The following is a 144179-nucleotide window of genomic DNA, read 5'->3' on the forward strand; positions in this document are numbered from 1 at the left end:
ATCTAAGAGTGTTTCCAAGTGCTGAGCGCTGCTCGTAACGTATTTTATGCATGCTACGCTTGAACTCACTCACCTGTTTTTCATCTCTCTCTTGAATCTCAGCCGTGGTCGCTGACGAAGTCTCCATGTTATTCTACAATGAGTGAGTAGTGGCATTCAGAAATATGAGTTCCATTTTTTAATACTAATTTAATACTATTTCGATAACACGACCTTATATTACACCAATACTCAGAATGCGTGCAAAATTTTTATATTTTTATAAAATGCTTTCCATGTAATTGTTGCCATATTTTTACGTATCATGGGATTCGCACTAACGCTACGATAATTTAACACTAGAACCGCGGACGGGACTTTTTTTCCCATCGCCCTTTGCAAATGTTTGCCATTCATGCACTAGTGGTTTGATCCCTTTGAAATTTCCTGAATTTTACTCAGTTTTTATGCTCTTGAAAATGGTTATGTCGAAAACATTGTACGATGTTTGGTTCGCGAGAAAAAACGACGATTTGCCTAGATCCACGGGATGGGACTTTTTTTGTCCCATATGGGGAAAACATACAATTTCAGTTTTATTTTGTACAATTATTTTGTATTTAGCATAATAAAAGTTTCTTACGAAGGGGAACGATGCAAATATACCGTTATTCTGCCAGTTAGAAGCGCAGAAGGGAATAATCTGTGCATTGCGCCGGCCGCCTACTCACGCAGCGCCGGCCGCGTCACCTCTGCCCGGCGCTGCCGCCCCTCTTGACAATCAACACTTTTGCTGTCAAAAGAGGTTTACTGTATTCCTAGTTATATTTGATAAAACATTTTAAACATTACCTAAACACATGTTTTGTTCACACAAACCACAAAAAACCGCCAATTATACTTAAAAGTGACAGGATCAACGTATTTTGTCAATGGGACAAAAAATTCCCATGCCGCGGTTTTGCTGGGGTTGGAAAGTTCAGCGGTTCTAGTGTTAAAAAAATATTTATCGCTTCTATTTCTGTAGAAATAAGAGAAAAAGCAAATTTCATGCGGAAAATAAACATTCAGGTCATATTGCAGAGGTTATGTTATCATCTGTGTTCTTTTCTCCCTTTCAGATCAAAGTAGTGATCCCAGGCTGCGACATAGGCAGCCACTTCTCCCGTGTCAAATTACTTCTGGGACACAACCCTTTCGTTTGCGACTGCGAGGTCTTCAAGCTCCTGCGGTACGCCTCCAAGGAAATACGGCCAACATCTGCGTTGGAGAGGCTCAATGGACACAGGCTTGTAGTGCCAGCGGTTATCGATATACAGGACCTCCACTGCTCGTAAGAATCTACATTGTAACTTGTTTGAAGCGTCACTAAAGGGAGAACACAATCATTGACGCTATATAATAATAAAAATAGTAATAATAATGATAATAATAATAATAATAAATAATAATAAGTTATTTTACTTATTTTATAGGAAGTTTTTACAAAGTAATGATAACTGTGATCAAAGAATCAAACGTCTTCTCACGCAAACAAAACAAAGTGAAGAAAAGTATAAAACATATTATGAGTTTTAAAATATCAAGATATTATTAAATTCCAGGTCCTACTAAACTTATCAATGCTTGTGAACAGGTGCCAATTTGTACTTTATTTGCGGACGTACATAGTTTTTCAAATTTTATCCCACAAATTTGTTTACAATATTTTCAAAAATTATAATTACTATAGTACTCAACCAATTGAGGTATGTTTCTATGTGGTACTAAAGAAGTGATCTGGGAGCCCCCCTTTCCTTCCAGCACTGCCTTCATCAATTCACTGTAAGGCCTACTCCCTTTCAATCTATCTAAAAATTCCTATTCTTTTCCTTCCCCTTCCTCGTTTCCCTAACATTCTATCCTCTAACACCTTTTTCAACATCCCCTCCCCGCTGAGTACTCCCTCCATCCATAACTTCTGTCTCCTCCGTATCTCATCTAAAAGCTGCCTCATCTTCCCAACCATATCCTGCACTTCGTCGTTCCTTTTCCTCAATGTCCATTTAACCTTCTCCATACCCACATCTCGAATGCCTCCAATCATCTCTCGTCCCTTTTCCTCTACCTGCTCTCCTTTTCTTCCTCTCCTACTCTTGAGTCTCACATTCCTCGCTTGCGATGCTTAAAAAATCGCATTACCTTAATCTTCTTGTGATTAAGCCTCATCCCTTGCTCTTCGCACCGCTTGTTTAACGCATCCACTAGAGCCTGCATTCCCCACGCTGACTGGCTAATCAGCGTCTGATTATCTGCGAACCATACCGCTTTAAACATAATTCCTCCCTCTTTCACTCCAACTTCCAACTCGTCCCACACTTTTCTCACCATCTCCTCAGAGTATACGTTAAAAAGCAGCGGCGATAGAGGACAGCCTTGCCTAACACCTTGGCCAATGCGTATCCACCCAGATTTTCCGTCCTCCACCTTCACTTGCGCAGACTGGACAATATACATATTACGAATTAGTCGTCTATCCCTCCAATCTACCCATATTCTCTTGAGGATATCCATTAAATTTACCCTGTTCACCCTATCAAACGCCTTTTCAAATCCACGAAACAAGCATATACGTCCTGGTCATATTCTAGGTTCCCCTCCACGAGGGACCTCATTATTGCAATTGCATCACGAGTTGACTTCCCTTTTCTAAAACCAAACTGATCCTCACCCAATTATTCGTTTGCCCTCGCCTCCATGCTTCTGTTCAATATCCTCAATGCCACTTTCACCGCATGTGGTATAAGGCTGAAGTTCCTATAATCTCCGCATTCCACCACTTTCTTCCTTTTCGGTAGCGGAATCAGAACCGTCTTCACGAAATCGTCCGGCCAACATCCCTCCTCATAAATTCTGCGTACTAGTTCGAAAAACCTTTTCTTACTATCCTTCCCTGCATTCTTCAGAAGCTCACACGTGATATTGTCCATGGCTACTGCTTTCCTAGCCTTCGTATCACGAAGTGCTTTCTCTATCGCCGAATTTAACATTCTCCGCTCAAGATTATACTCCTCCACTGATATCCATGCGACATGGATTGGATTGACATGGATATTGCACGGATGTCAATTGTTAACCCTGGCAATGTTGTCTGGATGTTCTAGAGATGTTGAGTTTTGTTAGGGAAATAAGCAGTGGAAACAACGTGATTTTAATTGCTTATAGCTTCTTCAAGCCAATGAGATTCTGAGCTGTTTTATTATGTTTCAGGCTCCTTAGATAATCAGGGTGGATGGGAAAAATATCATGAATGTGAAATTTGAAATAAATATTTATAAGGTAACAAAAAGTTTACAGTTGTGTACACGACCATGCACCTTGGGATTTTTGAACATAATTTTTATGCACGGCGATTATACGAAGAAATTATTATCGTCAAGAATTTTCATCATCGTTCATTATTTTCAATCGATATATTCTTTCTAAACATTATTTATAAGTTTTAAACAACTGAATACATGGCTTAGTGAAAATATTGGACGACACTCGTTCATCTTGCCTGCCGTTGTGTCATCCATCTTGTTTTACGAATGCAAAACAAAACACATGTGTCGTGCGGTGGCAGAATCATGTAGTAAAAGGTACCAAGAAAAGCAGCGATAGGTTTAAACGACATTAAATGATACTTAAAGGATAAAAATGAAATAAACGAGGGTCTTAGTAGGATATAGATCCCTTCCATCACGTACAATCTTGAAGGTTCAATTTGGATTATAATTTTCCGGTTGAATTTCTAATTAATGTTTTCGTGTTTACAGGAAGCCAGACTCGGTCAACGGGAAGGCCGTTGCGGAAGTGGACACTTGGGCTTATCATTGGTTGCCAATGATTGGTCTTTGTGGATATGACACTGGAGTTGAGCCACTGTCCGGACACACGGCAGCCAACACCACCGAAATAAAAGCAGCGGTTGATCCACCGACATAGAACTCGTGGTATCTGGCGATACTATGCGGATTCTGCCGAACATTCTTGCTCAATAAGATTTTGACAATGTTTTTCCACCTAATTTCTTTGTAACTTGCAAAACTTTTTCCTCAACCAGCAATTATATTTTTAAGTTTTTTTTTAAGCTAGGCTTAACCGGCGCAAAAGAGGCATTACACTGAACTTTGATTGAGAGATTTGTATGAAATTATTTCGAGCTGGGTCGTGAAATATAAATAGTTATATTCCTTGTTTATTACAAAATTGAATTATCTTACTTTGTTTAAGTTTGTTGTTGTTGTTTGTTGTGTGCCTCTGAACGCGAACAAAACTAATGTTAACTAATCAAGTTTAATTTAAACAATTTATATTATAAAAAATACATTTCACAAAAACTCTTAACGGCTTTTTCCTCCAGTATTATTGATCAATTGGTTACATAAATAGCCCTTTTTTGTGAAACTTTGATGTAGTGTCAATTGTTTCGTGGCCTTTTACACGATGTTGTAACCAAGTTGTTGTGTATAATTGTTAGATATGCGTGAAAGTCGCAAATGCGATATAGATGCTCTGTGCGCAAATAAATGCGACATAGATGCGATGACTGGACTTTTATGATATTTTTACGCAAATTTGCCTTTTCGATGGCGAAATTCGTACATTTTGTGCCGAGCGCAGTTTAAATGCTCCACCGACACTCACCGCTTAAAGCATGTGAGCTACTGGTCGGCTGCTAGTTGGCTGGGACTCCACGTGTCCGCGAACTACAAGTGAGCGCGGGCAAGCTATACCTCCGCCACCATATTTCTTATTCCTTAATTTATCATTTATGTTAAAATAATACCTAAATTAAGGAATACATAAACGAGGTCAAGGAGAGTAGGAAAAAATAATAATTTATTGTTGCTCTACAACATAATTATTTGAAATATTCTGTATTTTGCCATATAACTGTGTTTCACTAATTTTATCGTAATGTGCTTTATTATGAAAATAAAAAAAACAGACGCTACAAAATGCGATAAACTGTTCTTGAAAGTGCGATTTTCACGTATCTCTAATAATTATTTTTGCCTCAAAACATTATTGCCACTCAAATTTTGGAGCTAAAATTAAAAAGCCTTGACGAAATATACAAAAAATATTGTAATTTCACACAAATCTGTAGTGTAGGACCTAAGTTTAGACGTGAAAAAATAAAATCTCTGGTAGAGATCCACAGAAAACAGAGAATGAACTGTCACGCACAAAGTTGTTTACCCCTTTCCTCTCCCAGAGGCGTCGTCGGGCTCCTATCGCGGCGGCGCCTCTTTCCTTTTTCCTTCCTCTCCAGCACCTCCCCGGGTGATCGGGCGTATAATCCACTGGCTTGGTTCCCGGCCCCGGTGCGTTGTTTCCCTCGAAGGGTTCACCTAAAACCCTGAAACTCTTTTGTCAACGATGCTATCTAACGATTTGATCGTTGGATCATTCTTCCTCATAGAATGGTCCTCCAAGATCGTTAGAATATTAATGGCTTCGCCTGGTTTCGCTGTAAGTAGGACCCACCCGCCTTACTGACGGTGCGGGATTCCTCGTCCCTTCCCTTCCTTCCCTATCCACTCCCAGGAGGTGTCGTCGGGCTCCAATCGCGGCGGCGCCTCCTTCCTTTTACCTTCCCGTCCTCCCCCTTCTGTGGTGCAGAGGAGAAAAGCTCGCGCTTGCAGTCCCTGCCCCAGGAGTCTAACCTTACGAGCCCACCAAGGAGTCTCGTTTCCACTGTCAATGATGCTTTGTGTACGTGAATCAGCTATACGGATAATTGTTGCTTGAACGTATTTTACAAACTTTGAATTGAATTCCTCGTTTTATTCTGAGAAATTCCAAATTTTGGACAAGGTTTACCTTAAATATTGACGCATTTAAATCAACCATAATTCAAATGTTTATTTTAAATTGAAATAGATACATGAATTAACATTCATCGTGAAATTTCGTTTAAAATTGTAAAAGCCGCTCATAAAGAAAATAATTCAATTCTTTGGTCATCTTTTTTAAGGGAGGAATAAATATATATTTCGCAAAATAACTGGACAAAAAAATTGTACGACCGCGGTCCCTCACCGCTAATTGTAAGAGGGGTAATATAAGACGAGGTCCGGTTACCCGCTCCCTGATATCGAGAGTTAAGCCCAAGCCCCGCTGTGTTGGGTCCCAAAACAAAGAAACATCACACCCGCGAAGGTCGTAAAAGGGGGAGAGATAGGAAATATATACATGGTGTTTCAAAAAGGACTTTACAACTTTGAAAATTCATATTCACGTTTTCTTAACACACGCCAAGCCGTCGTATGTGGTACTTGCAGCTCACGAGATGCACGGCGAGTCGATTTCTTAGGGCTATTAACAAAACTTTGTCCCAATTGCTCAACGACTTCTTCAGATGTGCTTGGACGACCTGAGGATTTTTTATGTTTCACTGAGCACCCTGTTTCTACAAAACACCTATGCCACTCATAAATTGTAGGCCTACTAGGAGGATCTTTAGCGTACTTGGTACGAAATTTTCGCTGAACTGTTGTCGCAGACTTCGATTCATCAAACCGAAACTCACAACTAGCACGCTCCGGTCCAGTGAAGGCAGCCATCTTTAACGTAACTGTCACTAGCGCTTGTGCGGCGCGATTAGGCTCTAGCGGACTACGCGAGTCAAAACTTGAACTGTTTTCCTTTAAAAAAACACCACAACCAACCCTGCACCTTGTTAATAAAAATTTATATAAATTTTCAAATTGTAAAGTCCTTTTAGAAACACCCTGTATGTATTCGGTATTAGGTTTCTTGGGTAGGAAAATCTCCGACGACGCATTATCTTGGACTCCGAGGGTAGTTGTGCTCCCTCTCTTTTCGGAATTATAACCCTACCAGCGGCATCGATACGCGGTAAATCATGCTTTGTTTCTATAAATTAGCGTTATGGACAATTGTTGCATTCGAATAAAATTGTAGACTTTGAATTGATTTCCTGTAAATAAGCAGTCAAAAACAAATTTATTTAAACCTTTGAAGACGGCGAAGTTATCTTCATAGCATGACTGCTGTACTGAGCCCCAGGAGACTCTTCTGTCCACCCCGTAAGGAGCAATGTTGCAGGACATTTGTAAAGAAGGGTCTCAAACCTATTACTGTTGATTTCAGTGGTACTAATACCGGTCATCTTATAAAAAAATTATTTCGTCAAAAATCCTAACTATTTACCATTCGAATGTTATTGATCAATTAGTTAAGGACTTAAATAACCATTTAAACCCTTAACCTAATCCCATCTTCTATTGACGATTTGAACTATTCCTCTAATCTTCCAGTCCATGTGTGCTTCGAAGTTCGTCCTTTGATAGTAGATTACACGGTGTAATTCCATCCAGAATAGTGTCTGTAGTCTAAGGAAAAAGAGTAATTTTTGAGTAAAGAGGAAGTTCAATTCTTATGTCAAGGAAAAAAAGTGGAGTGATGGTGGGCAGTTCGTGGTTTCGAATGACTTCAAATCTGCGAAAACAAGAGATTGCGGTTATAATTGCCTGAAAAAATAATACGTTAAGCTTACATTTGCCCTCTCATCGAAACAGCAAAAGGAGTGAAACATTATGGAATAACATGCTAGATTATCATTTGTAATTCGATAAGAACTTTGCTGATATAGTTTCTGTCTAAAACATTATGTCTTATTGTATTTCATCCGTAATAAATGTTCTTTTTCTGTCCGATAAATGATTTACCATGCTTCGTTGTACTCCAAATTGGATTACGAGCTTACATATTGGGGCGAAGCTTAACACATAATCACCCAGCAAATGTTTTTTATTTTTCTTTCAAATATGATAGGAAAAGTTTATAAATGATCCCTTATGATAAGTGAATCATGCTTAAGGGAATTGTCAAGCCACATTACCTCGTGTGAGACCAATGGAGCGGTTCCGCGGGAAATGATTTTCAAATTATAAACATTATTTCAAATGGGTATTGATATCTTTATCAAATAGTTTAAATACAAATCATTATATAATAACTGAATTTCAGCCTAAGTCTGATATAATATATGATTTTAGTTGAAATAAAAACATTACTTGAAGATTACTTCGTAATCAAATGATGTACTTCCCTTTTTAATTAGTTCCAACAGTAAATATAGTAAAAAGTTCAAGGAATAATTTACTGGGAACTAATTTTCATCCGAAATATATTGAAGTTAGAGCACATATTAAAATATTAGTAATAATATCTCCTTATTTACCCTTTAATATGCAAGGGAAATATATGTTCAAAATTATAGAAATTATCTCAAAATAAAATGAGTATGCATGTGATTATACGAATTTGTTCCGTAGAATAATAGGCTTTTGCCTTATCGTTTTAAATTATTTATGTGATATCCTTTACACATTGCTAAGTGTCACACTTTCACTGTAAATGCTGTTTATAAAGTTGAAATTTAGCATTTTAAAACAAATCTATGAGAAGGTCAAGTATAACAGCCTCGCCCTAAGGTCACCTCACTTGCGGCAGCGGGAACCAGAACGACGTCACACGGAGTTTTTCAGCATTCATACTTAGCCGTCGCGTTTTTGCGCGAATTTTCACTTTTCATTTAATCGCGAAAAAAAATATATCGACATTTAAAAATAAAAAAGCGTGAAATACGTACTACAGGAGCAATAATCTTTCGATTTAGGCAATAAAAAAATAATAGGAAACCACCCTATCATACATCAAATTAACACGGGCGGAACGTAGTCCAGGATAGGAAGCATTTTTTCTTGCAATTTTTTCAAACTGAATTGATTTTCTTGAAATGGTCACAATAAGTAGGAAATATACCAAGAATCAAAATCTATATCATGCTGAGGGGCGCTTTTACCCTGGGGGTGGTTTCCACCCCATCTCGGGAGTGAAAATTTTTAATTATATATTGACCATAGGAAGCGATAGAGAAATAAATTCTAAGAATAAAATGTTCTTTCCATTTTTTGCATCAAATTAATATTTTTCGAGCTATTCGCGATTGAAAGTAACAGTTTTTTGACGAAAAAAATCAACGATTTTAATCGGTTATAGGCAAATAACTTGAAAAGTATTAATTTTATTAGGAAACTTTCAATTACAAAACTGTACCTTGTAAAAAATTAAATAAAAATCTGATTTTAAATTTCCTTTACAACCAATTCGGACCGAGCTACAACTTGTTGATGGTTATATTTTGTTTGTCATACGCTAAATTTGAAAGATTCAATACCAAATAGCGGGAAAAATGCATTTTTGAGGAAAAATTATGCAATCTGATTAAAAGCATTTAAAAACAACTTTCTGAAAATGAGAAAAAAAATTTTTATCATGAAATTTGAGTGAGTTATGGTTAAAAATAGGATCAGTCCGTACTTATTTCTACGAAAAAATCAGTGAAAACAACTCCTTATTACCACACTAGTCGAAATTGATCAATGCCCTTCAGAATTTATCTTTATTAAAGTATTATTAATTGATCCTAGAAGTTTCTTTAATTTACAATTCTAAATGTGGAAAAAATTGGAGGTAAAAGCTGAAAGCAATTATCTACCATTTCGTTAAAGTGCTCTTTTTTCAAAATAACTCCAAAAACACTGGAGCTATGAAAAAAATGCAAGAGTAATAAATTGTAGCTTCTTTATTTTAAAATATTTAAATGTGTTTAAATTTTCTGTACACTAATATTTGGTGAGATATTGATAATTAAACCTCCATTTACAAGGGAGCTCCACCTTATTTAAACTCTTAAATCCCTCCCCTTTCAAAATTAAGGACTCGAAAAAAATTTAATTCACATGACCTCGAACGAGTAAAAACCCTACAAAATACTATTAAAATGAACTTTCAATCATCAAAAGTAAAGGAGCTATGTTTGAAATACCAATTAAATTTATTTTCGAAAAATTCGAAATTCACAATTCAGAGCATTACATTCCTCATAATCAGCATATACTTTGTGTACTTTACGTTAGAAGCTAACGATACACTCAAATTTGCTACAAAATAAACACACATACCCATAAGATGTATTTATACATACACATACGTGAGTATGTGTAGTCTCGCTCACAGTGACCTGTATGCATGCATGTGGGGGGAAGACTGGAAGCCATTCAGTCTCCGTTTGATAGTTTTTCATGTACATTTATTTGTTTATGTTACCATGACAAAGTTTGTTCTGTTTATCCTATTGTTATATCTTTTCTGTGCTGTGATTAAAATTATCAGAGAAAAGAGTGAATATATATAATTAAAAGAATAAGAAATTGAATGAGAAGATACAATGTGATAAATAATTTATAATTTTAGGGTAAATAATGTTTTTTACATTAACCCCCAATAAGGGCTGAAATATTCTAAAATTATTTACAAAACATAAAAAAATAACTACACAAATAATTTAAACTAAATTTTACCCGTATTTAGCTTTAAAATATAATTTTATAAGTTTAAGTTTTTAGGGGTAGTTTTCACCCCTAGTATGAGATTGATGTAGGGGTAACAACAAATATTTTTTTCGGAGTGTCTATTGATCCCTAAAATGTTTAATTTAATTTTGAAATTTTCAAATTTATGAAGAAGTTTAGTTATCGGTCAAAACATTTTGAAAAAAATCAGTATGGTAAAATGTATTTACTTTCTAAAAACAAGGAGAAAATTTTACAAAAATAAACACTGGAGATATGGTTTGAAAAAACTAAAAATCGTGTTTCAATTTTTTGGGGGGTTAATTTGCATTGTAAAGGCCTGAAACTTAATTTTTAATTTACTTATAATGTGTTCTTTTTATTTTCCAAAATATCTTGGGGCCCTTTTCACCAACTTAACCAGTTATACCCTTTATAGGTGATACAGATATAAAGGTACACAAGTGTTACACTGCCAGTCACGCTGCGTTATTTATGCGCCATGGGTGTCGGGTTCCTCTTGCCGATCTGAAAACAAATTTGCCTCAACACTTTTTGCTTCAAAAACTCACGTTATAGAAAGTGAAAATGGCATTTTTATGGAATGGCTTGTTTGGAAATTATTTAAATGATGTTTTCGCTGGGAATACAGCAGCAATTAATGATGTAGTCAGTTTCTAAATACACCATTGCCGCTGATAATGCTTATAAAATAAGGTTACTTTTCCGGTCTTCCATTTCATTATAATTTATCTCATTGAATTTTCTTTCAGCTCGCGATAGCTTTATCATGTTATTATGCCTAGATAAATATTTTCTAGAATATCAAATGACCTTCTTTGGTTCGCCAAAATTAAGAAATTAAATTCCAAACATGTTATCAACCTAGTCACTAATATTTTGTGTATTTTTTCTTGTCGTAAAACTGATTCATAACGAGAAAATTAGTAGTGGTAGGAGTTATCTATAGCGTCTGTAAGACAATAGGGTGTAAGGAGCTTGAGCGTCTACGGAAAGCGTTCAATTTAGATGCAACAAAAAGTTTATGTTATGTTATTAGTGGGTAGGTATCTATGGGTGAACCGGAGCTAAGGCCCCTTATTTTCAAATTGGCGGATTGGCGGCGGTTTCTAGAACTATTTTCCCCGTTATGGTTATGGTTACGGCGTTATGGTTACAAAATTTTTATCGACAAATCGGATTTACTTTCGAAGTTACCATTTCAAAAAACGTTCAAACATGACTTTGATGGAAGTGGATTACAGAAAGAATTTGGATGAATATTTTTCAAGTGAGGTTAAATATTCTAGTGGATATTTAGCTTTATTGTCTGTTTACGGACAAAAGTGTGTGTTAAATTGGTGTATGAATGAAGGTTTGCTTGCGGGAAATTATGAATGTCCTAAGTGCGAAAGGAAAATGAAATTAACGAAGAGACCAAAGAAGACTGATGGTATGAATGGGTACGTAAAAATCAAACTCAAAATAATCCGCATGAATGCTCACGATGTGTAAGAAAGGGTTCTTGGTTTTTCAATAGTCATCTAAGTGTATGCCATATTTTAAAATTGACTAGTCAATGGTTAGGGCAGTGTATGCAAAAGTACAATATGGCAGTTTTGAAAGTGACGGATAAAACAGTGACTAATTGGTATAGTTTTTGTAGAGAAAAGTGTGAGACTGTATTGACTGAAGAAAGTACTCAAATTGGAGGTGTGGGAATGACTGCCGAAATTGATGAAAGTAGATTTGGGAAAATGAAGTATGGAAGAGGAGGGTGAATGTGAAGAGTGAATGGATGTTTGTTGGAATTGAAAGGCGGACGAAAAAATGTTTTTTCCAAGTGGTTCCTAATAGGTCAGCTGAGGAATTACTTGGTGTTATCAAGAAATGGGTATTGCACGGAAATGAAATAATTTCCGATTGCTGGAAGGCCCATCATTGTTTGGAAAAAGAAGGCTTTAAACATTTAAAGGTCCAACACAATGTGAATTTCAAGGATGCGGATACAGGTGCCCACATAAACGCAATTGAAGCTACATGGTCTTTTGGCTACATGGCTCGACATGGGACTTTTTTGTCCCATCGCTCTTTGCAAATATTTACCATTCATGTACTAGTAGTTTGATCCCTTTGAAATTTGATGACTTTTACTCATTTTTATGCTCTTTTGAATGGTTATATCGAAAGTATTTTACGATATTTAGTTCGTGAGAAAATCGACGCTTTACCTAGAACCGCGGGATGGGACTTTTTTGTCCCATATGGGGAAAACATACAATTTCGGTTTTTCTGTACACTTATTTTGTATTTAGCATAATAACAGTTTATTGCGAATAGGATCGATGCACAGATACCGTTATTCTGCCAGTTAGAAGCGCAGACGGGAATAATCTGTGCACTGCGCCGGCCACCTACTCACGCAGCGCCGGCCGCGTCACCTCTGCCCGGCGCGTCTGCAGGTCTGAGCTTGCAATCAACACGCTTCGCCTTGCAGCACATTTAAACATTTAACATTACCTAAACACGTGTTTTGTACACACAAACCACAAAAAACCATCAATTATACTTATTCACGACAGGATCAACGTATTTTGTCAATGGGATAAAAAAGTCCCATGCCGCGGTTTTGGTGGAGTTTGAAAGTTCAGTGGTTGTAGTGTTAAATGAAGTTTTCGCTGGGAACACAAAGGCAATGAATGATGTTGTCAGTTCCTAAATACACCACTCTCGCTGATAATACTTAGAAAATAAGGTTACTTTTCCGGCCTTTCCGGCATTAAAATTTGTGTCATTCAATTTTCTCACTTCTCGCGATAGCTTTATCATGTTATTATTCCTAGATAAATATTTCTAGAACATTTAATGGCCTTCTTTGGCTCAGAAATATTAAGAAAGTAAAGTCCAATCATTTTATCAACCTAGTCACTAGTATTTTGTGGATTTTTCCTGTCGTAAAACAGATTAATAACGAGGAGTAATCTCTAACACTTTGCATGCCATGGACGTAATATTACGTCTTTCCATTTAATTGGCTTTGTGCGCGTGAAGCCGTAATATTTCGCCCGTGGTACTTTTCCAGTTTTTTTCTCAGAGGTTCTGTTTTTTTTTCAAAAATGAATTGCTCGTTGAAAAAAGAGTTCTCTTTATACCTTGAGGACAAAAAGTAGTCTGTATCTACGGGTATCCTCATCTCCAGCCACTTTGTGTGAAAATTCTTTGGGCCAATTGGACCGTTCGTTGAGGGTGCATTGACCCATTTTGTCATCCAGGATTTATAATGCTTTGCTTGTAACGATGCTTTTTTATGATTAACATGCTTTAAATAGTCCAAACTGAGCATATTAAAATTATTAAGTATGTTATGGCAGTATATCCTATGTTGCAACTTTTTCATTTTTCAAAAACAGTAGGTTTTCATTGTTAAATTATATATTTAAAAATTAGCAAAAACTGTTATTCAACTCATTCATAAGGAAGAGCGAGGTCCATTTTTATTGAAATACACATCGATATAAATATATATTTGATGCTAATGTTTAAAAAAATGTACGAATACAGTAAAAAGAGCTGGATTTTTCAGTAAGACTTTAAAATTTGCAGCCGACAGTGAAAGTGCTAACATCTGCAAGAGAATAGAGTTTAGTAGAGCTTTATCGTCTACGGAAAGCAATCAATTTATATGCAACAAAAAGCTTATGTTATGTTATTAGTAGGTAAGCATCTGTTATACTCTGAAACTGTTCCCTTTTCCTAAAATTAACCATGAAATACGAATAACTCCATGCTGGCAATATGCCTTGCTTCGCGGCGACGTTTAAACAATGTGAAATGATTCATTGTATAGTCGGATGAACAATACACGATAGTTTTTCACGAACCTATCGTGAGTCGGCATAATTTCATATCTATGACTAAATCTCAGCATTCTACCATGTCTGCGTCCATAAAAACAAGCTTAAAAAACTTTTAATATTATTAGCGATTGAGGAAAAACTTCGGAAAGTTACGAAGAAATTTTGTGGAAATGCAGTCAAACTTTTATTGATGAAAAATGTTAAGAGGATTGCACATTTTGTCGTCGGAAAACCATCGGTGGTTCAACTGTTCCGGTGGTACAACTATGCCGGTGGTTTAACTATACCAGTGGTTCAACCATAGCTTCTACTTCAGTGGATCTGGTTGCCTTGTGTCCCGACACTGAATTAACTCCAGTCTCATTCTAACAAAATCCAATCATTGGCAGCCAATGATAAGCCCATGACTCCACATCCGCAATTTCTTTCCCGTTGACCGAGTCTGGCTTCCTGTAAACACAAAAACATTCATTAGAAATTCATTCGGGTAATGAGAATCCTAAGTACCGTTCAAAAGTTTTCGATCACCAACGCACAAAACTAGATATTTATTTCAATGGACAAACACGTCATAAAAACTAACCAGCTAAATGACCAACGAAATATATATCTCCTCTCTTCATAATTTACCCATAATTCCCCAGACTGTATTCAGGGCTTTTAACGTCGATTGTTTCGCATTTTCCAATTCATTTTGGCCTAATTAAGATAAGTTTCCGGAAAAAAAATATTTCAATCATATAATATGATTTTCAAAATGCTGCGAATAAGAAACGCTGGGAAAACTCCGGAAAATAAATACAAAAATGTAATTTTTAAAACTTGAGTTACATCTTTCATTTTTTATCTTGATTTTCACACTCGACATCTTCGCCGGGAGTTATCATCCTACTTTCATGCCTCCACTGTGACCTGAAGCTCTATCCATACAAGTGACCAAGTTCAACTCTTTTCCCTGCAGTGAGTAAAAAAGAGCTGTTCTCCTATAATGTAGGGGCATGGATGCCCAGTGGTATTATTTTGAAATAACAGTGACCCTTCTTCAGGATTCCTGTTCTCAAAGCTAGGCTGATGCAAAGGTATTTAAGGCAATGTAACCCAATCGATTCAAAGTTACTGATCATTGCAGCAGGTATTCTTATCTCAAAATAAGCCGTTTTTTTCCTTTTCATGATTTACGTGATTGTAGTAGCTTACTTACCTTATATATCACCAGATCATATCGTAGTACTTATAAATGGGGACATGCAAAAGTTGCAAATACGATTACGCGAATTTTACCGTGAATTCCGGGGTTTACCCGCGAATACGCGAATTCCGTGTTAATAGCGATTTTCTCCAATTCATGGGCGATTTTCACCAACTCATACAAGAATAGGGTTGTTTCATTCATCAAAGAAAACGATAGGCATTGATTGCCATACGTTACACACCATTAGTGCATTCATAATATACAAATTATTTCGTTTTAGAAATACCGGTTTAGACGAGTGGCAATGGTCAATTTTGTTCCTCATTTGAAAAAGGCCAGATTGACGTCCATGCGATGCCACTCCGCGTGACGTCATAGGGGCCTAGTTTCAATACGAGTAGATAGGAGTTATACATCGTCTGAGATCAACAATGCATGCATGAGGCACAGAGCTCAGTAAAACATTTCTTAAAAATCACTTATTAAAACTGGCTAAGGTCGGAAAGTTTTCTTCGTTTGATAAGGTATTAATAATCTTTATTTAAGCCAAGCGCTACCAGCTAGAAGGGTAACCTGCTCCCTGCTAGCATCCTGCGTCGTATCAGCGTTCAAAGCCCCACCCCAATGTTACCTCACTTGCGGCAGCGGGAACCAGAACGACGTCACACGGAGTTTTCCGGCATTTATATTTAGCCGTCGCGTTTTCGCGCACTTGAAAATTTTCAATTTTCATTTAATCGCAAAAAATAGATAACGTCCTTTAAAAATCCAAATGCGTGAAATACGTACTCCGGGAGTAATAATCTTTCGATTGAAGCAATTAAAATAATAGGAAACCACCCTATACGCGAATTTCGTGTTAATAGCGATTTTATCCAATTTATGGGCGATTTTCACAAACTCAGATGCAATTTTCATAATTTATTCTTCTTCCCTTGCTTCTATATAAATTTAGTTATACTGTATATGCTTACGAGCAGTGAAGGTCCTGAATATCGATTACCGCTGGCACTACAAGCATGTGTCCAGTGAGCCTCTCCAACGCCGACGTTGGCCTCATTTCCTTGGAGGCGTACCGCAGGAGCTTGAAGACCTCGCAGTCGCAAACGAAAGGGTTGTGTCCCAGAAGTAATTTGACGCGGGAGAACTTGCTGTCTATGTCGCAGCCGGGGATCACTACTTTGATCTGAAAGGGAGAAAATGACACACTTTTTAATATAACCTCTTCAATTCAGAAAGTCTATTTTCTATATAAAAATTTGTGTGCATCATTCTGATTAGTAAATAGAACAAAAAAATTAATCCACTTGTAGTATTGTAATCGTAGTGATAGTAAACCCAGTAATCACCAGTGATACGTAAAAAGTAAAGCAACAATTACAAGAAAAGGATTATATGATAAAATATTAAAAGGAGAGACAGCTTTTAGATCAGATACGGAGGTGACAGACGGTAAGAATGGAGCGAGTACTGAACGGAGAGGGGATGTTAAAAATTGTGTTGTAGAGGGTAAAATGTTGGAAGGAGCGACGAAGTGTTGGATATGGTGGGTGAGGAGAAGCAGCTCGTAGATGAGATACGGAGGAGACAGAAGGTATAGATGGAGCGAGTACTGAACGGAGAGGGGATGTTAAAAATTGTGTTGTAGAGGGTAAAATGTTGGAAGGAGCGACGAAGTGCTGGATATGGTGAGTGAGGAGAAGCAGCTCGTAGATTAGATACGGAGGAGACAGAAGGTATAGATGGAGCAAGTACTGGGCTAGGAGGGGATGTTGATAACTGTGATATGGACACTATAACGTAACGAAGAAGTACGAAGTACTGCGCATGGTAGTTTAGGAGAGGCAGCTTTTAGACGAGATACGGGGAGACAGAAGGTATGTAAGGAGTGAGTACTTAGCAGGGAAGGGATGTTGAAAACAGTCTTTTAGTGAGTAGAATTTTTGGGTAAACGAGGGAGAGAATGGACAACAATAGGATATTTAGATAAAATAAAACTGTATATACTGAAGGGAATTAAGAAGTGATAAAATGAAAGGGAGGCTCTAACAATGATTTTTAAGTACTCCATGCAAAACTTACTTAAATGGCAGAATGCAATTATAAAATTAATGCAACATGCTACATTACTTTATCGTCTGGGAGTTGCAGGGAAGCAATTGAGTTGTGTCTGAGGTCGATGGTCAGATTCCTCGAACCTGGGAAATTATCGAAGAAGGCCATCCAGTAATATTTTTCAATGTATTTCATCCGGAACGGTTCGAGGTCCATGCCATCCCGGGCCCTGGTGAAAAGGAGGTCTCCGTACCACAGTCGTTTGATTTTGTTGTGGCTCAGATCGACGTAACGCAGGTTTGGCAGGAAGTGCTGGAATTCCATGGGTATGTAATCAATTTGATTGTGGGATAGTATGATGACCTGAAATTAAATTTAAAATATATCATCAGGAATATTAGAAATGAGTTTCTTGAAGCCGGCCTCTAAATGTACTGTCACCCACTGCCCATTAAAATCGTGTTTACAAAAGTCTCCACTCTCGTCGCTGACGTACAATTTGATAGGAGTTTCACTGGGAAATAAGATATGATTAGGGGTACCGACACTTGATAACCCAATGCTGCTTCCAAGCAACATCAAAAATGTTTAAACTTTAAGCTCTATTTAGGAGTTATATAAACTAAATATTATTATAGAGTGTATATTTTAATGACGAAATATATAGCTGCAAGGTAATTATAATTGTGTATAAAATTTTCAAGTTTTCTGATATGAGTTTCACTGGGAAATAAGATATGATTAGGGGTACCGACACTTGATAACCCAATGCTGCTTCCAAGCAACATCAAAAATGTTTAAACTTTAAGCTCTATTTAGGAGTTATATAAACTAAATATTATTATAGAGTGTATATTTTAATGACGAAATATATAGCTGCAAGGTAATTATAATTGTGTATAAAATTTTCAAGTTTTCTGATATGAGTTTCACGGGGAAATAAGATATGATTAGGGGTATGAAACGTATTTTATTAACCCATTATTCCCCAGCGTTGCGATAACGCAACATTATTGAATTCTAATTATCAGAAAAAGTGTCTACTTCAGAATAATTTTTTCTTCGATTTACTGACTTTTTTAAGCATCTCTAGCTCTGATTTTGTCATTTTCACCAACATTTTCATTCACGTAATTTTTTTTATGACTGATGGCATTTGGCATAAAAATCGTTGAGCACACACAAGACACCCTATGAAAAATCACGTACCCCCAGCATGTCCGTTTAAAGGCAGAATGGGGCAATTCCTCCAAAGAAATACTGATAACTCCCGGCGAAGATGTCGAGTGTACAAATCAAGATAAATAATAAAAGATGTAAGCCTATGTTTAAAAATTACTTTTTTTTGTATTTATTTACCGGAGTTTTCACAGCGTTGCTTATACGCAGCATTTTGAAAATCATATAATATGATGAGGACATTTGGGCAATTCCATTTGTGACGGAATTACCATCAGAGAAAATTATGCAATAGGATATTTCGATTGATTTGTAAAATACAAAAAAAATGTAAAACTTTTGAATGTGCATGATCAAAAAACATTTATGAAGGTGATTTTCATGTACATAAACAAAATTAATTATCGAAATACCTTCTAAACAAGCCCATAATTAACATGTGACGGAAGTACTGCGAGGTCAACCTCCTAAGTGTAATGATTTTAAACGTCTTCAAAGCTCTGTGAATCGAAGTATAGTTTGAAAACTTTTAGCAAGGCTGTGAATAATATTTCAAGCATTGATTTCTTGAAATTCAATCGATTAGTTGATGATTTATAAAGATAAAATATTTCCAGCCTAAATTTTAGTTTGTGAGAAAAAGTTGACATTTTCATGGAAATGCCCTTATCCAGTCATTATGCGAAATAAACATTTGTTCCTTTCTCAAAAAATATAAACTAAGAATTGAATTATTTGTCTTTTGAGCAGCGTTTACAACTTTTAAACGAAATACTATGATAAATATTATCTTACATCTTGATTTCAATATAAACACTAACATGGAAATTGTTGCTGAAATAAATGCGTTAATATTGACGGTAGAGCTTCGTTGAAAATTTGACAATTCTCGGAAGGAAACGAGGAGTACAATTCCAAGTCTGCAATTTACGTGCAAGCAACAATTATCCATGGAGCTAATTCATGTAAACAAAGCATTTGTTGACCGCAAACCTATGCCGCTGGTAGGGTTATAAACCCCGATAGGAGGGAGCACAACTACCCTCGGAGACTGAGATAATGCATAGTTCCCTGCTGGCTTAGGCGGATATAGGGGGGCACGCGGGCATGCGCCCCCTCCCAGACCCCCCAGCTCCAGGAGCATCAAAATATTTCTGCCACTGTGTGCAGGACACGAGCGAGGAAGATATTTTTCCGTTCACTTCAGACGTGTGTCTAGCAGGTAGTGGACGTTCATAATCCGGGACTGCCTACCCCACCCCCTGAAGACAGACCATGAATACAATTGAGCCCTTTCTAAGAATCTAAGAATGAAATTTATGAATCTAAGAATGAAATTTATGAATCTAAGAATGAAATTTAAAATCTAAGAATGAAATCTATGAATGACACTTATCTGAGTTAGGTCAAATTAAATTGGAAAATTCGAAACAACCGATGTAAAAAGCTCATTATACTGTCTGGGGAATAATGAGTTAACATGATGATGTGATCTATATATATTATTAAGTTAAATTAAGCTTAACAGTCAGTGGATGCAGTGGTGGAGTGGCGTATGAATAGTTAAATTTGGGAGGCAAGATCACTAGCGACTGGAGAAGTAAGAAAGAAATTATTAGCAGAAAAGCCAAAACAAAGATAGTGGTACACCAAAATAGAGACCTGCTTACAGCGGGAAACTAAAATCTGAAAGAAAAGAAACAATTAATAAAAACCAACATTTGGAGTACGGTATTGTACCAGAGTGATGCATAGGCAGTGACAGCAGTGAAGAAAGCAAGGATAGAGGTCTACAAATGCAGTGCCACGGAAGAATGATGAGAAACAAATGGATCGACCGAGTTGGAGATGTGGAAGTCCTAAGATGAGATGGAGAGAGGGGTAGGCACACGAAAACCTTAAAAAGAAGACAGAAAAACCTTATTGGCCACATCTTGAGTTATGTTTGTCTGATGAAGACGTTTGGAAAAGTGGATGGCAACAATGGAAAAGGAAGACTTCCAATTAAATGCATGGAACAAGTGAAAAAGCATGTAAAAGAGAAGAAATGCGTTGGTTGGGATATTTTTGCTGATATTAGAATGAAGTGGAGAATTGCGTCAAACCAATGCTTGGATTATTGACGAGTGATGATGATGATGACCGGATGGTGATGACGGAAGACATGTTAAGTACACGCAACGGCTAAGTATGAACGCTGGGAGAAGCCCGTGTGACGTCTGACAGCTACTGTGTGAGGCCACCTGGGTGCGAGGCTATGAACTCCGCTACGATGCAGGCTGCTTGCTGGCCGAGCATGGCGGTAGCGTGGAGTACCCTACTAGAGGGTAGCGCTTGGCTTAAATGAAGATTTTTAATACCCTATCAAACGAAGGAAACTTTCCGACCATAGGCAGTTTTATTACATGATTATTAATAGGTATTTCCCTGAGCTCTGCGCCTCATGCATGCATTGCTAATCTCAGACGATATAAAACTCCTTTCTACTCGTATAGATACTAGGTCCCTGTGACGTCACGTGGAGTGGCATCGCATGGGCGCCTATCTGGCCTTTTTCAAATGAGGTTAAAATAGACCATTGATATTTGTCTAAACCAGGATTTATTAACCTATTTATGCCTAGTGTTCCATTTTTGGAACACCTGACGCGACTTTCTAATTTAATGAATACGACTTGTTATACACCAATATGCCGCGGATTTTCTTTCTGTACCTCTTATTAAGGATATATTGTATTATGGGGCGCAAAGATTGCCAGTTCAGTCAGCCAAGTCAGTTTTGCCCATCCATCGCGGCCAGAGTGTTGAAAAATATCGATCTTTTTTTCAAGGCAGTTTTTCTGATACCATCTCTAATGTTATATTAGTAACTATTTACCATTACGCCCAAGTGTTGTAAATTTTTTCCTGCATGTTCAATAATAGTTAACCTATAGTGCTTAATGAAGAAAAATTTGAAATGACGTATTTTTCTGTTATTTATTTATTTATTTATTTATTATGTTTAATGTTCGCCCAACATGTACATAATTCTAGGGCAAACAATACATGATTATAACTACAAAAAATAGAAAATAAAAAAATAAAAAATAAATTGGTCACAGCCACAAAAAAGTAACAATCATGATAACAAATGGTAAAAATATTAACTAAATACTATCACAGTCGCGAAACATATTCTTAACATCTTTTAAAAAGCAGTTTTTCTTTTGATACAGGTCTAAATCATTGAAGTTTTTGTTATATAGTACACAGATCCTTCGTATTGGCGTATTGGAACAATAATTTGTTTTAACCTTAGATATGTAAAATGTTCTTTTGAACCGGCTATTAACATTTGGTACTATTATTTTTATTTCCTTAAGCAATTATAGCAAGCAAGCAAGCAGTTACAATATTTTATTTAGCATTGCTCCGTTATTGGAGCACTAGGCAAATCCACTACTGCTATGCGTGCATTCGTTCATTTTATTCATGTACAATATGTAAAAATCAGGGTGAAATTCTCATTTTCAAACCTTCGGCATAAATGGGTTAACCCAAATAAATTTACGTTGTGAATAACATGTCGTCCTATCTTATATCAATATATGAAACCTACACCACCTGACACCTACTCCAAGTTATCAACCAAGAAGTAATGGACACTATTTGCTTAACACGTAACCAGTGACGTGCTATTCTTTTTCCAGCCTTTATATCAACTCACCAACCTGTCTGTTTGTTTGTCTGTTTGTCTGGTACAAATCTTGTAACTCAAATTTGACTCACTTCCTGTGAAGCAAAAACGCTGAAATTTTGCACACTTCTTCATTTCCGATGACAATACATGAAAATATAACTTTTTCTCTCCAACCCCCCTTTAACCACCCCCCAGTCAACCTATAGCCCCCCAAAACATGTTTTTGATCTAAGAAGTTCCAAATGGTCGATTTTCGTGTTTTGCGACCACAGTAAAAGTTATCCACTTTAGGCATATCCACATAGTAGGCATTTAAAAGCATAGGGGTGGCATTTTGAAACATAGGGGGCTTACTATTCACTGAAAATTTAATAAATATAGTGACTTTTTTAATACGTCACTTTTGGTTTTTCGGGGTCACTGAGTTTTTTTGCCTTGTGTCATATATAAACGTTGCTCATCCCCTGTAATCTAAATATAAAGGCTGGTTTTAAAAAAAAAATTTTTATAAGAGCTTATTACTCTATCAGTGACGTGGGTCGGAGCATGCAGTCGGTGGGGTCCGAGAGACCGCAATAAAACCAAAATGCATAAAACGTAGCAAAGTCATTTTCGTTGCTTAGTTTGATGTTTCTTTGACTTCTCAACTATTATGAAACTTATATTTACTTTTATGCATTCCCAATGCGAACCAAAATTTTCAGTGAAAATTTATTATAAATTTTTTTCTAAAAAGTTATCAAAAAACTGATATGAAAAACACTTGATTTCTTATTATTATCGCATTTTTTTAATTGAGTACTTAATTACCTCTTTATGATACTGAAAAAGCTTCCTTAAAAATTATTAATTAGTATTATTATTATTATTATTATTATTATTAAATCATTAGAAATATTTTTAACTTATTTTGAATCATTTCCACTGTTATTACGTTTATTGGTTTTTCCAATTTAGTGACGTGAGGTCTCACAGACCGCTACTCAAATTCAGTTGCAAATTATCGGAAGTAAATAATAAGAACGTTAAATTTCAAAAGTGCTCTATGTACTTATTGTACAAAATTAAGACGCTCACGAGGGTTAAATATATTTTGTATTAACAATTTTGAAAATATGCAGAATTTTAGAAAGGCAGCGGTCTGTCAGATAACGTATCAAAGCTATTTAACACAAGGAAAATAACACTTGACACACTGTATTTTAATCTTTTCTCAATATACATTCACTTCAAGATGGCTTTCTAACTAGCAATCTCTTGTTTATCTCCCATCACCATAGCGTCCAATCAGCAAACAGAAACCAAAATGAAAACAAACATGCTTACAGACAAATAAAACACAACAAATTAACTCAAAAACAGAAAACAAACCAAGCACATACAAAAGTGATTTCAGTCATAAATACACATGCATCACAGACCACACGTCACCGGTTAAGGTTTAATGTTTTGGCGTATGCAAGTAATATGATAAAAATATGTTCATGTAGCCCATTCCACCCCTTTATTCCTCTACGTAGGAAGATTTTTTCAAAATGTCTGTTTCCTTTTTTTGAACAGAATTTCGAATTAATGATCGTTCTTTCCTATCTAGCAAGGTGAGCACTGATTTAAACCTATTTCTTACCTACTTTTGCAAAGATTTTTCAAACCCCATCTAACCTACTCACGGTCCTTCTCACTTTAAGACTTTTAAGACCAAAGTATACTACCCATAGATTTTTAATTTTTTTGCATGTATATTTATTCTTCAGTTTATTGAAAGATATTATGAAAGCAAAGAAGAACAGAAATTTTCGAATACGTTTTCCAGCATATTTCGAAATGGGCACACGGCACAAAATTTCGTTATATCATGAAAAATAAATGCACACTCGACAAAGAAACTGAGATTTACGCAAGGCAAACATTAGAACGCCATCAAAACAAAGCCCTTAAGCTTCTCCTCAACCTCCCTCGGCTGACACGCATGAAGGACGTTCGCTGCGCACACAACATTCCGTCGATCAACGATTTTATTAACAAAATTGTAAAAAATTTTAAGTCCAGGCTCAAGGGAACAAAAAATACACTCCTTACAGACATCGAACTACGATCGAACTGTTCCAACAACATATATACTGCCTCAACAAGCAACTCTTCTATGAGTCTATCCTATGTCTTTCCATCTTCTCTAGGATTAGCGATTACGTGAAGGTCTTTTAATTGTTGTTTCAATGCTGTATAATGTGAAAAAAAATCTATTTAATGCACACCTATACTAGCAAAAATGTATAGGCGAAAAAAATGCATTTAAACACATAAAAAAACAATTAAAAAAGAATTTAAAAAAATTATTATGAAAATAATAAAATAATAATAATAATAATAACAAATAATTAAAAAAAATGAATGAAAAAAAAATCCATCTACTGCTACCTCTCTCAATTGTGTGTAATATGATCTATGCTTTGATAAGTCAATTTATGTATGTTAAGTATTTAAGTTGCTGCTAACACAAACCCACACTACACCGACAACATAAACACCTGCGCATTAATATTGTGATGTCCTCTGGCTGGTTAGGATAATTGAATTTACCGGAACAGCTGATGACGCGCCTTCGGCGCCCCAATAATGAATAACAGAAACTAAGATTTACGATGTGTTATTAATACGAGGGCTATCCAGAAAGTAGATTACGTTTTCGTCTGTGTCGGCTAGGGGCGGGGCTAGCGCGGCCATCTTGGGGTCAGAGCGTTGCGCAGCTCAGTCGGCATCTAGTCGTGCTAGTGAGAAGTTCGTGCTGTGCTCCGTTAAGATACTGTGACGGTTTGAAATGTCTGCGTTAATTGAAAATCCCGCGAGCTGCGAGGTGCGTGCAGTAATAAGGTTTCTGACTGCAAAAAACTGTAAACCGACAGAAATCTATCGGCAGCTTTGTGAAGTGTATGGGGACAACATATCACTGAAGGTGGAGTGCGTCAGTGGGTCATAAGATTTAAAAATGGCCGAACCAATCTTCACGACGAAGATCGAAGTGGGAGACCCAGCATAGTGACTGCCGAACTTGTCGAAAGAGTCGATGCTAAAGTCCGTGAAAATCGAAAGTTCACAATAACGGAACTTTCTTTGAGTTTTCCACAAATTTCGCGAAGTTTGTTGCACGAAATCATCAGCGAAAAGCTTGGTTACCACAAGTTTTGTGCAAGATGGATTCCAAAAATCTTGACAGAGGACCACAAAAAGCAGCGAATGGCTGCAGCGTTGAACTTTTTGGACGCTTACGATAAGGATGGTGACTCTTTACCCGATCGTTACTGGTGACGAAACATGGGTGAAACACGTGAATTGTGAAACGAGATTGCAATCAATGCAGTGGGGGCACACAAGTTCTCCCCGAAAACCCAAGAAATGCATGCAAACAATTTCGGCAAGGAAGATGATGGCGACTGTTTTTTGGGACAGAAAAGGTGTGATTTTGGTGGACTAACTGGAAAGAGGCACTACAATAAACTCTCAAAGGTATTGCCAAACTCTTCAAAACCTCAGAAGAGCAATTCAAAACAAGCGCAGAGGAATGTTGAGCTCTAAGATCTTGTTGATTCACGACAACGCCCGCCCCCACACGGCAAATGTCACTCGTGAAGTTCTTGAATCTTTTAAGTGGGAGTTGTTTCCTCATCCGCCGTACAGTCCCGACCTGGCACCGAGCGACTTCCACCTATTCCCAGCAATGAAGAAGTGGCTGGCTATGCAGCGTTTTGATGACGACGCACAGCTGCAAGAAGAGGTAACGAAGTGGTTGAAGGCGCAGACGGCCGAATTTTTCGATGAAGGAATTTCCAAGCTCGTACATCGCTACGATAAATGCCTTAATTTGAATGGTGACTATGTAGAAAAGTAGTATTTGAGTGTGGCTTTCATCTGTATATAATAAAATTTGTTTCCTATACTTTGTTTATTTTTTATTCCAAAGCGTAATCTACTTTCTGGATAGCCCTCGTATTATTACTTTCTTTTTCCTCTTATCTTGTCCTCACATGACTAATGATGAAATAATTCTGGGAGAATAGTTTACGTACAATACAAAAATGTTTTAAGCCAACGTTTCTGTTTATTTGAAACCTTCATCTTGACATAGTTTTGCGCAAATTCGTTGATAAATAAATAAATATGTCCAATCATAAGCCCTGATAAAGGTTTTACATAAACTGAAAGGTTGGCTAACAACTTTATTGCAATGAAATATAACCTTTACTCCAAAAATAGTTTATTATCATATTATTATTTTTAATAAATGAGCATTTTTGCGGGAGAGCGAGAGTGGGGGAAGAATATGGAATTAACCACACATTCACTATAGAGCTGATGAAAACTGCCAATTTTGAAAATTTATATTTAACAATCAATGCTTGCATGAGTCAAGCATTTCAATAGGGTAGTTTCCTTCATCAAAGAAAACGAAAGGCATTGATTGCGATTCGTTACCCACCATTAGTGTATTCATAATACACAAATTATCTGGTTTTTGAAATACCGGTTTAGACGAATGGCAAGGGGCAAATTTTATCCTCATTTGAAAAAGGCAAGATTGGCGCCCATGCAATTCCACTCCTCGTGACGTCACAGGGACCTAGTTTCTACACGAGAGGATAGGAGTTATGCATCGTCTGAGATTACCAATGCATGCATGAGGCACAGAGCTCAGGGAAACATGTCTTAATAATCACCTATTAAAACTGGCTAAGGTCGGAAGGTTTTCTTCGTTTGATAAGGTATTAATAAACCTCTTTTAAGCCAAGCGCTACCAGCTAGCAGAGTACTCGGCTACCCGCTAGCATCCTGCGTCCTATCAGCGCTCAGAGCCTTGATCAAGGTCACCTCACAAGGCGGGAGGGGGAACCAGAAATGCGTCGCACGGACTTTTTCCCATCATTCCTACTTACGCGTCGCGTTTTCGCGCGTTTGAAAATTTTCACTTTTCATTTAATTGTGAAAAATAGATATCGTCATTTAAAAATCTAAAAGCGTGAAATACTTACTCCAGGAATAATAATCTTTCGATTTAGGCAATATAAAAATAATAGGAAACCACCCTATTTAGAGCTAAACTCATACTCGATTACATAATGAAGCTACAGAAATGATCACAGATGTAAAAAAATAATTTTCATGAATGTTTTAATCATTCTATTCGCAAATGGGAACATTTGGCTGCAAACATTTTTAGAGGTTTCCAACCAAATCACCCAAACAAAGCCGTTACCCTCTGTCCCTTTCTATCCCTCGAGTGCACTTTTTTGCCTTTCGTTCAGCCCTTTTAACCGTTTACAGTCCTATGTTCCCATTTGGGGACAGATTTATAAAAATTCATGAAAATTATGTTCCGTACCTGTGATCACTTTTATGTGAATACAGTATGGAAGTATTTTTTAGATTGTTAAACTTAGTTTATTGGTCAAATGAACATTTATTTGTCAAGAAATAACAAATTTTGTGGTGTGTTCCCATGGTACGTGGCACTTAAAAATTTTGTTCGGTTTTTTTTTTCAAAATATTAGCAGCAAAATGCCCGTTATTTATGTTATTAGATCATGTTTCTCTCACCGGCGGATACGTATGGGGGTCGCAGGAGGCGCCCCCCCCTTGCGTGTCGCCTTCATTGCCGAAAATTGCTGAACCACAATTGTTACATTTTTATATCATAAAGATGGCATTGTCTTGTCAATGTGCATAATCAGTGTGAATAAAAATTTCTGAGACTTTGCATATAACTTTATTATTTCTCTTAAAATGTTGGTAAACTTTTTTAAAACCAACTTTTGGTAAACTTTTTTAAAAACCAACTTTTTCGCACATTATTTTTCTTTACGATAAAAATATAGGTAGCTCTAAATATTTTTTGCGCCCCCCCCTTGAGTGTTCTCTGTATCCGCTACTGGTTTCTCTATAAATTACTTTATCCGAATTTAACGGGCATTTATTTTTTTGCCTTCTTTTTTTTCCTTCTTCTTAATTGGTTGTAAAATAATAAGGATATGGAGAAAAAATTATAAATATCAGTTGGTAAATTAGTTTGGTCTTCAATGGGTTAAGGTTAAAAGATTTATCTATATATATAATGGGGAATACTTAAGTAAGTTTCCCGAAAAAGGGACCAAAGTGGCCTCGGAAATAAGCTATCTGTGGGATGGAATTGGGTCTTCTCTATGCAGACCCCTTGGATATTATTTTTCCGCAAACCCACTATCGTTGGTTGCGTTCATGGAATTAGAGAAGACATTTGGCAACGTGGATCGGAACAAAATGATGGGAATCCTGATATAAATTGAAAATTTTACAACGACAGGAGAATAATCCAGAGTTCGTACGAAAACCAAGTAGCGGTGCTAACACAGGGCCCCACTGTGAGAAAGCAAATATAAGAAAAGGGATGAGACATGGTTTGGCTTCGTCACCAGTAATATTCAACGTTTACATCGAGAAAGCTATTGATGAAATCAACGGAAAGAACTGGGGAGTGGATATACCGGGGGAAAAATGAACATGCTTAAATTTTACGATGACATAATCGTCATAGCGGAGACAGAGAAGGATTTTAAAAATATTCTGGTAAAGACATGTAGGGTAATGGGTGAATAACAGCTGAAAATAGGCAAGCAGAAGGAATTGGGATTACTCCAAAGTTTCTCACCTCCAATGCTGTCAGTTTATGTAGGGGAGACAAGCAGCCCCACACAAACCTTTCTTTATGCGTTTGCGCGATGCATTCTCGCAGGTCAATGAGGTTGTGGGAGAGGTCCACGTGTTTCGTCTTCGCTGAGTCCCAGATCCAATGTTTGAAGAATTCAACCGACTTTAAACGGTTTCGTGACACGTCGAATGTCTCCAATGAGAGATCAGGTGAAAGTGTCCTTCGTATTTCAGGTTCAAACGCAAACTCTGTGATATAGTTACCGCTGAGGTTGAGGTGTTTTAAGGTTGTCAGGATGGGACTTATGCTTGGATAAACCGTTAGTCGGTTTGATGATAGGTCGATAATTGTCAAATTGATCAAATGCTTGCTAAAGAGAACTTTATATTCGTCAAGCTCTAATGGATTTTCTATGGTATGAATAAGGTTGTGGGACAGATTGACCTCCAACAGACGTGGTGCTTGCGTAAACATATCCGGTTTAATCAAAGTCAGACGATTTTTGGATAGGTTTAGGTGTGTTAACCCCGGAATCGACAATTCTGGTACATCCTCCAGGCGATTTCCGCTCATGTCGAGAAAAAACTCTTCACATGACTGGTTCTGTGTTTTGAATTGTTGAAATATCTTGTCTGGCAAATGGCGGAACCTGCAAATAAATGTTTAAATTATTTATTTTTATGTATTTTCACTTATAGTGAAATGTCTTTGTAACGAAATCCTACGGACCACCGAAATGCTTTCGTTTTACTGAAATTCCGTTAAACGGGAAGTTTCGTTATACGGGACGGAAAATAACTATGTTATACTGCATATTTCGTTACAATGGCGTTCGTTATAAAAACATTTCACTGTAATAGGTTATTCTAAAATCTCGGGACGTGTGAGTAACACATTTTGATCTAGGGTTGAGTATAGAGTCGAGTTCATATCTACTCGCGAGTGTCGAGTATCGAGTATGCTAATTTCTACAATTTACTATACTACAATGTATTCTCAAAATACTCGATGCATTCACGAATCCCTTGGTTAATTCTCTTCTCTGAATCCTTAGCCTGCTTTGTAAAATAGTAATAAGGAACGAGGTTGTGGTTATTATGTAAAAATTGGGAAAAATCGGCATTGTCCCTGAAAACCGTAAAATAAGATTTAATTCTTTCTGTAAGAAATCCTTAACATTTTACCCATTCACTCGGGGATTGGATATAGAAAGTAGAGTGGGGTACAATAGTATCGCATAAAAAGTGTGAGAGATGTAATGGTCCTCTAGGATTACTCCGAATATGCCGCCGGGCCTGAAGACGGCAGACCACCGCGGATGACGAAAAGGTAATTGGCAATCACGTAGCCACGCAACTCTTGTTGCTGACTGCTGCATAGAAAGCGAGATGTAAGCCGCTGAACAAGACATTAATATTACCCTTCGACTTTAAAAGCTAAATTTTTACCTGAATTCATGATTTTTTTCTTTTTTGATAACTTTTTTAACACACTAACCTCGACAGCTCCTAGTAATCGATATCACTCGACTCGACTCAACCCGGGAAACTACGGGAATTACGAGATTACTAACCTGTTGTTGTTGATATGCACGTAGCATAATGAAGATGTATCACTGAAGAAATCCAGGTCTAGAGTCTCAATGAGGTTGTAGGAAAGGTCCAGTTTGAATAACCTGCTTTTGTTTCTCAACAGTGCCGCCGGAATATTGGTGAAGAGATTATTCGAAGCCAGGAGTACGGTTAGGTTTTTGTTCCGGGAAAATATGTTTACAGGTAAATACGCAATATTGTTGCTGGATATATTCAAGTGTTCTAGGTTGACCATCCCGTGGAAGGCTTCATCCGGCAGGGACGATAAGGAGTTATTCTCCAGATAAAGGTGCCGAATCGAAGACCAGCGGATCCATGCCTTATTGAATTTTCCGGAGTGCTCATGAATTAAAGATGAGTTGGGAAAATTTGTATCAGAACTCATTCGTTTGTAGTTTGTAACTGTTCTGCCAACCGATGTTAGTCCCAATGTTACAAGTTCGTTACCTGGAATGGTAAAACTATGCAGGGATTGGAGACTGTATAAACATTCTTCAGGAATGAATCTGATCCTATTATACTCTGCATGCAGAACTTCAAGTTTCTTCAGCCTGCATATGCTCGTCGGTAATGTTTTGAGTGAGTTCTTTTCTAAATCGAGACGTGTCAAATTCTCCGTTTCGAGAAAAAAATCATCGTCAATACTTTCAATCCCGTTTTCGCAGAGATAGAGTTCTTCTAAATTCCTCATGCTGCTCAGAAAATTACGTTTAAGTGATCTCAGCTTATTTTGGCGGAGATCCAACGTCTTTAAGCTTTCAATTTCCGAGAAAAAGCTTTCTGGTAAATGTCGTATTCCCGTGTCTGTGATTGTAAGGCGTTCGAGCCGCTTTGGTATCCTTGATAAAAGATCTTCGTCAAGCATCGGCAATTTTGGACAGTTTATGGTGAGTTCCTTCAGCTTTTCCAAGGCACTCCAGTGACGCATGGAAAAGTGGAGAGTTTTTGAATCCTCGCAGTATATTGTTAACTTTTCCAGTGGAAGATCCCTCCAGCCACCGATGGAACCAGAACTCCAATCTCCGAGTAGGACTGTTTGGTTACTAGACGGTGGTGTGCATCCAAAAACCATCAAGTGGGCGTTATTTGCGACGGTATAGTTATACGATGAGAAGTTGGAGAATATGATCATGGAGAGGTAATGATAAGGATCCACCTCTGATTGTGCATTGCACATCATAACATAGCGTAGCGTTGTATCCATGAGTATCCATCGGCTTACTAAAACCTTGTCTTCGCAGAAAATTTCATAAAATCCCATATCCCTCACTTCGAAACAGAGACATCTGGGATCTTCTTTACAATGGAAGCCGTTCATTCCTCCATCTTCGCTATCAGGCGATGATTTTTCGGAAGGGCAACCAGTGATGGATATCACGATTATAACGAAGCAAAAGTATCTCTGTCCCATGCTTACATTGAAGCCACTGCGCTTTGGATCTCCAGGCATTCTTTGAACCTGAAATATAATGAATACTGATATAAATTAAATAATAATGACAATAAATACACGAGAAATGCAATGAAAGATGTTACATAGCTAATATTTCTGTACCGCTTTCGTATAATATCGGAAAGACAACATTTGGAAGTAGAAATAAGATCCAAGAATTGCAATTTTAAAAAAATATGGTATATGGAACGAGTTTATGTTCCTCCAAAACCATCTTTGCCACCGGTGTCATTACGAAATATATGCAAAATAGTTTCAAAATAATGAAAATTTATCCAAATATCCATTCATCAAAATGCAGAAGGTTGTGATAATTTCAACCTCCCATATTACGAGAAAAATTCTCAACGAAGAAGGACAGTAAAGTGTTACATTGGTGACTCTTTACAATAAAGCAACTCAGTTAAAACTGACGAAAAAAATAGGAAAAAATAGTAATAGCAACAATTATTATTATTATCATCATCATTATTTTTATTATTAAAAATACCACATGGGGAGATACAGAAATCAGCAAAGCGATTCACCGGCAGCGGCCTTCATCTTATCAGTTCATCGGCAATTACTCTACTACTAGATCAGTTACTCTACTACTAGAATATACTTACTCTATGCCTTTACTTATCTGTATAAAAACAAAAGTGAAGAACATGATGAATTTAAAAAGATACATAGCCTATCGGACGGATACATTGATACGGACATCTGATCCGTATTGTTGTCTTCGCCAAAAGGTTGCATCCGTTCAGTGTGAAATTTGATTTTCACCGAGTAACAGAGCCTTGAAGTTGTGAGACAAGTCGTCTTCCAAAACGTCGGTCTATTCGACGGAGTCAACCTAGTTCAGAACCCTTGAAGAATTCGTCAATATAATTCACCAGGAAAAATTAAAATTCTTCATTGGATGCAAATAACTTCAACAAAATGTGGCTCCAAGCAACAAGGTACTCTTGCTCTCAAACAAAACTATTACTCTTGAATGCAGTTGCATTTATGCAAATGATCTTTTAAAAAATGATTTAACGAAACAACTTAACTCCTCATTTGTAACTTAATAAATATATATAACTTAATAATATTTTTTCCACGATCAATGAGAGATTATAACGGCAGCAATAGAACTCGTAAATAGATTGCATGACTTGTAGTGTAGCCTATCAACCTATGTAAAACTTAATGCATGTTTCTCAATTCAATTATTATTTATAACAGCATATGGTAGTATAATTTCTTATTTTGCGGGACATTTTTTGGACGGTGTGGTGTGCATGTGGGAGTCCAATTGCATGCTCCATGCTGGTGATTGATCACCCCCTGCCAAACACCATAGAGGTGGCTCGCAGGGTATTATGTAGATGTAGAACTCTTTACTACTCGAGTGTCATGATTAGACAAATAAGTAAATAACACTTTTAACGTGTGATTCTGATATAGCTTCATTACTTTATACGTCCTTTAAACGACGTCATAACCATGTTATATGGCATAATTATTTTTCACTCGAAAAATTACGAAGCTCTCAAAATTATGGAGGTACAATAAAATCTGTAAAAAAATGTAATTTCACATAAATCCTTAAAGTTTGAACTAGGTTTAGACGTGGTACTATATCGTCTTGTACGGGTACACAGAAGGCAGAGAATAAACAGCCACTTACAAAGTTTCTCCCGGAATGTTTGTCCTTCTGTTTGTGTGAGCGAATGATTTAAGGGATTGTGAGTGCAATTGTGTGAATACTAGACATCTTTAGCTAGGGTCTCATTAGCTCAGATAAGGATCAGGATATTCCAAGAAAACATACCTGTATTAGGTTATTCATAAAAAAAACTAAATATATAAATATCGGTGTTGCGCTTTAAAAAAATACTATTTAAAATAGTCAACAAAATGAAATTTTCACGCATCGCATGTTGTATTATGCTTACGTAAAGGCAAAATGTAGCATATTAATAAAAGTTCATTCTTTACAAGCACATTAGGACATGTAGAATTTCCAAGTAGGCTTCCTTGGAGATTATGATGATATCTGGTGATTTTTCCGGGTATTCTTCCGCGTTTATCCATTTTGTAGGACAATATTTCGCCAACGTTCCAGTTGGCATCCTCAGGTCACTTCAGTGGTCACTTCAAGTGGTCACTTCAGTGGTCACTTCAAGTGGTCACTTCAAGTGGTCACTTCAGTGGACCTGAGGAAGCCAACTGGAACGTTGGCGAAATATTGTCCTACAAAATGGATAAACGCGGAAGAATACCCGGAAAAATCACCAGATATCAACATGCAGAGTTGATCAAAAGGGATGAGATTTTTTTTATGAAAGGTGATATTATATTCTTATCAAAAGGAAGCAAGGAGACTGATAGTGGACGGAGAATCAGGTTCCAAGGGGGGACCTGAGTAAGCACTGGAGTCGGGACACAGTAATTCAACTGAAACGCCCGCGCAGCTGAGTAAATGAGTGGAATGGGAAGGAAAAAGGATGGAGGCGCCGCCACGATAGAGGACCGACGACGCCGACGGGGTAGGGATAGGGTTTGAAGGGTGGGTGGGATTGGGCAGTGCCCTCGCCGCTACGAAAGCTATCAGGGCAAATCACCGGACAAACTACAATTTTTTATGGCAACGATTTAAGAAAGATTTTTCTATAAAAGAGAATAATGCAAATATGAAATTGTTTGATACTGATAGTGAATTGTTTGCGGTTTAGAGCGACTCACAATCTAATATTATTCCGACCCTACCGGACGCAATTCGCTGTTCAGAATACTGAATTGCACCGGTCCTACAGAAAGGGCATAGCCGGATAAGAAGGTGAAAAGTCCCCCCTCCCGGATTTTTCCCGTACTTGGGATTAAATGGGACAAACATCCCAATATTTCCAGCCCGCTAGATGCCCACCAGGGCCGGCTAGATCGAAAAAACGATTTTCACTCTTTTTTAAATATCTCGGTCAATAATGCATATTTTTTAATGCTGTTTGCGGCATTTGAAACCTTATTTAATGTCACATATTTCCAATTGTTTTCAAAAACTTCAGGCGGGGCAAGAAGATATGGCGTCGATTTGAAAATTTCTAATGCATGTTTTCATAAAACTTTCTTGAGAGGGCCAAAAAGAAAAAAACGTTTTCTGGAGGTGTTTTTTAATACCTTTCGGCTGGCGTATTGGAAATATAACTTTTAAGTGGTGGAACATCGCGAAAAATGCGATTGAAAATATGCGATTTTGGCCATTTGGCTCTATGCTCTGGCCCTCCATAACACCCATTTTTAGTTATTATAGTATTTTACCGATTAAAGTGCTCACCACAGGGACAGAATTGTATGGATACTGGTGCCGAAAATGGCTTCAGGGCCTCCAAAAACTGCCGGAATATAAGAATATCGATTAAGAAAATGAGCTCGATTTGAGTTTTCCCCGCGTTGTATCTACGCGCAAGTGTTGTTTCATTTGTGGATATACCGCTACAAATTATCTCCATCCTGTTCCCGTAGAAGCTAGATTTCAGGTGAGAGGAGGTTGATCATTTCTTTCAAAAATGTGGCCTGTAAAGGTTGTCTACATGATAAGCGGTGTTTACCTATGAAATTCCCACTTTCCGTATCTACTGCATAAGTTTTTTCTTGCATGTTTCTAAAATTCGTCTATTTGTGGACAAAGTCGCATATTTATCTAACCGCAGTTTGACGGCGAAACTTAGTGACTTCCATTTTCTAGAGAAATGATTGCCCGCGAATTTTTACTGGTTTGTCATGCGACCAAGTAACAGAGTTACTTAGTGTGTTAACGTCGACGAGAAATTCGGATATTAGGTCAGTCACTCAAGGGCTGATAGTTTTTCTTTTCAAGCTCCAAACCGGAAACATGAACAGTACTAGTTCCTCTTTGTAAACCATTCCCTATTTTTACCCTTGATGGGTTGTGATTGTTATGCCCGGACTCTTTTTGGCCAATCAAAATGATGCCGATTCTCTAAAATCAATCTTGCAATCGGCATATCCAGTAAAAATTTCATGAAATAGGGTAACATTTTGGTTCTGGATAGAGGATTTCGGGATGTTGTGTCATATTTAGAAGATGATTTAGAGTTCAGCGTGCTGATGCCGACGCTGAAAGGCATGCGAGCTCAATTGACGACTAAAGAATTGAACAAATTGTGATTCGTGGCTAAATTAAGACGGATAGGTTATGGTAATGTTAAGGAAAAATATCATTAAAATATAACGAACAATAATTTTTATTTAGAATATGCTTACAGCGAATGGCAGCGTATGGGGCAGCATATTGAGATATTGCTGTGACTGTGGTAATGGAAGTAGAAGAATAGGGTGTTGCGCTCATATAGCAGCAACAATTTATTATTTATCCTATGGGCAGTACCAAGATAAAATCGCAAGACCTTGATTTTATTAAGTAATATTAAATAAGATTTCAACTAGCATTTGTTTTGACGGACAACGTAGTAACTTGCATCAATGAATATTCAGAGGATGACGAATAACCTTTCAAGAGCGATTTTCATTGACATCCTGGAGTCAATATAAAATTGTATGGCGAAAATTCATCTGTTCGGCTTGTTACTGTCCACCAGATTTTTTTATTTGTATGCCAACTGGGCCATTTTTTTCATTTCAAAAGTTAAACCCATAATTTTTTTCATTTCAGCAAACAGCTATCATAAACGTATCATGATATCCACATAGTTTAGCATTGGTGAGATAATTTCAATGAATTTATATCTGATTAGGACATTGAGGAAGTTCAATAAATTCTCATGGTGCGTTTATTACGGTAAAATCAAACCTATTTCAGCGTTTGAAAGGAATGACGGAGGGGGTTTGGAAGCGGGGAAATTCCTTTTAGCTTACTCGGGCGTTTTCAAGGGCCCTGAAGGCATTTTCGGAACCAGTATCCATACAATTCTGTCCCTGTGGTGAGCACTTTAATCGGTAGAATACTATAATAACTAAAAATGGGTGTTATGGAGGGCCAGAGCATAGAGCCAAATGGCCAAAATCGCATATTTTCAATCGCATTTTTCGCGATGTTCCACCACTTAAAAGTTATAATTCCAATACGCCAGCCGAAAGGTATTAAAAAACACCTCCAGAAATCGACGCCATATCTTCTTGCCCCACCTGAAGTTTTTGAAAACAATGGGAAATATGTGACATTAAATAAGGTTTCAAATGCCGCAAACCGCATTAAAAATATGCATTATTGACCGAGATATTTAAAAAAGAGTGAAAATCGTTTTTTCGATCTAGCCGGCCCTGGTGGGCATCTAGCGGGCTGGAAATATTGGGATGTTTGTCCCATTTGATCCCAAATCGCACATCCCAAGTACGGGAAAAATCCGGGAGGGGGGACTTTTCACCTTCTTATCCGGCTATGCCCTTTGAGTATTACGTCTGCTGGTGGAGTTTAACCCACTATTCCACAGACGGTATGTGGGGCTTTTAACTCAGGTTTGTTTCGCAGTTTCCGATTCATTTTGGACTAATTAAGATGAATTTTTGGAAAAAAAAATTTCATCACATAATATGATTTTTTAAATGCTGCGTATGCGCAACGCTGGGAAAACTCCGGTAAATAAACACAAAACAATAATTAAAAAAATAAGGTTATATCTTTTATTTTTTATCTTGATTTGCGTACACCCGACATCTTCGCCGGGAGTTAATCAGTATTCCTTTGGAGGAAATGCCCCATTCTGCCTTTTAACGGACATGCTGGGGTATGTCATTTTTCATAGACTGTCTCGTGTGTGCGCATAAATTATTTTTTGCCAAGCGCTGTCAGTGATAAGAATAAAATTTTATGAATGAAAATATTGATTGAGATGACCAAATTAGAACTAGAGATACTTAAAAAAAAGTCAGTCAATCGAAGAAAAAATTATCCTTAGGTAGGGACTTGTTCTAAGAATTAAAATGTAATAATGTTGCGTTAGCGAAACGCTGGGAATAATGGGTTAGGCATGGATTACTCCCGTTCAGAATAACGGTTTGCAAAAGGGTCGGAATACGCAATATTATTACGCCTTCTCCTATTATAAATACGAATAGCACGTTGTAATTCCATCCAGAATAGCGACCGTCATGGGGCTCATGGGGAAAAAGCGAGTTTTGAGGAAAGAGGAAGTGCAATACTTATCAAAAGGAAGAGAGGGGGGATGATAGCGGGAAGTTTGGAGTTTCAAACGACGTAAAAACTGCGAAAACAAGAGATTGCGATAATAACTGCCTGAAACAATTATGCGTTGAATATAAATTGGCCCTCTCATATAAAAAAACGGGAGAAGTGAAATATTTCGGAGAAACATAGTAGGTTATCATCTGTAACTTAAGAAGCACTTTGCAAGCTTTTGAAGAAGATCTGTTTTAAAAAAGTAAATTGTGACTAAATTTTATTCAATCCGTAATAAATGTCCTTTTTGTGTACGAAAAATAATTGACCATGCTTTGGTGAAATCTAAATTGGACTTACATGCTGGGGATAAGCTTAACTTTCTTTCAAGCATGATGGTAAAAACATTTATATATAACCCCTTGTGACGGGTAAATCAAGTTTTAGCGAAGTGTGTTACGTACAAACTAACATGCTCGCAAATACGTATCGTTATTTTTGCATTTTCTTTTTGTTTTCCACGTGGTTTACGTTGAATTTGAAATCCTTCTAAAACATGCTCGCATTTTTGCTTATTCAGGTAACTATTGATATTCGGCTTGCTATTAACCTTGACAACCTTCAGGATTGCGTATGCAGCTTGACATGTCTTTCTAAGTTAACACTAGAATGCCGGGAAATGGGCATACCTCTAGAATGCCGGTAGGGTGTCTAGTCTGACACCCATGTTCTGTGATATGTTGAGGATTATTTTTTTCTAGGTCGCCAGTCTTTTTACGCTTATATTTTTTGTACGCCGTGGTGTGTAGTGTATAAAAAAATAAGCGTCGTCGCGGTAAAATTTGGCTGGTTTCAAAGAAAATCATTCGCAAATAGAGCGGAATATACTTATCTCATGAGCTAATGAATTTTTGAAAAAAATGATGAACAGCTGATGCCAATTTATTGAAATTATGTAAAACATAAAACAATCACGAGGGTGTACTATGCTAAAATACTAATTCGGCTAGTAACAATCAAACTGCATCCCGCGAAGCACCTAAAACCGAACGAAGAAATGATAAAATATACTAGGTGTCAAAATGACACCGTCCGGCATCCAAGGTAAATTTGATTTTTTTAGGCCGGAAAAAAGAGGGGTGTCACGCACACTGTCGTCTTATTGAGCCTTAAGAGTCATTAAAAGTCACGAGTTATTTCCTTCTACAACAATCTTTAAAGGCAAGCTATGAAAAAAATGTTCATGCAAGGTGTCAAAATGACCCTTCGGCATTCTAGTGTTAATTCACACAATAAATCCTTTGAAATTGTCATTAACCGGGTAACGCCTAAATTAAAAAGTTTCTGCTATTTTTGTGGCAGTCATTAATCGGAATGTCAGCGAAACTGAGTCATTAGGTGCAAAATTTGTTCTTTTACCAAACATATGGGCTTAAAAAACGGTGGTAGTCTTTTGGGGCTAAAACGTTTTCGCTTTCAACAGGTGTTTAAAAATATTTTAGTTTGTTATTTTAACAAGTTAGAAATGATTTTTCAAAAATATTTGGTGTAGTGATTTATAAGGTTTACGATTATTTTACAAAAAAATATAAAATTTTTGAAAGTTGCCCATGCCTTCTTTATGTTTCGTAGATTTTTAACCGAAATGTGTTATGCGACTGAAAATTAATTGCCGCCATTTTTTTTGGAGCATGCGATCTTAGTTCTTAGCACTTTGAGTAACGGCTGCTAAATTTAACTGCCTGCTGAAAAATCCAGCCATTTTTACCATATTCGTACATTTTTATAAAAATTAGCATCAAAAATATATATTAATATCGATGTGCATTTCTGTAGAAATGGACTTTGCTCTTCTTTATGAATGAGTTGAATAACATTTTTTGCTAATTTTTACATATAGGTATAATTCAATGATGAAAACCTACTGTTTTTTTTAATAAAAAAGTTGCAACTAATGACGTATCGCCATAACATGCAAAACAATTTTGTAATACGCTCAATTTTAACTATTTAAAGCATGGGAATCATAAAAAAGCATTGTTCCAAGCAAAGCATTATAAATCCTGGATGACAAAAAGCGTCAATGCACCCTCAACGAACGGTCCAATTGGCCCAAAGAATTTTCACACTAAGTGGCCTAAGATGAGGATGCTGGTAGCTACAGAGGACTATTCATCCTCAAGACATAAATTGAACACTTTTCCCAACGAGCAGTTAATGTTTGAAAAAGCAGAACCCCTAAGCAGTAAACTGGAAATGCACCACGGGCGAAATATTACGGCTTCACGCATACAAAGTCAATTAAATGGAAAAAACATAATTTTACCTCCAAGGCACGCAAAGTGTTTGTAACCGTTCGAGCCATTGAACTGATATCTTTTGCAATGAGGGCCACTCCTCTCTATCAATTCATGAGCAAGATATATCGATACATACATCGTTGGATAAGCCACATTCGAGAGTAAATATTTTTTTGAACAAAGTGTGATAATGAAATAAGAGAAAATAACACTAATTGTTTGAAATATGATAAAAGTTTGATCCAACGATTAGAACCAAAGTTATAATTGATATACGAGTTTTTGCAGACTTATTATTTTAGGTACTATGATACACGTTATGATTGTGTGCTAAGACATCAATGAACTCTACATGCATAAAAATTATTTTGATGAGCAACATTTCCTTAAGAGTACATATCGATTAATCGATAAGTATCCTTTTCTGCCATAATATTACCCGTAGGTACGTATCTGAAACTTAAAGCGTAGTACCGAATTGGTAATATAAAATTTTATTTATCTTTCAGTCTCCATGCGAACCATTGTTTCTATTTTCTATCCTCTATGTTGTTTCTACTGTATAGATTCCTTTTTCTCAACTTATACGCATCCAAACTCTTCAAATGAGGTACCAAAATGCACAGAATTTATTAGAGAACATGCAACGGCATATCTTACTTCCTAAATATTGCTTTTGTATCCTAAAATTTGTTTTTAAATAATTAAAAAAAAACAAAAAATAATCATAAACCGGGAAATATCCCTGAAGTTTACGGCGCTCAGACGGATACATTAATTCATTAGCAACAATTCTCATTCTTTTAAGAACTTTTATCAAAATCCGGCTGATTCCACATTCAAGCCTCCTGTTTATACGTATGTACGAGTAATCATGTGCGTTTAACAGAGGATAGCGTAATTACTTTCAATGTTGTGTTAAAAGATGTCCTCTGACCTTAATTTTTACATGAACATTCCAATTAAATTTGTACATAAGACCCTGCCTTTTTTTTCTACATTTTAAAATTAGAAACGCGCCTATCCCTCTGTGGACCTGTATTGAAAAGAGCGAGGGAAGCCCGCTGGGAGCGGGCGCATCACGCACGTCGTTATCTAATCAATGCATAGTCAAGGGAAAAAACTCAAGTGCTTCTAAATACCCTCTTTTTGAGGCAAAAAAACGTGTATTTGAGAATATAATCCATGCTTAGCTGATATTTATATTTTTTGATCGATATCAAAATATCAATGTAAAATAAAGGCGAATAGCCCCAAAAACTTCAAAATACGACTCTTTTTGCGCCAAATAAACGAACGATTTAGGATATACAGTGAAACTTGGTTATAACGGAATCGGTTGTAATGTCTACTCGGGTTTTACGTCACATTTTATACATACCAGCCAAAATTGAACATTTTATGTTGTACGAAAACCCGTTCATATCGTCGACAAATATTGCGACCGTCGGGTGTGGCGTCAAAAATTTTGCGATTCTTGGGTAGCAAAAGTGGAAGTGTGATTTTAATATGTCTCAAATCTATACCCATGTGTAGAACTATCGAAAGCAAGAACAGGTTACGAGCAGGACGTTGAGCTGGTGACGGGATGACTCTCATTACTTTAATCGGTACCTGGACATATTCCAATTGTAACATAACAGAAACAAGCCACCACATTGTTTTTATATAATTTAAAACTGACAATGGTAGTGAGGGACTGTTGTAACATAAAATAAACAAGCCACCATATTGTTTTTATATAATTTAAAACTGACAATGGTAGTGAGGGATGGTTGTGAAGGAAAAGGGAGTTGTGTATAGAGAGTTGAAGGAGGCAGACGTGTTTAAAGGAAGGATCGGGATAAGGACTAAGAAAGGTGGCGGTGTAGCAGAGAAAGGAAGAGAAAGCAGAGAAGGGGAGGCGCCTACGAGAGGAGAAGAGAGCGGGAGGAGAGGACTATAGCGGAACTCAGGATCCACGCTGATGCAGTTCATGGCGGTGGTTCGGAAGAGTGGTGGTGGTAGATATAAATGGAATTGTGATATCATGGTGGCTTTTGATGTTGGTTTTATGCTCTAAGTTTCAAAATATAGAGTTTGTTTCGAATTGTATTGGAATTATTTGTTTATAAAGCAGCGAAGATTTTAAAAAGATACACAATGTACGAGTAGATTTCAATAAACAGTGTTGTAAATAGGAGAACATTTGCATTTTTACTTTGCCCTTCGCACTCAGATTTAAGGCAGCTTTTTTATACCGTCACTCGGATATAACGTTAAAAATCTACTGGCCCCCTTGATGACGTTATAACCAAGTTCAACTGTAGTCCTTATTACAAAGGTCACATTGGGAAACGGGAAGAATCATACTTGATCTATTTTCTTACAAGCAGTATCAAATTGACTTTCATTGAATTCGATTATTCAATATCTTTTTTCTTTGATAAGCCGTTACATTGCACATATTACTCCGTTAAAATTTGGGTATTTAGTGTGGTAAAAGTAAAAAAAAACGAATTCCTTTGTTTTAAGTGAAACAAAACGTATTTTAGCTTTTTTACTGGGTGTTGTGATCGATACCACTATGAAATCGTTGTACGCATTTTGAATCGAATGTTTTACGTAAGGAGTAACCTTTTATGACAGCAATATATCTAATGGAAGTATGCTGAATGTTTACTTGCAATGCTTACTAATAACGGCATGAAGTTAAGTCGATATGAGTGATTTTATCCTATGCTTTTGAACGTAGCAGACCAATATTTACAGAATATATCTTCTCTGATAACATAAGAAACACGTTACCTTAAAAGTACCCATGCCTAATTTTCTTTTTATCGTTTATCAGTGTCTATTTTCACTGTAAATCAATGGGAAACATGAATATATTTCCCTTTAACTCCATTTCCTTTGAAGGAAATGAAAGAAATTACCAGGCAATGATCCCAACTAAGGTCACATTGGAAAAATACCGATTGATTGATACATTGATTTTTCAAAATCAATTCGCCTCTCCTTGGATTTCACTTTTCTCTTTTGATCGTTTCATCTAGATGAAATGAGGTTCTTAACCTCTTATTAATAATCAATAATAAGCTTCCAATCATATAAATTCTAGAGATATCAAATTCAGTTGAAATGATTGAAGTTATAATCGATACAACAATCAATTCGATAGAAGCCTACGGCTGAGTTTTCATTGTTTATGCGTGTATCTAACTTAACACAAGAACCGCGGTCGGGATTTTTTTGTCCCGTCCGCGGGAAATGTTTGCCATTCCTGTACTAGTAGTTTGATCCCTATGAAATTTACTTTTACACATTCTTTATGTTCTTCGAATAATCATATTGAAAATAGTGTACAATGTTTGCTTCGCAAGAAAACGACGATTTACCTTGAACCACGGGATGGGACTATATTGTCCCATTTGGGGAAAACATACAATTTCAGTTTTTTTTGTACACTTATTTTGTATTCAGCATAATAACAGTTTATTACGAAGGGGATCGATGCACAGATACCGTTATTCTGCCAGTTAAAAGCGCATAAGGGAATAATCTGCGCACTGCGCCGGCCGCCTACTCACGTAGCGCCGGCCGCTTCACCTCTGCCCGGCGCGTCTGCAGGTCAGAGCTTGCAAATAATACGTCAAAAAAGTTTACTGTATTCCAAGTTATCCTTAAAAAAAACAACGTTGCAAACATTACATAAACACATGTTTTGTTCCCTTATATCACAAAAAAGGTAATTCCACTTAAGCATGACAGGATCAACGTATTTTGTCAATGGGACAAAACATTCCATGCCGTGGTATTGGTGGGGTTGGAAAGTTCATCGGTTCTAGTGTTTATGCTATGCACTTTGACAATAATGGATTCATGCTACATATCATTTACCCTTATCCATATTGCTTCAATACGATGATATATCGATGAAAGATTATTTAGCCACCAAAATATCTTGCGTATGGAATTAACCCCTAAGTCCACAGAGTTGCGTTAACGCAACATTATTAAATTTTAATTCTCAGAACAAGTTTATCCCTCAGAGTAATTTTTTTTCGATCAACTGACTAATTTTGTAATTTTCACCAACACTTTCATTCATAAAATTGTGTTCTTATGACTGATGGCGTTCGGCATAAAAATCGGTGCGCACATACGAGACATCCTTAGGAAAAATGACACACCCCTTAGCATGTTATCGTAGATATAACTTTATTTTTAAAACTTACTTTTTTATATTTATTTTCCGGAGTTTTCCCAGCGTTGCGTATACTCAGCATTTAAAAAATCATATAATACGTTGAAAATATTTTTTTCCAAAAATTCATCTTCAGTAGGCCAAAATAAATTGGAAAATGCTAAAAAAAAACGGAGTAAAAACCTTTACGTACAGTCTGGGGAATAGTGGGTTAAAGGCAAGTATCCAAAATTGTACGGTCACAGGAACTACATAACTAATTGCCATGGTATTTACATTTATTATAGCCAGTGGAAATGAACTTTTCCAACTCAAAAAACGCACAAATTCAGAGACCGGACGGTATACCATATTAACGGTAACAACTGAATAAAAAGGTTTCTGCGATTTTTTGTGGCTATCATTTATCTAAATGTCAACGAGACTCTGAGTCATAAGGTGAAAAATTTATCTTTTATCACTAAGAGTTACGCCTAGCGGTACCATATGGTACCACCAACATATTTTGCACCATAACATCGCAAATATTAGGCTCACATCAAATAATATTAATCATACTTTATGCGAGATAAACAGGCTACAAAAATCATGATTACTTAATAAAACCTTTGCATGAGCAATCCACAGGGCGTAAGTAAAGAAAATGAAATGAAATGCTTGCTCTGAAAAATTCCGTTTTTTTGGGCTAGTTGATAATCCTCAAATTTCAAACAGCTCTAAATGCGTGAAATACAGCTTTTAAGAATACAAAACTTTCGGAAAATATCATTTAAAATGTTCACAGCAATATAAAACTCTCAAAAACCCTAATAAATTACAATAAATAATAAAAAACTTACGTTTGACACTGCACTACCAACTAGTATCATTTGGTATCGCTGGGCGTTAAGTGATTAATAGGGAAAAACTACTGGTCGGACTTGCCTTCAAAACAGCAAATTTGGAAGCAATTCTTTCTCCAAGTCGCTAGGGCGACTTCACCGTCGTCGCTAGCAAAAATTTGCTCTTGGCGAATGCTAACAATCGTTAAAATCTCGCCAGAAAGAACGAGAATAACTTTTTCATCGCCAGAGGAAGGGAAGCTTTTCTGGCGAAATAGCTGGCGAATGAAAACGAGAATACGAATTCAGTCATCGTTCGCCAATTATTTCGACAAATCGCGGTGGCTATAGCCAGAAAGAACCAGAATAGACCTCCGGCATACAGCCCGGGAAATATTGGGTTAGGGGAAATGAAATAAATTGCAAGGAAGCAATCCCTATTAAGGCCACAATTGAAGTATGCCGACAGTCCACTTGACTTGAAAGTTGAAATGATTTTTCTAAGAGCAAAATCGATTCAACTTTCCTTGGATTTGACTTTTCGTTATTGAGTGTTTCATTTAAAGAAGATACGATTTCAACCTCTTATTAAAAATTAATCATAAACAACCCAATGATATAAATGTTAAAGCTAACAAATTCAGTCAAAAGGATTAACGTTATAATCGATGCAATAATGCATTCGATAGAAGACAACAGCACCGTTTTTATTGTTACTGCGTAAATTAAATTAATGTCATGTAGTTTGACAACAATGCATTCACGCTACATATCATTGACACTTATCCGTATTGCTTCAATACGACGATATATCGATGGAATAATATATAGATACCATAAAATTTCTGTTATCGCTTTTAAGGCACGCATTAAAAATTGTTTGGCCAGAGAAACTACTAAACTAATTTATATGGCATTTACTTTTGGTGTTATCAAGGGAAATGAACTGTGCCAGCTCATAAAATGCACAGAATAAGAGACCGGACCGTATAAAGTATTAATAGAGAAAGCTTCGGGTAGGACTTACCTTCATAACAGCAAATTTGGTGTGATAAATCTGACTCCCCAGTGGCTTCTGTCGATGGTTGAACTCTCGCGTCTATGTCCCTTCCCGGAAATACCGTCCTATTTGAAGACTGCTCAGCGCAATCCTCGCGTTCGCGACAGATGCGAACTTCCTGTCGTCGCGGTTAGGTGCAAACGTGACTCTCGACTGACGAGTCACGTAACCCCAAGGAGGTTTGCAATATCAAGAGGCGCCAATTCAGAGCTTTTAGCGAGATCAGAGCGGCGCCATTATATGTTGACAACTCTTTTGACTTATTCCCCTGAATGATATATGCAGGTGGCTATTTTTTGCTCCACATATACGCTAAGTTTAGAGAAAAATATTACCACAACGACTAGCATACATCTGGTGATTATCGTCGGAGTTTACCCATCCTTCGCGAGAATACTTTAAACCAACAAACCTTATTTCCTGAAAGTGACTTTGCTCTTGGGAAAACCTTGAAGATATACTTTTGTACTTTATTTTTTTAGATTTCCATTGGCTATATTAAATAGCGACATATTCAGTATAGCGAAATAATTTTTCGTTCCGTATATCGAAATGTTCCATAAAACGAAATTTCCCGTATAGCGAAATATTAGAAAAATGATCATACTTCGTTGGTCCGTGGGATTTCGCTACAAAGACATTTCACTGTAGTCACTTTGCTGATTGGGATATCCATGTTCATTCCCTCAAGACGACGTTTAAATAATTTTTAATGATTCATTGTTATAGTCGAGTTAAGAATGTGTGAAACTATATGTATATTTTGGCAGAATTTCATACATCTCCTTTAATTTCAGCTTTGTAGCAACATTGCGACTATAAAGTCTAGGTTAAAACAACCTTCCTATACAATCGATGACAGAAGCAATATTTCTGAAGTTAACGAAGAAATTCTATGGAAAACATAGTCAAAATTTTATTAGTGAAAAGTATCAAAGAACTTTCACCACATAACTGCCGAAATTGTTATACTAATTAAATCTATTCCTCTTACTTAATATAAACCAATAACACGATTATTTCCATGTTTGAAGCATGTATTGTGGTGGGGCGACGTTTAAACAATGTGAAATGATTCATTGTTGTAGTCAAATACACAATGAGTAAAAGTATATGTATTACGCGAACCTATGGAGCTTCGGAAGAGATTCTTACAAGTGTCACCTTAACCCGGTAACACCTGAATAAAAAAGTTCCTGCGATTTTTGTGGTAATCATATGTTTTAATACGAATTAAATTCTAAGTCATTCAGCGCAAATTTTATTCTTTTATCTCTAATAGTTACCTAGATACAGCCTGGTACCATATGGTACCGCTAGGCGCTTAAGGGGTCAAAAAATCGAAATTTGAAAAACTTTTCGGAAATCACATTTTTAAGCCAAAACCGTTAAATATTTATTATTTTCCGGAAAATACATTCATTTTCATACAAAATTACACTCAAATATCAATAATATTCAATTGATTATTAAATATTATTGTATATAAAATAGAAGTTATGTATAATTGACGTAGAAATCAAGAATAACATGATTTTAGTGTTTCACTCAGTCGTTGCCGCACATGGAAATGAACAAAGCAGTCACTGCGTTGCATTTCATGCATTCTGTTCTTATTCTACTGGTTCAGTTTTCAGTTTTTCAGTTCCTGTTAGACCCTTTAAGGTTTTTAACATTGTTGCGCGGAATAAACCTAAATATTAAAAAAGTAAAAATGTAATTCCTGGTCGAGCAAAGACTTTGGAAAGTTACGAAGAAATTCTCTGCAAAAATGTAGTAAAAAATTTATTCATCGAAAATGTTCAGCAAATTACACAATGTATCGCCGGAAAACCAGCAGTGCTACGCCGGTGGTTCAACCATTGCTTCTGCTTCGGTTGAGCTTGTGGCCTTGTGTCCGGACGCTGAATTAACTCCATTGTCGTTCCAACAGAATCCAATCGTGGGCAGCCAATGGTAAGCCCATGACTCCACATCCGCGACCGCTCTCCCGTTGACCGAATCTGGCTTCCTGTAAACACGAAAACATTCATTTGTAACCCATTCGGAAAATTAAATAACTCACTACCGCTCAAAACTTTTCGATCACCTTCGCACGAAACTTGATCTTTATTTCAATGTGCAAACGCACTGTAAAAACTAAATGGACCAACAGAATAAATATTTCCTCTTTCAATCATTAATCAACATAGAATATGATTTGTGTTTGAGCTTGTTTTTTGGATATAGTATATTTTATTGTTCTTAACGTGATTTTAATCATATGTTAAATTATAACTTTTTATATTGATCTCTAGGATGGGCCGTAAAATGGTTTTATTCCTGATCCAATTTGGACTGTGCGGGAAAGTTGCGAAATGATATAAGGATCTCGCACACAGATTTTTTTTTCAAATCGGATGATATTAACCACAGCCGCCCGAGCTCTAAAGTTTAAAATTTCGCGAAAAATCAGGCTGATTTATGAATCAAATGGTTATGAAGACGAATTTTATGAAAATATGGGATAATGGGTAATATTAAAGAGTGGAAACATGTTTATAATTTATAAAAATGAAATTTGAAGTTTATTTGACAAAATCTTTTGCTCAAACAATGTCTAGGAATCAGCAACAAAATTAGTGTATAGACCATCCGCACAACACATTTTATTTTTGCCCACGTTTCTAAAATTCCTTTTTTCGGGCTAAATCGCAGGTAAGTAATATTTATTTCGATCGAATTTAATTTTTTTAGCAAATAAGTCATCATATGGTACTAAATAGTCCCACAAAAAGTAATAATAAGTTAAATTATTTTAAATTAACATCAATCGTAAAGACGAATAACGTATCTGTGTAGCTATTTTCCACAAGAAATTCAGCCAAGGCTGAGAAAAAACATAATACGAACGCCACGTATTTCACTAATGAGCTCTCTGCCAATTTCGTGAGAAAACTACCCAGAACTCACCACGAGGATTACGGGGGGGATTGACGCAATGGTGAAAATAGAGATAAAGCTACCAGGTGTGGAGTGGAGTGCGTGATATTTGTTGCACCCGAAAATTTCAGGGGTAATGATCTCAATAAACATGCTAAATGCAATGTTTTACGTACTTAAAGGAGACAAAAGAGCTCTCACGAAAGGAAAAAGCACAATGGAAGTCCTTCGGAAGGGTAACGCGGAATGGCCCGTGGGTTGTAGGTGACACCTGATACTTTAACGTGATACTTTACCTCGTTCGGAATTATAAAGTTTATGAGATCATCGCAGCGTTTAGGCAAAATGCGAGTTGAGGGCATAAAAGCTAATAATGCTACAAGTGCGACGATAGGGTAGTGAGAGGAAAGATATTGCATGGGGCAAGATACCTTTTACGAAACATTCTCTTTTTTTTCGTGAAGATGCCACATGTATTATCAATCAGTTACATTTAATGGACCGAATTGAGCAGGAGGGTGCTCTCAGTGAAAGGTATCGAACGTCAGAACGCCTTATTTTTCCTTTTTTTTTCATTTTTGCGCGACTTTTGCCTAAATTGTAGGACCGGGTAATTCTTATCTTTGCTTTTGGCGTTCATTTATCTACTGTTTTCGTCTAGCGATACTTTAAAACAATCTTTAAAACGCCTTTTTTGCCTCGACAATACACGCTATTATCATGTTTGCAGCTCAACATGTGGTTGTGGTATGGCGTAATAGGTGCAGCAAATGCAGTTGGACCACGAGTCCTGCGGCAAGTGTCCGCATGAGGACTCTTGCCCCACGGGCGCTGACTCCAGCCCCAATATATCACGTAGCTTAAATTACACTTAACGTGCTAGTTTCTGTAATAAATATCACATGATCTTTGTTGATAAATGCATTCTTGATAAAATTCGGAAATCAAGACGAAAAAATCGATCGGAAAGAATTTGGAGTACAAATTTCGGAGATAACTATACTGAGGAGGAAAAATGGGGAATCCGTGAGTTCTATTACAGCTAATGTAGAAATTTATGAATTTTCCTTGCTTAAATTTTGCTCAATTTCAGACTTAAAGATGCGTTTCTTTCGTAGATATTCATAAAAGAGCCGCTTGTCTCATCTGAGAGCAGTAAACCGCATCAATAAGCATTGAAAGCGCATACGCGTTGCATTAACTTATTAATCCCAAGCGTTGCGTTAAGGCTCCATTATTGAATTCTAATTATCAGAAAAAGTGTCTACCTCAGAATAATTTTTTCTTCGTTTGACTGACTTTTTTAAGTATCTCTGGCTCTGATTTGGTCATTTCCATCATCATTTTTATTCAGATAATTGTATTTTTTTGACTGATGGCGTTTGGCACAAAAAGGAATCGATGCGCACATACGAGACACCCTTTGAAAAATGACATACCCCATCAGGTCCGTTAAGGCGGAATGGGGCATTTCCTCCTAAGGAATACTGATAACTCCTGGCGAAGATGTCGAGTGTACAAATCAAGATAAAAAATAAAAGATGTAGGATTATTTTTAAAAATTACTTTTTTTGTATAAATTTACCGGAGTTTTCCCAGCGTTGCGTGTGCACAGCATTTTGAAAATTATATAATATGATGAAAATATTTTTTTTCTATAAACTTTATTTAATTAGGTCAAAATAAACCGGAATATTCGAAACAAACCGCTGTAAAAAGCACTTCATACAGTCTGGGGAATAAGGGATTAAATCAAACGCAATTGTCCACTTAACACTTTGTGTGCCGGCCACTAATTTCAAAGCCCTACCGATAAATCCAGCCATTTTTACTAAATTCGCAATTTTTTAAAAACATTCGCATCAAAAATATTTTTATATCGATGTGTATTTCAATAAAAATGGACCTTATTCTTCTCAATGAACGAGTTGAATAACATTTACTGCTAAATTTAAAATATATATTTTAATAATGAAAACCTACTAATTTTGAAAAATAAAAACGCTGCAACAAATGATGCACCGCCATAAAATGCATAATATTTTATAATGCTCAATTTCAACTATTTAAACCATGGAAAATAATACAAAAGCATTGTTTCAAGCGAATCATTCAAAATCCCGGATGAAGAAAAGGGTTAATGCACCCTCAACAAACGTTTCTTTTCGCCAAAGAATTTTCACACAAAGTAGGCTGAGAAAAGGGTGCTGGCAGCTACAGGGGACTTTTCGTCCTCAACACAATAACAGAACTCTTTTTTCATCGAGTAGTTTCTTTTGCAGCAGCATTTTTAAAATATCAGAACCTGTACGCGAGGGGTACAAAGATAAATGATTAATAAATAAACGAAGGACCAGGCGGTTTATGATGATTGAAATTGCTATATATTACAAAAAAGGAGAACTCTCCCGTTCGACCGTTCTACCTGGCGACCAAAGGCTGACTGCCTACCCTCGTGCCGGAACACGTGGGGGCAGTTACAAAATTTGACTTAACACAAATTTGACTTACTCTGTAAACAATGGAAAAACGAATTGAACTGGCGGGAACTCAAACTAGATTACACAGACTTCAAACATTCCGCCCACCTTCTCTTCGCAGAAGAGAACCATTACATAACAACAACAAAAATATTTAAATGAACATAGATTTTAAACTCAGATTACAATATTCATTTTAAAATTACTAGATCATTCACTGGTCTTTTAAGCACTGAATTTGCAGTTTGAATTGTCACCACTCGGACATATCCATCATCACCCGGGTGAACTTTTATTACTCTGGCTAGTTGCCAACGCGCTGGTGGAGTGTTGTCATTGCAGGCAATCACGAGATCCCCAGCCTTGATGTTTGGGGTTGATGTTGCCCATTTCTGTCGTTGCTGTAGAGATTGCAAGTACTCCCTCGACCAGCGTCGCCAATAATGCTGAAGCATTTGCTGTACCATTTGCCATCTCTTTAAAGTCGGAATACTTTCCTCAATTAATGCTGGCTCTGGAATTAGATAAGATGAAGATTGAATTAAAAAATGAGCAGGAGTCAACGCTTGGATATCATTAGGATCATTTGATAAGGGAACAAGCGGGCGGGAATTCAAACATGCTTCCACTTGACATAATAGAGTTGACAGTTCCTCGAAAGTCAACTTTGTTTCCCCGATAACCCGTCTTAGATGATGCTTTGTTGACTTGACTGCCGCTTCCCAGATCCCACCAAAATGTGGGGCTGTGGGGGGATTGAAACGCCACTCCGTTCCATTAGATGCTAAGGCCTCAGCGAAGGTGCGGGTGAAGTTGGAAGATCTCTGGAACAGTTCTTTTAATTGTCTGTCAGCACCCACAAAATTAGTTCCCTTGTCACTTAATAACAAGGAGCAATGACCTCGTCTCCCAACAAATCGTCGGAAAGCTGCAATAAATGCTTCAGAAGTGTAATTAGAAACTGCTTCCAAATGCACAGCACGAGTGCTCAGACATACAAAAACACATATGAAACCTTTGTATGAACTTCTACACTTTCCTGGTGAGGTCTTAATGCTCACAGGTCCAGCATAATCAACACCAGATTTTGAGAAAGGTCTGTTAGGCATTGTTCTGTATTGTGGCAAATTACCCATGATTTGATATGAAGTACTTTTTCTGTAACGTTGGCACACAACACATTTATGGATTATCTCTTTGATTTTCTGCCGTCCTTTCAATACCCAGTACTGTGTGCGTAGTGTTGTAAGAGTTAGCTGTACCCCACCATGCAGTGTACGTTTATGGCAGTCTTCGATGATTAAGCGTGTGAGTGGATGATCACTGGGTATGATCAACGGATGTTTCTCATCCTCAGAAAGTAATGAATGCTTTAATCTTCCTCCCACTTTTAATAACTTTTGATCAATAAATGGCGTTAACCTGATAAGCACACTGTTCTTAGGAATAATTTCATTTTTCTCCAAGATCGAAATTTCTTTAGAAAATGATTGCCGTTGTGCTATGTACACTAACAATAAACGAGCTCTGATAACTTCACTTGGATTCAAAATTACATCAGCATTCATTAATTCAACATTAAACCATGATGCACTGAAAATTGGATGCACTAGTTTTTTTGCTTGTAGAAAACGTATCACATAAGCCATGACATGCACTGTAGTTTTTAGATTAGAGTACTTTTGAAAGATATTAAAGCCACTAGCTTTAATTGTTGCAGTATTTGTTGATAAAACAATAGGAATTTTAGATTCTTCATTAGTGCTTCTATTAAAAACTGTTTTTGGCCATAGTTGGTCACACTTAGAGAGCCAGTCCGGTCCTGACCACCATAAGTTCTGATTTTTCAGTGCAGATGCTAAGCAACCACGAGATGCTAAATCAGCTGGATTATTCTTAGTCCCAATATGACGCCAGTTGGCAGTTGGCACCAGGGTATGAATATCAGAACACCTATTAGCTATAAAGGTAGGCCATCTTGAAGGATGTTCTTTTAACCAACATGAAACATCTTGAGAGTCAGTCCACAGATGAATTTTTAATAATTCAGATTCAAATCTTTTTGTGTGGTGATTAGTTAACTTAGCAAGTAAATGAGCAGCTGATAACTCCAAACGAGGAATGCTAATAGTTTTCAAGGGAGCTACTCTTGTTTTAGCTTGAATCATTCTCACTCTAAATGATTTTTCTGAAGATTTATCACTTGTACGCAGATACAAGACCGCACCATACGCTGATTTAGAGGCATCAGCAAATCCATGTAATTCAATAACATTCATTTTTGCACTATAACCCAACCATCTAGGCACTTTGATATTTGTGATTTGAGGTAAATCGCTGTAGAAAGTTTCCCATTGCTCAGCCTCCGTTCGAGGCAAAGGTTCATCCCAATCTATCTTAAGGAGCCAAAGTTTTTGAAGAAAGATTTTGGCCGTAATTATCACTGGCGCAATCCAGCCTAATGGATCAAATAGTTTAGCTACCTTGGATAACACTAATCGTTTAGTCCATTGCTCTACCTTTTGATCAATTTTAACATTGAAGTTAAAACAGTCTTCACTGGGTTGCCAATTAAGTCCCAAAACTGCAAAAATGGAATCATTCGCAAAAAGTGATTCCGGTTCACTGACTAATAACTCTTGTGGCAACCACTGAAGTAGAGTAGAACTATTTGAATGCCATTTGCGAAGGGAAAAACCGCCCACCATGCACAAATTAATGACATCTTTTTGCTTAGCCAATGCGGTGTGAATCTCATGATCATCTTGTTGCATCGTAAATACAGCTGAAGTCTGCGGTAGGACCGCATTTGTCTCACCAGATAAGATCCACCCTAGGGCTGTGGCCATAGCAATCGGATGGTTAGCTTCCCCTTTGTCGACTCTACCTTCCACGACTCGGGCGTGCACCGCGTCTCCAAGGAGTAGATCGATTTGTCCAGCCTGGAAGTATTTGGGATCAGCAAGCTCCAACTCCTTCAGATGAGGCCAGTTATCCCTGGTTAGAAGACTCGGTTTGTACAACGTTACCTTGGGTACCACCAGAGCTTCAGTGTGACAGCTAAAAGTAGACATGAATCTTGGCTTAATTATAACACTAACAGAGCCTTTGCATTTCATATGAAGACTGTTACCAAGTCCACTGACAACCACCGACGCTGATTTTTTATCAAGTCTATGTCTTTGACAAAGTGATTCCGTGATGAAACTAGACTGAGCGCATTGATCAAGTAATGCTCTAGCTAACACAACATTTCCATGAGGTCCTTGCACTTTTACCCACGCAGTGGAAAGAAGTACTGTCTCAGGCTTGCTATCGATCACATTAGTTAGTTTACGTTCGATAGATTCTTCAGTAAAAACAGGAAAATAGCTTGTTGATTGGTTCTTCACACAGTTTTTCGAAGATTCAGAATTAGTTGAAGGCTCATGTAAAAATGTATGATGCTTTTTATGGCAAACCTGACATCTCTTTTTTGATATGCAATTTCTGAAAACATGTTGTCCAAAACAATTGAAACAAAGATTCTTAGAAAGGACAAATTCCTTCCGTTGCTCTACTGATTTATCACGAAAAGTTTCACAATACGCCAACCAATGGCTGCGGCCACACAAAGCACACAAGGGATTTTTCATTACGGTTGATCCGCCCATATGAAAACTCTTTGATTTGTATGATCCACTCTTTTCATGAAATTGACGTCGCTGTTGCATGCCCTTGGGAGATCCCGAAGATTGTTTATTACCACAACTTTCCAGACTGTCCAAACTCATTATTTTTGTTTTTAAGAAAATTTTAAGCATCTCATAAGTAGGAGGTGCAGTTGAATTCTCTAATTTAATTTCCCAATCACGTCGCGTTTGTGGGTCTAATCTCCTTTCAGTTATGAATACAATTAAATCATCCCAATGACATACTGGACGTCGCAACGCTTCAAGTGAGAGCAAGGGGTTCACTGTGCCGGCATAAATGCGGCGTAATTCAGATGCTGACTCGTTTTGCATCGATTTAAGATCAAACAACGCAGCAAGGTGAGCACTAGTTATGCGTCTATTATTCTCGTAATAATTTTGCAAAGATTGCCATGCAAGAGTGAAATTTTCTTCTGTGATAGGAATAGTTCGTACCAGGTCAGCAGCTTCACCAGAAAGACAGCTTAACAGATATTGCAATTTTGCAACCTGCGAAATATCTTTGCGATCTATTATCATAGACTTCAGGAGATCTCGAAAAGTTTCCCAATTTCGGAAATCACCTGAGAATTTAGGTAACTCCGGGACAGGTAATCTAACAAGGTGATCACTCTCACTATGGGAAGTTTTATTCTCACCATTCCGTTCACTTTTACTTGATGCTGATACAAGGTTTATCAGAAATTCTTCAAACTCGCCCTTTCGTTGTAAGTACACTTCCTCAGCATTATTGATTTTCTGATGACTGCTAGCCCCAAAGACGCCCTCTGTTGTCGATGTACGATGCCTTCGTAGACGTCCGATGATAGCACGAGCGGGGATGAATCAGCCGTTGCAAGGACGACGGCACGATGCACTCCTTCCCCCTCCGATTTCCTCTTCTCCGAGCTGCTTTGAAGAGCTGTCCCTCGTGCCTCCGTCATGAGCCTCACGGTAGATAGAGATGACCAGCGGGACTTCTTTTTCGTCGATGAGTTCCATTAGTCCGCCGATACGATTTTTCTCCGATAAACGATAAATATATGAAACATTGACCGCCAAGATTCGCTAACAACTCCGTTAACGAGTAAACGGGACCGATAATCTGGTAAAAATTAATCCGGCAGCGATATAACCGGAAAGATATGTCCCGAGAAGATAAAACCGGTGATGATACGTACGACCTCTGCAATGCGACGATTTTTAATTTGGCGATGCTGAGATCAACGATACTGAGTCCGGAAAGATAGGTCCCGAAAACATGAGATCCTATGTAATTCAGCACTATCCGTCGAGATCCGATGAGTTCCGATATGATCCGACGCATCCGATGAAATCCGTTGACATCCGTTGACATCCGGCCCGAAGGACCAAAAAATATGTACGCGATGGGTACAAAGACAAATGATTAATAAATAAACGAAGGACCAGGCGGTTTATGATGATTGAAATTGCTATATATTACAAAAAAGGAGAACTCTCCCGTTCGACCGTTCTGACTGGCGACCAAAGGCTGACTGCCTACCCTCGTGCCGGAACACGTGGGGGCAGTTACAAAATTTGACTTAACACAAATTTGACTTACTCTGTAAACAAAGGAAAAACGAATTGAACTGACGGGAACCCAAACTAGATTACAAAGACTTCAAACAGAACCACTAAATAGTAAACTGGAAAAGTAGTATGGGCCAAATATTACAGCTTCACTTAAACAAAGTCAATAAAATAGAAAGACGTATTTTTACGTCAATGGCAATCTTCAGGTAGATTTACAAGACGAAATATTATGCCCTTGGCAGCCAAAGTGCTAAATATGTCGTGTACATGAGTGAAGGTACCCAGACAGCACAGAATGCTCCGTATCTAATTCGTATGCATATAGTATCCATTGACGAAAAGCGACGGAGCGGTAGTCAATGGATACTATCTGCATACGAATTGGATATGGAGGATTCTGTGCCGTCTGGGTAGTTATACTATTCCAGAATCCAGACAAGCAATACGCCAACTATCGGCCGAATTGGGAAGTAAAGATCAGATGGTACGAAGCATTTCCTATGGGAACCACGTTAACAAATCATTGGTATCTCTGGGAATTTATTGATTTTTCTAATTATATTTTTCGTATTATGCAATCATAACTTCGTAAGTAATATATTTAATGCATTCAGATTCATTAAAGTGACTTTTTGTTGCCATTCATTGCTACAATTCACCATTTACTGGGACGGTGGTTTGTTTGTTTAATGCACTTGCGGTAACCGACGAATTGCACTTTTTTTTTCTAGCCTGCTATGAATGAAGTTTATTTATCTGAATCACGCATTTATTGTCATTAGGAACCCTTTGTCAATCGTCGTGTATTAGTAGAGGATATTTTAGCTGTACTGCATGAATTCCTAAATATTAACTGCTATATGTCGCAGTCCCTAGGAATCGAAGTACCACCTCAAAGGCAATAAAAATCTTCTTTGATATATTCTTAAATACATTAATTTAGGCAATGGCTCAACGATTCAACCTGTTACACCTATGTAATCATCACAAAAATATCCTCGGCCATGTTGGCAAATCACGTCACTGCCTTCAGCGCAGCCATCGGTGATTTGAGTCTCGAATAGATGCTTACGAGCAGCGGAGGTCCTGAATATCGATGACCGCCGGCACTACCAGCATGTGTCCAGTGAGCCTCTCCAACATAGACGTTGGCCTCATTTCTTTGGAGGCGTACCGCAGGAGCTTGAAGACCTCGCAGTCGCAAACGAAAGGGTTGTGTCCCAGAAGTAATTTGACACGGGAAAACTTGCTGTCAATGTCGCAGCCGGGGAGAACAACTTCAATCTGAGAGGGAGAAAAGAACACGGATGAAAACATAACCTCTTTAGACCTGAAAGATTATTTTCTACATAAAAAATGCGTATGCATCATTTTACTAAGGAAATGGAACTGAAATAAAATTAACCTGCTTATAATATTGTTATCCTAGTGATGGTAACTCCTTGCAACAACCGTGATACGCAAAAAAAGGCAGCAATTACAAGAGAAAGATTTTATGGAAATATATTATGCATGCAGATTATTGATGTTATATCAGGACGTGTCATAGAAATAATACCAATAATACCTTAAATGGCTGAACAAAATTAAACAGTGTGTCCCAAAAAGAATGATCCGATTTTAACTTGTAATAATATTGAAACAAATGTCACTAGGCAAGCGAATCAGCGCCAGATGTGGTCGGCATTGTTTGGAGTTTTAGAAATATTCGCTGAATTTCACTACAAGCGCTGATGTTTAGCGTGCAACCCTTAGACCATCGGTCTAGCAATTTGGTCTAACAAAAGGTGCAGCCAGTTTGGGGTGAATTCAGCTATCGGCTAGATGTCGTACGCCTAGCCAATGGAGGACATATTGAGACAATGATACAATGATAAATGAAGAGCAAACTTAGTGCACGTCCACAGTAATTTTATTAATATTATTAATATTATATAAAAAAATTTGTACCTGATGATAGCGAAGTAAGGTCGCTGAATAGCGTCGTACCAAATAAAATTATTGTGGACATGCACTAAGTTTGCTCTTCATTTATCATTGTATCATAATGTTCCACAACATCTCGCCGAACACCGTTGAAGACGTATTGAGAATTTATGATGGGTTTACGTACACTTTTCTCATTTGTGAGCAATTAATATACAATAAGTTGATATTAAACCCTTTTTCCTAATCAATAATCTTATTTAAAATCGGGTCATTTTTAGAACACACTGTAATATAAATATAACATGTTACGTTACCTTATTGTCTTGGAGTTGCAGGGAGGAGATGGAGTTGTGGCTGAGGTCGATGGTCAAATTCTTCGAACCTGGAAAATGATTGAGGTACAAACGATGATAGTGTTCATTGTATTTAAACATGAACGATTCTAGGTCCATGGTGTCTTGGGCCCTGGTGAAAAGGAGGTCTCCGTGCCACAGTCGTTCGATTTTGTTGTGGCTCAGATCGACGAAAGTCAGGTTTGGCAGATAGTGCTGAAACTCCATGGGTATGAAGGCAATTTGATTGTGGGATAGTATGATGACCTGCAATTAAATAATACAGATATTATCGTTAATATTACAAATATGGTTGCTAAAGTCGGCCTCTAAATGTGTTGTCACACACTTCCCATTAACCCGGTAACGCCTGAATTAAAAACTTTCTGCAATTTTTATGGCTATAATTTATCTAAATTTCATTGAAACTCTTAGTCATAAAGTGCAAAATTTATCCTTGTACCACTAAGATTTACGCCTAGCGGTACCATATGGTACCACCAACATATTTTAAAACAAGTTATTCATCACAATCACTTGGTTTAATCATCACAAAGAGCAAAGGTACACATGGAAAAGTCCTGGGGACATTGGGAGATATTAGATAGACTACATCATGGTAAAGGAAGAGGTTTAGAAATAGTGTGAAAAACTCGCGCAGCGGATGCGGATTCGGACCACAATCTAGTGCTCATGGAATGCAACGTAAGATTCAAAAGACTTATGAAAGTTAGGAAGGCGAAGAAATGGAATTAAGAAGCCCTGAAGGGGAGTATGAGGAGAGAATATCAGGAACTAGTGGACATTAGTCTACGGGAGATTGAAAGTACCAAGGCGGTAGAGGAAAGATGGGATAATATAAAAACGGGAATAGTCAAAGCGGCGGAGAAGTCAATTGGTTACGTTGACAGTAGTAGGATAAAGAAGCCGTGAATAACGGAGGCAATAGTAAATGAAATGGAGGAGAGGAGGAAGTGGAAGAACGTGGACACAGAACAGGGCAAAAGAATGTATAGAGAATGGAATAATCGATTGCGACGTGAAACTAAGAGGGCAAGGGAGGCTTGGTGGAAAAGACAGTGTGAGGAAATGGAAAAAATCCAGAAGGATGGAGAAGTAGGCGCGTTGTACGCCAAAGTCAAGTCGCTATCGGGCGGCAAAAGAGGACAAGCCATGTTTAAAATTAAGGCTTAAGATGGGAGAGTGCAAATGAGCGAGAAGAGGTACAGAGTAGATGGAAGGAATACTTGGAGGACCTGTATGACGGAATGAACAGACCAGAGAGATTGACTCTAGAGGAGGAAAGTGCAGTGCAGGAGGAAATCTTGGGCCGGAGATATTAGATTCAGAAATATAGAGAGCACTTCGTAATATAGGAAAGCAGTAGGCGAGGACAATATCCCGTGTGAGCTTCTGAAGAATCTAGGGAGGGAAGGTAAGAAAAGGTTTTTTGAACTAGTGCGGAGATCTACGAGGAGGGATGTTGGCCGGAAGATTTCGTGAAGACGGTTTTAATTCCGCTTCCGAAAAAGAAGAAAGCTGTGAAATGCGGAGATCATAACACTACCAGCTTAATATCGCATGCGGCGAAAGTGGTGCTGAGGATATTGAACAGACGAATGGAGGCGAGGGCAAACGGGTATTGGGGCGAAGATCAATTTGGTTTCAGAAAAGGGAAGTCAACTCGTAATGCAATATCAATAATGAGGTCCCTCGTCGAGCGGAACCTAGAATATGACCAGGACGTATATGCGTGTTTCGTGGATTTTGAGAAGGCGTTTGATAGGGTGAACTGGGTAAAGTTAATGGATATTCTGAAGAGAATAGGTGTAGATTGGAGGAATAGACGACTGATGCGTAATCTGTATATGGCCCAGACTGGGCAAGTGAGGATAGCGGACGGAGAATCTGGGTGGGCAAGCATTGGCCGAGGTGTGAGGCAAGGCTGTCCTCTATCGCCGCTGCTCTTTAACGTGTACGCTGAAGAGATGGTAACGGAAGTGTGGGATGAGTTAGAAGCTGGAATAAAAGTGGGAGGAATGATGTTAAAATCAGTGAGATTAGCGGATGATCAGGCGCTGATTAGCCAGTCAGCGAGGGGGCTTCAGGCTCGAGTGGATGCGTTATACGAGCGTTGCGAGGAGTATGGGATGAGGATTAATCACAAGAAAACTAAGGTTATGCGGTTTTGTAAAGCATCACGAGCGAGGAATGTGAGACTCAAGATAAAGGTGGGTGGTGAAAAAATTGAGCAAGTTGAGCAATTCAACTATTTAGGCAGTACGTTAGAGGAAAACGGATACAGTAGTAAGGACATCAGGAAGAGAATAGCATTAGCAAAAGAGGCGTTCATGAACAGGAAGGAGCTTCTGAGAGGATCGTTGTGTAAGAGTTTAAAGAAAAGGTTAGTGAAGAGTTTGATTTGGAGCGTAGCTCTCTACGGTGCGGAAACTTGGACACTGAGGAAAGGAGACGAGAGAAGATTGGAGGCATTCGAGATGTGGGTATGGAGAAGAATGGAGAGGGTGAAATGGACGGAGAGGAAAAGGAATGACGAAGTGCTGGATATGGTTGGCGAGGAGAGACAGCTTTTCGATGAGATACGGAGGAGACAGAAAGTATGGATGGAGTTAGTGCTTAGCGGTGAGGGGATGTTGAAAATGGTGTTGGAGGGTAGAATGTTTGGGAAACGAGGAGGGGAAGGAAAATAATAGGATTTTTAGATAGATTGAAAGAGAGTAGGCCTTACTGTGAGTTAAAGAAGGCAGTGCTGGAAGGAAAGGGAGGCTCCCAGATCACTTTTTGCGTACTCCGTGGAAACCTACCTTAATCGGTAGAATACTATAATGATAATATTTAACGATCAATGATAGCATAAGTCATGCATATCAAAATTTAAAACCTCCATACTCAATTACATATTACATCTACAGAAGTGGTCACAGATATTAAAAATAAAATTTTCATGAATAAAAAAAAATCTTTTCCCAAATGGGAAACATTTGGCTGCAAACATTTGTAGAGGTTTCCAAAAAAAACACTCTAACAATGCCGTTACACTCTGTCCCCTTCTATGTTTTCCTCGAGTATAATTGTTTGTCTTTTTTTAGCTCTATTTAGGTTAAAAGATTCATATTTATAATAAGGAATACTCTGGTAAATTTCTCGAAATAGTGACATATGTGGCCGCTATAATCAGCTATCTGTGGGATGGAATGGGGTCTTCTCTATGCAGACCCCTTGGATATTATTTTTCCACTATCCATCTGTCGGTGGTTGCGTTCGAGGAATTAGAGAAGACATTTGGAAACGTGGATTGGATTAAAATGATAGGAATCCTGAAATAAATTAAAAATCTTTACAATGACAGGATAATATACCAGAGTTTATGCGAAAACCAGGTAGCGGTGATAAAACAGGGTCTAGCTGTGAACAAACAAGAATCAGTAAAGAGATGAGACAAGGCTTTGCTTCGTCACAAGTAATTTTCCACTTTTACGTCAAGAAAACCATTAATGAACTCATAGAAAAGGCCTCGGGAGTGGACAACCAGGGAGAAAAAATGAACAAGATTACATTTTCCGATGACATAGTCGTCATAGCAGAGACGAAGATAGGCTTTAGAAATATTTTGAATAAGACACGCAGGGTAATGTTAGGTTAATGTAATGTCAGGGTCATGGGTGAATAACAGCTGAAAATAAGCATGGAGAAGGAATTGGGATTACTCCAAAGTTTCTCACCTCCAATGCTGTCAGCTTATGTAGGGGCGACAAGCAGCCCCACACAAACCTTACTCCCAGCATATACCCGCTGCATTCCCCCAGGTCAATAAGGTTATGGGAGAGGTCCACGTATTTCGTATTCTCAAAGTCCCAGAGCCAATGTTCGAAGAATTCAACCGACTTTAAACGGTTTCGTGACACGTCGAATGTCTCCAATGCGAGATCAGTTGAAAGTGTCCTTCGTATCTCAGGTTTAAACGCAAACTCTGTGATATAGTTTCCGCTTAAGTTGAGGACTTTTAAGGTTTTTAGGACGGGCGATACTCTTGGATAAACCGTTAATTGGTTTGAAGATAGGTCGATAATTTGCAAATTGATCAAATACTTGCTAAAGAGAACTTTATATTCGTCAAGCTCCAATGGATTTTCTATGGTATGAATAAGGTTGTGCGACAGATTGACCTCCAGCAGACAAGGTGCTTGCGATAACATGTCTGGTTTGATCGAAGTCAGATGATTTCCCGATAGGATTAGGTGTGTCAACAACGGAATCGACAATTCCGGCACATACTCCAGCCGATTTCCGCTTATATCGAGAAGAAACATGTGACATGTCCCGTTCTGTGTTTTGAATGGTTGAAATATATTGTTTGGCAAATGGCGGAACCTGTAAATAAATGATAAAATTGTTTATTTATATATATTTTCACTTATAGTGAAATGTCTTTGTAACGAAATCCTGCGGACCGACGAAATGCGTTCGTAAAACTGGAGTTTCGTTAGACGGGAAGTTTCGTTATGCGGGCGGAAAACACTTTCGTTATACTGAATATATCGATACACTGGCGTCCGTTATGAAGACATTTCACCGTATTAGGTTATTCCTAAAAGTTAGGAATGTGCGAGTAGCCCATTTTGATGTCGAGTCGAGTATCGAGTCGAGTCCATATCTACTCGCGAGTATCGAGTCGAGCATGATAATTTCTAAACCTGAAAATACTACAATGCATGCTCCTAATTACTTTCTACCTTGGTCAATCCCCTGGTTAATTGTCTATTCAGAATTCTAGGATAAATTTAAAAAATGATAGTGTGGAACGTATATGGTAATTTTGTCAATATCGGGAATAACCAGCATTGTTCCTGAAAACTTAAGAGTTACTCTCATTTTTTCTTCGAGAAATCATAATTTTTTTAAATTATTCACTCGGATTTTGATTATAGAAAGTAATTAAGGCTACAAGTTTATCTCATGCGAAAGTATGAGAGATATAATGGTCCACTCAGACTACTCCGAATACGTCCCCGGGTGGGAGGACCAACGCGTCTAAAGAAAAAGTACTCGGCACCAACGTTGATATATATTGTGGCTGACTGCTGCCTAGAGATGTAAACCCCAGAACAATACATGAGTATGACGATTTGACTTTAGCCCATTAATCCCCAGCGTTGCGTTAACGCAACTTTATTGAATCCTAATTCTCAGATAAAGTTTCTACTTCAGAATAATTTTTTATTCGATTAACTGACTGTTTTAAGTATATCTAGTTCTTATTTTGTCCCTTCCACCAACATTTTCATTCATAAAATTGTATTTCTATGACTGATGGCGTTTGGCACAAAATAATCGATGCGCACACACGATACACCCTAGGAAAAATGACACACCCCAGCATGTCCGTTGAAAGGCAGAATGGGGCATTTCCTCCAAAGGAATACTGATAACTCCCGGCGAAGATGTCGAGTGTGCAAATCAAGATAAAAAATAAAATATGCAACCTAATTTTTAAAAATACTTTTTTTTTGTGTTTATTTTCCCGAGTTTTCCCAGCGTTGCGCATACGCAGTATTTTGAAAATCATTTAATGTGATGAAAATATTTTTTTTTCCTGAAATTTATCTTAATTAGGTCAAAATAAATCGGGATATGCGAAACAATCGCAGTTAAAAGCCCTGAATACAGTCTAGGGAATAATGGACTAGAAACTATATTTTTACCATTATTCATGATTTTGTTTCCTTTTGGCAATCTTTTTAATACACTGGCCTCGACTGATTCGTAACCGATATAACTCGACTCGACTCAACCTGGGAAACTACGGGCACTTCGGGATTACTAACCTGTTGTTGTTGATGCGTAGGTAGCATAATGAAGATGAATCACTGAAGAAATCCGAGTCTAGAGTCTCAACGAGGTTGTAGGAGAGGTCCAGTATGATTAGTCTGGTTTTGTTTTTCAACAGTGTTGCCGAAATGTTTGTGAAGAGATTGTTCGATGCCAGGAGCACGGTTAAATTGTTGTTCCGGGAAAATATGTTATCAGGCAAGTGCGCAATATTGTTGCTGGAAATACTTAAGTGTTCGAGGTTGATCATCCTGTAGAGGGCTTCATCCGGTAGGGCCGATATGGAGTTATTGCCCAGATGAAGGTGCCGAATCAAAGACCAGCGAATCCATGCCTTATTTAAGTTTTCAGACTGCTCAAGAATTGAAGATGAGTTTGGAAACTTTATATCAGAGCTCAATACTTTGTAGTGGGTGGGTGTTATGCTAACCGATGGAAGTCCCAATGTAACAAGTTTGTTACCTAGAAGGGTAAAAGTAATCAGGGATGGGAGACTATATAAACATTCTTCAGGAATGACACTGATCCTATTATACCCTGCATGCAGAACTTCAAGTTTCTTCAGCCTGCACAAACTAGTTGGTAATGTTGTAAGTGAGTTAAGTTGTAAAACAATATGAATCAAATTTTCCGTTTTGAGAAAAAAATCATCGTCTATGCTTTCTATCTCGTTTTCACCGAGATAGAGGTTTTTTAAATTCCCCATGCTGCTCAGAAAATTACGACTTAATGTTCTGAGCTTATTTCGGCTAAGATCTAAAATCTTTATCGTTTTTACGTCCGTGAAAAATCTTTCTTCTAAATATTGTATTTCCGTGTCCTCGATTTGAAGAATTTCTAGCCGTTCTGATATCCTTGAAAAAAGGTTCTCGTCAAGCATCGACAAATTTGGACATTTGATATTGAGTTCCTTCAGTTTTTCCAAGCCACTCGAATGATGCATGGAAAAATGGCGAGTTTTTGAATCCTCGCAGTGTATTGTTAATTTTTCCAGTGGAAGATCCCTCCAGCCACCGATGGAACCAGTACTCCAATCACCAAATAGGACTAATTGATTTCTAGACGGAGCTGAGCAATTATACACCCTCAAGTGGGTGTGATTTGCGACCGTATAATCATATGATGAGAAGTTTGCAAACATGATCATGGAGAGGTAATGAAAAGGGTTCACCTCTGTTTCTGCATGGCATTTCATTGTATAGTGCACAGACATATCATTGAATATCTCTCGGCTTAATACAACCTTGTCTTCGCAGAGCATTTCATAAAGTTCCCCATTCATTTTGATACAGAGGCATCTGGGATCTCCTTTACAATGGAAGCCGTTCATTTCTCCATCTTTGCTATCGGGCGATAATTTTTTGGAAGAGCAATCAGTGATGGATATCACGATTATAACGATGCAAAAGTATCTTTGTCCCATGCTTACATTATAGCCACTGCGCTTTGGAGCTCCAGGCATTATTTGAACCTGAAATATAATTAATACTGATAAAAAATTAAATACAAAGTGTTTTAATTATACGAGAAACACAATGAAACATGTAACATAGCTGATATTGCTGTACCGCTTTCGTATAATATCGGAAAGACAATATTTGGAAGAAGAAATAAGTACCAAGAATTGCAGTAAAAATATAAAGAGTATGGAATATGGAACAGGTTTATGTTGCTCCAAAACCATCTTTGCCACCGGTATCATTACAAAGTATGTACAAAATTGTTTCAAAATAATCAAAATTTATCCAAATATCCATTCATCAAAATGCAGAAGGCTGTAACAATTTCAACCTCCCGTATCTCGAGGAAAGTTCTCAACGAGAAAGAACAGTGAAGAGTAACGTTGGTATTTCTTTACTACAAAACAACTCAGTTAAAACTGATGAATATTTCAGGAGAAAAAAATAAAACAATTATTATTATCGCGGGTCCGTATCCCGCTTGGGTAGGTGGTCTCTATCCAGGGCATCGATGTTTGTGATGCTCTATTGTTAATGTTGTAGTACCCTTTGCAATGGCCGCCGTGAGCATTTTACGGGGATGTGGGAAATAAATATTTAAAAAAAATTAATAAATATTTTCAGCAATAGTATTGTGCCATTAAAATTATAGTAAAAACTCATGAAATTATAATGTGTTTTTATACAACGTATTTATACTATTTTCAGCAGCGTTAGTATTATTTCTGCGGAAAATAAATTTACATAGCATCATTCAAACGCAAAAATTGTACATTTTTGCAATATTTTGTGCTCCCTTCCACGTACTTTTGACAGTAAGACGAAGTAAAATTATACATTATGCATTCCTACAATGTTCTCCACTTAACATTAATAACAGTTTTTTCCGACTCACTTTGTTGATGTGAAAAGAATTAAACCATCTTTGAATTTCACTATTTCCCGAAGTTGAAGCATGCTATTAATTTCATACACCCGACCTTCGAATGCTATACGGGTGGTTTCAGTTTGAAACGGGAAGCTACTGAATGATTTCAGGCTCCCTTCCATTTATTTTACTCGTTTTTTTATGCATATCGTTTCGAAAAGCTTTCGAATCGTAAGCATAACGGAGGAAATTGCAGTATTTCTCCACATTAATAATAGGATGTTATAAAATCGTTTTATATCAGTTACCTCTTTTGCGAAATGAACCAAATATAAGAATATAGTCCTCACCATAGAGGTCACATTTAGCAATGATCGACATTTCGCTTGATCTATTTTCCAACAAGAAAAATAAATTCGAAAATCCCAGAATTCGATGATTGACACAATGTGTTTGAATACGGGGGAGGGGGGCGTGGTGCTCCCTGTCGGCGGCCGATCACATTGACATAAATTTTCATTATTTCGTATTCATTATTTTTAAGTTAACCATACAGTACAGAGGAGTTAAGACAAAATACTGCGTGTTAATTAAAATTCATATTTTACAAGCACTTTAGAACATGTGGAGTTGATATAAGGGGATAGCGTGAGTTTTGAGGGATCAGGATGTTCAATTCTTATAAAAGGGAAGAAAGGCGACCGATAGTAAACAGGTTGCGGTTAACTCATTTACGGCCAAAATTTCGAAAACGCAACATTATTGAGAAATGCAAAAAAATGTTTCAATTGAATTTTATTCAAGTAGAATTCGCTTTTTTCGATAAAAATAAGTTTAAACTGATTTTTAGTGTGATTATAATGACATTTCATATGTATTTCAAGATTTATAAAAAAACTCAAAATGTGTCAATTTTCAAGTCACTTGTTACGCAAGATAAAAATGTTTTCCTAAGATTAACTATTCCCTGTATTAAGTTTTTTATTCGTCCATGTGGATGTAGAAATTTCAATTAATAGATATTAAGGCTTATATTTCGTCAGGGAGACAACATTAAGCTAAAATCGGATCGGGAAAATAATGTTGCGTTTTCGCAACTTGGCTGATTCCGGTATCTATAGGCAGCTATAGAACCCGTATTACCACAATTTCCGTCTAGTAGGAATATGCTGCTTATACTGTCAGATATATTCCTACGGATTTTTATGTCACCGCATATGACAAATATCGTCATATTTGATAGTTAAAATTCTTATATATTTTGTTTCCAATGAGATGCTGCATTACTTAACCTAACCCCGATATTAAATAGAGATTTATTACGGTTTGAAAGAAATGAGACAAAGTGAATATTTTTACGGATGATAACGTATTTTTCAGTTTTTCGTTGAAATTTTTATCACAACAGATTAAATTGCAACATACAATGACTATTTATGAATTACATGAAAGCATTTCGGGGGCAATATAACACAAAACTTGGTACATTCATTCCGAATTAGTCCTCCCTTACTTCACGATACAGCGATATCACCGACTTCCACAGCGAGATATTGATATGAAGATATTGGTTGAAAGAAGACGATAAGGCGTGGATTTGGTTCGGAAATCATTGTACCAAAACGTATTTAGTTTAATAAAAAATGATCTACACTTTTCAAACAATCCCTGTCTGGAAAAATATTACAGATTTTTAAATTATGACCTTAATTTGACGACTTGAAATAAAAATTATTACAGTTCGGAATATTTGCACATCAATTTTTAAATAATAAGCAGATGGTACCTTACATCAAGTGCATAAATGTACTTTAAAAACAATCCTTTTAGATTTCGCTTTGAACTTTGGTGCTTATGTTATTCCGACGGTTTTAGGGGCCAACCAGGCGATAGAAAATTACTTCGATCGAAAATTAATCTTGGAAGCAAGAGTTATTCTGGAATATCTCAAGGTTATCCCTGAACTCTTGAATTATCGAATGTTTTTCGATAATTTCTTTTCATCTGTTAGACCATGTTTTTGTTTTGAAAGAAAAAGGATAATTTTCATAGCCATCCGTGAAAATATAACGGAGGAGTGCCTGATAGAATATAGTATAACCATCGCCAATAGGAACATGAAAACAAACATTGAATAAAGCTGGAGGTCTTAGAACTGGTCGATGGAATGATAAATAGATTGTCACTGTAGACTGCAATACACATTTTTCGCCTCTGTTGGGTACGGGAAAATGTTTCAGCAGAAAAAAAATACTATTCCACAGCCTCGTGTTATTGGGGAGCATATTAAATAAATGAAAGGTGTGGACCTACTTGAAAATGCAAATGCAAATTACCGCACTGGAATTCAGGGGGAAAAAGACCTAGCTTTTCAACTTACTGGACGGAGTTTGCACTAACGCCAGGAAATTGTACAGGTACCATTGGAAATAAATGTCATTGGTAAACTTCAAATCGTATCCAGCGGGGACGCTTCTAAAAAGTGAAATGAATCAGTCAGTAGATGGCGTACCCCTATGTGATTCACGTCCATAAACACAGGAAAAGGGTAGGCCATTTAACACTAGAACCGCGGACGGGACTTTTTTGTCCCATCGCCCTTTGCAAATGTTTACCATTCATGTACTAGTGGTTTGAACCCTTTGAAATTTACGGACTAATACTCATTTTCTACTCACTTTCTAATGGTTATATCAAAAATATTTTACAATGTTTTGTTCGCGCGAAAAGTGACGATTTACCAAGAACCACGGATTGGGACTTTTTGTCCCGTATGGGGAAAACATACCTTTTCGGGTTTTTTAGGACCCTTATTTTGTAATTAGCATGATAACAGTTCATTGCGAAGGGGATCGATGCACAGATACCGTTGTTCTGCCAGTTAGAAGCGCAGAAGGAAATAATCTGTGCACTGCGCCGGCCACCTACTCACGCAGCGCCGGCCGCTTCTCCTCTGCCCGGCGCGTCTGCAGGTCTGAGCTTGCAACCAACACGTTAAATAAGTTTACAGTATTCCTAGTTATACTTAATAAAACGTTTTAAACATGACCTAAACACGTGTTTTGTTCACACAAACCACATCGAAACCGTCGATTATACTTAAACACTATAGGATCAACGTATTTTGTCAATGGGACAAAAAAGTCCCATGCCGCGGTTTTGGCGGGGTTGGAAAGTTCAGCGGTTCTAGTGTTAATTCATCGCGGAATCGTGAAAGGACGAATTTGGCTTAAGAGTTAAAAAATTCAATAATTGCCGAAACGACAGTGTAAAAGCCAATCCATGTATGAATGTACAAAATTTTATCTTCCAATGCACCCAAAATGCTTAATGCAAGTATTTCATAAATAGTCATTAATTGTTGTAAATCAATCTGCAATGATAAAATTAATGTCAATGAAAAAATGTGAAATGCCTTCTCTTCTGATAAAATTTTCCCTTTCACTTATTTCTTTCAAACCGTAAAGCATGTCTATTTTATAGTGGAGTTAGGACAAATAATACAATAACTAATTGGAAACATAATACCAAAGGATTTTATTTACCCAGTATGACGATATTTGTCATATACGTGGCATAAAAAGGCAAAGGACTATATCTGACAATGAAAGCAGCATATTCCTATGACACGGCAATATATTGTGATGCGGGTTGCATAACTGAATGTAGATACCGGTTTCTGCCAAAGTTGCGAAATCGCAACATTTATTTTTAACAATAGCAATTTTTTTAAGGGCCCATATTTTCAATTTACCTTGTTTAGAATGCTATTAGGTGAAATGAAGAGAAAAAATGACTATATAATATTTTCTAGTACTTCTTTACTCAGTAAGTAATGGGTTAAGAGCGAATTACGGTCTAATATTATCCCGACCCTACCGGGCACGATTTGCCGTACAGAATACTGAATTGCATGGGCGATAAAGAAATTTTGAGAATTACGTCTACCGGTGGAGTTGAAGCATGGATTACGCCCCTACAGAATACCGTTTTGCAACAGGGTTGGAATACGCAATACTATTGCGCCTTCTTCCGTTATACATGCGAATTACACGGTGCAATTCCATTCAGAATAGTGGCTGTAGTCCAAGGAGTAAGAGCCAGTTGTGAGGAAAGAGGAAATTCAGTTCTTATCTCAAGGAAAAAAGGATTGTGATGGTGGGCAATTCGCGGTTTCGAATGTCTTAAAATCTGCGAAAAGAATGGATTAAACGATTGGATGAAACAATTTACGGTTAAGTTTACAACAGGGTCAGATAAGGAAATATTACTGCGACTTCTCCCGTGATATTGGCGATTAGCACGGCGTGATTCCATCCAGAATAACGACCGTAGAGTTGATCAAGAGGAAATGCGGGAGTTTCGAGGAGAAAAGAACTTCAAATCCTATCTAAAGGAAGAAGGGGAGTGATAGTGGACAGTTTGCGGTTTCAAATTACTTAAAAACTGCGAAAACAAGAGAATGCGATTATGATTGCTTGAAACAATTTATGATTCTGCTTACATTTTCCCTCTCAGCAAAGTGGCAGAAAAGTGAAATATCCTTGAGTTTTATATTAGATTATCACCTGTAGTTAGATAATCACATTGCAAACGTAAGATAGATATTAAAAACGGATATTGTTAATAAATTTTATTTCATCAGTAATAAATGTAATTTTTCTGTCCGAAAAATGTTTTACCATTATTCAATGGATTACAAGTAAAATTACGGGCTTACATGACGGGGCGGAGGTTAAAAAATTGCCAAAAGCGATTTTCTTATCGATTTTTCCTTCAAGTATGATCGCAAAAGTTAAAAATAGTGGTCACCTAACAAGGGTAAATCAAGTTTGAGGGAAGTGTCCCGTTTCGTGAGACGTGGTCGTAAGCATATCATTGGGCTGTACCCTGGGAAATGGTTTTAAAGTGCAAAAACATTGTTTTAAATAATTTTGGAAATTTTTATCAAATCCTTGATATAAAAATATTTATAAGTAACTGCATTTCAGCGATATTCTGACGTGATGTACTGGTAGAAATAAAAACATTATTTGAAGATTTTTGCGTAATACAATGACGTATTTCCCTATAGGATTTGTCCGAACAATAAATATTGTGATAAATTCAAAGACTACTTTCACTGAGAAGCAATTTTTTATCTAAAATATATTGCAGTTAGAGTAGCTACTAAAATGTAGTCAAACCTTTTATAATAATAATGCATCATTTACCCTTTAGTACCACAGGGATATGTATGTCTCAAATTATGGAAGCTCTGTCAAAATAGAATGTAAGAATTGGTTCTGTAGAATAATAGGCTGTTATCTTCTAAGTTTTCGTGGATATTAGACAATAGGCTAGTTTCCTATTTTTTTAATTGCCTAAATATAAATATTATCACTCCTGGAGTACTTGTTTCACGATTTTTTATTTTAAAATGACGATATCTATTTTTTGCGATCAAATGAAAAAAAAATTCAAGCGCGTGGAAACGCGACGACTAAGTATGAATTCCGGAAAATCTCCGTGTGACGTCGTTCTGGTTCCCGCTGCCGCAAGTGAATAGGGGCGAGGCTTTGAACGCTGATACAATGTAGGATGCTAGCAGGTAGCAGAGTACCCTGCTAGCTGGTAGCGCTTGGCATAAATAAGGATTATTAATACCTTATCAAACGAAGAGAACTTTCCGACCTTAGGCAGTTGACGCCACGTGGAGTGGCATCGCATGGGCACCAATCTGGCCTATTTCAAACGAGGTTAAAATTGACCATTAATTAACATTCTTCTAAACTGGGATTTATAAAACCAAATAATTTTTATAATATGAATACACTTATGGTGGGTAAAAAATCGCAATCAATGGCTTTCGTTTTCTTTGATGAAGGAAACTACCCTATCACCTTATACCACTTATTTTGTAATAAGTGGTATAAGTACTTGTCTGATATCCAGAAAAACTTATAATGGAAATAGCACAAGAGTTAGTGAATTTTATTGGCCTCTTATTTTTATTCTTCATGTGACATCCTTGATATATTGTAGTTTAGGCATCGCTAAGAACTTTCACTGCAAATACTGTTTACGAAGTTGAAATTAAATATTTGATAACAAACTAATGAGAAGGTCAATTATAACGGGACTTCCGGTTTATCCTTAATGTGCACCTAACCTGTGGAGTTAGTGCGAAGAACTGCACATTTGTGTTTTAATTTTCACAGAATTAGCGTTTTTATGTCTTAGGACACATATGTCGCAATGGACCATAAGGTTTCGAGGATTGATGTTATCTCATGTCACATACTGTATCTCAGAAGCTATTTCAGTTATCCCTTTCGTATGAATATTTTTGGAATCCACGCATCAATATTAACCAAAAAACGTATAAATTATGCAATTATACGGCTGCTTTTATTAAGGAAATAAAGGGAGACGGTGGAGTTTTCTCCTTAGCATGAATGCTGGACTGTACTCCATCAGAATAAATTGCAATCCCGTTTTCAAAGAAATGGCGAAAGAAGTGAAATATCTTAAAGTAACATGTTAGGATATCATCGCTTTTAATATGATGCGCACTTTACAAATGTAATTTCTCTCTTAATCGGAATAGCATCTCCAATTTTTGTTGCTTAAGTGTCCTCTTCATGTCCAAAAAATGAGTAGTTATAGTTAAGCCTCGGTGCACTCCAAGTCGGATATTGAACATACATTTTCGGGCGTAGCTTTATATAACATCATTTACCCTTTCTCCTTAGTACGACTGCTGGAATAGTCCCCGGGAGAATCTTTGGTGAGGTCCTGCCGGTTAATACTAAATGTAGAATTTAGTTTAAAAATGTTAAACCTGAGATCGTTGAACTAAAATGCCTGTGGCCACCAATGACTCACACGCTTTCAGTAACAAAGGAGGGCGGCTATGTACATTTGGGAACGTTTAGATCACTTATCCTCTTCATACCACAGAGTACTGCCCCTGTTCGATTAGTCAAAACAATTATTATTTCATATTGGTATATTTATTACAATGATCTTATTTTCTTTGAGTTTTGACAAAATAATGCGAAAGTGATTTGCCTGCGTTTCGGTGAATATTAAACCATTCTCAAGGATTTTAAATGAAAAAATTATTGCACAAAATTGATAAATTATTAAAAGGTTACAGGCAGTTAAGTATTGAACAAAACATTATCCAAAAAATTATAATAAAAGGGGGATGACGAAAGAATTATGACATAAATTATTTTCACAGGTTTGTCTATTTGTAGTAATTAAGTTACTACCTTACTAAGTTACCTTCATTTTCCATTAATAAAATTTAGTTTACGTTAATTCTCAATGTCTGATCTTTCATAACATTGGTTATTGGATTTAGGTATATTAACCATTTCTTTGAATAATATTTTTTTAAATTAATTTGCTAAGTCTAAAATTTTGGTGTTGTCAAAATGGAAAGTAAAGTCAAAATGGTTTCCATTAATAAAATAAATTTTACATTAATTCTCAATGTCTGATCTTTCATAACATCGGTTAAGTACTGGATTTAGGTATATTAACCGTTTCTCTGAATAACCTTTTTTAAAACTAATTTGAAAAGTCTTATATTTCGGTGTTGTCAAAATGGAAAGTATGGGTATTGTTTATTTTATTGTTAACAAGGACGATAAAGGATAAGAACTCCAAGAATATAAGATAATTATGTAATAGAGGCCAAGGAAATAACAAAAGTAATATTTACATTTATTATTAATATAATGATTAATTCAGATGAAACAACCAAGTTTTTATACTTCCGGAAGGCTTTGTTGTAAGCTTCCTTTATCTTCTCTTAGCTGAGAATTTCATGATTAACTTGGAGAAAAGAATGTTCAGCTGAGTTATCTAAAATCAACACATTCGAATATTTGCAGACTTTACTGATCATTGAGAACTAAGACAATCAAAACGCTCAAATATTTGATCTTCAAACATTGCGTATGAGGTAATAACACATTCTTGCATATTGTCTGAGTGATAAAAAATTAACAGGTGACTTCGGGAATATTAATATTAATCAATCACCTTATTAGGTGCTAATATCTAACTCGTTCAGATTTGAGGTACTAAACATAACCTTCTCGTTCAATATAAACTGAATTTTAAATAACCTTAATAACAGTATAAGGTATCAATTATTAGCAGATACGATGGAAATCCCATCTGTAAACTATAATAACCTGAATTCATAATTTTTGCAAACACTAAATGTAACCTAATATGCACCCAACGTGTTTCATTTTGGTCGCAATGATTGTCATAAAGTATCCCACCATATAAAAATCATTCAACAACTCATATCTATACAATTCATATCAAGACGCAGATATGGACAGAGACATATATTTTTCTTTTAAGGTGGCTAGAAAATCGTTGTTTATAATGCTTTTAATTTACGAGGGAAGTTCGATAAGTAATACACCATTTATTCTCAGAACATATTGACTGTAAAGATTCAGAATTTGGTGACAATATGCATCGACATGTCTTGGCCATACCCTATTTTTCTACCTAGTACCCATTACGTTCTAAGGCCTAGCGTCAACATTTTGGGGGAGCATGTATTTCCTGGTGGTAAAAGCTCTTTCGTTGTAGGCGATGCCATGCCGAGCGTGGCTGATCATGTATCTTTGTATCTGCATCTCCTGCTGAGGCTGTAACTTTCTTTACCCATCGCCCAAATTCACTCCTACCAAATGCAGCGTCGCCATGCACCGCACTCAAACGTTTTTCGACGTTCATCAAGGTCTCTTTTTCTGTACACAAATATTCAATAACAGCACGTTGGTATTAACGTGAGTGGTATGTAGACGCCATTTTAACGCTGTACTATGGTTCTTCTCTCTGCTAGAACGGTGTCAAACCTCATCAGCGCAGAGAACATACATGATTTGTGAAGCACCGACTAGAAGAATGATCTATGTATATCAATGTCTTTTCAAAAAAAATGTCGGGCATTGCTTATTGAACGACCCCCGTACAATATTATTCTATTTTGGATTTCGACCTTCAGGCTTTTGGCATTTGAATATTTTGAATCTTCAAGAAAATTCTTATCCTCGTGCTTAACCCTACTTTTCCGAAAATTCTCTTGGTTTGAGCCGTCTACTGAGGCTCCGATCCGAGAACAACCCATTGTAAGCAGTGGAAGTACGACCTCGCTGCGGGGCGTAGGCCGAGTCTTCGGACTAGCCCTAGCCGGTCGACTGTCCCAGTCCGTTGCTGCGGAAGGAATCAAATTGCGGGCTCCCTATATATTTGGGAGAGCAAGAAGATGCGGGGCCTCTTTTTGGGGATTCGTCCGTTGTGGCATGTTGTGCCCTCTAACCTCAACGCCGCTCCGGGGCTGCCTCGCCGCCAGATTCGCCAAACTACGTAAGCTTGGGAGCCCCTTCTTTTCCACTTTCCAAATTATTCCCTTCACCCCTTCTCCTTTGTTCCGTGTGCCGTGGTCGACTTTTTGGCAGGGTTTGTGGTTTGCCTGAAGTTCATTTTGTGACGATAAATTGCATTTTTTTAAAGTATTACTTCCTGCTTACTGCCACCCACCTTCACCAACAGTTCAGGTTAATTGATTTTATATTCAAATATATATCCTGCACTTAAAAATTCATTGTCGCCACTTAGCCTGTTGAGCCTGCGAATTTGAATCTTTAAGGTAACCATTCAAGCACGATGAGTGAAATATTCAGGCTAAAGCTATTCTCAATGCAGTCAACTTTTTCATTGATTGCCATTCCACATGAGCGATCCATGAGCGAGTTTTACCGATGCAAATCTCCTTGGATGCACTTTATACTCGAGTGTAAATTGTGTTTAACAAAGTATGCGAATGAAGGAACAAGAGAAAAATGACTGTAATGGTGTGAAATATGATAAAAATTAAATCAAACGAAAAGTATGAATTCCCTCGTTTCAATGAATGTTATGATAGATACACTGTGCATTCGTTAGACGCATTTTGAGTAGAAAGTATTATTTATGGGATAAAGCAAACTGTATAGATTTTTGGGACGGCAAAATATCTTACGGAGGTACAGAAAATCTTTACAAAAATGCTTACTAATGACGATGTGAAGATTAGTGGATAAGATTGATGTAATACAATGCTGTTAAACGATGCAGTCCGATATTTTCAGAGTATTACCAGGTAATATAATCATGTGGTTATCTTGAAGTCTCCATTCTGATCTTATATTTTATTTTATATCCATACCTCTTTTCATTGTGAAGTTATGGGAAACGTGACCATATTTTCAATTCGAACAGCTCCGCTCGAAGGGGATCAATAAAATTGTTTAAATTGAAATTCATTTAACACTATTGAAGTTGTAATCGATATAATAATACCCTTGATAGAAGCCCGTAGCAGAATGTTTTTGTTGCTGCGGAAATTAAATTAATGTTATGTGCTTAAAAAACAATGGATTCACGCTACATATCATTTAAACTTATCCATAATGCTTCAATACGATGATCTATCGATTTACGATTATGTGGATACAATGACATTTATCATATAACATTAAGGGCACATATCAAAAATTGTTTAGCCAGAGGAAATATTTGATTAACTCACACGGTGTTTACTTTTATTACAGCCAATGGAAATTAACTGCTCTAGCTCAGAAAACGCACGAAATCAGAGACGGGATATGTACAGCAATAATAGAGTAAAACCTATGGTCGTACTAACCTTCAAACCAACGAATTAGATGTGAAAACACTGACTGCCCAGTGGCTTCTTTCGATGGTCGGCCTCATGCGTCTATCTCCCAGCCCGGAATTTCCGTCCTATTTATACACTGCATTGCGCAATCCTCGCGTCCGCGACAGTGGAGGAATTCCTGGCGGCTCTGCAAATCCGCTAATTCGATAGAAAAATGCTACCACGACCACTATCCGGTGATTATCATCGGAGTTTAACCATGATTCACGTGACTGTTTTCCTTCTATAAACTAAAACAACCCAATATAGCTGGCACTATCATTCCTTACAATGTGGGTTTTCAGGGCTACCACCATATCCTATGAATAATTCTACTTCTATGCGATGCAGCTACGAATTTTGAGTAGGAGTCATTAAGTATCTTGCCAAATTTAGTGCAATGGCATTTAGCAAATAAGTAAATATTGCGTTTTGGTTTTACGACTGACTTTACATAAATTTTAAACGTTGCAAAGATTTATCTGTGATCCTTACACCGTCAATAATACCGACTTATTTCATCAACTTAAGATGTCTTAACGCTAAATGGTCTAATATCATATTTCCTCTCGTAGGCTTGTAAACTACTTGGGCGAGAGGGTGATTTTCAAGTACGTTGACTAAGATCTCGCTGATTTCTCTATTCCATGAAATCGGTTTTACAGTGTAAGTATCCCAATTTATAGATGGAAGATTAACATCTCCCCCGATAACCATAACATATTAACTGTGTCTGTGAGTAAATGCGGATATTTGATTTTCTAGATGGTAGATAATATCGACTTTAGAGTTCGGAGGTCTACAAAAAGAGCAAGCATGAATTTTCTTTTTGTTTCGTCGTTTCATTGTACACCATACGCTTTCTATTTCGTTGTCAATTATTTTGTGGGTGGCGCTGTGTAAACGTGATTAAACTGCTATATAAACTCCACCACCTGTTCTGCTGCGTCGATAGCATGTGTATATTTTTTATTCTGGAGGAAAAATTTCGCTGTCACTTATATCTTCCGTAAGCCAGGTCTCTGTACCCATGACCAAGTCTGCGTCCTGAAAAATGTGCTCGATTTTGGTGAGGTTGTTTTTTACGCTACGGCAGTTAACTACAACTAGGTTAGTGTTGGATGCAACAAGTTAGTGTTGACGTTAGCAACAAGGATCACCCATTACATGTTTTTCGTAGTTTTAACCTGTCATGTATTTGCTCTAGGAATTACTAACCATTAGCATTTTTTAATGAAAAAGAATGCATATTTTTCTAGTGTGCGTAATATTTCTATGACCGTGTGGTGTGCATGTGGCGGTACTCTTGCACGCTGCATGTTGGTGATTGGTCACCCCCTGCCAAACACCCTAGAGGTGGCTCGCAGGGTATCATGTAGATGTAGATGTAGTGTCTCATTTTGTAGTTTGAGTTTCAGTTGGTAAACGACACGGGGGGCGGTGGAGCTGAGTAAAAAGAGGGTTAGGGTGAAAAAGGGAGACCGCTAGTCGTTAGAACTGGAGAAGTGCAAATAGCGTGGCTGGAAAGAGACTGGAGAGAGACTATTTCATTTTTTTAAATTCCTTTTCTTGCTATTGCCCCGTCATTTTTACGTATGATGAAATAACTGTAGAGAGAATTCGAAATACCGTATGATCCCATTTTTTCCCGGCGCATAATGTTCAGAAAATTTCCTCGGGTTTCCAACAATTTGTCATCTTTACGTCCTCCGGCGTTTTGATCCACGACTACCTAATCATCAAAAGGGGATCTGCTGATTCAGAAGACGTCGGGTAACATTGAGGATGTAAACCAATAGAAAATCAAAGAAATTTTTTTCCAGGAATCACCGTATTCTTACTGCAGAAGACTTTTCAACTGCTGTACATGCACAGGAAATTCGTAATAACATGCATTGAAGAGTGAAAATTGAATGACTCATAAAACATTAAAAATTTAACATTATGTTGTAGTGTATTTTATTATGTATAACATTTGTTTCAAGCCGCTTTACGTCATTCAATTGTTTCCTGAATAAAAACGTGGTGTTGCCGCCATCTTGGCAGTCTCACGCTAGACTTCTAGTTGGTATGTTAATTGACCCTAAACACCACAGTTATGTTACCCAATCAATAAATTTGTTCATTAATACTGCGCAAAAAAACTACAGAATTACCTTGTCGAATAATGATGTTCTTTTCAATTTTGTAATACCTTTGTTGTCTTCGTATAAAACTTTTTGATCAAGTTTGTTGTAATTGTAGCAACTAACTAAAATTTTCAATTTACAAAAAAAAACTGTGATACAAGTTATTTGATATCTAATTAATTACACCTTCCATTCACACCTTGCTGCAGAAGCGATACAATAAGTTGTTTCAGGCGTGAATCATAGAATCTACTCGAATGAATACAATGAAAAATAAAGGTAACTGTGTAAATCTTCATTGAAAGATATACAATGCGACCTAGATATCGACTTAAGGAACATATTAAAAATGTATTTTCACGGATGCACGGATGCATCAGTTAAGAAGACAAGTAAACACAATATACCTCCTCCGCCACACATATATTGTTTACGTAGACAGTGTAAAATTAAAAAAAAGTATAAATGCTACTAACATTTCTGCCACTTACGTCATTTTATTGTATGATTGACAGTCTAACAATTTCATCGTTGGAACCTTCTTTCTCATAGAAGGGCCCTCCAAGATCGTTAGAACATAAATTGCGGAAGCTTGGTTTCGCTGATAGTAGGTCCCCATTCGTTTCCATAGCGCTGGGGGATTTTTCCCTCGTCTCGCCCCTTCCGTCCCTTTCCCGTCCCACAGGCGTCGACGGGCTCCTATGGCGACGGCGCCTCTTTCCTTTTTCCTTCCTCTCCAGCACCTCCCCGGGTGATCGGGCGTATAAGCCACTGGCATGGTTCCCGGCCCCGGTGCGTTGTATCCTTCAAAGGGTTAACCTAAAACCCTCAAACTCTCTGTATGATTAAAATACTGTAATTACACAATTTTGGTTCACGAAAAAGAAAAATTAATTACTTTAAAATTTGCCTGCAGATAATGTATTTTTTTGGAGATTGTCCCAGTTGTACCTTTTCTCACTCTCTCAACTCTGTACGCCTGTTTCCTACCCCCTATCAAAACATTTGAAACCATCACCACCACCTTCTAATGTACATAAAGGCGGTCTTTATATGTATCACAATATCTTTGACCGGATGATGGCTATGTGAGCCGAAACGCTATGTGCGCACTAAAACATTGTGGAAAAGTGCTGCCACCTTTTATTTCAATATGTATAGCTTGTTAGGATTTCTTTGAAATTCGTAATTTCGTAATTTCCCGGACAATGCCGATTTCATCAACAGAAAATTTACTAACAAGGAGACATCGCCAAAGTGATGCTCGGGATCTGCATAAAGATGTTATTAACTGAAACTATATAGGTAAGGTAGAAAAAGTGTCACGGCTTTCTTCCACATAGGCCCGGGTTCGAGAGATATTCGCTTGTAAAGATTTCGCGCAGCATGACATCCCTTGAGTAATCGCTACCTCTTAACTACGGCTGTATTTTTCTCTCTTCTGATTTTTGAAATCACTGTTACATTTTATCCCTATTCGTTTTATTTAGTTACTTCGCGATTTTTAAAAATTAAATATCAATTTATGGATTTTAAACGAAACTCCGAATTGTGCCTTACCGCGGCGATTACTCAAGGGATGTTATGTTGCGCGAAGTCTTTACAAGCGAATATCTCTCGAACCCGGGCCTATGTGGAAGAAAGCCGTGACACTTTTTCTACCTTACCTATATAGTTTCAGAAAATAACATCCGCGTCCAGATCCTGAACATCACTTAGGTGACTTCTCCTGAGTACTTTGGTGGTAAAGGTTTTGTTGAAGTACTTTGTTCAGAGATAATTTAACGTATTGTTGAGAATAAAAACCGAAGGAAGATAGCGAAACCTGATTTTTTCATTCCTCCGGAATAACTGCCGATGCTTTTTTAGTTGCGCGAAGAATTCGTCTACGGATTACTGCAAGAATAATTTTTTATCAGAACTTCCACCGCCTAGCGCCTGAAACCGTTGAACTCATTCGAACTGTCCCTCTCCCCAAAATTAAATCGCAAATGCGAATATCGCCCATTAGGCCATGTTCATTCCCTCAAGACGACGTTTAAATAATTTTAAATGATTCATTATCATAGTCGAATAAGGAATGAGTAAAACTATATAAATTCATACAAATGTCTAAATTTCTGCTTTCTAGCAACTTTAGACGATATAGTCAAGAGTGGAAGCATTCGAAATGTGGTGCTACCGAAGAATGATGAAGATAAAATGGATTGACCGTGTGAGTAACCAGGAAGTGCTAAGGAGAGTAGGAGAAAAGAGAAGCCTCCTAAAAACATTAAGCAGAAGAAGGGACAACTAAGTTGACCACATTTTGAGGCACGATAGTCTGATGAAGACAATCGTTGAAGGACAAGTGGAAGGGAAAAAGGGCAAGGGACGGCCCCGAATGAGTTATATCGGACAAAGGGTTATAAAGGATGTAAAAGAGAATAAATATGTAGCTATGAAGAGATTAGCGGATAGGAGAGAGAAATGGAGAGCTGCGTCAAACTAATCTTAGGATTGTTTACTAATGATGATGATGATGGGATAGTTTAAAAAAAAACCTACTAAACAATAGATGATTGAGGAAAAATTTCAGAAATTTACGAAAAAATTCAATGAAAAATCATAGTCAAAATTTCATTAGTTAAAAAGTATCAAAGAACTTTCACCACATAACAGCCGAAACTGTTTAAGAAAATCAAACTATTCCTCTTACTTAAAATAAACCACTAATGCGATTATCTCAATGTTTGCAGTATGCATTGCCGCGACAATGTGAAATGACTCATTGTTGTAATCAAATCAACAATGAGTAAAACTATATGTATTACGTAAACCTATGGAGCTTCGGAAGAGATTCTTGCAAGTGTCTAAATTTAAGGGTGTTACCAGTTTTGCGCCGAATGAACCTAGATATTGAAAAAATAAAAATATAACTCCCGGTCGAGCAAAAAGTTTGGAAAGTTACGAAGAAACTCTCTGCAAAAATACAGTCAAAAATTTATTCATCAAAAATGTTCAGCGATTTACGCAAATTGTCGCCGGAAAACCACCGGTGGTTCAACTATGGCGGTGGTTCAACTATTCCTTCTGCTTCAGTGGAGCTCGTGGCCTTGTGTCCGGACACAGAATTAACTCCAGTGTCATTCCAACAAAATCCAATCATGGGCAGCCAATGATAGGCCCATGACTCCACATCCGCGACCGCTTTCCCCTTGACCGAGACTGGCTGCCTGTAAACACGAAAACATCAATTAGAAATTCATTCGGAAAATTAAAAACCTTACTACCAGTCAAAACTTTCCATCACCTTCGCACGAAACTTGGTCTTTATTTCAATGTGAAAACACACTGTAAAAACTAAATGGACCAACAGAATATAAATATTTACTCCTTCTATCATTTATTAACATAAAAATTATTTTATATTTTAAAACAGTCACTTTTTTGCCATTTTGATCAGAGGGCAATTGCTAAGTCAAAGTAATATCGTTTCAGACAATTTTAAACGCACACTCCGCTGTTGCAGGTTTTGAATCCTTAGAAAACCCATACTGCTCGCCATCACTTCCTTCTTTTTCTTCTTGATAAGAATTGAACATCCTCGTTCCTCAAAACTCGCTATTTTCACTGGGATCAACAATCTAAGTTCGAACACGCATTCCTTTTTTAGATATGGTATATTTATGTAATGACAAGGGAGGAATTTTTTAACCCTTAACCGGTAACGTGCTGTCTGAGAGACCGCTGCTTTTCTAAAATTATGAATATTTTCAAAATTAATATTTCAAAATATATATAATTCTCGTTACCTTCATATTTTTGCATAGCAAGGACATCCTACTCTTTAAATTTAACGTTACTTTTATGTATTAATTTCTGTAAATTTGCAATTGAACTCGTTTAGCGGTCTGTGAGACCGCACGTCACTTACTAAGAATGCATCAAGGAAAAGGAATAAGCGGGATAAATGTCATGGCTACTTACTACTTAGCCTTCCAACTTTAACATTTGAGGCCTTTTTTGAATCTGGCGACATATTGATACTTAAATATAATAATTTTAACCTAAGTGTTTTTGGAATCAGTTTTTTGATCCTGCTTCAAATATAATTTTTTGACAAATTGGATCGTATTGGGAGTGTAAAAATTTTAACAAAAGTTTTAACATAGTTAAGCATTCAAAGAAAAATTAAACAAAACAATAAAAAAGGCGCAGCAATATTTTATGAATTTTTGATTTATTGCGGTCTCCCAGACCGCACGTCACTGGTAGTGTAACAAGAATTGCACGTCACTGGTTAAGGGTTAATCTGTGATGCGTCATGAACAGAAGGCGGTGTTTGATTATAATTTAAATCATTTCTAAATAATGTCCTACTTTTGATATCATTTCACACAATCGCTTCGGCGATTGAGGAAAAAATCGTGCCTGCCTGCGTCGTCGTTCAAACACTACCTATCAGAAGTTTTCGACCATCTCTGCGCAAAACTAGATCTTAACAAATTTGTACAATTATCAGTATACAAACACATCGTAAAAAATAAAAAGACCAAAAATATACATGTTTCATCTCTTTATCATGAAGTACCATACAATACCATACCATAAAAAATCTTGATTGGGGAGTGCATATTGATCAAGTGGTAGGGAGATCATTTAAAACCCTGCATTGGGTCATGCAGAATTTAAAGAGACCAAAAACGAAATGAAAGAAATGGCCTACATGACCATGGTTTGACCTGTACTTGAATATGCAACTTCTGTGTGGGATCCCTACAATAAAAATGAATCTTCTAAACTTGAAAGGGTTCAGCTAAAGGCAGCCAGGTACACTCTAGGGAAACATGGAAGAGGGGAAAGTGTATCAGCTATTCCTTTCATTGCGTAACATTTTCTCAGTGATCTTTCACATTGGCGGAGAATTTTTTTTCACTGCATTCACTTTATTTTTCGAAAATATGAAAACAATATCAATAAAAAAAGGATTTTTATATTAATTTGACTATTTATTAAACAATTTGTTTATGGCATCACAGTAATGCCATCCGCACCCATGTGATAAATACTCCGGATATTTATGCAACCCGTTACACAAAAATTAGGAACGACGTACAACATATATTTACGTAGCAACTAAGAAGCTTGAAATAATTTTTGAAATGATGGCGGAATTGAATTATAAAATAAGATAAATATTTTTTCAGATGTCATCCACTATCCTTGCATCAAATTTCGGGTAAATAAGTTTTCTAATTTTAATTTTCACATTTCTAAATTTTTAAATTTACTTGTAACTTAGATTTGCGTGCAAACATATGAAAGTTATTTTATCTTTTTGACATTTTCTTTTGCGTGAATGCAGCAAAAATTAATTAACAATTGTGAAATTCTTTGAAAAAAGGGTTCAAACACAACCCTGGAACTTCTTCTGTACATCATACATCATCAGAGGTATACTGATTCTCCACTTTTTAGTCGTTCTTAGGACGTGAGGAGGATTATTTCTCCTGTTTGTCCTTAGATTTTCAGTGGTGTGTCTTTTTTGAGAAACTCAATTGATGTTTGAACAGATTATTATAATTTTCCATGTACAAAGTCAGTAGGGTAGCCACGGGAGGGGGTTATAGGTTACAACCCGCGTTGAGACGCCAAAAACGGGTAAAATGGCCCCCGCACCCTCCGGAAGGGCCCCAAAATCTCCGGCAAAAAAACCCCCATTTAATAATCGTTGCTACGCGACTGTATAAACTGGGCCCACAGAGAAGATATCTATCGATTAATTATCGCATGACTTTGTTTGCATGTCCCCTGCCTCCAACACCAGGATCCTTCGCCCCAGTGTAAATTATAGCATCTTGCATCTGCATTAGGCTCAGAAAGCATATATATAATTTTATGCCGTGTTTGTGACGCCAAAGCAACATGGACTCATGAAGCAGAGTTCTTTACCCGTATTTTAAATTGCTATCATTCTTTGAGTAAAAAATTCAAAAGGTGTCGAATTTTATGCAAGGGGTCTCTTGGTATCGAATCATCTACTCCATGGTTCCTGCCAAAATGCATGCAACGGAAAATTAGTTGAAATCGGTCTCGGGAAAAATTGCTGTGAAGGTAAAAAAAATCGAAGATATTTTCTACCTTTTCTGATAATCTGGAATGGATGGCCATCTGACAATACTTCATAAAATCATACATTAGGTATATCAGACCAAAAATGTCTCCCATTCCCCACGAGTAAGATTTTTATGATCGGTTATCCTTGAAGAACTGCATGTTGAGATGCATTGGCAGTATGGACCAAAGCCTTTGAGACGAGAGTATTTCCTCCAGCTCCCACATACTTGCATCCTCAACGTAAACTTCAGTCAACACCTATAAAATATACTATAATAAAATACATTACATCTACGAAATACACAAGACTGACGAGGTTGCTCTTTTGCAGTCCGAAAGAGATGTAAGCGTTTAGAACCGACGTACAAGAAATATCTAAACGTGTATGTTCCAGATTAAACGGCAACGTATAATAATCCAAAAATAATTGTTTCTTTGCGCATAGAAATTTTACTGAATTACTTTTCTGATTATAATAGCTCTATTTGGTCGAAGTAAAATATGTAAATTGCTTCAAAGTTAAAAGGAACTTTGGCGGAGAAGACCCAATGCAGTTTTCCATCTATACACTTGAGTAAATTGTGCCAGAGGTAATTTTATTGCAAGGAGATATTCTTAGTCTAGTTCACCACAGGCTGATACATAAACGGTCCTTAGGGTTCGAAAATAGGAATAAAATTAAAAATATAGGTTTCTCCCATATTCTATTTCCTAGAACCTTCATCTTTTCCCGTGAATAACGAATTGGTGGTCGCAATAATTCCCACTTTAACAAACTCATACGAAATAAATGAGAATAAGTCGTAAAAATCTATTTCTTTTTCCGTAGCCAATATAATCAAATAGGGGAGAATGATTCGTTCAGAAAATGAGTTGCAAATACATTATGGAAGAATGTTATGACTAATAACGGCATTATGTAAATAATAAGTTTAAACAATAATAAAAACAGCAGCATATTATTCAACTGTGTTTAGCGTGTGTATGGTGACCGTATTTTGAAATACGAAAATATTTTTCGTCGATGAGATGGAAGGAAGATTATGACTAAATATTGTTTAAAAAATTTTTAATATTACTAAAACGAGAATAATAACCTTCAAATGCGGTAACATTTAGTAAAAACATTCAGATGAGTAAAGAAAATATCGCATTTAATTTTTTTCAATGGCGGAAAATCTTACAAATTAAAAAGTACTCCATAAATGTAAAAAAAATGTACAAAAAAAATATAAACTATTTTTCAAAAACGGAAGGCATATCCAGGTAGCGTAATACAGTGCGTGTGCGGGAAACCATCACGAGAATAGAGAGAACAGAGCGGAGGAGCGTTGGGAGCGATTGAAGGACATAGGCCGGCGTGGCATCAATGATTTGCCACCCGCCCGTTGGCAGGACCTACGCTGGGCATCAATGCTATGCCATCCGCACTCAAAGGGCTATGCTAGGGAGCTTAGGATGGAACCCTCTAAAAGTGAGGAAAACCATTAATAGGCTATGCGGGGTATAGAAAGCATTTACAAAAGAGCAGGGTTGGAAAGAGATAGGTCTGAAGCTGAACTCACCCTGCTACATAGGAAGGAAAGACCATAAATTTAAAATTAAATAAAAAAACAAAAAACAGACAATTTGAGAAAATCCTTCCTGCATTTAGGAATGAAGGAGTGGAATGACCTACCTGAAGTGATTTTTAAGATCTTCCCTTCAAATGCCAAAATTTTTGGGAAGAAGTGTGCATCACTTACCTATTGATTAATTAATTACATCGTGGTTTAAAAAGGAGATTGTGAATTTGGTTCAATGCTCATTTTTTAGTTGTATTATATTAGAATTAATGTATTTAATGGATTGTTTTTAAATTGTTTTATTGGGGCAATGTTAAATTATTAGTTGTATGTGATTAGAATTAGTTTATTATTTTTACCATCGATATCTATTCTGTTTCTGCGTCTTTGTATTATGTACTTCCTGATTTTATGTTACCACCCGATGTTATGGTCGACTTGGAACAATTTATGTAATAATAATAATATGGTTTATATTTAACCCTCAACAAAGTATCGTTGCTTTTCCCTCAGAACAGATGCGCAAACTCTTGGCATACAGAAAATTAGATTTCGTTTTACTTGTGCAGATACTGCAGCCCAACATCTCAGTGAATTATTCCATATTTCTTTAACAATACAAGACCTCAGTTTTCGGACCTCCCTGTCAAGTTCATCCCAAAATAATTCAATGGAATTCAAGGCCAGTGAATGGCTTTGCCTTAATCATATTTTTCATTTCCCCACTTTTCTCTTTTCTATTGACATACCCTTCACACAAAAAGGGTGTTACCTTTCAATTCTTTATTGCCCAAATCGAAAGATTAGTACTCCGGGAATACCCCTTTTAAATACTGTTCTCACCAATTTAACTTGCGTTCCTAGGTAAATAAAGGTTTTATACCTAGGTACATGAGCCTGACGTACCCAGGAAAAATTTCAAGCACTTTTCGATGTTTAATGTGATGCATTATTAATAAAGGTACAAGTCTTAAAGTTAAAACATATGTTAATTAACCCTGATGTACTAATTTTAAATAATAATTTAAGGAATTATTTTAATTGTTAATAATAATTAATAATTTAAGGAAGGAATTTGAGAAACGAGGACTCAGACAAATCGCTGTTCGCGAAAAATCTATGGGAGAGTTACGACAGGAGCGATTTTGTTCCGGAAATTCTCCACATTGATAAAAAGGGAAGAAGGATGGACTGCTTGGGGGAGTTGGAGATTAGGAAACACATCAAGGATGGAATTTAAGCAAATGAGAATATTTTTATCAACTATTCCCACCTCTTGGAAATCCCCCTGAAGCTGAGTAACGCTCCAACCCCAACGCAACCCTCCCCTACCAACGCGTAAGAGCAACCGGATAAACAACAACAAAACGACTGTCGTTATAACGATTTTTGTACCTGATGATGTCGCCTCTGCCACGAAACCGGTCGTATTGAATAAATCGTGTGAAAAGGTACCATAACGTTTCATTGTTTACAATGGATTTTCACAAAGTGAAGCCTGAAAGAATCGAGTTTATTAAGAAAATTAATTGATTGAAATAAAAGAAAAATAATTAAATGCGATGGTGGTTGGCGTAACATGGTGAAACTCCTTCATGATGCACAAATGTTAAGAAAATACTCAGCTGTTTCACAAAATAAAATATATTTTCGACCGGTTTCGATACAGCGTATCATCATCACCAGAAAAATAATTAATTCTCACGAAAGAGAAAAGCTCAGGGCTAGTCCTATGGCTCGGGAGAGGAACGTGGTAGGGCGGTTGGGGGGTAGGTGACAGCCCAGTACACTTTAATTCGTTTGGATCCCGAAGCGGAACGAAAATTTGATGCGATCAAGGCTGTAATTAGTGAATATGTGTGTGACTTGGAGGTATAAAAGCTAATAACACTGTAACTACCGCGATATATGTGCATTGGGTCAAATAGGAACCATCGGGTTTCATAAACACCTCTCACGACCTTTCCCGGATAAACTTAATGCATTTCTTAAATAAAACACCTGAAACTGGGCCTCCGCCTGAAAACATGGGGAAACGCTGATGCATTGCAGAAAAAGATTTCCACGAAGAAAAATAAAACTTTCAGTGATAATCATAGAAACTATGACGACCAGGAAAAAAAAAACTTTTAACCCATTAATCCCCAGCGTTGCATTCACGCAACATTATTGAATCCTAATTATTAGAACAAGTCTCTACTTCAAAATAATTTTTTCTTCGATTTACTGACTCTTTTTAAGTATCTCTAGTTCTGATTTTGTCACATCCACCAACATTTTCATTCAAATGAGTAGGATTTTTGGATAGATTGAAGGGGAGTAGGCCTTATAGTGAATTGAAGAAGGCGGTAATGGAAGGAAAGGAAGGCTCCCAGATCACTTCTTTAGTACTCCATGCAAACCTACCTCAATCGGTAGAATACTTTAATAATAATTGTGTTTTTACGACTGATGACGTTTGGCATAAAAATCGATGCGCACATACGAGACACCCTGAGAAAAATGACATACCCCAGCATGTCCGTTGAAAGGCAGAGTGGGGAATTTCCTCCAAAGGAATACTGACAGCTTCCGGCGAAGATACCGAGTGTGCAAATCAAGATAAACAATAAAAGATGTAACTCAAGTTTTAAAAATTACTTCTTTTTTGCATTTATTTTCCAGAGTTTTCCCAGCGTTGCGTAAACGCAGCATTTTGAAAATCTTTTGATACGATGAAAATATTTTTTTTTCAAAAAAACATCTTACTTAGGCCAAAAGAAATCGGAAAATGCGAAACAACCGAAGTTAGAAGCCCCGAATACAGTTTTGGGAATAATGGGTGAAATAAAATGTTAATGGCGAGAATCGAACCGGGGACTACCTTGTAAGAAGAGAACACCGTAAACATTGGGATAGCATACTGAAAAAGAACTTATATATTACACGTGTAAATGTTTAACTGCGGGTATTCTTTACACTATTGGTTGCGCAGTCCCATATGGAGGTAATTGGTGGACAGCTCCCAATGGACTACGACACTACAAAGTTTGATTGGAATCTGCGGCTAAGTTTACGTACACTACCCTCGTTAATTTTGATGACTTTTTTACATATCTTTAACAAATACAACACTATCACTGATGAATAGAGTCGTATTTGCACCAATGAGCACATTGAAGTATACACATAACATGAAAAATCGTAACTTTTTATTCTCCCTTATTATTATTATTATTATTGATCAATTACCTGTGAATCCATGTCATATACAGCGTCCATATTATCGTGGTTCTTAAAATTAATGAACGAATGTGATGGATGAACGAAGAAGTTAAATTTAAATGGTTTGTCCCGGGAATTGGTTGTTGCTAGTCACAGTTAATTTCTTTAAAAGGTATGAAAGGTGTTCATTGTTGTCGGAGTAGTCATCTTAACAGAATAAGTTGCGTGCTTTAATAATAAACAGAGATGTATATGTGTAAGAGTTTTAACCAACTTATCCCATTAACTACCATGATCCCCAAATGGGGACCCGGTACTTTAAACTACATAGCAGCGCCACTTGTGACCAATATATAGAAACAGGACCTTCGCGTCTTCCAACGAGATGTCGTTAATGAAAGGAGACATCAAGTGATCTCGTGCATGCATTGACATGTGCACACGAGCTCGTTTCTGTTTAGAGGTTTCCGTTTTTTGGTCGTAGAGGGAAAAGGTGACTTTTGACGGCATGAAAGACGTTATTCGCCGTGGCTATTCTCCAACTGGGTCAATTTTTCTTCATCTCTGGTTAGTATACAATATATTATAATCGACGTTTTGTATTGCCAACGTGCGTCACTGGAGAACAATGGACACAAACACCTCGAGCCCCAACTGGGGCTCACGGTTGACATCGTGGTCGTCGTGAGATTCAAAATGCGTGTTTTCCTAACTATTGGGATGTAGACGGAAACAAATAAAGTAAAAAAAAACAAATTTGGCAGTTAATGGGTTGTACTGTAGATGCTTACGAGCAGTGGAGGCCCTGTATGTCAATAACCGCTGCCACTACCAGCCTGTCTCCTTTAAGCCTCTCCAACGCAGACGTTGGCCGTATTTCCTTGGAGGCGTATCGCAGGAGCTTGAAGACCTCGCAGTCGCAAACGAAAGGGTTGTGTCCCAGAATTAATTTGACGCGGGAGAACTTGCTGTCTATGTCGCAGCCGGGGGTCACTACTTCGATCTGAGAAAGAGAAAGTAACAAACTTTATACTGCGACACCTTAATACCTGAAAGTCTTTTTTTCTACAAAAAAATTAGTCTGCATCATTGTCATAAGGAAAAAGAACAAAGAAATTAATCCGCTTGTAGTATTGTAATCGCTGTGATAGTAACCCCTTGTATCACCGTTGATGTGTAGAAATGAAGCAACAATGACAAAGAAAAGGATTTCATGAACAAATAAAAAAGATATATCTGCAGAGTATTGATGTAATTTAAGTCCATGCAATTGATAACAATAATAACATATTAATTAATAACAATAAATAAGAATGAAATAGTATGAATAAATGGAACTTCCCTTTCTTAGTTCCATTCATAATTGAAGAAAACGAAAATGCTGCGTGTACGCAACGCTGGGAAAACTCCGGTAATTAAATATAAAAAAGTAATTTTTTAAAATTAGGTTACATCTTTCATTTTTTATCTTGATTTGTACACTAGACATCTTAGCCGGGAGTTAATCAGTATTCCTTTGGTGGAAATGCCCCATTCGGCCTTGACGGACATGCTGGGGGATGTCATTTTTTTACAATAAGGTGTCTCGTATGTGCGCATTGATTTTTATGCCAAACGCTATCACTCATAAGAATTCAAATTTATGAATGAAAATTTAGGTGGAAATGACAGAATTAGAACTAGAGATACTTAAAAAAGTCAGTATAATCGAAGAAAAAATTATTCTGAGCTAGAAACTTGTTCTGAGAACAAGAATTCAATAAACAATAAATAGTCATGGTAATTTTTCATACGATTTACGATATTCAAGACGACCGGTTTCATCGCATAGTTTAATTCCATATAACATTGAATTCCTGTGCAGGTACCGGTAAAAATAAGTTAAACCTGCAATTGGAAGGAGGTAAGACATAGGATAGGCACATAGACGTGATTTTTATTAAGGCAGTGTAATTTGCATTTTGGATAATGTCTGTAAAGTTTTAATTAACCTTAGGAAGACTGAAAAAAAATTATCGCGTAGTAGCCTGACTGGGTCCAATGGACCCTGAAACGTTTTTTCCACAATATTACCAGTTTATGATGAATTTAGGCTGAGTAAAGTGATGGTTTCCATCTTATTTACATCCTCAACATATTTCTTCGTCTTCATTATTATTAAATTATTTTGTTTTAAGCTATTACTGCAGTGGAGAATAATATTATCCCCTCTACCAGAAATATCACTCCACCTTTCCCATTTTCATGAATGTTCATTAGCACAGTAACATTAACACAAATAACAAAATGGATTTTTTGCAATGATTAATTAGATACATAACAAATTTAATGAAACATAAGTATGATGAATTTTCTAAAGTTATTGAAAACTGTTATGCTATTACAGGCACTGATTGCATAAAATTTCTGAATGAACTTGGCATATAATTTGTGCACATTGTGAAAAGGATGTTCGTGTCCTTCTATCCCTTTTGTAGTTGCACTTACGACACTTATTTTCCTAGGTTGCTAAGGTTGTCAAGGAGTGTGCCACATTTTCTTTTTCGCGATGTAAATTCTTCCCATACTTGAATTTCTCTTGGATTCCATGATATTCATGAGATACCACTTTGTTAGGAATTCCTGTAGGCTGTATGGCATTTATAGACGTGAGCTCGGGTGGAATCTCTCGTTTATTTTACCTCATGATCTCTACAATCGCTAAACCTTTGGAAAGTATTGGGCTACCTACTTATGTTTCTGGCTGATTGATCCCTCAACCATACGTGTAACTAATCTTTTACCTTGATTGACCTCTCGACTTTTATGAGATTCTCTACCTGTGTATACTTGGACATTCCACTTGTATGAATCACTACTACGACTTGCAGCCAAAATTTTAATTCCATACTTTCCTCGTTATGATGATACAAACTCTCTAAAGGTACAGCGCCCACGGATTATCAATAACTGTTTGTCAAATGTCATGCAGGATCCTGGCAAGATTGCATATTTCAAATATTCATTCCGCCCATCAAATATCTCTCTAATAGTCTGCAACTCTTCTTCGCGTCTGCTTTTCCTCCTTTCTGTCGCATTATCAAATCAAATAACCCGCAGTTTTACTTTTGACTCCATAAACTTTTGCATATTGGTCGCCCGTCTAGTTTACTCCAAAGTTGTGAAAAAAACTTTCACTTTTGACTAGTAAAAATGGTATGTATTAGCAATGGCAGAACCTTATTTATTTCAGTCATCTTCTTCGTTCTACAAACTTTGAAAAACTATATGCCTTTCAATGGTGGTCCATTTCCTAACAACATCAAAGATGTTAGGACGCAAAATTAACAAAAAAGCAGAAGACAGAATAAAAATTCCGCACGGCGCACGGGATATGACGCAAAATATTACGCCTTCGCATTCTACCCTTTTTAGTGGCATGATGTTTTGTTTGCCCCTCCTCTTTCAGATTACGTGAAATAAAATTTTCTCCCGATAGGAATTCCCTATTTTCGCATTTCTATCATCTTCTCAGAAAGATGAAGAAAAATCGGGCAATGTTCAGTTCTTCTCCATCCTGTTTCAACATTTTAGGCTTCATCTCCACCGGAGTCACTACTACCCTCCTCCTGTTAGCGCTGTATATTTAGATGCTGAACACGTCGTTCTGCAATCTTTAGATGAATGCACTCCAAATGTGTGTCACTATTCGCAAGCCTGCGAATAAAGTTACAATGAAATTTATCAATTTTTCATTCCAAACTTTACTTAGATATAAATGGAAGATAACAATGTTCGTGCTACTCCTTAGTTGTAAATTCAGGTAAAAATGAGAAAAGCACTGTCTCGTATTATGTTTCTGATATCATAAAGCAATTCAAAGAGTTCAATAGTTTTGCCAGAACAGCTAATTTTTTCAATAATTATAAACAATCCTTTTTTCTTATTACCTCAAAAATATCTTGATAGTTATTTTGACTGTAATATCCAAATGGCGACGCCGAATTCTTAGCTCCTCAACTACAGAGTCTATCAATAGCCACTCTATGAATTCAGTCACATCAATACCTCACTAAACAAAATTTGGTACCACCAAGTATCCTGTAAAGACAGGAATAATGACATTGCTGTATATCATAGCAGTTGAAAATCAATCCACCACTTCATCTAACTAATCCATCTGAGGAGTAAACGATTTGGTAAATGAGGTAAATACTGAAGAAGTACATGAGATTGAAGGAATACAGTCTTTTATTTAATCCATAAAGTTTTGTACCTACCATGCATGGTATCAAAATGTAATAATGGAATTCAAATTCTTTGAGGTCTTCAGTTGGTATAACAACAAATGTCGGCAGGCAGCGAGAGCACTCCAACCTGCGAGCGTAACTTCTGACTGTCCACCACGAAAGCACCGCAGACGCTATATGAACGGTCTCACATATAAAACTAACAGATTATGGGACTGAATGTAGATAATTCACACTGTGTCTGCGTCCAACCAGAGAAAGTTGCAAAAACTACCCATTACGAAACGATGTGGATACATGTTTCTGACTGGGTCACTCTAAATGTGACATTAGAAGACTATATGAAAGGCTTCAAGCCAATCCATAAAAAATGCCCACTAATCGGTAATAAATACCGCCTACGACTTTGTTTATATCTCCATAAACATTAAATCTCCCAAAAATACAAAGTAAATAAGAAAATTGCTGATAAGTTGAAATGAATTACCCATAGCATTGAAAATAGTCGACTGGGTCCAATGGACCCAGTCCGTCCACTATGTAACTTTGTAGCATACTATAAAGTGTAATGAGCCCATTCTCGTTATTTCTTGCTATGTTATAGAGGACATATATTTAGGAAAAGCCACGGCATCAAAATCAGTTTCGTGCATTTTTGACATAATTATAAACTTTCAAAACTACCAACTGGGTCCATTGGACCCAGCCCGTCGTTCTAGGGTTAAGCCCTGTAGCCTGGACAATTATTGCGAATGGATGATTTTGCGAATTGCGAATGAAAGCAGTTAAGTAATTAAAAATGATTTTTTTCTCGGCTATTGAATTTAAAGATGACATAATTCACAGTGTCCGGCGATATATAGTGGAAATGTTTTATATTCATGAGGATAAAATAAAATGGTTAACTTCCACACACTTTTTTATTAACAAACTACCGACCCGGTTTCGACACGTAGTGACGATACACATGCGCCAATTTATTAAATTATTTTGTCAACTGGCTGGTTATGATGAGTTTGTTCTCATCGGTACAGCGGAATAAACGAACCTTCGGCGCGGACAATTAGTGACTGCGTTGCATTATCGCAAAATTATTGAATTCCATAAACTCGTTTGTTTAAGGCTTTACTTTGTGAAAATCCATTGTAAACAATATTGTGTCGAAACCGGGTCGGTAGTTTGTTAATAAAAAAGTGTGTGGAAGTTAACCATTTTATTTTATCCTCATTAAGGATGACAAGTGTGAATTTATTCCTAAGAACCATGAAAGGAGATCTAGGTTATCTGAAGCTGAAGGAGTGGAGGAATTATTTTGGGTAGGCAAGGAAGGAAAGGATCCAGGGTTAGCGGCAGAAACGAATGATTTGAAGTAAAAATGTAAGTAAAAATGATTATTTCTCAGCTATTGAATTTAAGGATGACATGTGTGAATTTATTCCTAAGAACCATGAAAGGAGATCTAGGTTATCTGAAGCTGAAGGAGTGGAGGAATTATTTTGGGTAGGCATGGAAGGAAAGGATCCAGGGTTAGCGGCAGAAACGAATGATTTGAAGTAAAAATGTAAGTAAAAATGATTATTTCTCAGCTATTGAATTTAAGGATGACATGTGTGAATTTATTCCTAAGAACCATGAAAGGAGATCTAGGTTATCTGAAGCTGAAGCAGTGGAGGAATTATTTTGGGTAGGCAAGGAAGGAAAGGATTCAGGGTTAGCGGCAGAAGCGAATGATTTGAAGTAAAAATGTAAGTAAAAATGATTATTTCTCGGCTATTGAATTTAAGGATGACAAGTGTGAATTTATTCCTAAGAACCATGAAAGGAGATCTAGGTTATCTGAAGCTGAAGGAGTAGAGGAATTATTTCGGGTGGCCAGGGAAAGAAAGGATTCAGGGTTAGCGGCAGAGGCGAATGATTTTGTAAGGGGGGATAGGGATTAACGGGTTAAGTACACCACGGAAATCTATCTTAATCGGCAGAATACTTTTATAGTGTTATTGCAGCATGTTGCAACATCTTAAAATATATCGAATTGCTATAACATATAGAATTTTACATCCACGGGCATAGTTGATCAGGAACTATATAGCAGACGTCCATAGACTGGAAGTAAAGTCAACAGCATTGCGGATATTACGATACAGATATCAGTATAATCGAAAGATCGATTCGATTATTGTAGCAAATACGCAAATTGGCATAACTTGAATAGAATATTCGTTGGACCAATGAAATTTGGTGAATGGGTACATCTTTGTATTCCTCAAAATTTGCAATGAGATCATGTTCTGTAAGTAATCCCTCATTCCCTTTAAATCGAATCTGCATTTTCTTCAAATATATCGAATTGCTATAACATATAGAATTTTACATTTCCTCTTTTGCGAGATGAACAAAAAATTTAAGGATATAATCCTTATCGCAGAGGTCACAATTACTAATGATCGAAATTCTGCCTCACCTCTTATCCAACAAGAAAAATCATAATTCGGAAATCCTGAACGTCGATTTTTCCTACATATATTTTTATTTACTAAAGCAAGGGACTGAAACTCTTGTTGAGAGGTACAATTAAGGCAAAAAATAAGATAAAAGTTTAAGTACACTAATGTAGTATATACAGTCGAAGATATATTCGATAATAGCTTGCATTCGATAGATCCCTTTTAAAAACAAATTTTATTTGTGATTGGGATATGTCTTTTACCAATATGTTAAAAAATAATCAGAAAGAAAGGAGCTACATCATAGGGTAGGGGCTAAAATACGAAAAAGCGGCTATTTATCACATGTTCATTCGTCATTCATTTTATATTTATCTCCATTACGTAAATATACAATTCAAAACGTTATATCAACGCCAATATCATCGTGGTTACTTAGAAGACCTTAAAAATCAAAACCCAGGTTTGTTGGTAAAAACGATCACCAGTTCAAGATAAAGTGCCGATAAGAAATCGCAAATGCGAAGCAGTTCTCCTTCTTAAATAGGACCATAAGGGACTGGAACGACCTACCAGCAGAACTATTTGAGCCCTTCCCGAAAAATTTACATAGTTTTAAAAAGCGGCTGAAGAAGTAGGGACCAAGGGCTTTGTATAATGTTTTCTATTGTTCTTTCAAATGTTTTCTATTGTTTTTTCAATTTTTCTATTGTTTTTTTCAGTGTTTTCTATTGTTTTTTTTCTTCATATGTACATGTTACCACCAGGCTAAATGCCTACTTGTAACAATTTTAATTATAATAATAATAATAATATAAATATTGTTGACGGCGAATATGCGTGTTGTCCGTCTATTCCGTCCATTTAAACGACATTGCGAGTGTTTTTTTTGCGCTTTTTAAGCAACTTATGGACCCAATACTCGAACACACGTGACAAAAATATGTTCCCTCACCACTTAAAAACCCGCTTGATGAACTCAAGCGCCCATCGACTGGTTACCTTATCGTCTGGGAGTTGAAGGGAAGCAATGGAGTTGTGCCTGAGGTCGATCGTCAAGTTTCTCGAGCCAGGATAACGATCGAGGTTGTAACCTGACCACAGTTCTTCTCGCTCTATCCTCCCAATCACCTCTAGGTCCATGTAGTCCCGGACCCTGGTGAAGAGGAGATCTCCGTACCACAGTCGTTTGATTTTGTTGTGGCTCAGGTCGACGTAACGCAGGTTTGGCAGATAGTGCTGAAACTCCATGGGTATGTAGGCAATTCGGTTGTGGGAAAGTATGATGACCTGCAATTAAATTTAAAAGATATCATCAGGAATATTACAGAAGGGGATCCTCATGTCGGCTTCTAATAACTAATTAACTATATTACTATAATACTTTGACATAAACTAGATTTTTTGGTTGATTTTTTGGTTTGGTTGCCATTGCGACGGATTGATATTTAGTATTTTTTATTATAGTTTGAACGCATTCAATGCTTCTCTTATGGGAAAACTTTAGGAATTTATTTGACCAACTTGCAATATTATTATTATAGTATTCTACCGATTAAGGTAGGTTTCCATGGAGTATTCGAGAAGCGATCTGGGAGCCTCCCTTTCCTTCCAGCACTGCCTTCTTTAATTCACTGTAAGGCCTACTCTCTTTCAAACTATCTAAAACCCTCCCTCGTTTCCCCAACATTCTACCCTCCAACACCATTTTCAACATCCCCTCACCGCTAAGCACTAACTCCATCCAAACCTTCTGTCTCCTGCGTATCTCATCCAAAAGCTGCCTCTCCTCACCAACCATATCCAGCACTTCGTCGTTCCGTTTCCTCTCCGTCCATTTCACCCTCTCCATTCTTCTCCATACCCACATCTCGAATGCCTCCAATCTTCTCTCGTCTTCTTTCCTCAGTGTCCACGTTTCCGCACCGTAGAGAGCTACACTCCACATCAAACTCTTCACTAACCTTTTCTTTAAACTCTTACACAACGATCCTCTCAGAAGCTCCTTCCTGTTCATGAACGCCTCTTTTGCTAATGCTATTCTCTTCCTGATGTCCTTACTACTGTATCCGTTTTCCTCTAACGTACTGCCTAAATAGTTGAATTGCTCAACCTGCTCAAGTTTTTCACCACCCACCTTTATCTTAAGTCTCACATTCCTTGCTCGTGATGCTTTACAAAACCGCATAACCTTAGTTTTCTTGTGATTAATCCTCATCCCATACTCCTCGCAACATTCGTATAACGCATCCACTAGAGCCTGAAGCCCCCTCGCTGACTGGGTGATCAACGCCCGATCGTACGAAAAATTCCTTGAAATATAAGGTGGAAGATTTTTCGGTTGATTTTTTGGCTATCTTGGAATTTTCGTGCGTCGAAACAATTCCGAGGAATAAACGATATCGATTTTACATTGTCGTGAAGGGCGAATTTTCAAACTCGGATTTCGGCCTTGAGACATTAGCCGCATGAAAATTTGAAATCTCCTGGAAAAACCGTAGGATTATAATATAACTATAATGGCTGAAACTGCATGGGTATGTAGGCGATATCGTTGTGGGAAATTATGATGACCTGCAATTAAATTTAACCAATTAATCCCCAGCAACATTATTGAATTCTAATTCTCAGAACAAGTCTCTACCTCAGAATAATATTTTTTCTTGCATTTACTGACTTTTTAAAAGTATCTCTAGTTCTAATTTTGTCGTTTTCACCAACATTTTCATTCATATAATTGTATTTGTATGACTGAAGGCGTTAGGCATACAAATCGATGCGCAAATACGAGGCACCCTAGGAAAAATTACTTACCCCAGCATGTCCGTTGAAAGGCAGAATGGGGAATTTCCTTCAAAGGAATACTGATAACTCCCGGCGAAGATATCGAGTGTGCAAATCAAGATAAAAAAAGATGTAACCTAAGTTTTTAAAAAATTACTTTTTTTGTATTTTTTTACCGGAGTTTTCCCAGCGTTGCATATAAGCAGCATTATAAAAATCGTATAATACAATGAAAATATTTTTTTTTCAAAAAAACATCTTACTTAGGCCAAAAGAAATCGGAAAATACAAAACAACCGAAGTTAAAAGCCCTGAATACAGTCTGGGGAATAATAGGTTAATGCAACATAATTGAATATTATTATCAGAAAAAGTGTTAACCTAAGAATAATTTTTTCTTAAATTTTCTGACTTTTTTTAAGTACCCCTAGTTCTGATTTTGTCATTTCCACCATCATTTTTATTCATATAATTATATTTCTTTTACTGCTGGCGTTTGGCACAAAAAAATCGATTCGCACATACGAGACACCCTAGGAAAAATGACAGCAAAACGGCATAGTTGTTCGTGTACGTTTCATTGTTGAATTTGCTGAATACCCCGATTTAAAATGACCCATGAGAGCTGTATTCGGAGGTTTGGGAATAAAATAAAATAAAAATAAAAATAGGCTCCTAAGAGGTGGTGGTACATAAACGTGGTCTTAAACAAAACCCCGCAGAATAATGTAACAGGGTGTCACTGCCCTTCGTCACTGATATTATGGCACTACGGATCCGGTTCTTTTCCTGTTAGAGGTTCCTATTATGTGGTGGTACATGAACGTAGACATTGACGTAACCCAACAGGAAGACGACACAGGGTCCAAATTCAGTCACCGTGAAGGACCTATTTGAGAAATGATTAAGTCAGCAAATGCTTGATGACCAATGCTACGGCTAGGTAGAGTTTCCTTCAGATTTAGACTGAAGACTGGAGGAGGTTAGCGGAGATAAACACGATATAGGAACATATTCCAAATGTTGGTTCTGATAAATTGTTTCTTTACTTCCATGCTTAAATATATATTGCCGCAGTAAGGAGACCTCTATTATCTTGAAATGCTCTCATCGATTCGGCTTTCCTGCTGAGAATTTGTTCTTACTCCTCCCATCGCTAGTGATTGTGTGACCCGTTGCTATTACCATAGCTGAGGGAAATTCATAATTTAATAAGAAGAGAGATGTATAATGTAAGAGCGTGGCCTGAGGTCTGAGGAAGTAAACGGTGAAATGGAACGTGTGATATGCTGTGTCATTTGGATCCTTGACGACCAACGCAACGCTTTGGTACAGATTCATACAGATATTCACGAAGTTAGCTACTACAGTGAGGTGGTTCCCCGTCTTGTTAAAAAGTGAAGTTGTCTTCGTGCACACATTGAAACAACCGAGGCCCAAAGATCGATAAATTGAAAAATATAATACTTTATAATGAATATATGTACTGAAGACTGGAGGAGTTTAACGGAGATAAAGACAATATAGAAGCAAATTCCAAATGTTTGTTCTGATAAGTTGTGTCTTTACTTGCAATTTTAAGTTTCCCGCAGTTAGGAGGTCTCTCTATTCTTGGAATGCTCTCATGGCTTTGCCTTTACTGCTGATAATTTATTCTTGCTTCTCTGGTCGCTAGAGATCGTGTTTCCCATAGCTATTATGGAAGCTGTGGGCAATGCAGAAATTAATAAGAAGAGAGAGGTATACCGTAACAGCATGACCAGGCTGTGGAAGAAAATAGTGAAAACTACGCATGGATTCTGTTTTATATGGATGTGAAACATCTACCGGACTAGCAATAAAAACGTTGGGAAACTGCTATAGAAAGTCGAGCAATGATGAAACTTCATGAAACAATGATGAAACTCATCTAAAAGCCTACGGTTGGTTAAGAGGGAATGATGGGGTGAGGGGATTCTTTCAAAGTAAAGCACCTATTTTCTACAATGTGTCAGTTTGATTTTATCCCTCCTCGCTTTTGAATCTTCCATGAATAAATTGTAATACACGAGAAAGAGCGCGCGGTGTTCCTCTGACTCCGCAAGATTCTACTTGATCTGGATATAACTTAACCATTCCATATTCAATGTTGCAGGCCTTTGCTTACATGTAGCGTCACATTGCTTACATTTTAATTAAATTTGAACCCACTATTAGGTTAAGTAAGGATCTCATGACCAGCACTTAAGTTAGAAATGAGAGGAGGGTAGCGTACAAGGAAGACGAACGCACCACCTGGCGTCCCTGGTACACTACATTTGTAACGTTGGTAGGCGCGTGGGGTCTAAAAAGACCCGAATGCTTAATAATATTATTTTGCGAGAAATTGATCCATTAAAAAATAGAGGTTTTTTATTTTTCAGCTGTGTGTAGGTGTCCTAGGAAGGTACTGAAAAGGTCAACTTCGAAAGCAGTTTTTGTTATAAAATATTGCGTTTGCTACACCCATGGGGTCTTTAAAGACCCCATGCGCCTACTTAAGGGTTAAAACGATTAACCCAGTCGACGCGCGACACTTGTAAAAGGTACCCGTAGTCTAGATGTCAACATCCAGTTGATATCATGTTTTCTTCGCCAAATGTTTGCACCGAAGTCTAAAAAAAATCAATTGTACCCCTTGGCCGTCATTTTTCTAGCAAAAATTGTCCCTTAAATTAGAAGTACTACAAGGCTTCTCACCTGCAATGCTGGGGGCCAGATGAGGGGCGAAAAACAGCCCCACGCAAGCCTTTTGGAATACACGTACTCGACGCATTCCTCCAGATCAAGCCGGTTGTGGGAGAGGTCAACGTGCTTCATCTTTGCAGATTTCCAGAGCCTGAAATCAACCTTGAAATGGCAATCCTTCAAAAGGTAAAAGTTTTTTAATGAGCGCACAATAGATTCCACCACTTCGGTTTCGGTGTAAAACGCAAACTTTGTGATGTTGTTACCGCTGAGATGGAAGTATTCTAAGGTTGCCAGGACGGGCCAAATGCTAGGATGAACCGTTAATCTGTTTGATGATAGGTCGATGACTTGCAAGTTGACCAAATACTTGCTAAAGAGTACATTATATTCGTCAAGCTTCAATGGATCTTGTATGGTATGAATAAAGTTGTGCGACAGGTTGACCTCCAACAGACGTGGTGCTTGCGATAACATATCGGGTTCGATCAAAGTCAGATGATTTTTGGATAGGTTTAGGTGTGTCAACCCCGGTATCGACAATTCCGGCACATCTTCCAGACGATTTCCGCTAATATCGAGAACAAACTCGACACATGTTCCGTTCTGTGTTTTGAATGGTTGAAATATCTTTTCTGGCAAATGGCGGATCCTGCAAAGAAATTTTAAAAATTTATTCATATATTTTCACACATAGTGAAATGCCTTTGTAACGAAATCCTGCGGACGCCGAAATGCGTTCGTAAAACTGGAACTCCGTTATACGGGAAGTTTCGTTATGCAGGACGGAAAATACTTTCGTTATACTGAATATTTCGTTGCACTGACTTTCGTTATGAAGACATTTGACTGTATAAGCTTATTCTAAAAGTTAGGAATGTGCGAGTAGCCCATTTAAATGTCGAGTTGAGTATCGAGTCGAGTTCATATCTACTCGCACGTACCGAGTGGAGCATGACATTTATTACACCTGGCGTTACTACAATGCGTGCTCCAAATTGATTGCTACTCTTCCAAACCCCTGGTTCATTTTCAATTCTACATCCCTGGCCAGATTTAAAAAATGATAATGAGGAACAATGATCGATAATGAACAACCGGCTTTGTCCCTGAAAGTTGGAAGCAAAGGCATGAAGTTTGTTAGGATCACTATTACTACATTAATATGGGCACAAATTGGGTTTCGTAACGTATTTAATGTTCAATTTATTTCTAATATAGGGGGTTTTCACAAAGTAAAGCCTGAAGTCATCAGTTATATTTTGTCCCTGAAGAAATAAAAATTACATTTTTTTCTTTTTCCAAGAAATCTGAAATATTTTTAACCTATTCCCTCGGCAATTGAATATAGAAAGTAATGAAGGCTACAAACAAATGTGTGAACATGGCAACGGTCCACTCAGACTACTTCGAATATGCCGCCGGCTCGGAAGACGGCTGACCACCGTGGCTGACGAAAAAGCCAAAAAGGCATCATGCAAGGCCAAGGTCGATGACTATTATGGCTGAATGCTGCATGCACAGCCAGTTGAAATACCCGGAACCAGGAAAAAGGATGATGATTCGACTTTAAAAACGATATTACTGTAGATTCCGTTTAAAGGGTCCACCGGTTACTTAGGGCAGCCGCTTAATTGGGGCCGATCTTGAAGAACAGAGCCCAATAGAGGAATATCCCAGAGTATTCTCCGCTTAATTGGGACAGCATGCCGCTTTATTGGGCCATGAGTCGGCGACATAGACTCTATACTCGCTACGAAATTAAATTATTTTGTTTTCAGAATACTATTTTTTTATATTTTCCTCCTTGGATTTACTCTTATTTTTCACAAATGTTCCTATTCTTTCCCTATTTTGAAAGCTCTTCTTTTTATAGTATCCGCAAGAGGATAGGACTTTTCTTTATTAGGACTAAGTAAAAGACATTCATTCAGCGTCACCCGAGGCTGTGAAAAATATTTTTAACTAAATTGTTATAATTCTTAAAAATGATAATAAATTTACTTAACTCGCTGATTTATAAATAGTTCATAGTTTAATAAGCTTAAGTTGCATTAAAAACATTCTTTAGTCTTCTTTCTGCCATTTCATAGTTTTTATGCCCACATGCAAGAGAATTCGCCTAATTGGGGCAGCCGCTTAGTTGGGGCAAAGTGCAAAAGTCCCGGTATGTCTTTATTAACCGGAATCTACTGTATTCCCTGAATTTCATGATTTCGTTTCCTTTCGGTAAACTTTTTCAACTTACTGGCCTCGGCAGCTCAGTAACCGATACTACTCGACTCGACTCAACCCCGGAAAACTACTAGATAACTAACCTGTTGTTGTTGATATGTACGTAGCATAATGAAGATGAATCACTGAAGAAATCCGAGTCTAGAGTCTCAATGAGATTGTAGGAGAGGTCCAGGATGAGTAGTCTGGTTTTGTTTTTCAACAATGTCGCCGGAATGTTTGTGAAGACATTGTTCGAAGCCAGGAGTACGGTTAGATTGTTGTTTCGGGAAAACATTTTTTCAGGAAAGTGCGCGATTCTGTTGCTGGAAACATCCAAGAATTGAAGTCCGTGCATCGCGTACAAGGCTTCATCCGGCAGGAACGATAAGGAGTTATTGCCCAGACGAAGATCCTTGATAGAAGACCAGGCGATACATGCATTATTTAAGTTTCCATATTGTGCATGCATTAAAGGCGAGTTTTGTAACGTTTCATCAGCACTCAATATATTGTTGTAGGAGGTTGTTATGCTAACCGATGGGAGTCCCAAGGCTAAAACTTTATTACCGTGAAAGGCAAACCTAATCAGCGATGGGAGACTGCATAAACATTCTTCAGGAATGAAACTTATCCTATTATTCCCAGCCTCCAGAAATTTAAGTTCTTTTAGTCTGCATAAACTTGTTGGTAATGTTGCGAGTGAGTTATTTTCTAGATCGAGGAGATACAACTTCTTCGTTTGGAGAAAAATATCATCGTTCAAACTTCCTATCTCGTTTCCACCAAGATAGAGGCCTTCTAAATTCCACATGCTGCTCAGCAAATTACGTCTAAGTGATCGGAGCTTATTTCTCCGAAGATCTAACGTCTTTAACGTTTCCTTGTCGGAGAAAAATCTTTCTGGTAAATGTCGTATTCCCGTGTCTGTGATTGTAAGGCGTTCGAGCCGTTTTGATACCCTCGAGAAAAGGTCCTCGTCAAGCATTGACAATTTTGGGCAGATTATAGTGAGTTCCTTCAGTTTTTCCAAGCCACCCCAATGGTGCATGGAAAAGTGGAGGGTTTTTGACTCCTGGCAGTCTATTGTTAAATTTTCCAGTGGAAGATCCCTCCAGCCACCGATGGAACCAGTACTCCAATCTCCAAATACGACTGATTGATTACTAGACGGAGCTGAGCAATTATAAACCTTCAAATGGGCGATATTTTTGACCGTATAGTTATACGTTGAGAAGTTGGCGAATAGAAAGATGGAGAAGTAAAGATATGGGTCTAGCTCTGTTTCCATTTTGCATTCCATTTCGTAGTATACCGGCTCATTGTTGTTCATCAATCGAAGTAATAAAACCTTTTCTTCGCAGATTTTGACCAAATATCTCTGACTCTTCATTTCGAAACAGAGGCATCGGGGATCAGTTTTGCAATGGAAGCCGTTCATTGCTCCATCTTCGGTATCAGGCGATGATTTCTCGGAAGGGCAACCAATGATGGATATCACGATTATAACGATGCAAAAGTATTTCTGTCCCATGCTTACATTGAAGCCACTTCGTTTTGGAGCTCCAGACATTCTTTGAACCTGAAATATAATGAATATTGATAAAAACTTAAATAAAAATTATAATAAATACACGAGAAATGCAATAAAACATGCTACATAGCAGATATTTTGCTTACTGCTTTCGTATAAAATCGGAAATAGAATACCGGACCGGACCGGAAAAATTAATTAGAATCAAGAATCGGCATTAGGAATAAGAAGAAAATGGAATATGGAACAGGATTTTGTAGATCCAATTGCCATATTTTTTCCTCCGGTATCATCCCAAAACGTATACAAAATAGTTTCAAAATATTCAACCTTCATCTAAATAGATAAGTCAAATAGCTGAAGGCTGTAATAATTTCAACCTGCCATATCACTTGAAAATTTGTCAACGCATTGGAACAGTAAAGCTTTATTTTGTTGAAAGCCCGCGCTGTTTAGAATAAAAAAAATTCTTGAAAAACTGAAATGTAGGGAATAATAATTTTTTTAAAATCATAATTAAAATATACATAGTTTATTCTTACAAGAATAACTATTCAAAAAATAATAATAGATTTGAATAATACATTTTCCAAAATAGGGAATATTTACAATAATAATAATGAAAACAATCATGTACAAGCAAGCTCGCGACCTCACGTCCTCCTGAGCTAAATCGACCTGTCAGGATGTATTAGTGAAATAGGCAAAAACAATAACAATTTGGTCCCGCCAAGCCTAGGAAGTGATAATGTACACAACTTTTGGCACAAAAAATTCACCAGCTGCCATAAAAATCTACAAAATACATAAACGAATTTTAAGTAAGGCCGAGTAAAGAAATATTTGAAAATATATAATTTTTTCTCTTCATTTTACCTAATAACATGCTAAATAAGGTAAATTGAAAATATGGGTCTTCAAAAAAATTTCCTTATGCTAAAACAAAAATGTTACGTTTTCGCAACGTTGGCCGAATCCGATATCTGAATGAAGTTATGCAACCCGCATTACAATCAATTGCCGTCTCATACGAATATGCTGTTTTTACTATCGGATATAATCCTATACCTTTTTATTCCACGTATATGACAAATAACGTCATATTGGATAAATAAAATCCTAAGATATTATGTTTTCAATGCGATGTTGTTGTTATTTGACCTAAATCCACTATAAAATAGACATGCTTTACGGTTTGAAAGAAATAAGTCAAAGCGAAGTTTTTTTTAGAAGAGCATGTATTTCACATTTTTTCATTGATTTTAATTTTATCATTGCAGATTGAATTACAACAATTAATGGCTAGTTATGAAATACTCAAGCATTTTGGGTGCAATGGAACAAAATTTCGTACATTCATACATGGTTTGGCTTTGACACTGTTTCGGCAACTACTGAATTTTTTAAAACTCTATGGCCAAAATCGTCCTTTTATGCATCATGAATCCGCTATGAATTAAATGGCCTAACTTTTTCTATGTTTAAGGACGCGAATTGTAACGGGGTACGTCATCTACTGACTGATTCACCTCACCTTTTAGTTGCGTCCTTGCTAGATACGATTTGAAGTCTATTAGTGAAATTTACTTCCGTTGCATAACCTGTACAATCTCCTGGCGTTAGATCAAACGCTGTCCAGTAAGTTGATAAGCTAGGACCTCTTTCCCCTGAATTCTAGTGCGATAATTTGCATTATCAAGTAGGTCCACACCTCCCATGTATTTACTATACTCCCCAATAACACGAATAGTATTTTCTTTTATTAACATAGAATAGTATGTGAAATAGTATTTTCTTTTTTCTGCTGAAACTTTTCCCTGTGCCCAATGGAAGCGAAAAACTTGTACTACTGTCTACAGGGACAATCTAGTTATCATTCCATCAAACAATACTAAGACCTTCGGCTTTATCAAATGTTTGTTTTCATGTTCCTCTCGGTTTCACGTCAATAGTTTTATTATATTCTATCAGGCACTCCTCCGTTATATTTTCATGGGTGGCTCCAGTGACAAATAATCCCTTTTCTTTCAAAACCATAAATAGTCTTCAAGATGAAAAGAAGTTATCGAAAAACATAGGATGATTCGAGGGATCAGGGATAACCTTGAGAAATTCCAGAATAACACTTGCTTCCAAGCCTAAATTTCGATGGAAGTAATTTTCTGTCGTCTGGTTGTACCCTAAAACCGTCTGAATAACATAAGCACCAAAGTTAAAAGCAAAATCTAAAAGGCTTGTTTTGAAAGAAGATTAATGCACTGTAGTGACCAAAGTAAGGTACCATTTTCTCATTATTTCAAAATTTATACGCAAATATTCCTAATTTTAATAATTCTTAATTCAAGTAGTCAAATTGAAGTCATAATTTACAAATCTGTCATTTTTGTCCAGACAGGAATTGTCTGAAAAGTGTAGATTATTTTTTATTAATCTAAATATGTTTTGGTTCAATCATTTTCGAACCAAATCTACGCCTTATCGTCTTCTTTCACCCAACATCTCGTTGTGGAATTCGGTGATTTCGCTGAATCGTGAAGTAAGGAAGGACTGATTCGGATTGAATGTACAAAGTTTTGTGTTCCATTGCACCCGAAATGGTTTTATATAATTCATAAATAGTCATTATTTGTTGTAATTCAATCTGCTGTGATAAAAATATCAATTAAAAACTGGAAAATACGTTATCTTCTGTAAAAATATTCACTTCGACTCATTTCTTTCAAGCCGTAATGCATCCCTAATTTATATTGGATTTAGATAAAATAATGCGGCATCTCATTGAAAATATAATATCTAAGAATTTTAACTATCAAATATGACGATATTTGTCAAATACGAGGCATATAAAGGCGTAGGATTATATCGGACAATAAAAACGGCATAATCTTAGGAGACGGAAATATGTGGTTATGCGGGTTGCATAACTGCCTGTAGATACCGGATTCGGCCAACGTTGCGAAAACGCAACATTATTTTCCGGACCTGATTTTCGCTTAATGTTGACTCCCTGACGAAAGATAAGCTTTAATATCTATTAATTGAAAACTCTACGTCCAAATGGACGAATAAAAAACTTAACAAAGGGAATAGTTACTCATAGGTAAAATTATTTATCTTGCTTAACAGGAGACTCGAAAATTGACACATTTTGAGCATTTTTATAAATATCGAAATACTTATTAAATGTCATTATAATCTCACTAAAAATCAGTTTAAACCTATTTTTATCGAAAAAGCGAATTCTACATGAATAAAATTCAATTGAAACATTTTTTTTTGCATTTAACAATAATGTTGCGTTTTCGCAACGTTTGCCGTAAATGGGTTAATGGAAGGTAAAACATTTACTAACAAAAGAAGTCCCATCTAACGATCCATCAAAATATAGACCGATTGTTTGTATACAAACATTTTCACTTCTTGTATAATGGAGGTAATCAACAACCATATAGATGAGAACCACATTTTTACGGAAGAACAAAAGGGTCGTCGCAGGGGAAGGAAAAGGGTGCAAGGAACAGCTGATAATTGATTCAATAATTTTTAAACAAATACAAGATAATAAAAGGAACTTACACAGTTGCTACATAGATTACAGAAAAGATTATGACTCTATTCCCCAATCCTGGGTTATAGAAGTACTAAACAATTGTATAATTCACCCAGAAATTATCAAATGCCTCCATACCGTGATGAAAAAATGTATCACTATCTTGCACATATAAATTGACGAGGGTCTTCCACAGACAAAAAATATCAAAATCAAACGAAGAATACTTCAAGATGACTCTTTGATCGCGTTATGGTTCTGCCTTGCGCTAAACCCTTTATCAAACCTCCTGAATATGAATTATTAGATTAGAAACCCAATTTGAAGTCAAAATAAAAGGAAAAGAACAAAGATGCCATACTCTTTCACATCTTTTCTATATGGATGATCTCAAGCTGTATGCATGATCTAATAATAATCTAATTCAATTAGTCCGTTTAACTGAAATATTTTCTAAGGGTATAAACATGGAATTTGGAATAGATAAATGTAAAACTATCACAACAGTTCGAGGTAAAGTACAAAGGAATGATATTCTACTACAGGATGGGCAAATAATGGAGGCCATGGATGAGGAAGATACCTATAAATAACTAGGATTCCAACAAGGAAGACGACTAGACAACTCTACGATAAAGCAAAACACATACAAGTAAATACCAAAATAGAATCAATATTCTTGTTCGAAATGAATTAAACAACAAAAAGCTCACTAATTCAATTAGTACTTTTGCCATCCCTCTCCTGACATACTCTCTAGGAATAATTAAACGGTGACAAACAGATCTAGACGACCTACAAAAAAATTGGATATCGGAGAAGAGCACGTTGCCCAGAAAATTTGGTCGAAGGGGTATCGCAGAAATCAAGAATCAGCACAACTCACCACTTTATCAACTACTGAAATATTTTTCAGCAAGGAATCTACCTCGGATCTCCTGAGAACTATCTGAGACGCAGACAATAAATACACACCGTTAAACTTATTTGACGAAAGTACGAAACTTATTGATCCCACTATTACTATAGAAAGTAAAATGTCAATATGGAAAGCTAAATCAAATAAATGCAACTCTTTCCAGAAACAGAAGGATTTATGATCGCAACAGAAGACCAGGTGGTGAAAAAAAATAATATGAAAAATATATAATTAAAAACCCAAAATTATTGGATGATAGATGCAGAAAATGTGGTAATGCTTCTAGGACGATACAGCACATCACAAGTGGATGCACTAACATATCCTAAAAAGATTATCTGCACCGAAACGATCAAATATGCAGCATCCTCCACTAGAAATGAGTTCTAAATTATAAACTCATAGAAAATGTAGTTTGTTATTATGAACGTACGCCTAAAACCATCCTTAAAAATGATCACTGTAAGATTTATAATGACCGATCAATTATCACCGATAAAAAAGTCAATAGCAATACACCTTATCTAGTATTGTAAGGTAAAATTTACAATTAAACGTACTTGGTAGTCATCGCCGTACCTTATTCGCATAATATCACGACAGCCATAGGAGGCTGGTGGGATCCCATCAACCGCACGAAGGTTCCCGTATTAAGACCAGGGATGGCGACTGTAACTAAGTGAAAGTCAAGCCATTTAAATTTCTTTTGTTTCGTCCCTGGGTGCGATATGTGGATACGAAGCGAAATGCATTTAAACCCGGACACCTAAGCTTAGCTTCGAAACGAAATCGGAGTCAAAACTACTTCGGGTGGAAACTAAATTAAAACTCAGGGAGGAAACGAAACGCAGATAATATTTCGCGCCGAAGGGACCGCGTGCTTCACCTTCAAACAGTTTAGTTTCGACCCACACACGGCGCGAGAGTGTCACTAAATCCAATTTTGAAAGTAACGCCACCCCAGTAGCTGCAATATATAAGTCCTATATTCAATCCAAATTACTATATGCAGCTTTTTTTTTCAAATTGGAATATCTTTAGAATAACTATTTTTTAATACCAAAGAAATTTGGGGAATCGTTACAATTTAGTATTTTACACACTGCATTATGGACATATGTTTTGCGAGTGGTACATCTTTATATATTTATCTAAGGAATCTGCGTTTCATTTTCAAGTTTCGCTTATCACAACGCTTTTGGACTTTAAGAGTTGAAAAATAACCAAAAAATCATCACTGTCTTGAAATTTGAAAAACCTTATTCCAATTATGTCTCAGTGCTAAACTTAGCCTATTCAAATAATGAAGTATCCGTCAAATGAAATCATATTGAAAATAACAAATAATTTTAAAAGTAAACAATTAAGTTCCTTACCCTTTCAAAAACCGGCAGGGAAATTTTTGAATATTTTTAACACTTATGGACACAATGCTCGACAACACGTGACACAACAATGTTCCCACCCTCCTAATTACCCGCTTGAAGAATTCAAGCACTCAATCGGCGTGGTAGGGACTATTGAGCAAGAAAAAAATCGACAAAATCGATAAGCTTGAGAGACGACATCCACGCACAATCTTTAAAATTAGGATACGCATGGGCAATGAAGCGGTGTACAGAATAAGTAACACAACCGCAGTCAAGGAGGTTGCGCGAAAAACAGCAGAGAAATATTACGAAGAGTTGTCGGTAAATGAAAACGAAGCGATCCAAGAAATAATAAAATTTTAAGACACCCTGAAGTACAAACACAAAAGGCCGGAGAATATCCTAATTATGAAATAATAAACATATAAAAAAAAAGAGAAATTACAAACAAAAGGGTGTTAAATCGAAAAAATAAGGATTAAAAGAAGTAAAAGACTTCAATATCCAGAAAACAAAGACCACACGGCGACCCACACACCGAGTACGAAGTATGGTTGAGTGAAGCAGAGATTTGGCCTACATCCATTACATGAATAAGGCACTTACATTTTTACCACTAACAGAAGTACGGTGAAAGCTAACTGGCCATTAGATTTTAAAGCATATTTTAACCCATTATTCCGCAGACTGTATTCAGCCATCTGGGAATAAAACGTTTTTGCTTTTATCGGGCATTAAAAAATGTTGTAGGGACATGAAATTCCCTTGATGGAGAGAAAATTTTTTGATCAATTTTTTTGGTGTAGTTGGCTTTTTGATTATTTAAGAAAATTTAATTTTTGAAAATTTCCTATGCCTTCTTTATATTTCTCAGATTTTTTACCAACTTTCTATAATCGCGGGACAAATTCCATGAAAATTAAAATATTAGATTTTTTGCTCATTTGTGACTATCATGGAATTATCACATGTTGAACCAATTTCGAGGAATGAAAAAAATTTTAATTCCGTTGAAATGTAGGTGAATTTTCTATTTCGGATTTCGGCCTTCCAGGTTTGGCATATGATATGTTAGAATCTTCAATAAAAACCGTTGAGAGCACTTGGTATCCTCAGGGTTTATTCTACTTTTCTATTAACCCATTTACATCCAATGTTGCGAATACGCAACATTATTGAGAAATGCAAAAAAAAATGTTTTGATTGAATGTTATTCATGTAGAATTCACTTTTTTCGATAAAAATGAGTTTAAACTGATTTTAAGTGAGATTATAATAACATTTAATAAGTATTTTGATATCAATAAAAATAATCAAAATATGTCAATTTTCCAGTCTCCTGTTAAACAAGATAAATAATTTTTCCTAAGAGTAACTAATCCCTTTATTAAGTTTTTTGTTCGTCCAAGTGGACGTAGAAATTTCAATTAATACATATTAAAGCTTATATTTCGTCAGGGAGTCAACATTAAGCGAAAATCAGATCCGGAAAATAATGTTGCGTTTTCGCAACTTTGACCGAATCCGGTATCTATAGGCAGCTAGCCAACCCGCATTACCACATATTTCCGTCACGTAGGAATAACCCGTTTTTACTCTCATATGTAATTCTACGCCTTTTTATGCCTCGTATTTGACAGATATCGTCATATTTGATTATTAAAATTCTTAAATATTATATTTCCAATGAGATGCTGCATTATTTTACCTAAATCCAATATAAAATAGAGATGCAATGCGGCTTGAAAGAAATGAGTCAAAGTGAATATTTTTACAGAAGAAAACGTGTTTTGCAGTTTTAATTGACATTTTTATCACAACAGATTGAATTACAACAAATAATGACTATTTATGAATTACATAGAAGCAGTTCGGGTGCAATGGATCACAAGACTTTGTACATTCAATCCGAATTAGTCCTACCTTATTTCACGATTCAGCGATATCACCGACTTCCACAACAAGATATTGGGTGAAAGAAGACGATAAGGCGTAGATTTGGTTCGGAAATGATTGAACCAAAACATATTTAGAGTAATAAATAATAATCTACACTTTTCAGACAATTCCTGTCTGGACAAAAATGACAGATTTGTAAATTATGACCTCAATTTGACGACTTGAATTAAAAATTATTACAATTCGGAATATTTGCGCATACATTTTGAAATAATGAGCAAATGGTACCTTACTTTGGTCACTACAGTGCATAAATGTTCTTTTAAAACAAGCCTTTTAGATTTTGCTTCTAACTTTGGTTCTTATGTTATTCAGACGGTTTTAGGGTTCAACCAGGCGATAGAACATTACTTCCATCGAAATTTAGGCTTGGAAGCAAGTGTTATTCTGGAATTTCTAAGTTTATCCCTGAACCCTCTAATCATTGTATGTTTTTCGATAACTTCTTTTCATCATGAAGACTATTTATTATTTTGAAAGAAAAAGGATTATTTGTCACTTGAGCCATCGGTGAAAATATAACGGAGAAGTGCCTAAAAGAATATTATTCGTGTTATTAGGGAGAATAGTTAATAAATGGGAGGTGTGGACCTACTTGATAATGCAAATACAAATTACCGCACTAGAATTCAGGGGAAAAAAGGTCCTTGCTCATCAACTTACTGGACAGCGTTTGCACTAACGCCAGGAGATTGTATAGGCTATGCAGCGGAAGTAAATTTCACTGGAGGACTTCAAATCGTATCTAGCAGGGACGCATCTAAAAAGTGAAGTGAATCAGTCAGTAGATGGCGTACCCCTATACAATTCGCGTCCATAAACATAGAAAAAGTTAGGCAATGTAATTCATCGCGGATTCGTGAAGCAGGAAAGGACGATTTTGGCCATTGAGTTTTAAAAATATTCAGTAGTTGCCGAAACAGTGTAAAAGCCAAACCATGTATGAATGTACGAAATTTTATGTTCCATTGCACCCAAAATGCTTGAGTACTTCATAACTAGCCATTAATTGTTGCCATTAAATCTGCAATGATTAAATTAATGCCAATGAAAAAATGTGAAACACATGCTCTTCTGAGAACATTTTTGCTTTGACTTATTGTTTGCATATTGTTAGCATATATAAAGTGGGAAACTAATTAATTGATTGTGTGATTGACACAAATTAGTAGCCCAAACTGTGATAGGTGTGGGTATATGGAATATTGGACGTAAAAGTAAAAAAATATTCATCGGGAGGAAAAATCTGAAAAGTTGAAAAAGTCGATTAGTTTTCGAGATATATCGACTTGAATTAACATGGGAGCCTTATGGGACTACAACTTTTTCGCTTTTATTTAGTACTTTTAAACTTCCGAGGAACATGATATTCAATGGACATGGACTAGATTTTTTGGTCGATTTTTTGGTGTGGTTGTCATAGCGACGAATTGATATTTAGTATTTTTTATTACTGTTTGAATGCTCTCAATGCTTTTCTTATGGGAAAACTTTGGGAATTTTTTTGACCAACTTCCAATAATCGTACGACAAATTCCTTTGCCAAAAAGTTAGATAATTCTTTGGTTAATTTTTTGGCTATCTTAAAATTTTCGTACGTCGATATAATTCCGAGGAATAAACGATTTCGATTTAACATTGTCGTGATGGGCGAATTTTCAAACTCGGATTTCAGCCTTGAGACATGTGCCATATGAAAATTTGGACTCTTTAGGAAAAACCGTTAGAGGGTTCTCCGAACCCTCACGTTTGAGCTCACTTTCTCCTTATCCCTCTTGGTTAATTCATAATTAAATTCCGAAAAATGTCCTGCACGCGAAAAATCATTGTCGCCATTTTTTTGTGGAGCATGCAATCTTGAATATCTTAGCAACCGTTTAAGCTAGAGAAATGAAATTTTCAGAGTAATACTTTTATCAAAATGGTCAACTTTCGCAATGATGACCATTTCGCTCGATCGATTCATGTGCGAGTTATGTCGATACCAATCTCCTTGGTTACGCTTAAATCGCTAATAACTTTTTTCTAAATCAAGGCATGAATATGAATGTCATATATAATACTACTGTTAATGTCTTTTCTCCGACAAAAGTTAAATAAAGCGGATCGAGCGATTAGAGTCGATGTTATGATCGATACAAGGTTGTATTCGATTGAGCCATTTTTTGGGCTTATTTACATAGTTACGGAAATAAAAATTTTAACAATATGTAGGGAAAAAAATGAATTATGCGCACACATAAATTATTTAGATGAATTATGTTTCCTAATGAAGATACATCGATTTGAATTTATATCTTTTTGTATAAGGCCCCCGTAAGAAATACACGCATCCCGTCTGTCTACGTCACCAATATAAGAACATAGGCTAAATTTTGAAAGCGGGGATATTAGAGAAGGCAGGGATAAGGGAGTGACCATAGAAGGGATATCAATAGGATTGCGGATTTTACAGTACAGATGTCAGCAGTGTCTAAAGTACGATTCGATTAGTATAGCAAATACGCAAATTGGCATAACTTGATAAGTGTGTACGTTGGACCAATGAAACTTGGTAAACAGGTACATCTTGGTATTCCTCACGATACTCTATGGTAGTATGTTTTGTATTCAGTCTCACGTTCGATATATATCGAATCTACTTTTTCTTAAAATATATCGAATTGCTATAACATGTAGGATTTAACATTCAAGGACATAGTTTACTAGGGATTAAATAGTAGATACCCATGGACTGGATTTAAAACCAATAGCATTGCGGATTTTACAGTACAGATGTCAGTATGATCGAAAAATCGATTCGATTATTATAGCAAATACGTAAATGGGCATAACTTCCATAGATTTACCGTTGGATCAATGAAAATTGGTGATTGGGTACATATTGGTATTCCTCACGATTCCCAATGAAAATTTGTTTTGTACGTAGTCTCACATTCGATATATATCGAATCTACTTTTTCTTAAAATGTATCGAATTGCTATAACATGTAGGATTTTACATCCAAGGACATAGTTTACTAGGGATGAAATAGTAGATACCCATTGACTGGATTTTAAACCAATAGCCTTGCAGATTTTACAGTACAGATGTCAGTATGATCGAAAAATTGATTCGATTATTATAGCAAATACGTAAATGGGCATAACTTCCATAGATTTACCGTTGGATCAATGAAATTTGGTGATTGGGTACATATTGGTATTCCTCACGATTCCCAATGAAAATTTGTTTTGTACGTAGTCTCACATTCGATATATATCGAATCTACTTTTTCTTAAAATGTATCGAATTGCTATAACATGTAGGATTTTACATCCAAGGACATAGTTGACCAAGGATTAAATAGTAGATACCCATAGACTGGGTTTTAAACCTATAGGATTGCGGACTTTACCGTACAGATGTCAGTATGATCGAAAAATCGATTCGATTATTATAGCAAATACGTAAATATGCATAACTTCAATAGATTTACCGTTGGATCAATGAAATTTGGTGAATTGGTACATATTGGTATTCCTCAAAATGCCCAATGAAAATTTGTTTTGTACGTAGTCTCACATTCGATATATATGCGAATCTACTTTTTCTTAAAGTAAATCGAATTGCTAATACATGTAGGATTTTACATCCACAGGCAGAGTTGACCAGGTATTAAATACTAGATACCCAGAGACTGAAAATTAAACCAATGGGATTGCGGACTTTACCGTTCGGATGTCAGTATGATCGAAAAATCGATTCGATTATTATAGCATATACACAAATTGGTATAACTTGAAAAGTATACCCGTTGGACCAATAAAATTTGGCGAATGTGCACATCTTGGTAATCCTCACACTGCCCAACAGAAATATGCTTTGTATGTTGTCTAACGTGCGATATATATCGAATATGCTTTTTCTTCAAATATATCGAACCGCTATAACATATTGGATTTTACATCCAAGGGCATAGTTGGCCAGGTATTGTATAGTAGATACACAGACTGACAATTAAACCAATAGCATTGCGGATTTTACAGTACAGATGGCAGTGTAATCGCAAGATCGATTCGATTATTCTATCAAATACGCAAATTTGCAAAACTTGATTAGTTTATACGTTGGACCAATGAAATTTGGCAAATGGGTACATCTTGGTATTCCTCACAATGCCCAAATGAAACATATTTTGTGTATAGTCTGACGTTCGGTATTAATCGAATCTACTTTTTCTTAAAATATATCGTATTGCTATAACATATAGGATTTTACATCCAAGGACATAGTTGACCAATATAATTATGTGGAAGATAGCCATAGACTGTAAGTTAAATCAATAGCATTGCGGATTCACTAATACAAATGCCAGTATAATCGAAGAATGGATTCGATTATTATAACAAATACATAACATTGGCAGAAGTTGTATAGTGTATCCGTTGGACCAATTAAATTTGGTGCTTGGTACATCTTGGTATTCCTCACAATTCCAAAAGGTAATATGTTTTGCATGTAGTCTCACGATTGATGCATATCGAATATGCTTTTTCTTAAAATATATCGAATCGTTATAACATAGGATTTTGCATGCACGTACATAGTCGACCAGGAATTTTAGTGTTGATGATCAAAGATTGGAAGGTAAATCAATCGGATTGCGTATTTTCAATGCACGTGTCAGTATACTTGATAATTCGATACGATTATGATAGCAAATATGCCAAATCTTATTTGCAAATTGGAATAACTATTTTTTAAGACCAAAGAAATTAGAGGAATCGTTACAATTCAGTATTTTACAAACTGCATTATGGAAATTCGTTTTGCAAGTGGAATATCTTTATATATTTATCTAAAGAATCTGCGTTGTATTTTCAAGAGTGGCTTATCACAATGCTTATGAACTTAAACAGTTGAAAAATAACCACATAATCAACACTCTCTTGAAATTTTTAAAACCTTATTCCGATTATGTGTCAATGGTTAACTTAATGGATCAAAGAATCAATTATCCGTCAAATAAAATCACATTGAAAATAACAAATATTTCTAACAGTGAAAAATTTAGTTCCTTACCCTTTCAAAAAACGGCGGGGAAATTTTTGAATATTAAACCACTTATGGGCACATGACTCGAAAATATGTGACACAACTATGTTTCCACTCCCCCTAATTACTCGCTTGATGAATTCAAGCGCCCAATCGACTCGTTAGCATATATAAAGTGGGAAACTAATTAATTGATTGTGTGATTGACACAAATTAGTAGCCCAAACTGTGATATTTGTGGGTATATGGAATATTGGACGTAAAAGTAAAAAAATATTCATCGGGAGGAAAAATCTGAAAATTTGAAAAAGTCGATTAGTTTTCGAGATATATCGACATGAATTAACATGGGAGCCTTATGGGACTACAACTTTTTCGCTTTTATTTTGTACTTTTAAACGTCCGAGGAACATGATATTCAATGGACATGGACTAGATTTTTTGGTCGATTTTTTGGTGTGGTTGCCATACCGACGAATTGATATTTAGTATTTTTTATTACTGTTTGAATGCTCTCAATGCTTTTCTTATGGGAAAACTTTGGGAATTTTTTTGACCAACTTGCAATAATCGCACGACAAATTCCTTTGCCAAAAAGTTAGAGAATTCTTTGGTTAATTTTTTGGCTATCTTGAAATTTTCGTACGTCGAAACAATTCCGAGGAATAAACGATTTCGATTTAACATTGTCGTGATGGGCGAATTTTCAAACTCGGATTTCAGCCTTGAGACATGTGCCATATGAAAATTTGGAATCTCCAAGAAAAACCGTTAGAGGGTTCTCCGAACCCTCACGTTTGAGCTTACTTTCGCCGTAACCCTCTTGGTTAATTCATAATTAAATTCCGAAAAATGTCCTGCACGCGAAAAATCATTGTCGCCATTTTTTTGTGGAGCATGCAATCTTGAATATCTTAGCAACCGTTTAAGCTAGACGAATGAAATTTTTAGGGTAATACTTTTATCAAAATGGTCAACTTTTGCAATGATGACCATTTCGCTCGATCGATTCATGTTCGAGTTATATCGATACCAATCTCCTTGGTTACGCTTAAATCGCTAATAACTTTTTTTTAAATCAAGATATGAATATAAAAGTCGTATATAATACTACTGTTAATGTTTGCTTTCCGACAAAAGTTAAATCAAGGAGATCGAGCGATTAGTGTCGAAGTTATGATTGATAAAAGGGTGCATTCAATTGAGCCATTTTTCAGACCTATTTACATAGTTACGGGGATAAAAATTATAACAAAATGTAAGGGAAGAAATGAATTATGCGTACACATTAATTATTTAGATGAGTATTGTTTCCTAACGAAGATATATCAATATGAATTCATATCTTTTTGTATTAGGTCCCCGTAAGAAATACACGCATCGCCCTATATACGTCACCAATATAAGAACATAGGCGAAATTTTGAAAGCGGGGATAGTAGAGAAGAGAGGGATAAGGGTATGGCCATCGAATGGAGGGGTTATCAATAGGATGCGAATTTTTCAATACAGGTGGCAGTATAGTCGAATGTACGATTCGATTTTTATAGCAAATACGGAAATTGGCATAAAATGATAAGTGTATACGTTGGACCAATGAAATTTAGTGAATTGGTACATCATGGTATTCCTCACAATGCGCAATGGAAACATGTTTTGTATATAGTCTCACGCTCGATATATATCGAATCTACTTTTTCTTAAAATATATCGAATTGCTATAGCATATAGGATTTTACATCTAAGGACATAGTAGAACAGGAAATATATAGTAGGTACCCATAGACCAGAAATTAAACCAAAAACATTGCGAATTTTTAAGTACAGATGTCAGTATGATCGAAAAATCGATTCGATTATTATAGCAAATACGTTAATTGGCATAACTTCAATTGTGTTTCCGTTGGACCAATGAAATTTGGTGAATGGGTACATCATTGTATTCCTCACAATGCCCAATGGAAATTTGTTTTGTATGTAGTCTCACGCTCGATATATATCGAATATAATATTTATTAAAATATATCGAATTGCTATAACACATAGGATTTTACATCCAAGGACATATTTGACCAGGAATTATATAGTAGATACCCATAGACTGTAAGTTAAACCAAAAGCAATGCGGATTTTAAAGTACAGATGTCAGTATGATCGAAGAATCGATTCGATTATTCTAGCAAATACGTTAATTGGCATAACTTCAATAGTGTTTCCGTTTGACCAATGAAATATGGTGAATGGGTACATCTTTTTATTCCTCACAATATCCAATGAAAATATGTTTTGCATGTAGTCTCACATTCGATATATATCGAATCTGCTTTTTCACAATTTATATCGAATAGCTATAACATATAGGATTTTACACCCACGGGCATTGTTGACCAGGAATTATATAGTAGATGACCATAGACTGGATATAAAAAAATGTCATTGCGGATTTTACATTACAGATGTCAGTATAAACGAAAGATCGAATCGATTATTGTAGCAAATACGCAAATTGGCATAACTGGATTAGTATATACGTTGGACCAATGAAAATTGGTGAATGGGTACATCTTGGTATTCCTCACATTGCCCAATGGAAATATGTTTTGCATGTAGTCTCACATTCGATACATATCGAATCTGCTTTTTCACAAATTATATCGAATAGCTATGACATTTAGGATTTTACACCCATGGGCATTCTTGACCAGGAATTATATAGTAGATGACCATAGACTGGATATAAAAAAAATATCATCGCGGATTATACCTTACAGATGTCAGTATAATCGAAAGATCGAATCGATTATTGTAGCAAATACGCAAATTGGCATAACTGGATTAGTATATACGTTGGACCAATGAAAATTGGTGAATGGGTACATCTTGATATTCCTCACATTGCCCAATGGAAATATGTTTTGCATGTAGTCTCACATTCGATACATATCGAATCTGCTTTTTCACAAATTATATCGAATAGCTATAACATTTAGGATTTTACACCCACGGGCATTGTTGACCAGCAATAATATAGATGATGACCATAGCATTGAAATAAAATCAATATCGTTGCGGATTTTACAGTGCAGATGTCAGTATAATCGAAAGATCGATTCGATAGTTATAGCAAATGCTGAAATTAGCATATTTTGATTAGTATATACGTTTCTTATTAGTATATACCAATGAAATTTTGTGAATGGGTACATCTTGGGATTCCTCACAATGCCCAATTGAAATATTGTTTGCGTTTAGTCTCACGTTCGATATATATCGTATCTACTTTTTCTTAAAATATGTCGAATTGCTATAACATATAGGATTTTACATCCAAGGACATAGTTGACCAGGAAATATAGAGAAGATTTCTATTAACTGGAATTAAAATCGACGGCATTGCGGATATTACAGTGCAGATAGCAGTTTTATCGAAAGATCGATTCGATAATTGTAGCAAATACGCGAATTGGCATAACATGATTAGTATTTACGTTGGACCAATGAAATTTGGTGAATGGGTACATCTTGGTCTTCCTCACAATGCCCAATGGAAATATGCTTTGCGTGTAGTCTCACGATCTATATATATTGAGTATGCTTTTTCTTAAAATATATCGAATCGTTATTACATACAGGATTTTCTATCCACGTACATAGTTGACCAGGAATTTTAGGGTTAATGATCGAAGACTAGAACAGGATTGCGAATTTTCAATACACGTGTCAGTGTACTTGATATTTCGATACGATAATGATAGCAAATATGCCAAAGCTATTTTTTTAAAATGGAATATCTTGAGAATAACTATTTTTTAGTACCAAAGAAATTTGGGGAATCGTTACAATTTAGTATTTTACACACTGCATTATGAACATATGTTTTGCGAGTGGTATATATTTATATATTTATCTAATGAATCTGTGTTTCATTTTCAAGTTTCGGCTATCACAACGCTTTTGGACTTTAAGAGTTGAAAAATAACCACAAAATCATCACTGTCTTGAAATTTTAAAAACCTTATTCCAATTATGTCTCAGTGCTAAACTTAGCCTATTCAAATAATGAACTATCCGTCAAATGAAATCATATTGAAAATAACAAATAATTTTAAAAGTAAACAATTAAGTTCCTTACCCTTTCAAAAACCGGCAGGGAAATTTTTGAATATTTTTAACACTTATGGACACAATGCTCGACAACACGTGACACAACAATGTTCCCACCCTCCTAATTACCCGCTTGAAGAATTCAAGCACCCAATCGACTCGTTCGCAAATAATAAAGCTGCAAAACGATTGATGACTTATTCATTGATACAAATTCACAGCCCAAACTACCGGGTCGATCGAGTTGAAATTTTCGATGGTAGAACTAAAAAAAAATTCATCGGGAGGAAAAATCTGAAAATTCAAAAAAGTGCGATACTTTTCGATATATATCGACTTGAATTAACATGGCAGCCTTATGGGACTAAAACTCTTTCCCTAATAACGTCGCAAACAAAACTCCTAGAGACATTATCTCCCATTGACGTAAACTAGATTTTTTGGTCGATTTTTTGAAACCTTAGTTTTTCGTCGATCTCTTTCGATCACTGTCGAAATAATTTTTGAAAATCGACAATGCTTTTCTTATGGACCAACTTTGGAATTTATTTTGACCCACTTGCAAAAGTAGTAAGACCGTCGCCGCCTAATACAATTTGTCTTATTTTTTACCTGATTTTTTTGCTATCTCGGAATATTCATATGTCGAATATATTCCGAGTTATTAGCATTATCGAAATAACATTGTCGAGATAGGACGATCGATAAATATCGATTTGAGAGCTGGCGCTTCAAAATTAGGCTATTCAGCTCAAAAAAGCATGCCTACAAACGTACCTCCGGTACGTCCAGGTTTTCATTTTTATTTAGATTTCGTAATATTTAACGAGTTATTTCATTCCGAATTTTTCCCAAATTATTTTCTTGAGCCCGCGGCCATCGCCGCCATTCCTCTCCGCCAAACGGGCGGTGGTCGGTGCCCGTAAGATATACACGCATTTCCCTATCTCATACGTGCATGTATACGGATGAAATTTGGAGAGGGCTAACATGGTTATGATCCCAGTAAAGCCTCACCGCCTAATTTTTTTGAGTATTGATTTTTTCATTACGTATTCGGTATCGCATATGCAACAGTCATTTGTTATATATACGGATTTCCCATTGACAGTGGCAATAGGCTTAGAAGGTGAATTTACTGCAATGGTGTAACGGAAAAGAGCATAACTTCCAAAGTATTTCACCTAAGCCTATGAAATTTGGCGAAACGGTACATCATTGTATTGTGCATTTGACCATATAAAATGTAGTCCAGTACTGGTCATTACTTTCGATATATATCGAAACTACGTTTTCTTGGATTTTATCGAATGCTAATAACTTATTGGAATACTCAACTCCGGGGATAGTTGTGCCGGCATAACATGTGAACCGACCAACCAATGGAAAAAAAACAAATGACATGCGTATTTCCGAGAACCTATGTCATTATAATCGAATTATTCGATTCGATCATTTTAACTAAAATGAATATTGAGATAACTTGACAAGTTTTTGTGGTAGATGAATGAAATTTGGTAAATTGGTACATATTGGTATTCCTCATAATGGAATGTGGAAATATGTTTTGCATGTAGTCCCGTATTCGATATATATCGAATCTGCGTTTTCTCAAAATATATCGAATTGCTATAACACATACGATTCGGCATCCACGGGTATATGTGCGATGGTAATAGATAGTGGATGGCCATAGAATGATTTTCGAATCAATAGCTTTGACAATTTTGCCGTACAGCTTTCAGGGTTATCGAACGTTCGATTCGATTACAATAAGAAATAGGAATATTGAGATAACTTGGGAAGTATTTAAGGTATATGAATGAAATTTGGTAAATGGGTAGATATTGGTATTTGGCATCCTGCACAGGGGATATACGTTTTGTATTTTGTCTCACATTCGATATATATCGAATCTGCGTTTTCTTAAAATATATCGAATTGCTAAAACACATACGATTTGGCATCCACGGGCATATGCGCGATGGTAACAGATAATGGATGACCATAGATGGAATTTCGAATCAATAGCTTTGAGCATTTTGCCGCACATATGTCATTGTAATCGAACGTTCGATTCGATTATAACAAGAAATAGGATAATTGACATAACTTGGGATGTATTTGAGGTAGATGAATGAAATTTGGTAAATGGGTACCATATCTCACATATATATATATGGGCACCATATCTCCTTACCCACCACGACACGCTTGAAGAATTCAAGCGATAAAATACTCGTTGGATAATATAAAGCTGCAAATCGATTAACCATTGACTGATTCATACAAATTCACAGCCTAAACTGCCGAATCGATCGAGATGAAATTTTCGGTGGTGAAACTAAAAAAAAATTCATCGAGAGGAAAAATCTCAAAATTCCGAAAAGTGCGATACATTTCGATATATATCGAGTTGAATTAACATGGCAGCCTTATGGGACTAAAACTATTTCCTTAATTATGCCATAACTAGGCGTCTTGGGGTATTCGTCTCCCACTGACGTAAACAAGATTTTTTGGTCGATTTTTTGAAACCTTAGTTTTTCGTCGATCTCTTTCGATCACTGTCGAAATAATTTTTGAAAATCGACAATGCTTTTCTTATGGACCAACTTTGGAATTTATTTTGACCCACTTGCAAAAGTAGTAGGACCGTCGCCGCCTAATACAATTTGTCTAATTTTTTACCTGATTTTTTTGCTATCTCGGAATATTCGTATGTCGAATAGATTCCGAGTTATTAGCATTATCGAAATAACATTGTCGAGATAGGACGATCGATAAATATCGATTTGAGAGCTGGCGCTTCAAAATAAGGCTATTCAGCTCAAAAAAGCATGCCTACAAACGTACCTCCGGTACGTCCAGGTTTTCATTTTTATTTAGATTTCGTAATATTTAACGAGTTATTTCATTCCGAATTTTTCCCAAATTATTTTCTTGAGCCCGCGGCAATCGCCGCCATTCCTCTCCGCCAAACGGGCGGTGGTCGGTCTATGGAAGAAATACACGCATTTCCCTATCCCATTAATGTATTTAGGCGGGTGAAATTTGCGGAGGGCTAACATAGGTCTATACCCAGTAAAGCCTCACGGCATAACTTTTTAAAGTATTGATTTTTTCATTACGTATTCGGTATCGCATGTACAACAGTCATTTGTTATATATACGGATTTCCCATTGACATTGGCCATAGGCTTAGAAGGTGAATTTACTGCAATGGTGTAATGGAAAAGAGCATAACTTCCAAAGTATTTCACCTAGGCCTATGAAATTTGGCAGATAGGTACATCGATGTATTGTTATTATGACCATATAAAATTTAGTCCAATAATCGCCATCACTTTCGATATATATCGAACCTACGTTGTCTTTAATTCTATCGAATGTTAATAACTTATTGGAATACTCATCTACGAAGGAAATTAGTGCCGGCATTACATGTAAAAACGACCAACCAATTGAAAAAAAAACAGATGACATGGATATTTCAGAGTTCCGGTGTCAGCAATATCGAATTTTCGATTCGATTATTATAACTAAAATGAATATTGAGATAACTTTTTAAGTATTCGCGATAGATGAATGAAATTTGGTAAATTGGTACATATTGGTATTGCTCATAATTCAATGGGGAAATTTGTTTTGTATGTAGTCCCATATTCGATATATATCGAATCTGCGTTTTCTTAAAATATATCGAATTCCTATTACACATACGATTCGGCATCCACGGGCATATGTGCGATTGTAATAGATAGTGGATGACCATAGAATGATTTTCGAATCAATAGCTATGAGCATTTTGCCGTACAGATTTCAGTGTTATCGAACGTTCGATTCGATTATAATAAGAAATAGGAATATTGACATAACTTGGGAAGTATTTGAGGTAGATGAATGAAATTTGGTAAATGGGTAGATATTGGAATTTGGCATAATGAACAGGGGATATACGTTTTGTATGTCGTCCTACAATCGATATATATCGAACTTGCGTTTTCTTCAAATGTATCGAATTGCTATACTACGTAAAAATTAAGCATCCACGGGCATAGTTGTGATTGAAATAGTTAGTGGATCACCATAGAATGAAATTCGAAAAAATAAATATGAGAATTTTACCATACAGATGTCATTATAATCGAAGTTCGATTCGATTATTATATGAAATACGAATATTGACTTAACTTGAGAATTATTTGAGATACATAAATGAAATTTGGTGAATGGGTACATATTGGTATTCCTCATAACGCACAGGGGAAATACGTTTTGTATGTTGTCTCACATTCGATAAATATCGAATCCGCTTTTCATTAAAATATATCGAATTGCTATATCACATAGTATTTAGCATCCACGGGCATAATTGTGATGGTAATAGATATTTGATGACCATAGAACGCAAGTTTAATCAATAGCAATGAGTATTTCACTGTACCGATGTCAGTATAATCGTAACTTCGATTCGATTAATATCGCAAATACGAATATTGATATAACTTGATAAGTATTTCAGGTAGATCAAAGAAATTTGGTAAATGGGTACACATTGGTGTTTCTCATTATGCCAAGGGGAAATACGTTTTGTATGTCGCCTCACATTCGATATATATCGAATCTTCGTTTCCTTAAAATGTATCGATTTGCTATACCACGTAGGTTTTGGCATCCACGGGCATAGTTGAGAAGGTGAGAGATAGTGGATGACCATAGAATGAATATTAATCAATATCTCTGAGCATTTTACTTTTAGTATGTAAGTATATTCGAAATATCAATTCGATTATTATAACAAATACGAATATTGACATAATTTGAAAAGTATTTGAGGTAGATGAATGAAATTTGGTAAATGAGTAAATATTGGTATTTTTCAAAATGCACATAGGACATATGTTTTGTATTTAGTCTCTCATTCGATATATATCGAAAATGCGATTACTTAAGGTGTATCACATTTCTTTACAACATAATATTTTGTATCCACGGGCATATACGAGAGTGTTTATAGATAATGGATGAATAGAATGAATTTGTATGGATATTTTGATGAAAGTATGAATAGATTTGTGTATTTTTCAATACAGATGTCACTTTATTCATAAATTCTATTCGATTATTGTAGCAAATATGCAAATTGACATATCTTCATAACTATTTCAGTTAGAGGTATGAAATTTCGTGTGTGAGTACATATTAGTATTCCACTTGCTGTCAAATAGAAATTAATGAAGACTTTGGGCTAAGTGCCAATTAATATCAAATATGAATTTTCATAAAATTAATCGACTGGCTTTACCTTTGACATGGTGAATTTCTCCAACTTTTCAACAACTTATGGACCCAGGACCAGGCCACCATTCACACCACCATATCTCCTTACCCACCACGACACGCTTGAAGAATTCAAGCGCCAATATACTCGTTGCATATAATAAAGCTGCAAAACGATTGATGACTTATTGATTGACACAAATTCACAGCCCAAACTACCGGGTCGATCGAGTTGAAATTTTCGGTGGGAAAACTAAAAAAAAATTCATCGGGAGAATAAATCTGAAAATTCCAAAAAGTGCGATACTTTTCGATATATATCGAGTTGAATTAACATGGCAGCCTTATGGGACTAAAACTATTTCCTTAATAACGACTTAACTAGGCGTCTTAGGGTAATCGCCTCCCACTGACGTAAACTAGATTTTTTGGTCGATTTTTCGATACCTTAGATTTTCGTCGATCTCTTTCGATCATTGTCGAAATAATTTTTAAAAATCGACAATGCTTTTCTTATGGACCAAATTTGGAATTTTTTTTGACCAACTTGCAAAGGTAGTTGGACGTTCGCCGCCTAACACATTGTTTCTTATTTTTAGCCTGATTTTTTGGCTATCTCGGATAATTCGTATGTCGATTACATCCCGAGTTATTAGCATTATCGAAATAACATTGTCGAGATAGGACGATCGATAAATATCGATTTGAGAGCTGGCGCTTCAAAATTAGGCTATTCAGCTCAAAAAAGCATGCCTACAAACGTACCTTCGGTACGTCCATGTTTTCATTTTTATTTAGATTTCGTAATATTTAACGAGTTATTTCATTCCGAATTTTTCCCAAATTATTTTCTTGAGCCCGCGGCACTCGCCGCCATTCCTATCCGCCAAACGGGCGGTGGTCGGTGCCCGTAAGATATACACGCATTTCCCTATCATACGTGCATGTATACGGATGAAATTTGGAGAGGGCTAACATGGTTATGATCCCAGTAAAGCCTCACCGCCTACCTTTTTTCAGTATTGATTTTTTCGTTACGTATTCGGTATCGCATATGCAACAGTCATTTGTTATATGTACGGATTTCCCTTCGACATTGGCCATAGGCTTAGAAGGTGAATTTACTGCAATGGTGTAATGGAAAAGAGCATAACTTCCAAAGTATTTCACCTAGGCCAATGAAATTTAGCGAATAGGTACATCATTGTATTATTATTATGACCATATAAAATTTAGTCCAATAATGTCCATCACTTTCGATATATATCGAACCTACGTTTTCTTTAATTCTATCGAATGTTAATAACTATTTGAAATACATATCTTGAGAGTTACTTATGCCGGCATAACATTTGAAACGACCAACCAATGGAAAAAAAACAAATGACATGCGTATTTCCGAGAACCTATGTCAGTATAATCGAATTTTCGATTCGATTATTATAACTAAAATGAATAATGAGATAACTTGATAAGTATATTAGGTAGATGAATGAAATTTGGTAAATTGGTACATATTGGTATTCCTCATAATGCAATGGGGAAATATGTTTTGCATGTAGTCCCATATTCGATATATATCGAATCTGCGTTTTCTGAAAATATATCGAATTGCCATAACACATACGATTCGGCATCCACGGGCATATGTGCGATGGTAAGAGATAGTGGATGACCAAAGAATGAATTTCGAATCAATAGCTATGAGCATTTTGCCGCAAAGATGTCAGTGTTATCGAACGTTCGATTCGATTATAATAAGAAATAGGCATATTGACATAACTTGAGAAGTATTTGAAGTAGATGAATGAAAATTGGTAAATGGGTACATATTGGTATTTGGCATAATGCACTTGGGATATACGTTTAATATGTCGTCTCACATTCGATATATATCGAATCTGCGTTTTCTTAAAATATATCGAATTGATATAATACATGGGATTTAACATCGACGGGCAAAGTTGAGCAGGAATATTATAGTGTAAGACCACATAATGAAATTTGAATCAGTAGCGTTGCGCATTTTACTGTTTTTGTGTGAGTATAATCGAAAGTTCGATTCGATTATTATAGGAAATACGTGTATTGACATAACATAGTAGAAATTTGAGGTAAATGAATGAAATTTGAATAATGGGTACATATTGGTATTCCTCATAATGCAGAGGGGAAAAATGTTCTGTGTGTAGTCTCACATTCGATATATATCGAATCCACCTTTCCTTAAAATATATCGAATTGCTATAACAGATACGTTTTAGCATCAACGGGCATAGTTGTGATGGTAAAAGATAGTTGATGACGATATTATGAAATTCCAATCAGTAGCTATGAGATATGTGCCGTACAGATGTCAGTATTATCGAATGTTCGATTCGATTATTATAACAAACACGAATATTGAAATAACTTGAGAAATATTTGACGTAGATGAATGAAATTTTGTAAATGGGTAATTATTGATATTTCACTTGATGCAAAGTGCAAATACATGTTGCATGTGGTATAACATTCGATATATATCGAATCTTCGTTTCCTTAGAATATATCGAATTGCTGTAGCACTTACAATTTGGCATCCACAGGCATAGTTGAATTGGTAAAAGATAGTGTATATCTTTTGAATTAAATTGTAACCGAAAGCTATGAGCATTATGCTGTGCCGTTGACAGTATAATCGAAATTTTGATTCGTTTATTATAACAAATACGAATATTGAAATAACTTGATAGGTATTTGAGGCAGATGAATAAGATTTGGTAAATAGCTTAATAAAGGTAATCCTCATAATGCAAAGGGGGAAAAAGTTTTTTTTATGTAGTCTCACCTTCGATATATATCGAATCTGCGTTTCCTTAAAATGTATCGTATTGCTATACGACGTAGAAATTAGCGTCCACGAGCATAGTTTAGAAGGTTATTGATAGTGGATGGATAGAAAGAATAGAAATGGGTGACACAATGAAAATATGAAATGATTTGCGTATTTTTTATACAGATGTATCTTTACTCATAAGTTCGATTCCATTGTTGTAGCAAATAATCAAATTGACATATCTTCATAACTATTTCAGCTAGAACAATGATATTTTTAGTGTGGGTACGTGTTAGTATTCCACTTACCTCCCATTAGAAATCAATGAAGATAATGGGCTTACTGTCGATATATATATAATCTGCGTTTTCATAATTTACGTCCAATAACTTCAATTTGACGTGGTGGAATTTTTGAACTTTTTACCAACTTATGGACCGAGGACTAGGCTACATATGACACCATATTATCTCTTTACCTTTTGAGTACACGCTTGAAGAATTCAAGCATTACATACTCGTTGGATATAATAAAGCTGCAAAACGATTGATGACTTATTGATTGACACAAATTCACAGCCCAAACTACCGGGTCGATCGAGCTGAGATTTTTTGTGGTAAAACTAAAAAAATATTCATCGGGAGAATAAATCTGAAAATGCCAAAAAGTGCGATACTTTTCGAGATATATCGATCTACTTTAACATGGGCTCTTATGGAAAAAAAATAAATTCGCGATATCACCCACTTAATATCGCCGCACGCGGACGAGATCCAAATGGGAAACATTAGTTTTTTGGCCGATTTTTTTGACATGCGAAAAAAGCGCCTAGGTCGAACCGTTTTCGAGATATCGATTTACACGCGTTCTTATGTGATTTCGATTTGAGAGCTGGCGAACGAAATTTAAGCTATGTAGCTCGCGAAGTTGTTGGCACAAGCCTAACTATTCGTTAGACTTCGGGTTTTCTTTTTTAATTAGGTATCGTAATAGTTAATGAATTATTTCATTTTGAAATTTTCCCAAATTATTTTTTTGGCTTCCCGGCAATCGCCGCCATTCCTCCCCGCCAAACGGCAAGTGGTCGGACTCGGTAAGAAAAACTCGCATCGCCTTATAGGAGGGAGCATGGCAGTAGACATTGGGAACTTGCATTGGGTATGTATACGGAGATTCTTAACCAAAGACCACGGTCCATTTTTCGAAATGCGTTTTTCTATTGTTTCCAAATTAATATCTGCTATCTCATGAATCCTATCTATATACAGCCCTCGTGGTGACTGACTCACTGATGGATACAAATTCCCGACCACTTCTAGAAGTGCTGGAGAGCTGAAATTTGGCACGCGTGCGGGGAACCGGAAATGATTCGGAGAAAAAATCCGAAAACCGGAAGTTTCCGCCACGTGTCGTCCCTAGGACGACAAAATGGCCGAAATCGCGCTTTTTCCGGGGACCGTCTTCCGGTTTTTATTTTACTGCGCGCGAACCGTGCGTGCCACACGAATCGTTAATGCATTTTTTGAAAGCTGGTAAATGTAGTAACGTAATTATGTTATGTTATAAGTTTCTGTTTAAGAAATTTGCTGCCAAAATGGCGTCCAAAAATTGGTTTTTCGAAAAATATTTCATAACTTCCGCTCCCCTAGTCGTAATTACAGGTGTAGGATATTGAAAATGATTATTATATATGCTCATAACATAGTCTACGAAATGTAGGTAACGTTTTTCTTTCATCGTCCTTGGTTACTGAGAATAAAATTAAAATATTCCGAAAATCACCGAAAATTACGATTTTCAAAAGATTAACACAAGGTTTTGTCAATTTTAACTCAACTGATTTCTTTCAAACTTTGTAGTTACATACAACTATGCATTGTCTTTCAGAAAACATAAACATATTAATAATAATTTTATGGATTCAACCGCGACAAAATAAAAATGGCGGGCACTGCTAACATTTTTCAGGGACTGGTTTGCTTTTTATTGTATTACTTTCGAAATATGGATGTCATGGGGCACAATTCTTTAAGACATGACAGTAAATGAATGTGACCATATAGTACCGTCATCTTTTAACCCCCCGAAACCCCCTAAAAAATTAAAATTAGCATATAAGTAGCCTTGTCGGGTACTTTTCGTCACAATTCCGCCGCTTTTCCAATCCTTACCACTCATCGCTACGGAATTGATGTGGACGATTGATGACCGGTGGCAGTAAAAACCTATAAACCCCCGGTAAACCCACATACACCCCCCCCCAAAAAATAAAATTTTCAAATAAGTCTACTTTTTCGGTACTTTTCGTGACTATTCCACCGCCCCCAACGACTCATCCCCCGAAATTTATGTGAATGGATGGTGACCGCCAGGAGTACACACATTTCAACCCCCGGTATCCCCGTGAAATCCCCCCCAAATGTAAAATGTGTCATTTGGTCTCCTATTTGGGAACTTCTCGCAAACATTACGCCGCACTACCCGTCCCCTCTGAGCTCTAGATCCGGAATATTTGGTGAGGGCGAGCCACCGTAAACTATACGGGAAAAAATACCAGAACACCCCCTATTACCTACTGGAACATCGCCGAAAAAAAATAAAACAAATTTAAACTCGCCTTTCCGAATAGTTTTCGACACAATTTAACCGGTGCCCCTACCACTTATTAAAACCCCCGATAACCCCGTGAAACCTCCCAAAAAATTTCTAATAAATAGCCTCTCCAGGGAAAAGAATCGTAAGACCACTCTTCCGGTCCCCTAGGACTTATCGGCACGGAATTTATGAGAACTTTTAGTGACCACTGGTTTAACACAAGTATAAAACCCCCGGTATTCCGTAGGAACCCCCCGTAAAAAAAATGAAAAACTTGCCATTAAGTCTTCTTTTATGGGTACTTGTCGCCACTATTAATCCGCATTGCACTACCTTTTACAATCATCGCTAAATGATCACTGTGGACTTTTGGTGACCGCATGCATAACACATTAAAATCCCCGAATCCCCCTGGGCACCCCTCTCGGTGGGGAAGACCATTTATAAGGACTAGGCGGAGCAGCCGCGGGGGGGCTCCTCAACCCCAAGGCGGCGAAGCCGCCCCACAACGAGGAACTGGCGTAGGCGAGGGGGAGCTTCAGCAACCCCCGGGCGGCGTAGCAGCCCCGATGTTCAAGCGGCGCAACCGCTGTGGACTCCCCCCACCTCTGGGCGGCGAAGCCGCCCCTTAAACGAATGACGGTGAAACAGTTCCGAAATGCCCTCGCCCTCTGGCACACTAAACCCCCAGGCGGCGAAGCCGCCCTTTAGCGAGGAACGGCGAAGCCGTTCCGAGGTATGTGTGGGGCACCTCCCTACCCCCTGGCCGGCGAAGCCGGCCCCTAGCCGTGTTGAGATTATTCGAACTTCAAAAGTCTTCGAACGACCACAAATGTAGACGGCGAAGCCGGAACCGGGGTTTTAAGGGGCGGAGCCCCTTAACGAGCGCGCGGAGCGTGCGAGTATGGATATGCATATGAATACAGGATGGGTAGGACCATTGGCTCTTAGGGTCCCCTATGCCGCCATTGAAAAAAGCAAATGAACATAACTCTGTTGGTGTTTAGGATAGACCAATGAAATTTGGCAAACGGGTACATCTTGGTATTCTCCATACAGCAATGTTTAAATGACTACTGTTGGTGAGTTAACTTTCGATATATATCGAATCTACGTTTTCATGAATATTATCGAAGGCTAATAACTTTTTGGAATATCCATCGCTTGAGATGGTTGTGCCAGCATAACATGAAGAATGACATACTAATGGAATATAACCCAATAGAAATGCGTATTTCAGAGTACCGGTGTCAGTTTAATCGAATGTTCGATTCGATTATTTTACCAAATACGTAAATTGGCATAACTTGGTAAGTATATTTGTTAGGCCAACGAAATTTGGTAAACTGATGCATCTTGATATTACTCACAACTTGTTGTGTAAATATGTTTGCTACGTAGTCACACAATCGATATATATCGAATCTGCGTTTTCTTAAAATATATCGAATTGCTATAATACATAGGATTTAACATCTACGGGCAAAGTTGAGAAGGAATATTATAGTGTAAGACCACAGAAGGTAATTTGAATAAGTACCATTGCGCATTTTACTCAACAGGTGTCAGTATAATCGAGAGTTCGATTCGATTATTATAGCAAATACGAATATTTGTATAACTTAATAAGTAATACTGTTAGACCAATGAAATTTAGTGAATTGATACATCTTAGTATTACACATAATGCATTGTGTAAATATGTTTACTATGTAGTCTTATATTCGATATATATCGAATCTGCGTTTTCTTAAAATATATTGAATTGCTGTAATACATAGGATTTAACATCTACTGGCCAAGTTGAGGAGGAATATTATAGTGTAAGACCACAGAAGGTAATTAAATCAGTAGCATTGCGCATTTTACTGTACACGTGTCAGTATAATCGAAAATTCGATTCGATTATTATAGCAAATACGAATATTGGTATAACTTAATAAGTATTAGAGTAAGGCCAATGAAATTTAGTGAATTGATACATATTGGTATTGCACATAATGCATTGTGTAAATATGTTTACTATGTAGTCTCATATTCGATATATATCGAATCTGCGTTTTCTTAAAATATATCGAATTGCTATAATACAAGGGATTTAACATCCACGGGCAAAGTTGAGGAGGAATATTATAGTGTAAGACCAGAGAAGGTAATTTGAATCAGTAGCATTGCGCATTTTACAGTACAGGTGTCAGTAAAATCGAAAGTTAAACTCGATTTTTATAGCAAATACCAATATTGGTATAATTTTATAAGTATTACTGTTAGACCAATGAAATTTGGTGAATTGATACATCATGGTATTACACATAATTTTTTGTGTAAATATGTTTATTATGTAGCCTCACATTCGATATATATCGAATCTGCTTTATCTTAAAATATATCGAATTGCTATCATGCATGGGATTTAACATCCACGGGCAAAGTTGAGGAGGAATATTATAGTGTAAGACCAAAGAATGAAATTTAAATCAATAGCGTTGCGCATGTTACTGTAATTGCGTCAGTACAATCGATAGTTTGATTCGATTATTATAGCAGATACGAATCTTGACATAACTTGATGAATATTCAAGGTAGATGAATGAAATTTGGTAAATGGGTACATATTGGTATTCGTCATAATGCACAGGGGTGTTATGTTTTGTTTGTAGTATCACATTCGATATATATCGAATCTGTGTTTCCTTAAAATATATCGAATTGCTATACCACATAGAATTTAGCATCCACGGGCAAAATTGATTTTCTTTTATAATTCGGTTTCGTAATAGTAAATGAATTTTTTCGTTTTGAAATTTTCCTAAATTATTTTATTGGGTCCCCGGCATTCGTCACCATTCCTCCCCGCCAAATCGGCGGTGGTCGGTCCCCGGAAGAAATACACGCATTTCCCTATCTCATTCATGCATGACTTTGGTGTGAAATTTGCGGAGGGCTAACATAGGACTATACCCAGTAAAGCCTCAGGGCATTACTTTTTAAAGTATTGATTTTTTCATTACGAAATCCGTATCGCATAGGAGACACACATTTGTTATGTATACGGATTTTGCATTGACATGGGCCCATGTCTTAGAACGTGACTTTACTGCTATGGTGAAACGGAAATGAGCATAACTTCCAAAGTATTTCACCTAGGCCTATGAAATTTCGCCTGTAGGTACATCATTGTATTGTAAATATTACTATATGAAATATAGTCCGAAGATGGCCATCAATTTCGATATATATCGAAACTACATTTTCCTGAATTTACACGAATGCTAATAACTTTTTGGAATACTTATCACGGGGGAAAGTTGTGCCAGCATAACATGTGAAACGACCAACATATGGAAAATAAACCAATTGACTTGCGTATTTAAGAGTACCAGTGTAAGTATAATCGAAAGTTCGCTTCGATTAATTTAACTAAGACAAATATTGACATAACTTGAGGAGTATTTAGGTAGATGAATGAAAATTGGTAAATGGATATCTATTGGCATTCCTTATAATTCCCAATGCAAATATGTTTTCCGTGTAGTCCCACATTCGATACATATCGAATCTGCGTTTTCTTAAAATATATCGAATTGCTATAACACATAGGATTTAGCATCCACGGGAAAGTTTGCGATGGTAATAGATAGTGGATGACCATGGAATGAAATTCGAATCAATACCTATGAGATTGGTACCGTACAGATGTCAGTATAATCGAAATGTCGATTCGATTATTATAAGAAATATGAATATTGACATAACTTGAGAATTATTTGAGGTATATGAATGAAATTTGGTAAATGGGTACATATTCGTATTCCACATAACGCACAGTGGAAATATGTTTTGTATGTCGTGTCACATTTGATATATATCGAATTCACTTTTCCCTAAAATATATCGAATAGCTATATCACATAGAATTTAGCATCCACCGGCATAGTTGTGATGGTAATAGATAGTGGATGACCATAGAATGAAATTCGAATCAATACCTATGAAATTTTTACCGTACAGATGTCAGTATAATCGAAATTTCGATTCGATTATTATACGAAATACGAATATTGACATAACTTGAGAATTATTTGAGGTATGTGAATGAAATTTTGTAAATGGGTATATATTGGTATTCCACATAACGCACAGGGGAAATGCGTTTTATTTTTCGTCTCACATTCGATATATATCGAATCAGCATTTTCTTAAGAATGTATCGAAATGCTATAATACATAGGATTAAGCGTCCACGGGATTAGTTTTGATGGTGATGGATAGTGGATGACCAGTGGAAGAAGCTCTATTACACTGCTATGAGCATTGTACAGTACAGATGTCAGCAGTGTCTAAAGTACGATTCGATTAGTATAGCAAATACGCAAATTGGCATAACTTGATAAGTGTGTACGTTGGACCAATGAAACTTGGTAAACAGGTACATCTTGGTATTCCTCACGATACTCTATGGTAGTATGTTTTGTATTCAGTCTCACGTTCGATATATATCGAATCTACTTTTTCTTAAAATATATCGAATTGCTATAACATTTAGGATTTAACATTCAAGGACATAATTTACTAGGGATTAAATAGTAGATACCCATAGACTGGATTTAAAACCCATAGCATTGCGGATTTTACAGTACAGATGTCAGTATGATCGAAAAATCGATTCGATTATTATAGCAAATACGTAAATGGGCATAACTTCCATAGATTTACCGTTCGATCAATGAAATTTGGTGATTGGGTACACATTGGTATTCCTCACGATGCCCAATGAAAATTTGTTTTGTACGTAGTCTCACATTCGATATATATCGAATCTACTTTTTCTTAAAATGTATCGAATTGCTATAACATGTAGGATTTTACATCCAAGGACATAGTTTACTAGGGATTAAATAGTAGATACCCATTGACTGGATTTTAAACCAATAGCCTTGCGGATTTTACAGTACAGATGTCAGTATGATCGAAAAATCGATTCGATTATTATAGCAAATACGTAAATGGGCATAACTTCCATAGATTTACCGTTGGATCAATGAAATTTGGTGATTGGGTACATATTGGTATTCCTCACGATGCCCAATGAAAATTTGTTTTGTACGTATTCTCACATTCGATATATATCGAATCTACTTTTTCTTAAAATGTATCGAATTGCTATAACATGTAGGATTTTACATCCAAGGACATAGTTTACTAGGGATTAAATAGTAGATACCCATAGACTGCAGATGAAACCAATAGCATTGCGGATTTTTCAGTACAGATGTCAGTATGATCGAAAAATCGATTCGATTATTATAGCAAATACGTAAATTGGCATAACTTCAATAGATTTACCAATGGATCAATGAAATTTGGTGAATGGGTACATATTGGTATTTCTCACAATGCCCAATGGAAATATGTTTTGTATGTAGTCTCACGATCGATATATATCGAATATGCTTTTTCTTCAAATATATCGAATTGCTATAACATGTAGGATTTTACATCCAAGGACATAGTTGACTAGGGATTAAGTAGTAGATACCCATAGATTGGATTTTTTAAAAATTGCATTGCGGATTTTACAGTACAGATGTCGGTATGATCGAAAAATCGATTCGATTATTATAGCATATACACGAATTGGTATATCTTGAAAAGTATACCCGTTGGACCAATGAAATTTGGCGAATGTGTACATCTTGGTATTCCTCACAATGTACAATGGATAAATGTTTTGGTTGTAGTCTCACGTTCGATATTTATCGAATATGCTTTTTCTTCAAATATATCGAATTGCTATAACATGTAGGATTTTACATCGAAGGATATAGTTGACTAGGGATTAAATAGTAGATACCCATATACTGGATTTTAAACCAATAGCATTGCTAATTTTACTGTACAGATGTCAGTATGATCGAAAAATCGATTCGATTATTATAGCATAAACACGAATTGGCATAACATGAAAAGTATACCCGTTGGACCAATGAAATTTGGCGAATGTGTACATCTTGGTATTCCTCACAATGCCCAATGGAAATATGTTTTGTATGTAGTCTCACGTTCGATACATATCGAATATGCTTTTTCTTCAAATATATCGAATTGTTATTACATGTAGGATTTTACATCGAAGGACATAGTTGACTAGGGATTAAATAGTAGATACCCATATACTGGATTTTAAACCAATAGCATTGCTAATTTTACAGTACAGATGTCAGCATGATCGAAAAATCGATTCGATTATTATAGCATATACACGAATTGGCATAACTTGAAAAGTATACCCGTTGGACCAATGAAATTTGGCGAATGTGTACATCTTGGTATTCCTCACAATGCCCAATGGAAATATGTTTTGTATGTAGTCTCACGTTCGATACATATCGAATATGCCTTTTCTTCAAATGTATGGAATTGCTATAACATGTAGGATTTTACATACAAGGGCATAGCTGACAAGGGATTAAATATTAGATACCCATAGACTAAAAGTGAAACCAATAGCATTGCGGATTTTACTGTAAAGATGTCAGTATAATCGAAAGATCGATTCGATAATTATAGCAAATACGCATATTGGCATAACTTGATTGCTATATAAGTTGGACCAAAGAAATTTTGGGAATGGGTGTATCATGATATTCCTCACAATGCCCAATTGAAATATGTTTCGTATATGGTCTCACTTGCGATTTATATCTAATCTTCATTTTCCAAATTATATCGATTTTCCTTAAAATTTAGGATTTTACATCCACTGGCATTGTTGACCAGGAATTATAGAGTAGATGACTATTAACTGGAATTATAATATGCAGCATTGAGGGTTTTACAGTGCAGATGGCAATTTAATCGAAAGATGGTATCGATTATTATAGAAAATACGCAAATTGGCATAATTTGATTCGTATGTCCGTTGAACCAATGAAATTTGGTGAATGTGCACATCCCGGTATTCTTCACAAACTTCAATTGAAATATGTTTTGCATGTTTTGTCTTATTAGATATATATTGATTCAGCGTTCTCTTAACATATATCGAATTGCTATAACATGAAGGATTTTACATCCGCGGGCGTATTTGACCATGAAATATTCAGTAGATGATCAAACGGGAAGATAAATCAATATGATTGTGAAATTTTAATTTCACGTTTCAGTATACTTGATTATTCGATGATTACGGTAGCAAATACGCAAATTTTCGTATCTGTCTAACTATTGATGTTAAACCGAAGAAATTTAATGAATATGTTTATTATAGCATTGTTCATGCTGCACCAATTAAATATATTTGCTTTCCAAGCTCCCATTCCACACATATCGAATCTATGTTTTTGTAAAATATATCGAACTGCTATTACTTATAGAATTTAACATCTACGGGGACAGTTGAACATTCTTTGGTTATTTCTCCAACTCAAGTTTCTTAACCGTATTCATATATTTATTGTTATCAATTTGTTTTGTTGTTATAAACCTTCCTTGAAATATAATAATATGACAGCATTGAGAGATATACATCGTCAGTGAAATCCGAACATTACTTCATTATTCGAGACATATTTATTCGGATAATCATTTCATTAGTCTCTGTTCGTTTATTTTCTAAAACTGACGTTTTTAATTTCATTAAGTTTTCTGTATTCTAACGTTATAAATCAAAAATAGGTGAGCAAATCAAGAGGTGATACAATCCTAGGGTAAGACTGAAATACGAAAAATCGGCTACATTTCATAAGTTCATCTACCATACACTCTATATTTTTCTACATTGCGTAAATCATTCATATCAAAACGGTTTCCCAAAGCATTTCTCACCGTCGTTTCTAAGAAGGTCTGAAGTATTGTTGACTGTGAATAAGCGTATTGCCCGCCTATTTCACTCATTTAAACGATATTTTGAGTGTTTCTTTCGCTTTTTGAACTACTTATGGGCACATGACTCGGAAACATGTGACACAACTATGTTCCCACCCCCCTAATTACCCGCTTGATGAATTCAAGCGCCAAATCGACTCGTTAACGTCCCTATTAAAGCTGGAAACTGACTCATTGATTGTGTGATTGACACAAATTAGCAGCCTAAACTGTGATATGTGTGGGTGAATGGAATATTGAACGTAAAAGTAAAAAAAAATTCATCGGGAGGAAAAATCTGAAATCTTTAAAAAGTCGATAACTTTTCGAGATATATCGACTTGAATTAACATGGGAGCCTTATGGGACTAAAACTTTTTCACTTTTTTTATGTGTTTTTAAATATGTGAGGAACATGAGATTCCCTTGAAATAAACTAGATTTTTTGGTTGATTTTTTGAAGTGGTTGTCATTGCGATAAATTGATATTTAGTATTTTTTTATGATTTTTTGAAAGTGCCCCATGCTTTTCTTATGGCACTACGTAAAGAATTTTTTTGACCAACTTGCAATCATCACAGGACAAATTCCTTGAAACGCAAGATACTAGATTTTTTGGTTGATTTTTTGGCTATCTCGGAATTTTCATATGTCGAAACAATTACGAGGAATAAACGATTTCGACTTTCCATTGTAGAGGTGGTCGAATTTTCAATCTTGGATTTCGGCGTTGAGACATGTGCCATATGAAAATTTGGAATCTCCAAGAAAAACCGTTAGAGGGTTCTCCGAACCCTCACGTTTGAGCTTACTTTCGCCGTATCCCTCTTGGTTAATTAATAATTAAATTCCGAAAAATGTCCTGCAAGCGAAAAATCATTGTCGCCATTTTTTTGTGGAGCATGCAATCTTGAATATCTTAGCAACCGTTTAAGCTAGAGGAATGAAATTTTCAGATAAATAATATTATTAAAATGGTCAACTTTTGCAATGATGACCATTCCGCTCGATCGATTCATGTGCGAGTTATATCGATACGAATCTCCTTGGATACGCTATAATCGCTAATAACTGTTTTATTAATCAAGTTTTGAACATGAATGTCATACAAAATACGACTGAAAATGTCATTCATCCGACAAAAGTTAAATCAGGCGAATCGATTGATTAGACTCGAAGTTATGATCGATACAAGGTTGTATTCGATTGAGCCATTTTTTGGGCTTATTTACATAGTTACGGAAATAAAAATTTTAACAATATGTAGTGAAAAAAATGAATTATGCGCACACATAAATTATTTAGATGAATTATGTTTCCTACTGAAGATACATCGATTTGAATTTATATCTTTTTGTATTAGGCCCCCGTAAGAAATACAAGCATCCCGTCCAATTACGTCACCAATATA

The 144179-nt window shown here is 36.5% G+C and overlaps 3 protein-coding genes across 3 annotated transcripts in view; 1 reads left to right on the forward strand and 2 right to left on the reverse strand.

The window, feature by feature from the left end:
- LOC124172839 (platelet glycoprotein V-like) overlaps positions 1 to 4556 on the forward strand; it is a 15786-nt gene extending 11230 nt beyond the window's left edge. Inside the window, exons 4-5 of the mRNA XM_046552333.1 lie at positions 1101 to 1312; positions 3777 to 4556. Of these exons, the coding sequence (XP_046408289.1) occupies positions 1101 to 1312; positions 3777 to 3945 (381 nt within the window). The 3' untranslated portion in view covers positions 3946 to 4556. The remainder of the gene's footprint in view (positions 1 to 1100; positions 1313 to 3776) is intronic.
- Positions 4557 to 14419: 9863 nt separating this feature from the next.
- LOC124172838 (leucine-rich repeat-containing protein 40-like) lies at positions 14420 to 46624 on the reverse strand. Its single transcript, XM_046552331.1, has 6 exons — positions 46538 to 46624; positions 30605 to 32082; positions 29032 to 29680; positions 17571 to 17858; positions 16415 to 16626; positions 14420 to 14698 (listed from the first exon to the last, which is right to left on the reverse strand). Exons 1-6 carry the CDS (start codon positions 46541 to 46543, stop codon positions 14614 to 14616), a joined length of 2718 nt encoding a protein of 905 aa, XP_046408287.1. The 5' UTR covers positions 46544 to 46624; the 3' UTR covers positions 14420 to 14613.
- Positions 46625 to 48344: 1720 nt separating this feature from the next.
- On the reverse strand, positions 48345 to 91413 carry LOC124172985 (insulin-like growth factor-binding protein complex acid labile subunit). The gene is made up of 7 exons (XM_046552517.1): positions 91384 to 91413; positions 66451 to 66782; positions 65308 to 65886; positions 63205 to 63853; positions 59444 to 59728; positions 58273 to 58484; positions 48345 to 48581 (listed from the first exon to the last, which is right to left on the reverse strand). The coding sequence occupies exons 1-7, from the start codon at positions 91411 to 91413 to the stop codon at positions 48413 to 48415; spliced, it is 2256 nt and encodes a 751-aa protein (XP_046408473.1). The 3' UTR covers positions 48345 to 48412.
- Between the last annotated feature and the right edge of the window lie 52766 nt (positions 91414 to 144179).

Source organism: Ischnura elegans (genome assembly GCF_921293095.1).
Source record: "Ischnura elegans chromosome 13 unlocalized genomic scaffold, ioIscEleg1.1 SUPER_13_unloc_3, whole genome shotgun sequence".
In the NCBI taxonomy this organism is placed as follows: domain Eukaryota; kingdom Metazoa; phylum Arthropoda; class Insecta; order Odonata; family Coenagrionidae; genus Ischnura; species Ischnura elegans.

Bases quoted from the DNA above. Each gene is read 5' to 3' on its own strand.
- LOC124172838 (XM_046552331.1), bottom strand. The intron at 17,859-29,031 runs GTGAGAAACTTT...ATTTAATTTCAG, and splicing joins ATAAACTGACAGCATTGGAG to GTCATCATACTATCCCACAA. The intron at 14,699-16,414 runs GTAAGCATATAC...TTGTGTTTACAG, and splicing joins ATTCAGGACCTTCACTGCTC to GAAGCCAGACTCGGTCAACG.
- LOC124172985 (XM_046552517.1), bottom strand. From the start codon at position 91,413: ATGGACGCTGTATATGACATGGATTCACAG. The intron at 58,485-59,443 runs GTAACGTAACAT...TCTCCCTCTCAG, and splicing joins TGCAACTCCAAGACAATAAG to ATTGAAGTTGTTCTCCCCGG. The intron at 48,582-58,272 runs GTAAGCATCTAT...TCGTGTTTACAG, and splicing joins ATTCAGGACCTCCGCTGCTC to GAAGCCAGATTCGGTCAACG.